General features: G+C 37.1%; 1 protein-coding gene across 1 annotated transcript; it reads left to right on the top strand.

The window, feature by feature from the left end:
• Positions 1 to 33,497: 33,497 nt before the first annotated feature.
• Positions 33,498 to 139,679, top strand: ZDHHC15 (zDHHC palmitoyltransferase 15; the record flags this gene model as incomplete). The annotated part of the gene is made up of 10 exons (XM_081259653.1): positions 33,498 to 33,970; positions 44,618 to 44,644; positions 61,042 to 61,136; positions 102,266 to 102,386; positions 116,750 to 116,819; positions 118,273 to 118,305; positions 119,032 to 119,152; positions 123,738 to 123,870; positions 125,475 to 125,601; positions 139,576 to 139,679. Coding segments are annotated over exons 1-10 (967 nt in total), but the record flags the coding sequence as incomplete, so codon positions are not given.
• Between the last annotated feature and the right edge of the window lie 4,500 nt (positions 139,680 to 144,179).

Below are 144,179 nucleotides of genomic sequence, written 5' to 3'. Positions count from 1 at the left end.
GTTAATTTCAGACAAAATAGACTGCCAAGTAGGGAAAATTATCAAGGATAAAAAAGAATATTAAATAATGATAAAGGGGCAAATTCTTTAAAAACACATAAAAGATTTTTTTAATCTGTACATGTCTAATAACAGATACCTCAAATATGTGAGGTAAAACTGAATTGCAAGGAGAAATAGATAAACCCACTATTATAGTTGGAGGCTTTAATTTTCCACTATGAGTAATTGACAGATCCAGCAGGCAGAAAGTCAGTAAGACATAGTTGAATTGACCAACATCATCATTAATTGGATCTAATTGACATGTATATAATACTTTACCCAACAACAGCAGAATACACGTTATTCTCAAACTCACACGGAACATTCACCAAGAGATTCTGGGCCTTACAGCATACTTTAACAAATTTAAAAGGATAGAAATCATACAGTGAATGCACTGAGACCACAATGGAATTAGACTACAAATCAGGAACAGAAGGACAGTAAGAAAATCCTCAAATACTTGGAGATTAAATAACACATGCATCAAAGCAGTCTAAATAGAAACTTCAAAATATTTTGAGGTAAATTAAAATGAAAGTACAACCTATCAAATTTGTGGGATGCAGCAAAGGCAGGACTTAGAGGGATATTTGTACCAGTAAATGCATATATTAAAAAAGAAAGATCTAAAATAAATAATCTAAGCTTTCACCTTAGGAAACCAGAAAAAGAAGAACAAATTAAATCCAAAGTAAGTAGAAGAAAAGAAATTTTAAAATTAGAGCAGAAATCTATGAAACTGAAAACAGGAAATCAATAGAGAAAATCAACAAAACCAAAAGTTGGATCTTTGAAAACATCAACAAAATCTATAAACCTCCAGCTAGGTTAACTATGAAAAAAGAAAGTAAGATCCAAATTATTAATACCAATAATGAGCAAGGGGTTATCACAACTGATTTCATGGACATTAATACTATAATAAAGGAATATTATGAAAAACTGTATGCCCACAAATCTGATATCCCAGATGAAACAGACTAATTCTTTGAGAGACATAATCTACCAAAACTCACACAAGAAGAGATAAATAATCTGAATATATATGTATATGTTTATATACATATACCTATATATATATATATATACATATATACATACACATTAGTATGTTATGCATATAACATACTTGCATATATACATATATGTATATAATATAAAATACTTTTTAAATATATGTAATTAAATCAATAATCTTCAAAACAGAAAGCATCAGACTCAAATGCATTCACTGGTAAATGCTACCAAATTTTCCAGAAAAATTTGTAACAATTCTTGACAATGTCATCCAAAAAATAGAAGTGCAGGAAATACTACCTAACTTATTCCATGGAGCCAGGATTACCCTAATATCAAAATCAGACAGACACTACAAGAAAGGAAAATTACAGACCAATATTTATCATAATGTAAAAATCCTCAACAAAATATTAGCAAATCAAATACAACAATGCATAAAAAGAATAATATAGCATGACCAAGTGGGATTTATTAAAAGCATGCAAGGCTTGTTCAAAATTAGAAAATCAATTAATGGCCCCTATCATCACATCAATAGGCTAAGGAAGAAAAATCATTTACTATCAATAAATGCATAAAATGCATTTGACAAAATCATTTTAATCTAGAAATAGAGACAGGGATAAAAATAGAAGTAGATTAGAGATAAAGATAGAGATAGAGATAGAAAGAGATTTATTATAATTGTCTCATGTGATTATGGAGTCTGAGAACCCCCACGACATGCTGTCTGTGGCCCAGAGACCCACAAAAGCCAGTGGTGTGGTTCAATGCCTGAGAACCTGAGAGTCAATGGTGTAGATTCCAGTCTGAGTCTGAAGGTCTAAGAACCAGGAGCATGGAGGGCAGGAGAAGACTGATGTCCCAGCCATGCAGTCAGGCAGAGAGGGAGCGAATCCTCCCTTGCACCACCTTTTTGTTATATTAAGGCCCTTAACAGATGGCATGATCCTCACCCACACTGGGGAGGGCAATCCACTACACTCAGTCTACTGATTCAAATGTTAATTTATTCCAGAAACAACCTCATTGAAGCACACAGAAATAATGTTTAACCAGATATCTGGGCATCCCTTGATCCAGTCAAGTTGACACAGAAAATTAATTACCACAATACTTAATGGTGAGAAACTAGATGCTTTCCTAGGATTAGGAACAAGGCAAAGATATCTACTCACACAACTCCTGTTCAACATTGTACTGGATGTTCTAGCTAAAGCAATAAGAAAAGAAGTAGAGGTATATAGATTGGGAAGGAATAAATAAAAATGCCTTCTTTTATATTACCTGATGGTCTATGTAGAAAATCCTAAAGAAGCAACCAAAAAAACTCTTAGAACTAATAAGAAATTACAGGAAGATTGTAAGAGACAAGGTTGACATACAAATGTCAGTTGCTTTCCTATATACTGGCAATGAACAATCAGAATTTCAAAATAAAAACACAATGACATTAGCACAAAAACAACAAAATAATTAAAAATAAAATGAATAAAACATAAACAATTTCTATATGAGGAAAACTAAAAACCTCTGATAAAAGTGATCAAATAAGATTCAGTGGAAAGATATTCCATGTACATGGTTATGAAGACTCAATATTGTTAAAATGTTAGTTCTTCCCAACCTGTGCTGATAGATTCAACACAATACAAATCAAAATTCCACCAGGTTATTTTGTGGATATAGGAAAACCAATTTTAAAGTATATATGTAGGGATTTCCCTGGTGGCCCAGTGGTTAAGCCTCCACACTCCCAATGCAGGTGGCCTGGGTTCAATCCCTGGTCAGGGAACTAGATCCCACATGCCACAACTAAGAGCCTGCATGCTGCAACTAGAAGATCTCACATGCTGCAACTAAAGATTCCACATGCCACAACAAAAGATTCCACATGTTGCAACCAAAGATCCCGCACGCTGCAACAAAGATACTGCACGCTGCAATGAAGATCCCTCATGCTGCAACTAAAGACCTGGCACAGCCAAATAAATAAATAAATAAAGCTTTAAAAAATAAAGAAATAAATGAAAAATAAGGTACATATGCAAAAGCAAGACTCAGAATAGCCAATATATTCTTTTTTTTCAAATTTTATACACATACTATATAAATTATATATTGTTTATATTTAATATACATTATATATAGTTATAGATTTTACATTTATGAAGTTTTATATATATATATAGCTGTCAATTTTAATACATTGCTTTTATTTATTTTTTTAACATCTTTATTGGAGTATAATTGTTTTACAATTTTGTTAGTTTCTGCTGTATAACAAAGTGAATCAGCTATATCTAGTATACATATATCCCCATATCCCCTCCCTCTTGCATCTCCCGCCCACCCTCCCTATCCCACCCCCCTAGGTGGTCACAAAGCACCGAGCTGATCTCCCTGTGCAATGCAGCTTCTTCCCACTAGCTATCTATTTTACATTTGGTAGTGTATATATGTCAATGCTACTCTCTCACTTTGTCACAGCTTACCCTTCCCCCTCCCCGTGTCCTCAAGTCCATTCTCTACATCTGTGTCTTTGTTCCTGTCCTGCCCCTAGGTTCATCAGAACCATTTTTTTTAGATTCCCTATATATGTGTTAGCACACGTTATTTGTTTTTCTCTTTCTGACTTACTTCACTCTGTATGACAGACTTTAAGTCCATCCACCTCACTACAAATAACTCAGTTTGTTTCTTTTTATGGCTGAGTAATATTCCATTGTGTGTATGTGCCACATCTTCTTCATCCATTCATCTGTCAATGGACACTTAGGTTGTTTCCATGTCCTGGCTCAGAATAGCCAATATATTCTTAAAGAGCAAAGTTGGAGGACTGACACTACCTGACTTCAAGACTTAACATAAAGCTCTAGTAATCAAGACAGTATGGTATTGCTGAAAGAGAAAAACAAATCAATGGATCAAAACACATCAGTGATACAAATTATCTCGGAAACAGACCTACATACATATAGTCAACTAATACTTGAAAAAGGAGCAAAGGCAATTCAGTGGAGAAACGGTAATCATTTAGTTACCAGAACAACTGAACATCCACATGCAAAAAATAAATTTAGAAACAGATTTTATACTTTCTCAAAAATTATTCAAAATAGATCATAGACCTAAATGTAAAAGGCAAAACAATAAAATTCCTATGAGATAAAATAAGAAAAAATATAGGTAATCCTGAGTTTGGTGATAACATTTTAGATACAACTCCAAAAGCACAATCCATGAAAGTAAAAACTGATAAACTGGACTTCATTAAAATTTAAATATTCTGCTCTATGAGGACACAGTTAAAAGAATGAAAAAACAAAGGACAGACTGGGAGAAAATATTTGCAAAACACGTGTTTAATAAAAGACTGTTATCCAAAATATGCAAAGAACTCAAAACTCAGCCATAAGAAAACAAACTCAACCAAAAAATGGGCAAAATATGGGCAAAAGACCTGAATAGACATTTATCCAAATAAGACATACAAACAGCCAACAGTTATATGAAAAAAATGCTCAATATTAGTAATCGTCAGAGATATACAAATCAAAATCACAAGGAGATACCACCTCCTACCTGTTAGGATGGTTAGTATCAAAATGTCAAAAGAACAACAAAAGACCCAGAATTGGCAGGGGCAATCCTGAGGAAAAGGAACAAAGCTAGAGGCATAACCCTTCCAGAATTTGGACTATACTGCAAAGCTACAGTAATCAAAAAAGTGTGATTTTGGCACAAAAACATATAGATCAATGGAACATAATAGAAAGCCCAGAAATAAACCCACACACCTACAGTCAACTAATCTATGACAAAGAAGACAGTAATATACAATGGAGAAAAGAGTCTCTTCAGCAAGTGGTGTTGGGAAAGCTGGACAATTACATGTAAATCAATAAAATTAGAACACTCCCTCACACCATATACAAAAATAAACTCAGAATGGTTTAAAGACCTAAATATAAGACATGACACCATAAAACTCCTAGAAGAGTATTTAGGCAAAACATTCTTGGACATAAATCATAGCAATATTTTCTTAGATTAGTCTCCAAAGGGAAAATAAATAAAAGCAAAAATAAACAAATCAGGCCTAATCAAACTTAAAAGCTTTTGCACAGCAAAGGAAATCATTGACAAAATGAGAAGACAACATACGGAAAGGGAGAAAATATTTGCAAATGATGTGGCCGACAAGGGGTTAAGATACAAAATACACAAACAGCTCATACAACTGAATATCGAAAAAACAAAACAACCCAATCAAAAAATGCACAGCAAACCTAAAGACACATTTTTCCAAAGAAGGCACACAGATGGCCAACAGGAACATGAAAAGATGCTCAACATCACTAATTATTAGAGAAATGCAAATCAAAACCACAATGAGGTATCACCTCACATTGGTCAGAATGGCTATCATCAAAATGTCTACAAATAATAAATGCCAGAGAGGATGTGGAGAAAAGGGACCCCTGGTACACAGTTGGTGGGAATGTAAATTGGTGCAGCCACTATGGAAAATAGTATGGGCGTTCCTTAGAAAACTAAAAACAGAGTTATCATATGATCCAGCAATCCCACTCCTGGGTATATATCTGGAAAAAACAAAAAACCTAATTCGAAAAGATACATGTACCCGAATGTTAATAGCAGCACTATTTACAATAGCCAACACATGGAAACAACCCACATGCCCATCAACAGACAATTGGCTTGAGAAAATCTGTTTTATATATATGTATAATGGAATATTAGTCAGTCATAAAAGGAATGAAATATTACCATTTTCAGCAACATGGGTGGGCCTAGAGAATACTATACTTAGTTTAGTAAGTCAGACAGAGAAAGATAAATACTATATGATATCATTTATATGTGGAATCTAAAAAATAATACAAATGAATATATATACAAAACAGAAACAGACTCACAGATATAGAAAACAAACTTTTGGTTACCAAAGGGGAGAGGGAAGGGGGAGGGACAAATTAGGAGTATGGGATTAACAGATAGAAACTACTATATATAAAATAGGGCTTCCCTGGTGGTGCAGTGGTTGAGAGTCCACCTGCCGATGCAGGGGACACGGGTTCGTGCCTCGGTCTGGGAAGATCCCACATGCCGTGGAGCAGCTGGGCCCGTGAGCCATGGCCACTGAGCCTGTGCGTCCAGAGCCTGTGCTCCACAACGGGAGAGACCACAACAGTGAGAGGCCCGCGTACTGCAAAAAAAAAAAAAAAAAAAATTGATAAGCAACAAGAATTTACTGTATAGCACAGGGAACTACATTTAATATCATATAATAAGCCATAATGGAATATAATCAGAAAAAATAACTGAATCACTATGCTGTACACCTGAAACTAACACAATATTGTAAATCAACTATACATATATATATATATGTAAATTGAAAAAAATAAAAAAAGATCAGTGTTGTTGAGAATGTGAAGAAAAGAAAATCCTTTCTTGTACACTATTGGTGAGAATGTAAACTGGTTCAGCCATTACAGAAAACAGTATGGAGGTTTATGAAAATTTAAAAAATGGAACTATCATATGATCCAGCCATCCCACTTCTGGGTATATAGCCAAAGGAATGAAAATCAATATCTCAAAGAAATATCTGCACTCTCATGTTCATTGCAGCATTATTCACAGTAGCCAAGATATAGAGACAACTGAAGTGTCTGTCAATGGATGAATGGATAAAGAAAATGTGATATGTATACACACAATGGAATATTATTCAACCTCAAAAAGAAAAAGGAAATCCTGCCATTTGTGACAACACGGATGTAATTTTTCCTCTCTCCCCTCTACATCCTGGGTTATTACCTCTGTTTATGCCCCCAGGCCTCCTCCTAGTCATTGAAGTTGGTCATACACAAGCAACACACACACACACACACCACGGTCCACCTCTGTATATTCTACCTCTATCATGACTCTCACAGCAAATCAAGAAACTTCCTAACTGCCATGCCCACTTCCACTTTCTAGATTTCTCAGAAATCCATCCATAATATTGTCAGTAGATGGCACATCAATCTATCAATTCCTGACTAGAAACTTGTTGCAGGGAATTGGCAAAGGAGCACAGGGAGAAATGAAGTGGGTGGATACTCTGTTATATACATTTTACATAAAACTTTGCAGTTTAATTAAACTACAGTTGTAACATTTGAAATAAATAATACAGAGTTCACCTTTTTTTTTTCAATTCTACATATAAGTGAGATCACACAGCATTTGCTTTCTGTGTGTCTGGCTTATTTCACTTAGCATAATGTACTACATGTTCATCCATGTTGTTGCAAATGACAGGATTTCCTTCTTTTTCTAAGGTTGAATAATACTCCACTGTGTGTGTGTGTATGTGTGTATGTATATATATCACCTTTTCTTTATCCATTCATCTATCAATAGACACTTAGATTCATTCCATACCTTGGCTATTGTGAATAAAGCTGTAGTGATATGGGGTGCAGATATCTCTTCAAGATAGTGATTTTATTTCCTTTGGTTATATACTAAGAAGAGGGATTGCTGGATTATACAGTAGTTCTATTTTTAATTTTTTAAGAAACCTCCAGGGCCTCCCTGGTGGTGCAGTGGTTGAGAGTCCGCCTGCCGATGCAGGGGATACGGGTTCGTGCCCCGGTCTGGGAGGATCCCATATGCCGCGGAGCGGCTGGGCCCGTGAGCCATGGCCGCTGAGCCTGCGCATCCGGAGCCTGTGCTCCGCAACGGGAGAGGCCACAACAGTGAGAGGCCCGCATACTGCAAAAAGAAAAAAAAAAAGAAACCTCCATACTGTTTTCCATAATGACTGTACCAATTTACACTTCTACAAAGAGTGTACAAGGGTATCCTTCCATCCACATCCTCACCATTATGTATACACACAATGGAATATTATTAAACTTCAATAAGAAAAAAGAAATCCTGCCATTTGTGACAACGTGGATGTAATTTTTCCTCTCTCCCTTCTACATCCTGGGTTATTCCCTCTGTTTATGCCCCCAGGCCTTAATCTCTTGTCTTTTTTATATTAGCTATTCTAACAGTTGTGAGGTGATGTATCTCATTGTGGTTGTGATTTGCATTTCCCTGCTGGTTAAGTGATTTTGAATACCTTTTCATATACCTGTTGGCCATTTTTATGTCTTTTGAGAAATGTCTATTCAGGTCCTTACCCCATTTTCTAATCAGGTTATTTGTGGTGTTTCTTTCACTAATGAGTTGTTGAGTTCCTTGTATATTTTGGATATGAAACCCTTAACAGATATATGGCTTGCAAATATTTTCTCCCATTCTGTAGGTAGCAGAGAGTAGAATGGTGGTTGCCGGGGTGAGGGTTGGATGGGAAAATGAGGAGAAGTTAAAGGGTACAAAGGTTCATTTATGAAGGATGAACAAGTTCTGGAGATCTAAGGTACAGTATGGTGACTACAGTTAATAATACTGTATTGCATACTTGAAATTTGCTAAGATAGTTGACTAAGTATTTTTACCACAAAAAAATCGTAACTATATGAGGTGACTGATATGTTAAAGAGCTTGACTGTGGTAACCATTCCACAATGTATATTTATATCAGAATATCACATTGTACACCTTAAATATATACAATTTTTATTTGTCAAGTACACCTCAATAAAGCTGGGAAAAAAGAAAAGAAACAGAAAGAGTACCAAGGTATCCTGTGTACTCTTTACCCAGTTTACTCCAGTGGCTACATCTTGCAAAACTATAGTACAATATCAAGTCCAGGGTATTGACATTGATGCAATCAGATACAGAACATTTCCTTTACCATAGCCACATCCACTTCCCACCTGCCCCCAACCTCCTCCCTAACCCCTAGCAACTACTAATCTGTTCTCCATTTCCATAATTTTGTCATTTCAGAGATGTTTTATAAATGGAATCAGACATTGTGTAACATTTTAGGATTGGCTTATTTCACTCAACATAATCCTCTGGAGATTCATCCAGGTTGCTGTGCATGTAAATAGCTTCTTTTTATTTCATGGTAGGGATATATCATGGTTTGTCTAACCATTTACCTTTTGAAGGACATATGGATTGTTTCCAGTTTGGGGCTATGACATATTAAGCTGATCTAAACATTCATGCATGGGTTTTTGTGTGAACATCACTTTTCATTTCTCTAAGATAAATTTCCAACAGTATAGTTATGGGGTTGCACGATAGTTACATGTTTAGTTTGTAAGAAACTGTCAATCTGTTTTCCAAAATCACTGCACTATTTTCCATTCCCAACAGCAACGTATGAGTGATCCAATGTCTTCCCATCCTTGCTAGCATTTGGTGTTGTTACAGCTTTTAAAAAAAATTTAGCTATTATGATAGATGTGTAGTGATATCTCGTTCCCTTTTAATTTGTGGTTCCCAAATGGCTAATGATGTTGAACATCTTTTCATATAATTATTTGCCATTTGTATGTCTTCCTCAGTGAAATATCTCTAGTTGGATTGTTTGGTTTTTTACTATTGAGTTTTGAGAATTCTTTATATAGTCTAGATACTACTCCTTTCTGAGATATTTGGTTTACAGATACTTTTTCACAGCCTGTAGCTTGTCTTATCATACTCTTAATGGGATCTCTTGCAGAACAAAAGTTTTTAATGTTCATAAGGTCCAGTTTATCATTTTTTTTCCCTTTATAGATTGTGCTATTGCTGTCACGGTTTTCAAGTAACATTGTCTTTCATTTTCAGAAATTTGAGTATAATGTGTCTTGGTGTGGATTTCTTTAGTTTTATCCTGTTTGGGATTCACTCAGCTTCTTGAATTTGTAGGTTTATGTTTTTCCAGATTTGGAAAGTTTTCAGCCATTGCTTCTTGAATACTTTCCAGTCCCACCCTCTTTTTTCTCTCCTGGGACTCTGATGCCATGAATATTAGATCTTTTGCAATACTATCATAGGTCTTAAGGCTCTGATCTTTTTTTTTCCAGTCCATTTAATCTGTGTTTTATCAAATTGGTTAATTCTATTGTTCTGTATTCCAATTCAGTGATTCTTTCCTCTGTCCCTTCTGTTCTGCTGTTGATCCCATCCATTAAGATTTTAATTTTGGTATTTTTGATTACTGCATTTAGTTATTGTATTTTTCAGCTCTAAAATTTGCCCTTGGTTCTCCTTTATATCTTCTATTTCTTTCCTAAGACTTTCTATTTTTCATATATTTCAAGAGTGTCATTGTTCAAATATTTTTATCATGTCTGCTTTAAAATCTTTGTCAAATAATTCTAATATCTTTGTCATCTCAGTGTTGGCGTCTATTAATTGTCTTTATTCATTTAGTTTGAGATCTTCCTGGTTCTTGGTATTATGAGTTATTTTCATTCAAAATCTGTATATTTGGGTTATTATATTATGAGACTCTGGATATATATTTAAATATATATTTAAATATATATTCAAACCTATTATTTTAGCTGGGTTCCAGCAAGGGAAGGGGGGTGGTGACAGTTTGTTAATTTCAGGTGTGAGTAGAAGTCCAAGTTTCTCACATGGTCTCTATTGACAGCTATGCAGGTGGGGATGGGAGTTATAGCTCCCCACTAGGCCTTACCTGACACATCCCAGACTGAGAGACACAAGTGTGCCTTATTAATGCATAGCATCTATTAACCATGGCATCTATTAACACCCTATGGGGTGGTAGGTAGGAGAGGGTAGGATGATTCATTAGCATTGGGCTATGGTGGAAGTCCTGATCCTCCACTAGTCCTTTGACACCACCTTAGAGGGGAGGGGAAGAGGTAAACATACCTGTTACTGTCAGTTGGAAGTGCAAGTCCAGGCTCTCACGGGGCCTACACTGACACTATAGGGGACAGGCTGTGTTACTGCTTAACAAGGACAAAAGTCTTAGTTCCTCAGTAGTATTCTCTAATAGAGACCTTTCAGGGAATAGGAAGGGTGCCACATTATGGAAGAGCACAGTCATAAGTCCAGACTCTACACATTGTTTCCACTGACACCACAATGTGGGGGAGGGATATTACTCAATACCACTTGGCTGGAATGAAAGTCCTGGTTCTGTACTTTGCCTTCTCTGACATCACTCTGGCAAAGAAGTTGGGGTACTTCATTACAGCTTGGTGAGGCTGGAAGTCTAGGCTCTCCACTGGTCTTTTCTGGCATTGATTGGGGTGAGGTCACAGTTTTTTTCAATGGTGTTTGGCTGGAGTAGGGTGGTTATTGTCTAAAAGTTTTTCTGTCTTGCTAGCCTGCCCTTTCCCTGGTCCTTTGGCTAAAGAGTGAAGGCTTTTGTGGGGCTTTTTTTGGGGGGGTTGGGGCCATTGGCATTTCCAGGTTGCTTCTTTAGTTCTAAATGTGGATATATGTGGCAAAGAAACACAGGTAAATCACCACCAATTTGCGGGGGTGGGGGGAGATCAACATCTATAGCCACTCTGACTTCTTCTCTCTACCTTTCAGTCTTCTTATGTTTGTTTGATGCATCATGTGTAGGGGCTTTTTGGGTTGTGCTTAGCAGGAGGAATAGGGAAAAGTATGGCCATTCCATCTTCCCAGGAGCAGAAGTCTTTTATATACGTTTTTAACTCTGTAAACACCCCTCACATGTATGACTGCCTGCATTTTACCAGATAAAGTAAAAAAAAAAAAAACCCTCAAGGGCTTCCCTGGTGGCGCAGTGGTTGAGAGTCTGCCTGCCGATGCAAAGGACACGGGTTCGTGCCCCGGTCCAGGGAGATCCCACATGCCGCGGAGCAGCTAGGCCCGTGAGCCATGGCCACTGAGCCTGCACGTCCGGAGCCTGTGCTCCGCAACGGGAGAGGCCACAACAGTGAGATGCCCGCAAAAAAAAAAAAAAACAAACAAAAAAAAAACAAAAAAACCCTCAAGTTATCACCTCCAACTTGAAATGATTTCACTCACACTTCTGTCATTCCAATCTGTGCTGAAATCTAAGCATTTTTATCACCTTCTAGGTTACAAAGCACTTTACTAATTCCTATGTTCTCACTGTAAGTTGATGAGTGAAATTATCTCTCTATTCTGTAAATTATGGTTACCGGGACATGTTTGTACCTGTTTCACCTTGAACTTTAGAGCCCTGGAAGTTGGATATTTTCCCTCAGTTCCCACTCTTTCTCCTTCTTCCACGGGTCTCCCTCTGTTAATGGCCCCAGTTCATACTCAAAACCAAAATCTTACCTCCTCCTGAACCACTTCACAACCAAACCACAGTCGGGTTCCATAAATGTCACCATAGGTAACATCCTCCAACAACAGCAACACAGGCTCAACTAGGATACCTGCCTGATTCTATCCCACCCTCCAATCTATCTGGGCATAAACAAGAACTCATCAATGAACTCATCACTCATGCACTGTCCTGATCAGGGTAACAGAAAGTCAGCAATAAATTGTATCTAATAAACGGAGGCAGATCAGCTTAAGTTAACATTCTATATGTACTTTAGTGAACTGTAACACATCTTTCAGAATACTCTGTGTGCCAGTCCCCTCATATGCCTAGCTATTTCATTAATATAGGCACTATACCTGTAAGGACCACACCTTTCTCCGTGCTATCACTTCCATTTGTAATGAGCTTCCACAACAGGGCTCACAGAACTCTGCAACAACATGAAACACTCCCTAAAACATTCACTTCATGGTAACTCGTGATAAATGGCATTATAACCACTAGTGGAATAACAGACTATAAAAATGAATAAGATTATTTCAAAAGAATTTCAAAAAGTGAAGATACCTCATGGGACATTTGGAGCAATGTCAAGCAGAATAACATTTGCATTATGGGGGCCCCAGAAGGAGAAGATAGAGAGAAAGGACCAGAAAAATTATTTGAAGAAATAGTGCCTGAAAACGTCCCTAATCTGGGGAAGGAAACAGACATCCAAGTCCAGGAAGCCCAGAGAATTCCAAATAAAATGAACCCAAAGAGATACACATCAAGACATTATTAAAATGGTAAAAGTTAAGGATAAAGAGAGAATCCTAAAAGCAGCAAGAGAAAAACAACTTGTTCCTTACAAGGGAAACCCCATAAGGCTATCAGTAGATTTTTGAGTAGAAACTTTATAGGCCAAAAGGGATTGGCATGATATATTCAAAGATGAAAGAAAAAGACTTCCAATCAAGAATTCTCTACCAAGCAAGGTTATCATTCAGTATTGAAGGAGAGATCAAGAGTTGCCATATAAACAAAAGCTAAAGTAGTTCATCATCACTGAAATGGCCCTACAAGAAATATTAAAGAGACTTCCTTAAGCTGAATAGAAATGGTACTAATTAATAAGAAGAAAAATACAAAACTAAAAATCTCACTGGAAAAGGTGAATATATAATAAAGGTAGTGGATTGATCACATATAAAGCAAGAATGAAGGTTAAAAGACAAAAGTAGTAAAATTAACTAAAACTACAATAATTAGTGAAGGGATGCATAAAGTAAAAAGATGCATCATCAAAAGTATAAAATGGGGGGAGGGAAGTAAAACAAATACAGCTTTGGAATGTGTTCAAATTTAAGTTGGCACCAACGTAAAACAGGCTACTCCATTCATAATATGTTATATGTGAACCTCATGGTAACAACAAAGAAAAAACTTATACTAAATACACAAAAGAAAATGAAAAAGGAATCTAAACATGACACTAAAGAAAACCACAAAACATAAGGGAAGAGGAAAAAGGGAAAAAGAAAGTAACAGAGAGAAAGTTAAAAACAACCAGAAAACAATAAACAAATTGGCAGTAAGTACATACTGACCAATAATTACTTTAAATGTAAATGGACTAAATTTACCATTCTCCCTTGTAGGGTGTAATGGAGTATTATGCACTTGCCTGACATACTCAGTGTATGTTCATGGTGGGAGTAATATCTCATGATTGAGAATTAATGGTCATTCCTAGAGGAAAAAAAGGCCCTGGGGACTAAGACATCCAGTCTTTTATATAACAGAGGTGGTGCTTTGCATAGTCAGGACTGGATCCTGACTTGCTATATTATTTCTGCTTTCACATCTTCACAGGGATTCAGCAGGAAGGAAACAACCTGGCCTGGGGAATAGCAAGGAGAGGCAGCTCATGAATTCAGTAATTCCTGCCATGACCAACCATAACCAAAACTTCTTAAGGTGTTATTCTTAGTCATTGACCTTATAGATATGGTAGAACTTGAGGCAGTTTCTTGAGAGTGGATAATAGTATTTTTTTTTGAATTTTAGAATTTTATTCATTTTTTTATACAGCAGGTTCTTGTTAGTTATCCATTTTATACATATTAGTGTATATATGTCAATCCCAATCTCCCAACTCATCACACCCCCCCCCCGCCAGTTTCCCCACTTGGTGTCAATACGTTTGTTCTCTATAACTGTGTCTCTATTTCTTCCCAGCAAACTGGTTCATCTGTACCATTTTTCTAGGTTCCACATATATGCATTAATATACGATATTTGTTTTTCTCTTTCTGACTTACTTCACTCTGTATGACAGTCTCTAGATCCATAGTATTTTTATACTTAAGATTTACATGAATTGTTCTCACAAGGAAAAATAGAAACCAGGTCCACCATTATTCATAGCCTCTCACACTAAGTGAATTTTACCAATGTATTGTTGAGTACATCTGGTCACCTATATCTCCTTGGTAAAGAAGGAGAAACTGAGTAATGTTATCTTTGCAGTTGATCTATACCATTTTCAGTCCTGGTCAAGTAATCTTCATGACATCAGAGGACAATATCGCCATGTAGACACTAGAGGCACTGTTGCCTCATAAGTATAGGCCTTGGAAGACCAGCCCTAGAGAACATTTCTGGAACTCTTTTTGCGAGAAGGAATGCAGTGTTCATTTATAATATAAATTAAAGAAATGAGAGAGTATTTTTCCTTCCACTTGTTTTTGTACTAGGTTCCTCTCCGCCCTCTTTTTTGCTCTGACTGGAGACCTCACTCCCCCAAATACACATGTGTATAGACACACACACACACACACTCTCTCTCTCTCTCTCTCGCACACGCTCTCTCTCTTCAGCCAAATTCTGGAGAACCTATCTCTACTGGCATATCGAAAAGCTGATCCCTTTTATCTATTTGCACTAAGCCCTCCCTAGTTCTTTTTACCCTGTTTTGATAACTTCCTCTCTGGATCCTGCATCTAGCTTCTTCCTCTCAGTACTTCCAAATGACTCTAACTAAAATATATATTTAGCATTTCCATGCATAGAGACCTCCAGTCATGCAAGATGGGTCATCTCATATATCAGGGGTCAACAAATATTTCCTGTAAAGGGTCAAACTGAGATTTTAGGCTTTGTGAGCTATACGATATCGATTGAAACTACTCAATTTTGCTGTCCCACAAAAGCAGTCATAAACAACACATAAATTAATGGGCATGGCTGTGTTCCAATAAATTTGTATTTACCAAAGCAGGTAACAGCTGTTTTAACCTGCTGGCTATAGTTTTCTGGACCCACAATTAACATGCATTAGAAATGAAAAAGGAGAAGTTATAGTGGACACCACAGAAATACAAAGGATAATAACACATTAGTGCAAGCAAGTTTATGCCAATAAAATGGACAACCTAAACGAAATGGACACATTCTTAGAAAGACGCTACCTTCCAAGACTGAACCAGAAAGAAACAGAAAATATGAACAGAACAATCACAAGTAATAAAAGTGAAACTGTGATTAAAAATCTTCCAAAAAACAGGGCTTCCCTGGTGGAGCAGTGGTTGAGAGTCCGCCTGCCAATGCAGGGGACATGGGTTCATGCCCCAGTCTGGGAAGATCCCACATGCCGCGGAGTGGCTGGGCCCATGTGCCATGGCTGCTGAGCCTGTGCTCTGCAACGGGAGAGGCCACAACAGTGAGAGGTCCGTGTACCACAAAAAAAAAAAATCTTCCAACAAACAAAACTTCAGGACCAGACGGCTTCACAGGTGAATTCTATCAAACATTTAGAGAAGAGTTAACAGCTAACATTCTGAAACTCTTCTAAAAAATTGCAGGGGAAGGAACACTCCTGAGCTCATTCCATGAGACCACCAACACGTTGATACCAAAACCAGACAAAGATATCACAAAAAAAGAAAATTACAGGCCAATATCACTGATGAACATAGATGCAAAAATCCTCAACAAACTACTAGCAAAGGAGTCCAACAACACATTAAAAGGATCATACACCATGATCAAGTGGGATCTATCCCAGGGGTGCAAGGATTCTTCAATATCTGCAAATCAATCACTGTGATACACCACATCAATGAACTGAAGAATAAAAACCATATGATCATCTCAATACATGCTGATAGAGCTTTGGAAAAAATTCAACACTCATTTATAAGGGAACCTAATTCAACTAATAAAGGCCATATAAGATAAACCCACAGCAAACATCATTCTGAATGGTGAAAAACTGAAAGCATTTCCTCTAAGATCAGGAACAAGACAAGGATGTCCACTCTCACCATTCTTATTCTACATAGCTTTGGAAGTCCTAGACAAGGCTATCAGAGAAGAAAAAGAAATAAAAGGAATCCACATTGGAAAAGAAGAAGTAAAACTGTCACTGTTTTCAGATGACATGATGCTATACATAGAAAATCCTAAAGATGCTACCAGAAAACTACTAGAGCTCATCAATGAATTTGGTAAACTTGCAGGATACAAAATTAACACACAGAAATCTCTTGCATTCCTATACACTTACAATGAAACATCAGAAAGAGAGATTACGGAAACAATCCCATTTACCATCACATAAAGAAGAATAAAATACCTAGGAATAAACCAACCTCAGGAGACTAAAAACCTGTACTCAGAAAACTTTAAGATACTGATGAAAGAAATCAAAAAGATGACAGAAACAGATGCAGAGATATACCATGTTTTTGGATTGAAAGACTCAATATTGTGAAAATGACTATACTATTCAAAGCGATCTACAGATTCAATGCAATCCCTATCAAATTACCAAGGGCATTTTTCAAAGAATTAGAACAAAATATTTTACACTTTGTATGGAAACACAAAAGACCCTGAATAGCCAAAGCAATCTTGTGAAAAAAGATTGGAGCTGGAGGAACAAGGCTTCCTGACTTTGGACTATTCTACAAAGCTACAGTAATCAAAACAGTATGGTACTGGCACAAAAACAGAAATATAGATAAAAGGAACAGGATAGAAAGTCCAGAGTTAAACCCATGCACCTATGGCCACCTAATCTATGATAAAGGAGGCAAGAATATATAATGGAGAAAAGACAGTCTCTTCAGTAAGTAGTGCTGGGAAAACTGTAAACCTACATGTAAAGGAATGAAATTAGAACACTCCCTAACACCATAAACAGAAATAGAATCAAAATGGATTAAAGACCTAAGTATAAGGCTGGATAATCTAAAACTCTTAGAGGAAAACATAGGCAGAACACTCTCTGATATAAAACAAACAGGTTCTTTTTTGATCCACCTCCTAGAGTAATGAAAATAAAAATGAAAAGGGAACGCTCTTGAAAAGTTGGTGGGAATATAAACTGATGCAGCCAATATGGAGAACAGTATGGAGGTTCCTTAAAAAACTAAAAATAGAACTACCATATGACCCAGCAATCCCACTACTGGGCATATACCCTGAGAAAAAACTAATTCAAAAAGACTCATGTACCACAATGTTCATTGCAACTCTATTTAAAATAGCCAGGACTTGGAAGCAACCTGTGTCCATTGACAGATGAATGGATAAAGAAGATGTGGCACATATATACAATGGAATGTTACTCAGCCATAAAAAGAAACAAACCTGAGTTATTGTAGTAAGGTTGATGGACCTAGAGACTGTCATACAGAGTGAAGTAAGTCAGAAAGAGAAAAACAAATACCATATGCTAACACATATATATGGAATCTAAAAAAGAAAAGAAAGGAAAAAAATGGTTCTGAAGAACCTAGGAGCAGGAAAGGAATAAAGATGCAGATGTAGAGAATGGACTTGAGGACATGAGAAGGGGGAAGGGTAAGCTGGGACGAAGTGAGAGTGGCATGGACATATATACACTACTAAATGTAAAATAGATAGCTGTGGGAAGCAGCCACATAGCACAGGGAGATCAGCTCGGTGCTCTGTGACGACCTAGAGGGGTGGGATAGGGAGGTTGGGAGGGAGACGCAAGAGAGAGGAGATATGGGGATATATGTATATGTATGGTTGATTCACGTTGTTATACAGCAGAAACTAACACACCATTGTAAAGCAATTATACTCCAATAAAGATGTTAAAAAAAAGAAAATAAATAAGTGGGACCTAATTAAACTTAAAGGCTTTTGCACAGCAAAGGAAACCATAAAGAAAATGAAAAGACAACCCTCAGAATGGGAGAAAATATTTGCAAATGAAGCAACTAACAAGGGATTAATCTCCAAAATATATAAACAACTCATGCAGCTCAATATCAAAAAACACAAACGACCCATTAAAAAATGGGTTGAAGACCTAAATAGACATTTCTCCAAAGAAGGCATACAGATGGCCAACAAACACATGAAAAGATGATCAATGTCACAAATAATTAGAGAAATGCAAGATGCAGACCTACTAGAGAATGGACTTGAGGACACAGGGAGGGGGAAGAGTAAGCTGGGACAAAGTGAGAGAGTGGTAGTGTATATATGGACATATATACACTATCAAATGTAAAATAGATAGCTAGTGGGAAGCACTTGCATAGCACAGGGAGATAAGCTCGGTGCTTTGTGACCAGTTAGAAGGGTGGGATAGGGAGGATGGGAGGGAGGCAGATGCAAGAGGGAAGAGATATGGTATATATGTATATGTATAACTCATTCACTTTGTTATAAAGCAGAAACTAACACACCGTTGTAAAGCAATTATACTCCAATAAAAATGTTAAAAACAAAAAAACTACAATGAGGTATCACCTCACACTGGTCAGAATGGCTGTCATCAAAAAGTGTACAAGCAATAAATACTAGGGAGGGTGTGGAGAAAAGGGAACCCTCCTACACTGTTGGTGGGAATGTAAATTGGTACAGCCACTATGGAGAACAGTATGGAGTTTCCTTAAAAAACTAAAAACAGAGCTACCATATGACCCAGCAATCCCACTCCTAGGCATATATCCAGAGAAAACCATAATTCGAAATGATGCATGCACTCCAGTGTTCACTGCAGCACTATTTACAATAGCTAAGACATGGAAACTACCTAAATGTCCATCAACAGTGGAATGGATAAAGACATGGTACATATATGCAGTGGAATATTAGCCCTCAAAAGGAATGAAATAGTGCCATTTGCAGAGACGTGGATGGACCTAGAGAATGTTATACAGAGTGAAGTAAGTCAGAAAGAGAAAAACAAATATCATATAATATCGCTTATATGTGGAATCTAAAAAAATTATAGAGATGACCTTATTTGCAAAGCAGAAAGTGTCACAGATGTTATGAGCAAACTTACAGTTACCAGGGGGGGAAGGGGAGGTGGGATGAATAGGGAGATTGTGACTGACAGATGCACTACTATGTATAAAATAGATAACTATGAGAAGCTACTGTATAGCACAGGGAATTCTACTCAATCCTCTGTGGTGACCTAAATGAGAAGGAAATCTAAAAAGAGTGGACATATGTATATGTATGATCGATTCGCTTTGCTGTACAGAAAGAAACTAACACAACATTGTAAAGCAACTATAATAAATACTAAAAAATGCAAAAATAGAACAAAATAATGCCATTTGTAGCAACACATGAACCTAGGGATTGTCATACTAAGTGAAGTAAGTCAGACAGAGAAAGACAAATATATGATATCACTTATATGTGGAATCTAAAAAAAAGGCTACAAATTAACTTATCTACAAAACAGAAATATAATTATAGCTGTAGAAAATAAACTCATGGTTACCAGGGTGTAAGGTGGGGGGAGGGATAAATTGGAAGATTGAGATTGACATATACACAGTACTACATGTAAAACAGATAATTAATAAGGACCTAGTGTATAGAACAGGGAACTCTACTCAATACTCTATAATGGCCTATATGGGAAAAGAATCTAAAAAAGAGTATATATATATATATTTAACAGATTCACTTTGCTGTACACCTGAAAGTAACACAACATTGTAAATCAAGTATACCTTAATAAAAATTAAGAAAGGAGAAAAAAAGAAACTGGGTCTTACAGTTAGGCTGTCTAAGTTGTAAATATTGGGTCAATCACTTACTTTCTGTGTAAATTTTAGGCAAGTCTGTGTCATAGTTTCTGCATCTGAAAACAAGGCAGGACAATAGTAGCAACTCTGAGAGTTTTTGACATGGTTAAAAAAACAGTGCATATAAAGCACTTAATATGGGGCCTAGCATATTGTAAGCAGTCAATAACTGTTAACTATCATTATTATGGGAAACTGGGGACAGAACCAGCATTCACAGAACTGTTGGTAGTGATGAGTCCATCAGGTAGTGACTTCGTCTACCAAATAGACCTGAAGGCCTGCTGCTATATACATAATTTTATGAAACTGGGCTCTTATCCACAGCAGAGGAAGGAAGGATACTTTCAAATAATGAATTCGGTAACAAAGCGTTTTCTTCTGCCAATCAAATTAGTGGCTAATTCCTTCTGATTTTATCATAGTGTCTAATAAATCTAGCCCCTAGCCAACATTTTTTTGGTTCTCATTCTCCTTGTCCCACATTTAGGTATTAATCTCTTACCTAGAGTATCTCTTACTTTCTGTCTTACTCCTTTCAATATACCCTGCAGTCTTTTCAGAGTGGTCTTTGTACAAATTAGATCCCAATATACTTTTCACTGCCACACTTAAAAACTTTGATTTCCTCTATTTGATGGATAAATCCCAAATTCCTCTGTTGGGCATTCAGTGTCCTTTACATTCTAGGTCCATTCCACTATATTTTAAGTGAATTAGGTCCATACTTCATTAACTTTGTTATGTTTAGTATTTTAATGTTGAATTTATATTTAGTTTATTATTTTAATGACATCTGTTGTTTTCTAATTATACAAGCAATACATATACATTGCAGACAACCAGAAATATATAAAAGCATAAAGTTAAAAATAGCAATCACCCATAATCCCTACCCCCACCCAGAGATAACCACCATTAGGAGTTTGTCACATTTCCACCCAGTATCTACATATTTTTTAAATCGAAATTTAATAGACCCACAACACTGTGTTAGTTCCAGTTGCATAACATAGTGATTTGAAATATAGTGTATATTTCTATACACTATAAAATGATCAGCATGATAAGTCTAGTTACCATGTTACCATACAAAGATATGACAGCATAATTGACTATATTCCTCATCATGTACATTTCATCCCTGAGACTCATTTATTTTGTAACTAGAAATTTGTACCTCTTAATCTCCCTCACCCATTACGATCATCCCCCAATGTCTCCCCTCTGGTGACCACCTGTTTGTTCTCTATATCTATGACTCTTTTTCACTTGGTTATGTTTGTTCACTTCTTTTGTTTTTTGGATTCTACATATAAGTGAAATCATATGGTATTGATCTTTCTTTTTCTGACTTAATTCACATAGCATAATACGCTCTAAGTCCAACCCATTGTAGCAAATTGCAAGATTCTTCTCCATGGCTAACTAATATTCCATTGTGTAAATATATACCACACCTTCTTTATCCATTTATCTATTGATGGATACTTAGGTGCTTCCATATCTTGGCTATTATGAATAATGCTACAATGAACATGGGGGAAGTGCACGTATCTTTTTGAATTCATGTTTTTGTTTTCTTCAGAAAAATACCCAGAAGTGGAATTTCTGGAATGTATGGTAGTGCTATTTTTAACTACTCAGGAAACTCCATATTAGCTGTGCCAATTTACATTCCCACCAACAGTGCATGAAGGTTCCCTTTTCTCCACATCCCCACCAACCCTTGTTATTTGCTGCCTTCTTGATAATAACCATTCTGACAGGTGTGAGGTGATAGTTCATTGTGGTTTTGATTTGCATTTCTCTAATAATTAGTGATGTTGAGCATCTTTTCTGTGTCTGTTGGCCATCTATCTGCATGTCTTCTTTGGAAAAATGTCTATTCAGGTCCTCTGCCCAGTTTTTAATTGTTTTTTTTTATGTTGAGTTGAATGAGTCTTTTGCATATTTTGGATATTAACCCCCTATCATATATATTGTTTGCAAATATCTTCTAACATTGAGTAAGCCACCTTTATGTTTTGTTCATAGTTTCCTTTGCTGTGCAAAAAATTTTAGCTTGATGTACTCCCATTTGTTTATTTTTGCTTTTGTTGCCCTTCCTTGAGGAGGCTTATCCAAAACAATTGCTAAGGCCAATGTCAGAGTGCACTGCCAACATTTACTTTTAGGAATTTTATGGTTTTAGGGCTTAGATTAAAATCTTTAATCAATTTTGAGTTTATTTTTGTATATGGTGATTCTTTTGCATGTAGCTGTGCAATATTCCCAACACCATTTATTAAAGAGGCTTTCTTTCCCCCACTGTATATTCTTGTCTCCTTTGTTGTAGACTAATTGCCCATGTGAGTGTGGGTTCATTTCTGGGCTCTCTATTCTGTTCCATTGATCTGTGTGTCTGTTTTTGTGCCAGTACCATACTGTTTTGATGACTGAAGCTTTGTAGTATAGTTTGAAATCAGGGACTGTGACATCCTCAAATTTTTTCTTCTTTCTCAAGATTGTTTTGACTATTCAGGGTCTTTTGTGTTTACCTACATATATCTTTCCAGTTGTTGGTGTTATCTTCAATTTCTTTCATCAATACACATAGTTTTCAGAGTACAGATCTTTTAGTTCCTTGGTTAGATTTATTCCTAGGTATTTTATTCCTTTTGATGTAATTGTCAATGGTATTATTTTCTTGATTTCTCTTTCTAATAGTCCATTGCTAGTATATAGAAACACAACATACATCTGGATATTAATTTTGTATCTTGAAACTTTACTGAATTCATTATGAGTTCTACCAGTTTTTGGTGGTGTCTTTAGGATTTTCTATGTATAGTATCATGTCATCTGTAAACAGTGACAGTTTTATTTCTTCCTTTCCAACTTGGATTCCTTTTATTTATTTTTCTTACTTGATTTCTGTGGCTAGGACTTCTAATACTGTGTTGGATTCAGTAAGTCTGGGGCGAGGGTAGAGAATATACATTCCTAACATGCTCCCAGATCTGGGGCCTGGGGACCACAGTATAAGAAACACCACTCTAGTAATCCTCTGATTTTGCATGGAAGGAGGAGCAACCAAGATGGCAGAGTAAGAAGATGCTGAGCTCACCTCCTCCCAAGGACAAACCAAAATTACAACGATTTACAGAGCAACTACTGATAAGATCGACCTGAAGAGTAGCAGAAAAGATCTTCCACAACTAAAAATATAAAGAAGGAACCAAAAGCAGAAGGGTAAGAGAGAAGGCAACATGGCATAGTCAAGACCAACATCCCTAGCTAGATGACCTACAAACGGGAGGATAATCACAATTGCAGTGATTCCCCCCAAGAAATGAGAGGTCTGATCCCCACATTGAGCTCTCCAGCCCAGGGGTCCTGCACTGGGAAGATAAGCCCACAGAATGTCTGGCTTTGAAGGCCAGTGGGGTTTGCATTCCAGAGAGCTGGAGGGCAATAGGAAAAAGACTCTGCTCTTAACTATACATTAAAGGTAGTAGGTCAACCATTTATAAAGCTAGTATGAAGGTTAAAAGATAAAAGTAGTAAAATCATCTATATCTACAATAAGTAGTTAAGGGATACACAAAACAAAAAGATGTAAAATATGATGTCAAAAACATTACATGTGGTGGGGGTGGGCAGCAAAAATGCAGGGTTGTTAGAATGTGTTTGAACTTAAGAGATCATCAACTTAAAATATTCATGTATATATAGGTTCCTGTATATAAACACCATGGTAACCACAAACTAAAAATCCATAATACATATACACACAAAAAAGAGAAAGGAATCCAAACATAGCACTTTAGATAGTCATCAGGCCACAAGAGAAGAGGGCAAAAAAAGAAGAAAGGAATAAAAAAGAACTACAAAGATGGCCCCCAAACAATTAACAAAATGGCAACAAGTGCATACCTATCAACAATTGCTTTAAATGTAAATGATTTAAATGCTCAAGTCAAAAGTCATAGAGTGGCTGGATGGTTAAAAAAAACCTAGATCCATCTATATGCTGCCTACAAGAAGCTCACCTCAGATTTAAAGACACACACAGATTGAAAGTAAGGAGATGGAAAAACGTATTCCATGCAAATAGATACAAAAAGAACACTAGAGGAGCAATATTTATATCAGACAAAATAAACTTTAAAACAAAGACTGTAAGAAGAGTCAAAGAAGGACATTACATAATGATCAAGGAATCAATCCAAGAAGATATAACAACTGTAAATATATAAGCACCCAGCACAGCAGCACCTAAATACATAAAGCAAATATTAACAAACACAAAGGGAGAAATTGACAGCAACACAATAATAGTAGGGGACTTTAACACCCCACTTACATCAATGGATAGATTATCAAGACAGAAAATCAATAAGGAAATATTGGCCTTAAGTGACACAGTAGGCCAGACAAACTTAAAAGATATATAGAGAACATTCCATTCAAAAGCAGTAGAATACACATTTTTTTCAAATGCACATGGAACATTCTCCAGGATAGATCACATGCTAGGCCACAAAACAAGTCTCAATAAAGTTAAGAAGATTGAAACCATATCAAGCATCTTTTCTGACCACAAATTTTCTTGTAGAAATCAACCACAAGAAAAAGCTGTAAAAAAAACAGAAACATACAGAGGCTAAACAATAGGTTAGCAAACCACCAATGCATTACTTAAGAAATCAAAGAGAAAACTGAAAAATATTTGCAGACAAATGGAAATGAAAACACAATGATCCAAACAGTGGGATTCAGCAAAAGTAGTTCTAAGAGGAAAGTTTATAGCAATAAAATCCTACCTCAAGAAACAAGAAAAATTTCAAATAAACTACCTAACCATACACTTAAATGAACTATAAAAGGAAGAACAAACAAAGCCTGAAGTTAGTAGAAGGGAAGAAATAATAACAATCAAAATAGAAATAAATTAAATAGAGATTAAAAAATAGTAGAAAAGATCAGTGAAACCAACAGCTGGTTCTCTGAAAAGATAAGCCAAAGTGATAAATCTTTAGTCAGACTCATCAAGAAAAAAAGAGAGAGGGTCCAAATAGATAAAATCAGAAATGAAAAAGAAGTTAAAACCAACACTAAGGAAATACAAAAGATTATAATAAATTACTACAAAAAACTATATGCCCATAAAGTGGACAACCTAGAAGAAATGAACAAATTCATTGAAATGTGCTATCTCTCAAGACTGAACAGAAAGAAATAGAAAATATGAACAGGCCACTTACCAGTAATGAAATTGAATATAGTATAGTCAATATACAGTACTGTACAATATACTGTAAAATACAGAGATTAAAAAATCTCCCAAAAAACAACAGTCAAGGACCAGACAGATTCACAGATGAATTCTACCAAACATTTAAAGAATAGTTAACACCTATCCTTCTCAAACTACTCCAAAAATTTGCAGCGGAAGGAACACTTCCAATCACATTCTAAGAGGCCACCATCACACTGATACCAAAAGAAAAAAAATAGTTTATTTAAAAAATTAAAACAAAGAAAAATGATTTTTGCCATGCAGTTCTATGAATTTTAACACAGGTATAAGCACTACCACAATCATAACAAAGAACACGTACATCACCAAAATAATTCCTTGTGCTGTCTTTTTCTACTCACACCCTACCACCACCCATTATCCTTGGGAACCACTGATTTGTTCTCTGACATTTTGATTTTGTCTTTTCAAGAACACATAAATAGAACTGTACTCTAAGTGACATTTTGAGACGGGATTTTTTCCACTCAACATAATGATTTTCAAATCATCCAACTTGTTGTGTGTTTTGATAATTCATTCCTGCTTGTTGTTTAGTAGTATTCCATGGTATGACTATACCACAGTTTAACTATTTACCTGTTGAAGGGCAACTGGGTTCTTTTTAGCTATTATGAATAAAACCACATGATCACTGATGTACAAATTTTTGTGTGAACATAAGTTTACACTTCTCTGGGATAAATGCCCAACAATGTAATTGCTGTGTCATATGCTAATTACATTTTTAATTTTTATTTTATTTTATTTATTTATTTATTTATTTAATTTTTAAAGAAACTTCCAATTTGTCAAGGAGAAGGCAGCTGAAGAAGCCAAGGACCAGCTTTAAAAAAAGATACAGCAGGTTCAGTCCAAAAAGGAGAATAGTAAGGATGTTGGACTAGGTTCTGACAGTGGCACAGATAAGACTGAAACAAACAAAAAACTTTGTAGTTCTTCTCTTAAGCTGATCTACAGCCCAGGAAACAGAACACTGGACCTCCTTCACTGCCCTCCTGCATAAGCTCACAGCCAAGGCAAAGAAGCCTTGATACCCCAGAAAGTGATTTCACCTTGATTTATTAGTAGTATGTGTGTGTAGGGAGGGTGGCCAGAAAGATTGCAACAAAGAGATATTAGGTTCTTCACCTTGTAGGTCTAGGACTACAGAAAAAATAAATAGCTGAAAGTCTTGGAATCAAAGACTTCCCCAAACCACCCAGAATAGGCTATCAAGCTGCTCTACCTGCCTCCGTTCCTCAGGACTGGTGGAGCTTCAGGGGAACACAGTTGTGAAACATGGTCCTAGATAGTGGATTTTAAGGACGTACACTACATTTAAATTATTCTATGGCAAGAATTTGAGCCACTTCCAATTATAGAGGTTGGAAGAATGGGGTTTAAGTGGATAAAGTGCCAGAGCAGAGCAGCAGTAGAGTATAATGGCAAAGGGTGTGGACACTGACTGACAAGGGTTGATATACCTAACCTATTTACAAAGAGATGTTAAGAATTGAGTGAACAAGATCACACACACATACCCCGCCCCCGCAAAGAAAATAAAAACTCAATTAAAAAATGGGGAAAATATGAATAGACAATTCACCAAAAAAGATGTAAAAATGATCCTTATACATATGGAAAATGTTTAAGCTCACTCAAAATTAGAGAAGTATGAAGTGAAAATACAGATACACTATTTTTCACCTATCAGACTGACAAAAATATGATAACACATTCTGTTGGTGAGACTATGAGGAAATAGGCACTCCCACACATTGACTGTAGGAAGGCAAACTGCTACAATTCTTCTGGTGATAAATCTAACAAATCTACTTAGTCCTTACTTTACTTTTTTAAAATTTTATTTATTTTTTGGCTGTGTTGGGTCTTCATTGCTGTGCATGGGCTTTCTCTAGTTGCAGCGAGTGCGGGCTACTCTTTGTTGTGGTGCACAGGCTTCTGATTGTGGTGATTTCTCTTGTTGTGGAGCATGGGCTCTAGGCATGTGGGCTTCAGTAGTTGCAGCACGCAGGCTCAGTAGTTGTGGCGCACAGGCTCTAGAGTGCATGGGCTTCATTAGTTGTGGTGCATGGGCTCATTGGTTGTGGTGCACAGGCTCAGTAGTTGTAGTGCATGGGCTTTGTTGCTCCACGGCATGTGGGATCTTCCTGGACCAGGGATCGAACCTGTGCCCCCTGCACTGACAGGCGGATTCTTAACCACTGCATCACCAGCGAAGTCCTTATGTCCTTGCTTAAAAAAAACAGCTTTATTGAGATATAATTCACATACCATACATTTCATCTATTTAAAATGTACAATTTAATGTTTTTTAGAAAATTCAGAACATTTTCATCACTTCCAAAAGAAACTCCACACACTTTAGCAGTCACTCATTTCTGTAATAACCTATATGGGAAAAGAACTTGGAAAAGAATAGATACATGTATATGTATAACTGAGTCACTTTGCTGTACACCTGAAACTAATACAACATTGTTAATCAACTATATTTCAATATAAAATAAAAATTTTAAAAATTAAAAAAATTCACAATGTTGTGTAACCATCACCAAAACCAATTTTAGAACATTTTCATCACCCCAAAAAGAAACTCCATACACATTAACAGTCACTCATTTCCCCTCATGCCTTTCCCTCCAACCCCAGCCCTAGGCAATTACTAATATCTACTTTATGTCTTTAAACAGCAAAGAGGCATATATGAGGATATATGATTGAACATTCACAGAAATCATGGGGAGAATGCTGGACTTATCCAGGTAGTGAAATTGAGGATTCAAGATACATTCACCAAATTCCCAAGGAAAAGGAAGCTCTAAGTGACATCTGTGTTAAAATTGAATAACATCCTTGATTTTAGCCCAGGTATAGCACTACCATCTCTAGGTCAAACTTGCTCTTAAAATCCTAAAAGAGGAATTCTTGAACTATGTTGAGCCGAGGCTTCCACATAATTCTAGAGAAAATTTCAGAAGTTCTATACTGAGGAGCTCTCCACATAGTCGAGAAAGTTCAGCAGTTCCTGGGGTTAATGGATATTATTGATAGTTTCTTAATATTCTTTCGTAATGACCACTCCATTAATCGACTTATCCAGTAAAGGAAATTTATACTGAACAGCCACATTTCAGGAGCTGAAAACTACTTCTTCCATAATATTTGCCTAACCACATCCATCCAATTATCCATTTACCTTGGCAAACTCCTACTCTGCCTCTAATTCTTAAAACAAAAAACAAACAAAAAACAAAAACTGGTCATGGCTAAAATCAGCTACCCAAAGTGAGAAAAAGAAGTTGATGATCAAGGCCACCATCAAGACATGGAGAACATTACCTTGAAGGATCTCAAAATTTCATGGAAGGCTAAGCTAATCATTACAATTCAGGGCAGCAGATGCCAGAAAAACTCAGTCTATGCCAAGTAGGTAGACTTTATTTTACAGATATTTTAACTTTTCCTTTTCCTATGATCCTAGAGTCAAAACAGCACACAAATATCAGAGGGGTGGTAGAGGAATCCTATCCTGAAAGATGATCTGACCTGAGTATATTCTGGTCATCTATATCAGCTGTAACACAGCAGATGGGCACTGTGCAGAAAAGAGTTAATCTAGCAGACCTGAGACTGCTAGCCTTAGAAGAACCTGCTTATAAGTTTGGCCCTTGGCTGGCATCTGGGAACTTGGCTTTTGGAGTATTTCCAGTCAACAGTTAACTGACTCGGGGGGGTGGTCACTGTGCCTAGACTCTTTGTGTAAGCAATCTGGTTCCATGATGAACATCTGCCTTCCTTCTGGGAGTCAGGAACTTGGGTATGTGATAGGAAGAGTGCTTATGTCATTAGTCTCCCCCCAGAAATCTTGGGCATTGAGTCTAATGGGCCTCCATAGTAGACAACATTTCACTTATTTTGCTGTAGTTTTGTTTATGGGGAAAGAGTATACTCTGTGTGACCCCTTATGGGTGGAAGAAAGCATAAGGAAGCCAGCAAGGGGATTCCTCCAGACTCCACCTGTGTCTTTTTCCCTTACCATCTGTGTGTCCTTACTGCATCACTACAATAAATCTTAACCACAAATAAGACTACATACTGAGTCCTATGACCCTTTCTGGCAAATCATTGAACCTAGTGATAGTTTTGGGAAGCTCTGACATAAGATGCTTATTCATCTAGCCACTTACAGATAACCCCAATGGTCAAAGAGTGTTCTATGTCCTGGTGGAAGTAGCCTCTACTTCGGGTATGTAGTTATTCCACACTCCACTGAAGGGACACTACAGCCTATTCAAAATGCTGAACGTGGCTAGTAAGTGAAAAATTCATTCATTCATGCAATGAATATTTACTAAGCACCTACTGTATGCCAGACACTGTGGTCTCAGACTGAAGACAGACCTGGAAGGCCCAAAGTATTACTCTATGCTATCCTGACCACCAAATTCTCCATGAAATAGCATTTTATTGGACTTCAATGTGGATGTTTCTCCTTCTTAATGTATAATTCCATATTGAAAATGGTAGACATCCTCACTAACATGGGATGTTTTATCCCCTTTCCTGGACTCCCATTCACAACTACTACTGTCACATTCTTTATCAAAGAAGTATTCCATCTCCATGAACTTCATAACAATATAAAATTTGCCCAAGACCCTCATTTAATATCCTGATCTGAAAAGCACTGTTCGGAGTCCTCCATATGCACATCCACCTCTATATCAGCCAATACCTGTAGAACAACAGGTAAAGCAATAGGCGTGCTTTATCCAAGTTCTGGAAGTGCACCTGCACTGTTATACCCCCTCAAACAATATGACTATTTCTACTCTACCACACTGACTTTGTTTATAACAATTCCTTACACTATTTGCCCAAACACTGATCCACAATTATGGCTTTCACCTCCACAGCTTCCCCATACCATTGAGCAAATACCACAACCCTGGCAGTCCCCATAATACCCAGAAGAGGTAAAAGCCACTCAGAAAGATCTATAAGACAGTATGCTGAATAGCTCCAGGGGAGATATAAAAGTGTGACATGCTATCTTGTTCTCTTTAAGACACATCAGCATTGCCCAAACCTGCCAATAACATCTGTGGCTATTGAAGACCATGCTAGCCTTTCAATTTCCAATTGCTTCCCATACAAATGATTTTAATGTCTTTTCCCCCACTCCCTGCTAGATCCTACCCATAAAAGCCATCCCATGTCTCTCCATATGGAGTCTGGGAAACTCCATATGGGGAGCCAGAATACATGGTAAAACAAGTACTAGACTCCCATTGATACTAATCAGTCCCAATACTTGGTGTAGTTTGATGCATATCAGCTAGAAGAGCATTTTTATCACCAATAAACACTCCAGAATATGTCATAATTTTCTTTCAGGCAAACCTAGGAACAGTGTGCCCTGACCCAAGAAAGGGTAGCGTCTGTTCTGGCATTGCTCCTTTAATCTAACTGACTCACCAAAATATCACACCTCAGTCAACTCATAAAACCAAGCTACAAACACTAACAGGCATTCTAGCAATCATCTCAGACCTCCCTCACTACCTCTCAAAGCACACTTTCATTCTGACATTCATTCTCACTACTCCAAAGACACACCTACCCCACTCACTACTGCTATTGATCCTAACTCGTTTGCATTTGTTCTTTTTTTTTCTTTTTGAGAGAGAGACCATGGTTATAATTCAAGCTTTTCAAATACATTAAACAGTTACATATATTTGTTTCTTACATATGTCTTTGTAGCTTTATTTTATACAATTAACATACAACAAGCTTCACATATTTAAAGTGTACACTTTGATAACCTTGATATTTGTATACACCCAGGAAACCATCAACAAAATCAAGGCAGCGAACATAGACATCACCCAAAAGATCTTCTTGTGCACATTTTTAATCCCTCCCACGTGCCCCTCCCAACTCCCAAATCTTGTCTAGAGGCATCCACTGATCTGCTTTCTGTCACTAGATTAGTTGGAATTTTCTACAACATTATTTGCATTTGTTCTTGCTCTCATATTTTAATTTCCTTGGCTCTGGGTGTTTGGTTCTGCGTCTCAGCTTCAAATTCTTGCCTCTAGCACTCTTTGACTTGGAATACCTCCAGTAAATCCCCCCTACTTCTGACTCCTCATCTTTCTACATTGTTTACAGCTTACCTTGCTCTCTGGTTTGGGCATCCCAAGATGCCTTGGATGAAAACTCCCTTTTCTCATGCTGGGCCCCAGGGTGAGATCCCCCACCTCCACCTTGGCCAATATCCACTTATTTCCTTACAGAGCTAGAGAAAGCCCACGTACAGAAACGAAGACCCAACACAGCCAAAAATAAAGAAATAAAGAAATAAGGAAAAAATAAAAAACAAAAAATAAGAAATAAAAAAAATTGTCGAAAAATGGTAGCTATGTGATGTGATGGATGTGTTAATTAGCTTGATTGTGGTAATCATTTCACAATGTATATGTATATCAAATCATCAAATATATATACTTTTATTTGTCAACTATATCTCAAAAAGGTGGAAAAATATCTAAGTATCCATGTCAGAACCTTAGGGTACAAATCATTAATAAGGCTATTAAAATAAATATTGTAACTGAAATGAGTCTGCATTTCATTACAACATTAATTTAGTAATATCAACCATGAACGTAACTTAATCTGAAAGAAACAACAAAGTTCTTATATCAGTTCAGAAATTTACTCCATACATAACCATGAAAAAGAATAGAGAGCAACATGGGTCTCAGCAAAATCACAAATTTCTTCATGTCATAGACCTTTGTAAATCTTTGAACAGTAGGTATCAAATCCATGTCAAAAGTTTACTATACTTCTATCATTGTACTTATGTCATTGAACACCTATTGCTCTGATAAGAACATGAACTTCCTGGAGACAGGCCTCCTCTTTTCATTCTTTTTATACCAAAGTTGACTTAACACAATGCAACCACTCCAAGAACATTTGCTGAATTAAATTTGTGTCTCTGTTTCCAGGCCATCCTCCTCTACAAAATCCTGCCAGTTCTTTTACAAAAATACAATTCTGATAATGTCACTTTTATTGTCCCAAAATCTTTATTGGCTGTTCCTAATCTGCTTTACAAGATTATGTCCACATACTCTGGCAGAGCATTCTGTGCCCACAACCTGTATTCTCAGTCTCATTCCCAGCCTCTCCTCTCCTTCACATACCGACCCTCTCCTCAAGCCATGCTAACTGTTCCTTGAACACTTTTGGATTTTCATTACTCTATGCCTTTGCAAATGCTGTTTCCTCTGTCTGAAAGTTCCTTCCCCCTCCATCTGCCCAGCAAACTCATTTATTGTTAAAGCTCAGTTTAAATATCACTACCTTGACCCCTCACAGAATTAGTATCTCCCCCATTTGCTTTTTTTGTACCAATACGTTTATTTATTCTTAAAATGGACTAAGCTGACTCAGGGTAAAGGGAAGAAGAGAGGGAAGGAGGGAGCGCCCTGCCAATGGACTTACCCAAGCAGCGACTGCGGTACTACGTGTTAAGCATATTGTTCAAGCAGCAGTCGGAGGATGGGGCTGGATGACCTTTAAGTCATTAGATGCTATGGTTCGCATCTTTCACATTGCGTGTCTGTGTGCTCGCGTGTGTGTGTGTGTGTGTGTGTGTGTGTGTGTGTGTGTGTGTGAAGTTGGGAGGGAGGGGACAAAGAGAGAGAAACAGAGACAGAGATCAGAGACGAGATGAGGCGGGACGCAGTGCGGTAAGAACAGATGGGCGGACCCACATTTCTTCCGCTTTACAGTTTTGCAGAGGTCTAGCCCTGCATCTAGTGCTGTGGCAAGGGGGTGGGAGAGGAAGAAAGAGGAAGGACTGCACTCCCTCTGAGCGTGTCCAGCCTCGACTGCCTGACGGATCACTTTCCGCTCCAACACCGCCAGTTCCTTCTCGCCGTGACTCATGCCTATTGTGCCAGGCAGGACGCACTCTGCCCTGCAGCCCCACAGGTGGTATCGACTAGGGGAGACTGTTCCCGCCAGGCTAAGCAGTGGAGCGCCGCACAGCGCGCCTTCCCGCCTCTCAACTGCTGCCCCAGCAGTTCCGACCCAGCGCCAGCAGGCCTGCTCGGTCGATCTTCGAGCCGAAGATGCGGCGGGGCTGGAAGATGGCTCTGTCCGGGGGGCTACGGTGCTGCCGCCGTGTACTTTCCTGGGTGCCTGTGCTTGTTATTGTCCTCGTCGTGCTCTGGTCCTACTATGCCTACGTCTTTGAACTCTGCTTGGGTAAGTGGAGCTAGCACCTAAGATGGGGAAATTATGCTCCCCCTCTGTTCTTAGCCCTCACACTGCGGTTTTCCTTTAGCTCCCTGGAGAGCTCATGGTCTCCAACCTCTGGCTTCCCACAGTATTTCTTGCGGCCTGCCACGAGGGTCCCGCCATGTCACCATCGCTTCCTACCCGAGGTTTCTTACATTATTTCCTGGCCCTACCCACAAGAATTTACTGGCTTTTTCCACAGGACAACCACTTGTGCCTTGTGCTCTGGTTCTGGGGGCTCCCATCCTACTGAGTTGAGGAAACAACATACCCTGTATACTTAAACTGTCCACTTACACTATGAATCCCACCAATTCACCCAACTAGAAGCCCCACATTTTCCCATTCCTTCCTACTAGGCATCCCAAAATATTTCCTGTACTCTCTTACTAGCTCGCCTTTATCCAACACTAGGATTCCTCTTTTTCCCGTGATCCTCTCAAGCCAGCTGAAGTGATTCACATTTTTCTGCCACTTGGGACCCCACAGTACACCTTGTTCTATCCCACTGTGGTCTTCCCTTTTCACAAAGTAATAAGCCCTCCATTCCTCTTTCCCTGTGGCTTCAACATTTTCTCATGTTCTCCAGAGGAATATGAGTCCTGCAGTACATCCTGTCCTGCCTCATGCAAGAGGCCCTGATTTTGTCACACTGGAGCTCCCTGTAGTCTCCTGCCTGCCTGCTTTGAGGTGTTTTCACTCCTTCCCATTTGGGGCCCCACATTGTTTTCTGAACCTCATACTAGTCACCCTGCTTTATCACACTATGGACCTGCTTTGTCCACTGTCTTCTCACACTAGAGTATCCTCATTACCCTCCCACAAGGGTTCCCACAGTATCCCCCACACCCCTTCCAAGGGCCATTACTTTTCTAATGATCATCTCCCCTTGCTATCTTTTTTTGAAACCTACTCTCTACCTCCTGCAATACTCTTCCACTGTTAGCCACACATTTTGCCATCCTCTTCATCTGGGTTCTTATTATTATCTTCACTTATTTTCCTCTAGGATTGCACTTGTCCCTTGTCTTCTCGAACTAGGGAAACACCATCCTTTCCTACGGGGGTTTCTAGTATTTCCTGCCCCTTCCAATGGGAGCCTCATTTCTTGTTCCCTCTCTTTAGACCACCCTTTTATAAATCCGGGGTCTCCTCTTTGTACCCTGTCCTGTAACACCAGGGAGCATTTCATCCCCTCCATATCTATAAAATGGTTCCCACAGTGTATCTTCTGCTTTCAAACTCAGAATTCCACAGTATTTCCGGACCCAAATCTCAAGACCCTATCCCACTTGGATTACCCCCAGCCCCCTATCTCTATCACTAATGGCTTTATAGTGTTCTAATCAATTCACAGTGTAGTCTTCATGGTATATCCTGTCTCCTCACAAAATAGCCTCTGCTTTTCTCATAGTGAGATCTCCCCTTGCCTCTCACACTGAAGAATCCCTATCTCTTCTCAAAGGAGATTCCACTAAGTTATTGTGACTTCAGTACTAGAATCCCACTTCTAATACCCTTAAAACTGTGTTCTACAATGTTCCCTGTTCATTCAGTGTGAGGTCCCAGTATATTTCCAATCACCTCACATTAAGACTCCTATTTGTCCTGTTGGACATCCCCGCACAGAACACCAGCCTGCACAGTGTTTTCTTAACATTTTACATCAGATTCCATTATTTAAAAACCAGAAGGGTAAGGTAGCATTGGTTCCACCAGTCCATCCTGTCATCTTCACTTGACAGTCGTTAACAAATGAGTGGCCTTGGTTTCAGAAAGGTTAGATCAAATTTTCCTAAACTCACATATTTAGTAAATAATATAGAATTGGATATCAAAGCTGCCTGATAACCAAAGCAACACAACCAAAACAACAGATTTGAGTTTCAGTATGACTCAAAAGGTAATATTAAGGACCTAACTTCTTTCTAAAAACAGAACCTGATGTCTTTCTCCCTAATATCAGGTAAGAGCTGAAGTCAAAAGTGGTATTTTTGTCTTATAAATCTGAGTTTGGATTCTGCCACTTACTAATTAGGGTACCTGATGCAACTTACCTAATCTCTCTCAACTTCAGTTGCCTCACGTGCACTTTGCTTATATAGTTGTTCATTCATACCACAAATACTTTCTTATCACCTACTATATGCCATTATAGCATTGTTATGAGATTTAAATAATATGGTGCATGAAAAGCATGCATCACAGTTGACAGCACATTGTAAGAGCTCATTAAATAATAACTTGTTATTACTATTATTAATGAAGATATAGGATTCTGCTTGACTCAAGAAAATAAGCTTAGACTTTAAACGGGGAGAAAAGTAACAGGATCCATTTTTTAAGGTACAATTCACATAACATAAAATTAACCATTTTAAAGCATTCAATTTAATGACATTTAGTACATTCGCAATGTTATACAGCCATCACTAATATCTAGTTCCAAAACACTTTCATCACCCCAGAAGAAAACCTCATAGGCATTAGACAGTCACTCCCCATTCGCTCCTTCCCCTAGTCTCTACCAACCACTAATCTGTGTTCTGTCTATGGATTCTGGATGTTTCACATAAGTGGTATCATACAGTATATCTCCTTTTGTGCCTGGCTTCTTTCAATTGGTGTTATGTTTTTGAGGTTTATTCACATTGTAGTATGTAACAGTACTTCATTTCTTTTTATAGCTGAATAATGTCCCATTGTATACCACACTTTATCCATCTTATCCATTCATCCCTTGATGGTTGATGGACATTTGGGTTGTTTCTACTTTTTGTCTATTCTGAATAGTGCTGCTATAAACATTGATGTACAAGTATTTGTTTAAATACTTGTTTTCAACTCTTTTGTGTAAATACCAGGGAGAGGGGTGGTAAAGCTGGGCTGTATGTTTATTTATTTATTTTTATTTTTTATTTTTTGTGGTATGCGGGCCTCTCACTGTTGTGGCCTCTCCCGTTGTGGAGCACAGGCTCCGGACGTGCAGGCTCAGCAGCCATGGCCCACGGGCCCAGCTGCTCTCCAGCATGTGGGATCCTCCCAGACTAGGGCACGAACCCGTGTCCCCTGCCTCGGTAAGCGGACTCTCAAACACTGCGCCACCAGGGAAGCCCTGGGCTGTATGTTAATTCTATGTTTAACTTTTTGAGGAACCTCCAAACTATTTTCTACAATGGCTGCACAATCTACATTTCTATCAGTAATGTTGGAGGGTTCCAATTTCTCCATATTCTCACCAAAACTTGTTATTTTCCTTTTTTTTAATTATAGCCATCATAGTGGGTATGATGTGGTATCTCACTGTGATTTTGATTTGCATTTCCCTGATGACTAGTGATACTGAGCATCTTTTCATGTGTTTGTTGGCCATTTGTATATCTTCTTTAAAGAAATGTCTATTCAAGTCCTTTGCACGTTTTTAATTGGGTTATTTATCTTTTTGTTGTTGAATTATAAGATTTCCTTATGTATTTTGGATACTCAACCCTTATCAGATAAATGATTCACAGATATTTTCTCCCATTCTGTGAATTGTCTTTTCACTTCCTTGATAGCATCATTTGATACACAACGTTTTTAATTTTGATAAAATTCAATTTATCTATATTTTTTACTTGTGGCCTATGCTTTTGGTATCATATCTAAGAACCCATTGCCAAATGCAAGGTCATAAAGATTTACCCCTGTGTTTTCTTCTAAGAGCTTTATAGTTTTATCTCTTACATTTAAGCCTTTGATCCATTTTGAGTTCATTTTTGTGTATGGTGTGAGGGAGGAGTCCAGGTTCATTCTTTGCATATGGCTATGCAGTTGTGCTAGCATCATTTATAGAAGAGACTATTCTTACCCCATTGAATAACCTTGACATGATTGTCAAAAACCAATTGACCATAGAGCTCTGGATTTATTTCTGTACTCTTAATTCTGTACCATTGATTCGTTTGTCTGTTCCTTTGCCAGTACCACACTTGTTTTGATTACCATAACTTTGTTTTAAATTTTGAAGTCAAGATGTGTGAGTCCTCCAACTTTATTTTTCTTTTATAAGACTGTTTTGGCTAGGGTCTCTTGCAATTCCATATGAGTTTTAGGATCAGCTTTTACACTTCTGCAAAATATTCATTGGAATTTTGATAAGGATTGTACTGAATTGTGTATTGTTTTAAAGAGAATGCCATCTTAAAATCAAGTTTTCCAATCCATGTGCATGGGATATCTCTTCATTTATTTAGGTCTTCAGTCACTTTCAGCAGTGTGTTGGAATTTTAAGTGTATAAGTCCTGAGCTTCCTTGGTTAAATTTATTCCCAAGTATTTTTTTTGATGCTATTATAAATGGAATAGCTTTCTTAATTTCCTTTTCTGATTGTTCACTGCTAGTGTATTTAGAAATAAAACTGATATGGAGTGTTGATCTTGTGTTCTGCAACTTTGCTTGAATTTGTTCACTGGTTCTAAGAGGGTTTTATTTGGTGGATTCTTTAGAATTATTTATACCTAGAATCATATTATATGCAAATAAAAATAATTTTATTTCTTTTTTCCAATTTGGATGCTTTTTTTTCTTTTTCTTGCCTAGTTGCACTGGCTAGAACTATCAGTACAATGTTGAATAGAATTGATGAAAATCAACATCCTGACCCTATTTCTTAGCTGAGGGAGATTTCAACCTTTCACCATTGAGTATACTGTTAGGTGTGGGTTTTCCGTAAATGCCCCTTATCAAGTTGAGGAACTTCTCTTCTATTTCTCATTTCTTGAGCATTTTTTTTCATGAAAGTGTGTGGAATATTGTCAAATGCTTTTCTAGCATCAATTGAGATGAATGTGTGGATTTTTTCCTGCATTCTGTTAATGTACTGTATTACATAATTGATTTTCATGTGTTGAATCACCCCTTACATTTCTTGGGTGCATGTCACTTGATCATGATGTGTAATCCTCTAATATGCTGTTGAATTTGGTTTGCTAGTAATTGCTTGAGTAGTTTTGCATCTATATTCATAAAAGATGTATGTAGTTTTCTTTTCTTGTGATGTCTTTATCTGGCATGGGTGTCAGGACAATGCTGGCCTCATAGAATGAGTTAGAAAGTGTTCTCTTCAATTATTTTTTTTAACTTTTTGAAAATAATCTTTAATGAGAAACTTGAGCTTGCTTTCACAAACTTACTGTTTAATATGGGGTTTTATATTTGAAATGGCTGTACATAAATCGTAATCAAGATTTTAATAGTTAGCATTGGAACACATATGTTGTAGCAAATGGCAGAATAATGTCTTTTATTCCTCAGCTGGCAGAAACTTCCCCCTCACCACTAGCCAGAATTTATATAATTTGCTCTATTTAAGTTGTTATTTAAGGGTAAGATGATTCTTTACTTAAATCCAGCAGCTTTTCTTCTTTCATAGACAAATATAATATCTTATGATAATGTGAATGGATTTAGAATGAAATCAAATTTGATCATATTCGTTTTTCTAAATAATAATGAAGTTTTCCTTAAGCCTACACAAATGTTCTGCTATTGTTTTTTTTTTTTTTTTTTTTTTTTTGCGGTACACGGGCCTCTCACTGTTGTGGCCTCTCCCGTTGCAGAGCACAGGCTTCGGAAGCACAGGCTCAGCGGCCATGGCTCATGGGCCTAGTCGCTCCACGGCATGTGGGATCTTCCCAGACTGGGGCACGAACCCGTGTCCCCTGCATTGGCAGGTGGACTCTCAACCACTGCACCACCAGGGAAGCCCTGCTATTGGTTTTTAATCATTTTTAAGATTCATGTATTAGTCTTGATTATTATCACCAGTAAATAACATTAACCCCACTTATCCAAAGAACTGCATGAAAACATATAAATGTGGATGGACAAAGTTTATGAATTCTCTTCAATTTTTTGTAAGAGTTTGAAAAGGATTGGTGTTAATTCTTTAAATATTTAGTACAGTTTACCAGTGAAGCCATCTGGTCTTGGCTTTTTTCTTTGTTGGGAGGTTTTGATTACTGATTCAATCTTTTACTTGTTAAAAATTTGCTCAGATTTTCTCTTTCTTCTTTTGTCTGTTTTGGTAGTTTCTGTGTTTCTAGGAATTTATCCATTTCATCTAGGTTATCCAGTTTGTTAGCATAAAATTGTTCCTACTATTCTATTATAATCCTTTCCATTTATGAATGTTCTCTATTAATATCTCCACTTTCATTTATGATATTAGTAATTTGAGTCTTCCCTTCTTTTTTCTTGTCCAGTCTAGTTAAAGGTTTGTAAATTTTGTTTTCTTTTCAAGGTCCCAACTTTCAGTTTCCAGAGTTCTGCAAAAGTTGATTCTGACAGTTTCTGCCACTTCATTCATGGCCTTTAGGGAAGGACAGAAGCCTGGAATTCCCTACTCTGCCATTTTTGGTGATTAACAGTATCCATTTTGAAATTAAAATTAAAAGGTCCAGGAAATAATCCTACTGAGAAGCTAGAATTTCTTCAAAGAGAGTCAGAAGACATGAAAACTGATAAGGCAAAAAAACAGAAGGAACAGTTTCTAGAAACCAAATTTCTATAGAAGTAAAAGCTATCCATTTAAGCCTATATGAATCATGGTATTCTTATATCTAAAAGAGTTTTATAACTCATCCATATATGAAACAGTTAAAAGCATCACATCTGAGTAGTTAAGTATCATATGAAACATCTAAAATAAGTCCAATGATTCTTAAACCTGGCTGATAATCGTAATCACCTGCTGAGTTTTTTGTAATACAGATTCCTACACCTCCACCCAGAGATGTGTTATATGAAGGGGGCCCTAGACTTTATATTTTTATCAGTTCCTTAGATGGGTATTAAAATCATCTAGATTTGGGAATGGCTGCTGAAAAAGTAAATGAATGGCTAGTATGAGTAACTTTTTCAGAGGAGTACATGAAGACTGGCATGATTAGTTGGCTTTCAACAAGCAGAACATAATGAGAAATGTATCTAGGTTCTCCAATTCAAATTCTATTCTCTCTCCTAACCTAAAGTATAAGAAACATCTATTGGAAAAAGTGAGTATCAAATATATTCATTTTGACATTGAATACATTATTTTAAAACCATCCTATTTAACTTTGGGATCAATATCATAAATAATTTTAAAGATAAGACTTGTTTTGTCCCAAACTATTATAAAACCTAAGCTCACTGAACAGTTTACCTTTTTCAGAAAAATAATAAATAGCTAACAATAATTAACTACCTATTATGTATCAGGCACCCAAGTACTTTACATGTATTTTATAATTTAGTTCCTATAACAACCTTATAACATAAATTAATTTATCCTCAGTTTATGGATAAAAAACTGAGGCACAAAGAGATTAAATAATTAATCACAGAACAAGTAAGTGACAGAGCCATAATATGAATACATACCATATTCATCAGTGATGATTGCTAAGCATCACTGCAATAAACTCCCTTCCCAAATGAGTCATCAATTAAAAGAGAACTTCATGGTGTAACTAAGCACTCATCTCACTAGACTCATATTTTCAGCCTTCCCACTCTCCTTCCACAAGTCCTTTTGAGCTTCACTAATTTGGTAGCCATTAGCCATATGTGGCTATTAAACACATGAAATATGGCATCTGAATTGAGATGTGCTGGAAAACTTAAAATATGCACCAGATTTCAAAAATTTAATGCAAAAAGAAGTATGCAAAATATATAGTTAATAATCTGTGCAGATAACATGTTGAAATGATATTTTTGATATATTGGATTAAATAAAATATATTATTAAAGTTAACTCCACTTTTTTATTATTTTTAACTTAAAAAAATGTTCCTACTAGAACATTTAAATTACATGGTTTGTATTATATTTCTCTTGGACAGCACCGTTGTAGAATTTCTTCCATGTCCTTGGACTAACATTGTTGACCATCCGCATATAGCCCCAAATTAGGTTTATTCTACCAATACCCTTCTGTGAATTCTAAAATGTGTCTATTTAAAGGAAGTCCTGATATATGCTTTCGTTTGAAACTAGTTGTCTTTGATGAAAAGCCCTTGCATATATTTTACCCTTCCATACCTTTTCTCCATACTTGGTTGCAAAGAGTCAGTAAACAGGTAAAAGAAAAGAGGAGAGAGTAAAAAAAGCTATTTGATGATAACCCCAGTCACTTAACTTGCTGGGTAGTGAGCTAAAATTTGAAGGAACAGAACAGGTGTGTAATTACACATATCACCACATCACTCTATAATCATGCATGACAAATTACCCATAGTATGGCTAAGTGTAAATTTCCCCAAGAGATTCATGAGAAAGGATTCATTTTAGAAAAGTTTAGTCATTTTCATTTTAAATATGACTGAAGTATCTTAGTCTTTTCCTTTAATAACGCAAAAGGCAACATTAGAAAAATAAAGGAAAGGCAGAACTACCAAGGTAAGTGCCACAATGTTTTAGAATAAAGACCACTTTTTTTTTTCTCAGAAGTATGTAACTTCTAACAGGGAATTTTACAAGAAAATATTTTTCCCTTAGACTTATTGACTCCGTATAGATTTTAGGAGTGAAAAGACTTTAAAAGTCAAGTCCAATACCTAACTAATGTCTAAATGTCCTACAGGACACTTCCAAGTGTTTATAATGGGAAACTTATTCCTTCCCAATGCTGCCAGTCTGGCTGCCCATCGTTATCATCATCACCATCATCATCATCATCATCATCATCATCATCATCATCATCATCATCATCATCATCATCATTATCTTCTCTTTTATTGAACTGAAATGTGTTGACCTGCAGTTTTTACTCATTGATTCTATTTCTGCCGTCTGTTCTTGGATCATATAAACTAATCCCACTTGCACATGATGGTCCTAAAATTACTTAAAAACATCTATCCCCCACCTAGAGACTTCACAGGTCCCCACCCATTTTTCTGTTATATACATTGTCTCATTCCAATATCTGCAAAGCACTGGATGTTCTCCTTCTCTCACCCACAAATGCTCTAGCAAGTGACCAAGCAAATGGGAGTTAGGATCTCCACTTTTTGTTTTGCAGTAATTGTTCATCGATAGAGGTAGAAGGAGATATACCAAACAGCAATTTGTCAGTTACTCTTTATTAATATTGTTCTCCAAGCAACTGTGCTCTCTCTAGTTCCATTTTAAAGAGATGTTATTAACCCAATTCAGGGCCTAGTGGGACTGATGTAGTCACACAACATGTATGTGCGAAATCATGAAATCCCATGTTGACCCATCAAGACTTCTTGTTTCCACTTCTATTTGTCAAAGTAGAGGATGTGCTTCTGTCAATCATTCTTAACCAGGATTCTCTAACTGAAAAGAAAAAAAAAAAGAAATTGGTATCAATCTCCAGGCCAGTGTATTAGAAAAACGAGGACATCATCTGGTCGGATTTTTAGCACAGACAAAATGGAACAGTTTTAACAAAGTCCATTCAAAAGATCATTACAAGGAGCATTTTTTAAAGACTCAACAAAATAGACCTGCAAATAAAGAGGAGAAGTTATGACTAATGAAGAACCTGAGGAAATAACCCCTAGAGTATAGTCTCATTCTCTGTTTGGATTTTTCCCCTTTTCTGATCCTTAAGAGTTTAACAATGTGTATGAAAACTACTTTAATTTAATAGCTTCTCAAGATTGAGATCTATGCCTTATAATTTCACTTTACCTTAGCACCTAGTACAGATGCACACAGATGTTGGTGGTGAGTAAAGACAGGTAGGCCCCATTTTGTACAAATGACATTCTGAACAGAAGTTACATATATATCACAGTAAGCCAACAAGGAATGATTGGAGAAGGTAGACATAATACATGGAAAAAGTCCTGGAGACTGGAATATAGTCCCAACTCCACCACTAACTTGTTCTGTGACCTTGGACAAATCATATGATACTACTCTAGTCCATTTTTCCCATCTGTAAATGAGACAGATAAACCAGATAATCGCTAAAGTCCCTTCCAGTTCTAATATTCTATGAAATCTTCATTCAAATATAATAATTAATATTCATTAAGTACTTGCCTCGTGCTAGATACTATTCTAGACAGCATTTACATACGTTAACTCATCTAATTCTCAAGTAACCTTGTGAGGTAGGCAATGTTATGGAAGTTAAGGAACTTACCCAGGGTCACAAAATAGTGCAACTGGGCTTCTAACCCAGAAAATCTGACATCAGAGCTCGCATGCAACCTCTACACTATATTGCCTCTAAATATACAAGAGAAACTTGGTTTTTAAAGATGTTCTACAGTGAATACTTTGGGAAAATGAATAGTCATCTCCTAATTTATCATCTTTTAAGTTCTTACTGCCATGTTATATAGCTTGAGTGTTTCCCATTTGTTGGCTTTTTTAAAGTCAGATTATCCTTGTATTTGTTGAATGAGTAGAAATTCTTATTCAAGGTTTAAAATGAAGGAAGGTAGCAAAAGATAGAATTTAATCATCCTTGCCTTCTGTTATGTTAGCAGGCTGGTGGTTTCCTAAAGTATCATTGAATAAATTACTAAAAATGATGCTACGGAAAAATGCATTAGAAAAATAATGTTTCTAAGTATCACTAATCTTGACCTCTCTCTCTTTTCACAGTGACTGTCTTGAGCCCAGCAGAAAAAGGTAAGCGGGTATTATAAATTGTTTTGGTCAGGACTGCATCCCTCTTTCTGTCTAAAAGTGAATTACATTAAAGCCTAAAAATTGAGCAACTCTCCCAGGAATACACTGAGTTTAGTGGAAAGTTTAGGATAATGTTTTTTAGGAAGCTTACCCAGAGATAGAGCAGAACATATTTTAAGTAGCTCCTCTGGCTGTAGGACAGGAATTTGAAGTTACCAGGATTTATGATAGAAAAGGGCACAGGTAGCCACTCTGTTTGCCATACTAACCCTAGACTTTCTCTTGGTTCATCACTATTGTCCTAGGTACCTTGCCTTTCTGCCCAATTCATTCCCTCTTCAAGGCATGGAGTAAGGGCCCCACAGCAGGGCTTTTAAGGGCTAAGTCCTTCACCATCACAGTTCCAATATATTTGCTATACTACTCTTCACTCCTCACCCCCATCTTGGACTGATCTGCAATTTATACTACCATTCTAAACAGACTGAGGCATTCTTCATTAAAAAATGTGTAAGCTAAACATGTGTCTTAACAAACCTTTAGTTTCACATTATTTTATCAGGTATAACAATAAGTATTCATATAGCCACTTTTAATTCTCACTTCATGGGAATTGTTGTAATTCATTAACTACATAACTTTCATATTATGCTGTTTTAAAGCTGCAGTTTGCTATTACTCATTTAACAGAAGTGTTGGCTCTAGAGACAATAGAGCAGAGTGGTGGGAAGATAGTAGAGCATTGTAGTTAAAAGTATGAGAACTGTCTAAATTCAAATCCTGGCTCCACTACTTCCTAGTAAATTATTTGACCTCCTTGTGCTCACTTTATTCATATGTAGAATAGAAATAATAATAATACCTATTTCATACAGTTATTATGAAAATTTAATGAGGTATGCACGTAAAGCCCTTAGAACAGTGGTGAATAAAGCACATACTGATGACTTAATAAATGTTTGCTACTTTTGTTACAGCCTTAGAGCAAGTCTTGAGTTGCCTCTTATTGTTATGGATGGTTCTTAAAGTCAGAGATCATTTTCTGTATACATATATAAATATTTATAAATAAATGTCATTTTCCACAATAACCTTTCAAGATAAGTTGGGTGGGGGCCTAGATGATGCTCCACCATAATAGGAATAATGACAATATTGTTGTTATTATTATTGGAAACAACAACTTATTGTGCAGAGTACCCTTCTAAGTATTGTGTGTGTGTGTGTGTATAATCTTTCAATATTTACATCAACACAATGATGTAGACATTCTTATATCCACTTTATTGAGAAGGAAACTGAAGTTTAGAGAGGTTAAATAACTTATCCCAGGTCATCTAGCTAGTAAGTGGTAGGATGCAAACCCAGAACTACCTGATTTCAAAGTCCATGCTGTTAAGCAAACCTATACTTGTTCTTTTTACTTTTTAGTGTACAACTCCCTCATTTGCTTAGTTGACCTCCTTACTCAGAAAATTGATGCTCAAATGATCATTTTTCTAGTGTCCAAAGTAGTATATTTTCATTTCTTGTGTGTTGTCAATGAACTCAACCACAACAGTGTAGAGTGTCATTTGTAAGCCAAACTCAGTTCAAAGCTTTTCTAATAGCATCAATCCAGTTACCAGAATTTGAACTCTTTAGGAAACTGTTACCACAATGTATGATTTTAAGGTCCCTCTGACTCTAGAATTCTGTAATTCCAAAGCACTTCTCTCCTGATAGCTCTTAAATTTATCAAAACACACAAAAAATAAGATTAGACTTTGCTTCTTTATTCTGAAGTGGGGTGTAATGGGACAAAGCACAGGATTTAGGGACAGAAGTTGTGGGTTGGAGTTCCAGCTCTATCATTTACTAGCTCTATGACCTTTGGTAAGTAACTCAACTTCTCTGAACTTCAATTTCTGTAAAATAAGGCTAGTTTAATAACATCTTACAGATTTACTGTAAGCTAGAAGGAATAAAAGTATATAGGAGTAAAATATGTAGCATTAAACTGCTTTGTAAATGTTAAGTATTAACAATCTCATTGTAACATTTTTTTATATGTCAGGATTCTCAACACAGTAGAATCCATAAACTAAAATTAGATTCAATTGTAGCCAGAAGTTTGAAAGTTAGACTTGAAAAGAGCTTCTGAACACTAGGGCAGGTTACTAGGAGATGCCATGAAAACTATTCAGGAAGTATCAGGCACCCAACTCTCTGGCATGAATCAGTGAGCCTTGCCTAGAAGCAGACCAACAGGCCTAATTAGTATCTGAAGTCAGTTCTAACCATGTGAATCTGTGACTTCTTTCAAATTATACTACACTATTAACTTAGAATACAGTACAACATATGACTGCCAGTAGGAACATTATTTGGCATAAGCAAAGAAAATATAAGGGACAAAGAAATGAAAGCCTCAAATCACGTAACCTTTTATTCATTTTTCACAGCTTAGGAAAACCATAGTCAGACATACTGCAAAAGTTTTTCCATTTCTTGTCTGCTTAATGGTTCCTCTACTGGGTTGAAGAGTGTCCCTCCAAAATTCATGTCCACCCAAAACCTGTGAATGTGAATTTATTTAAAAATAGGATCTTTGCAGATGCAATCAAGTTAAGATGAGGTCACATTGGATTAGGGTGGACCCTATGGCTGGTGTCCTTACAAGAAGAGGGAAATTTGGATACACAGATACACACAGAGAGAAGACAGCCATGTGAAGACAGAAGCAGAGATTAGAGATTTGTTGCCACAAAGGAACACCAAGGATTGCCAGAAATGGCCAGAAGCTAGGAAGAGACAAGGAAGCATCCTCCCCTGGAGCCTTCAGAGAGAACATGGCCTTGCCTATACCTTAATTTCAGACTTCTTGCCTCCAAAACTGTAAGAGAATAAATTTATGTTGTTTTAAGCTACCCAGTTTGTGATAATTTGTTATGACAGCTCTAGGAAACTAATACACTTCCTGATAAATTTCAATCTCTAATGCACTGTTAAGAAGCAAATTAGCAGACTTTGGTGTCATATGTACCAGGGATCAAATCTTGACTTTGCTGCTTACTATATATATGACCTTGGGGAACTTAAGCTAAGTTTCACTTTCTTCCCCTGTAAAATGGGAATAACAATACCTACCTTTCATGGTTTAAAGCACTAAATGAGATGATGTATGTAAGTCTCTTGGCTCATGCATGGCATATGATAAGTACAAAATAAGTAGTAATAGATACTATTATTATTAACATTGGAAAGGACCTAAAAGATCTTTCTTCTAAGAAGGATAAGATATTTCAGGACTATAATTCCAACTACTACCCTTGCAAATATATTGTCAAAATCCTTGCACTCATATTTTGTAAGTAGAACAGCTGAGACCCCAAGAAGTAAAATATTTTGACCTAGTCATGCTGATTCTAGTGCACAGAAAGGACTAAAGCTCAGATCATCTGAACCACAGTCCAGAATATTATATATTATGTCATCCTTGATTATACAGGACTCAGAAATTCTTTAAGGCATGAGGCCGTCTGTTCTTCCATAGACCGTACTAGAAAACACAATATTTGCTTTCATAAGAGTGTTTTGCATGGATGATCTCATTCAGCATGTTACTATCTGTATTTTGAAGATCTTGAGTAGAAGGTCTTCCCTCCTCTACTCCTAAAGTGAGGCTATGGGATAAACTAGAGGTTAAAAACTTGGTAGAGTCCAAGGATTGGTAAGGCTAAGGGATGAATTTAGAAATGAGATTAGGCACAATCTGTCAGGCAATCCACATATAATCAAGAGTAATGTATTGACCACAGTTGTTCATCTTCAAAAAGGGCCATCAATCATTTTAAGCAAACGTTTAACTCATTATCTGAGAATTCATTTGTATTTTGAATGTTTTGCATACTAAATTCTCTAGTTTCCCATTTAAAGTTAAAAATGATTGTAATTATTTACCTTTTTAGAAATAGGTGCAATTCCTAAATAATAGAACTGTTATGGGCTGAATTGTGTCCCCTCAAAATTCATATGTTGAAATCCTAACCTCCAGTAACTTAGGATATGACCATATTTGGAGATAGGGTCTTTAAAGAGGTAATTAAATGAAAATGAGGTCACTAGGATGGGCCCTAATCAATATGACTGGTGTCCTTATAAGAGGAGATTAGGAAAAAGACACACACAGAGAGAAGACCATGTGAAGAGACAGGGAGAAGATCACCATCTACAAACCAAGAGGAGAGGCATCAGAAGAAACAACCTTGTCGAAACCTTGATCTTGGACTTCCAACCTCCAAAATTGTGAGAAAGAAAATTTCTGTTGTTTAAGCCACTTAGTCTGTAGTACTTTTCATTGCAGCCCTAGCAAACTGATAAAATAACTTATTCAGGTTTCCATTTGAAAACTCTGCTTTGTGTCACTTTTTAAAATTATACTAACCTTAATTTATTGGTGATATATTAGACACCATCAGGGTGAGAGGACATTAGGCAGAAAAAGTTTGGGCCACAATATGATCTTTTATACTCACCTCCATACTGTATAGGGAATCTTCAATTTATTTTGTTGTTGTTGTTCTTGTTTTCCTTTTTTTTAAATTACAGTATAGTTGATTTACAATATTATATTAGTGTCAGGTGTACAACAGAGTGATTCAAAATTTTTATAGATTATGCTCAGTTTATAGTTCAGTTATTCCCTGTGCTAGCTATACAATATATCCTTGTTGCTTATTTATTTTATACATAGTAGTTTGTGCCGCTTTATCCCCTACCCCTATCTTGCCCCTCCCCCTTCCCTCTCCCCACTGGTAACCACTAACTTGTTCTCTATACCTGTGAGTCTGTTTCTTTTTTGCTATATTCACTAGTTTGTTTTGTTTTTTAGATTCCACATATAAGTGATAACATACAGTATTTGTTTTTCTCTGTCGATGACTTATTTCACTAAGCATAATACCCTCCAGGTCCATCCATGTTGTTGCAAATGGCAAAATTTCATTATTTTTTATGGCTGAGTAGTATTCCATTGTGTGTGTGTGTGTGTGTGTATATATATATATATATATATATATATATATATATACCACATCTATATCTGTTCGTCTGTTGATGGATACTTAGGTTGCTTCCATATCTTGACTATTGTAAATAATATTTTTTTGGTTTTTTTTTATTGGAGTATAATTGCTTCACAATGGTCTGTTAGTTTCTGTTTTATAACAAAGTGAATCAGTTATACATATACGTCTGTTCCCATATCCCTTCCCTCTTGCGTCTCCCTCCCTCCCACCCTCCCCATCCCACCCCTCCAGGCAGTCACAAAGCACCGATCTGATCTCCCTGTGCTATGTGGCTGCTTCCCACTAGCTATCTACCTTACGTTTGGTAGTGTATATATGTCCATGCCTCTCTCTCGCTTTGTCACAGCTTACCTTCCTCCTCCCCATATCCTCAAGTCCATTCTCAAGTAGGTGTGTGTCTTTATTCCTGTTTTACCCCTAGGTTCTTCATGACATTTTTTTTCTTAAATTCCATATATATGTGTTAATGCTGCTATGAATATTGGGGTGCACGTATCTTTTTCAATTAGTGTTTTTGTTTTCTTTGGATATATATCCAGGAGTGGAATTGCCAAATCATATGGTAGTTCTATTTTTAGTTTTCTGAGAAACTTCCATACTGTTTTCCACAGTGGATGCACCAATTTACATTCCCAGAGCAGTGTATGAGGGTTTCCTTTTCTGCACATCTTCACCAACATTTGTTATTTGTGTTCATTTTGATGATAGTCATTCCGACAGTTGTGAGGTGACATGGTTTTGATTTGAATTTCTCTGATGATTAATAATGTTGAACACCTTTTCATGTGCCTGTTGGCCATCTGTATGTCTTCTTTAGGAAAATGAATATTCAGGTCTTCTGCCTATTTTTTAATTGTTTTTTTTTTGATATTGAGTGTATGAGCTGTTTATGTATTTTGGATATTAACCCCTTATCATTTGCAACTATTTTCTCCCATTCAGTAGGTTGTCTTTTCATTTTGTTGATGGTTTCATTTGCTGTGCAAAGCTTATAATTTAAATTAGGTCCCATTTGTTTATTTTTGCTTTTGTTTCCTTTGCCTTAGGAGACAGATCCAAAAAAATATTACTATGATTTATGTCAGAGTGTTCTGCCTACATTCTCTTCTAGGAGTTTTATGGTTACCAGTCACATTTTGGTGAGTTTATTCACCTAATTCATTTTGAGTTTATTTTTGTATATGGTGTGAGAAAATGTTCTAATTTCATTCTTTCACATGTAGCTGTCCAGCTGTCCTAGCCCCACTTATTGAAGAGACTGTCTTTTCTCCATTTTATATTCATTTTTTATTGAAATATAGTTGGTTTACAGTGTTGTGTTAGTTTCAAGTGTACAGCAAAGAGATTCAGTTATACATATATATATATATATATATATACACTTTTTTTTACATTCTCTTCCATTATAAGTTATTACAAGATATTTAGTATAGTTCCCTGTGCTATACAGTAGGTCCTTGTTGGTTACCTATTTTATATATAGTAGTGTGTATATTTGAATCCCAAACTCCTAATTTATCCCTTCCACCCTTTCCCCTTTGGTAACCATAAGTTTGTTTTCTATGTCTGTGAGTCTGTTTCTGTTTTGTAAATAAGTTCGAGTGTATCATTCTTTTTAGATTCCACATATAAGCAATATCATATGACATTTGTCTGGCTTACTTCACTTAGTATGATAATCTCTACGTCCATTCATGTTGCTGCAAATGGCATTATTTCATTCTTTTTTATGGCTGAGTATTCCATTGTGTATATATACCACATCTTCTTTATCCATTCATCTGTCGATGGACACTTAGGTTGCTTCCATGTCTTGGCTATTGTATATAGTGCTGCTATGAATATTGGGGTGCATGTATCTTTTCGAATTAGAGTTTTCTCTGGATATATGCCCAGGAGTGGGATTGCAGGATCATATGGTATCTCTAATTTTAGTTTTTTAAGGAACCTCCATACTGTTCTCCATAGTGGCTGTACCAATTTACATCCCCACCAACAATGTAGGAGGGTTCCTTTTTCTCCACACCCTCTCTAACATTTATTTTTGTAAACTTTTTGATGATGGCCATTCTGACTGATGTGTGATACCTCATTGTAGTTTTGATTTGCATTTCTCTAATTAGTGATGTTGAGCATCTTTTCATGTGCCTTTTGGCCATCTATATGACTTCTTTGGAGAAATATCTATTTAGATCTTCTGCCCGTTTTTTGATTGGGTTTTTCTTTTATATTGAGCTTTATGAGCTGTGTCTATGCTTTGGAGATTAATCTCTTGTTGGTCTCATTGTTTGCAAATATTTTCTCCATTCTGTAAGTTGACTTCTTGTTTTGTTTATGGTTTCTTTTGCTGTGCAAAAGCTTTTAAGTTTACTTAGGTCCCATTTGTTTATTTTTGTTTTTATTTCCATTACTCTAGGAGACGGATCCAAAAAGATATTGCTGTGATTTATGTCAGAGAGTGTTTTGCCTTTTTATTTTTTGCTCTAGGAGTTTTATGGTATCCAGTTTTACATTTAGGTCTTTAATCCATTTTGGGTTTATTTTTGTGTATGCTGTTAGAGAATGTTCTAATTTCATTCTTTTACATATTCTGGCCTCCTTTGTTGTAGATTAATTGACCATAAGTGCATGGGTATAATACACTATTTTATATTTATTATTGTAAAATTACTTTGTAATGAGGATTTGGGAACCAGACAAAAGCTCTCTTTATGGGCTAACTGACTTCTAAAAGAATATTATGTTGATGTTAATATTAGTGTAATTATAATAATTATATATAATTATAATCATTAGTATCAATATGCTGATTTATATCAATATAATTTTGTTACCAAAATAATGCTTATTGAAAATTTAAACTAAACAAAAATATGTAAGATAAAAAATAATGTCCTCCTCACACTCCCCCCTCCCCTATCAATGTCTATTCACAGATAACTAGTATATTTGGTTTGATTTGTATCCTTCTAGATCTTTCTCTCTGTATTTACATATAAACATATGATTATGGATTTGTATAATTTGTTTAGGATTGGTTGTTTTTTAGTCTGGATGATACTGTGCATATTTTCCTATGATTTACTTTTTTCACTTAATAATATATCATAGAGGTCTTTCCATATTAGTATATACAAACATATTTCATTTTTTTAATGACCTCAAATTATTCCATGGCATGGATATATTGATACTATGATTTATTTAACCATTCCTCAATGATGAACTTAAAAAACAAAACTTTATTGTTTTTCTCGATTATAAAGGTAATAGAACCTCATAAAATGCAAACAGTATAGAAGTGGATAAAATAGAAAGTGTAAGTCCTTTGTAGTCACTGCAGAGGTTAAGGATGAAGCAAGATTCAGTGGTGTGTATAGTACACACCACTTGATAAATGTTTTAAAAAGTGATTTTCCTCCCTTACATTTTGACAAGTCTCTTTTGCTATAGCTACATCTATATGTACCATTTCAAAGATATGACTCTCCCAAGCTTCAATTTGCTCCTCCCCAGTGAGCTGGGCTGGAACTTCCATGCTCCTGTGCCCTTCCCAATATGTCTCCTGCAGCCCCCACTTGTATCTGGCTACCATTTGGTGCAGGAATGTATGGAGCCAAAATGGTGAGATGTATGTGTGTGAGGAAAGATCATCCAGAGTTCAGCCAATGCTAGGTTTCAGCGACATGATTTTGCTTCCTACCCTAGCTGTGTACCTGTCAACACTGTTCTCAGTCATACAGCCTATAACTTCTAACACATTTAAATGTGGCTATGAGGAAAATAAGAATATTAGACTGGAAGTAAGAATAAATAGCTAACTGTTATAAAATCTACGATGAAAAGACATCAAGGGAAAAGGCCCATGTAATCTCTTATTTATTTAATTTCTTATTTACTTATTTATTTTCTTTGGGTGTTAAACTAAATATTTTGATTATTATCAGTTAACAGGTGAAGGGACTGGAGGCTAAAGATAACTAAGGTCACTTAACTATTAAAGAGTCATAATAAATACTATTTCAAGTGCACTTAATGTGTGCCAGCTACTGCTCTAATGTGCCTTAGGTATATTGATTCATTTAATTCTCATTTACAGCCCTATAAAGTAAGTATTATCATATGCCCATTTACAGATGAGAAAACTGAGTATAGCGAGTATATTAGTTTGCTAAGGCTGCCATTACTAATTACCATAAGCATAGTGACATAAACCAACAGAAATTTATACTTTCATGGACCTGGAGGGAAAAAGTCTGAAATCAAGGCATCAGCAGGCCATGCTACCTCCAGAGGCTCAAGAGGAGATTCTGGATCTTATCTTTTCCAGCTTCCAGTGACTGCCTTTGTTCCTTGGCTTGTGGCTGCATCACTTTACCTTGGAAAAGGCCCATTTTTAAATCTCTTTGTTTTTTGTTTTTGTCAGGTTTGTTGAGATATGATTTACATACAATAAGAATCACACCTTATTAGCGTACAGGTTGTTGAATTTTGACAAATGTATACAATGATGTAAACACCACTACCATCAAGATACAGAATATTTACATTACCCTCAAAATATCGCCTCTCCCCAGAGTTCTCTGACTTTCCACCCTGGTGACCAATAATCAGTTTTCTGTCCCTATAGTTTTACCTTTTTCAGAATGTCATATAAATTGAATATTACAATGCAAAGCTTTTTGTATCTGGCTTCTTTCATTTAGCAGTATGCATTTAAGATTCATCCTTGTCAGTGCATGTATGAGTAGTTTGTTCCTTTTTATTGCTGAGTAGTGTTCTATATAATAAATGTAGTACAGTTTGCTTATTCATTCACCAGCTGATGAGCATTTGGGTTGCTTTCAGTTTTTGGCTATTATAAATAAAATTGACAAGAATACACATGTACAGGTCTTCGTGGAAATGTGTGTTTTTATTTCTCTTGGGTAAATACCTAGGAGTAGGATTGCTGGGTTGTGTGGTAATTTTATGTTTATCTTTATAAGATATGAGAGGTCCAGTGGCTCTGTATCTTCACTGTCACTTAGTGTTGTCAGGATTTTTGTGTATGAAGTGGTATCTCCTATGGTTTTAATTTACCCTCTGTAATGACTAATGATAAGCATCTTTTCAGGTGCTCGTTTGCCATCTGTATATCTTCTTTTAAGAAGTGTCCAAGTCTTCTGCCTAATTTTTTTGAGTTGTTTGTCTTATTATTGAGTTGTAAGAGATCTTTAAATGTCTAGATACAAGTCTCTATGTTTTTAAGCAAATATGATTCCTCTCCATGGGAAAAAAGTTAGGATCAGCAGGAGGGTGTTACCAGGAAACATATTTCTGCTTAATATGACAAAGTTGTGTCTAACAATCAGAGTTATCCAGCGATAGAATGGACTCCCCGAGAGTTGATAAGTTTCCCGTGACTTCAGGTGTTCAAATGAAAGTTGGGTGACCAACTGTTAGGGATAATGCAAAGTAGATTTATTCATCATGGAGCCTGCTGGACCAAATGACATCCAAGGGCTCTTTCTAATCTAAAATTTTACAATACTAAGATAAATCAAGTCAACATCATATTAATGAGGTAGAGGTCTTATTGGTTGTATAAACAAAAGGAAATAGATTCTGAGGGAACCAAGCTGGGATTATGACAAACCTTACCACTTCCCCAGCCAGTGAAAAATTGTCTCACAAATCCCTAGCCACCATATAGACAGTAAAGCATCTCTGTTCTGCTTCAGTGTCCTCTGTGAATATCCCTGACAACATGGGGGCATTGGGCTATACTTAATCCAAATGATACATACAGAATGATGACATCTCAACTATCCATTTTAAACCGGGAAAGTAGACAAAGATAATTCCCCAAGGAATGTTGCTCTGTGTACTTCTTTATCCCCAAGATGAAAGAATCAATGAAATGTTAAGTATATATTATCAAGAAGAGGACTGGAAACAAACCATTTTCCTCTTTTTGAACAAAACCATGGTGTGTCTGTCCCTAAAGTCTGTGTAATTTTTACCACCATATGTCAGAAAACAAATCACTAAGATTTAAGAGGAAGGATGAGAGAGGAAGAAAGCTGATGTTAATTAAGTCCTTAGAGTATGTGAGATACTTCCGTATTTAAGTCAATTAGTTCTCACAACCTGACAAGGTGGTTGTTGTTTGTGTGTGTGTGTGTGTGTGTGTATATATATATATACCCAAAGCGGACCAAAAAGAGAGGCCTCTTCAGCAGGAAAAACAAAAACTGAAAGGGGCTATAATCCAAGATTATAAACATATGAAGGCTATATATCTTGTTAGCTTTGTATTGTTTACCAAACTCCAATACACAGGACTAGAAAACTCTTTGAAAGTGAAAAATAGTTTAAGGCAACTAAAATGAAGCCCTGCTTTTGCACAGTGGCTGACAAACTTATGAGACTTACTACCCCCCAGAATTGGTATAGACTGAAGACATAATCAGCTTCATAAATGTTTATATAAATTGATGAGTGGTAGGTATCTGATGGGTAACTAGGGGAAATTAGTATACTTGGAGACAACCCTAACTTTTGAAGTTGGTATCAATAAGGAAAACCATGCTCTTTCAAAACATGATGCCATGTTTTGGCTCTAGAATTTGATCTCACCATCAGAGAGACTCCTGGGGGTAGCTGCCTAAACCTTAGAAACAACTATTTAGAAAATCTTGTGTTCTCCTAGGGGGTGGCTAAATCAGAGAAACAACTCTTGAGCCAATCTTATATTCTTGTGAATTGTCCCTAGCTCCTTGATTACAACCTATGGGCCTCTAACCCCATTCTCTCCAAACATTCCTTCAAATAGCTGAGAGACAAGGTTCAGCTCTTTGTTAGAGCTTTTAAGGCAGTGAAAGTAAAGTAAGGCAGTGAAAGTAAAGTAAAGCAGTGAAGTCAAATATTAGAGCCAAGACCTCTTTACTAGGTATCCCATTCAAAGGGAGAAGTGACTATCTAGTTGACAATTTTCCCCTGATCATAATCTGGGTTTTTCTATATTGAGCCAAAATGGGGATTTTAGTGAGGACTCTTTCAATTGCTAAAGCTACAGCTGATATTCCTATTTGAATTATAGTATGTAATTGAAAGGTGCACCCCTCTCCCCATCACCCCCTTCTACCAACTAAAATGCTTTTCAATTGATATAAAATATATTACAGAAAATAGTGTCTTTTTAAACTAAACATAGTTTCCAACAATAGCTTTTTAAAGAAAAAATGTACGCTAGATAATTGCCACAGCAACAGCCTTAGCATTTATGTGTCTGAGTATATACAGTAAAGCATTATTATTTTCCTATTTTCCCCATTTTGGTGCTGATCTTGCTGCATTCAAAGCAGTCTATCTGCTGCATTCATTTTTATTCACACAAGAATGTATATGCATGTATATACATGCACAAACATACACAAAAAATCAGTCACTTCTCATTAGTCCCTGGGAGCAATACCTAGAAAAGCATCCTGCTGACCAGATGTTGCTAATAACAACTTTATGCTGCTTCCACCATGTGGTTTTGATTCCATAATTTTTATCAAGAAGTTTATGAGTCATTATTTCAGGGAAAAAGCTCAAGTAGTCATTCTCATTTCAGAAGCTATTCCCACAATGGGATATTGACATTGCAACACAGTGACAAAATTCAGAACAACTGCATGCTGAGGTGGATTTTTCTTTGACAGTTGGTCATTTCCTTATGGCTGATTTCTCCTTTTCCTGAAAACCTTTGTACATTATGGAAGGAAAAAAAAAAACACTTGAAAAGCTTTTGACTTTCATGTGGTAAACAGCTTCAGCGGCTTCAGATGCCCCATGACTGTGATCACTACCAAATAAGCGAAGGGCTCTACTTCGCCTGTTTGCTTAAAAAAGATGTTTTCCAATTTCATTCCAATGTCAATGAGTAGTGGCAGTTCAGGGATACAGTTCACAAGCTGTTTGATTTCTCTAGTTATCGGAAATCTCACTAGAGCGTCACACTTAAAAAGAAAGACTCAGTGTCCTTGCAGTTTATAGGGATGATTATTCTAGGTACAAAATTAGTAATTATAGAGAAATATGTTGCTCATTTTTAAGACAGAAAAAGAATGGACTTCTATACATTTGGGACCATAGCTTAGGAAGATTATATATATATATATATATATATATATATATATATATATATATATGTATGTATGTATATATATATGTATGTATATATATACATATATATATACACATATGTATATACATACATACATATATATATACACATATGTATATATATACATATATATATATATAGGGAGAAACATAAAATTGAGACTCGTGGAGCCTATCCATAATACTCACTACAGGATGAAGTGTGACAGAGATATGGTAATTGCCTGCCAACGATTTTCGAGAGGAGCTTCCTCCTTTGGATGGTAAGCTGAACAACCCAATGACCTCTAAGGCCCTATTTCTCATGGTTCGTCTGCCTCAGAATTACCTGGGGAAGTTGGTAGATTCTTGGACTCCATCACAGACTACTGATTCAGAATATTTTGGTGTAGAATTTGGGAATCTGCATTCTAATAATCTCCCAAAGTGATTTTGATGCACACTAAAATTTGAGAACCACTCCTCTAGGGAAAAGAGCTCTGGACTGGGGGTGAGGAAACCTGGATTCTGGTCCCAGTGTTTCTGTAACTTTGCTGAGTAACCCTGATCAAGTCACTTACCCTCTCTAGGCCTCAGTTACCTGTCTATAAAATGAGGATGTTGAACTAGATGATCTCTATGTTCTCATCCAACTCTAGATTTTTATGAAATCTATAGTATAGTCCCTATTCTACCCATCTACTGAATGACATTGACTTAATCACTTGACCTCATGAGTTCTCATTTTCCATCCATCTATAAAGTATTCATAACTTCTGTGAAACCATGGAATGCAGAAATGGGAGCCAGCTGTTTCTAGTTCTATGATTAAGCCAGGTCTAGATTTTTACTATGACCTAGAACAAGTTAAAATCCTACACTTCCTATCTCAATCACTAGAACTAAAGCAAAGTAAATATCCTTAAAATACTACCAAGTGTAAGAGTTTAGTTCTCATCATTCAAGTGATCCAAATTGCTGAAGTTTATTGTCTTTGAAGTGCACAGTGAGAAGGTAAACATAAAATTATTTTCTCCTAATTTCTTTGCAGCCAAAAGCTCCATACGCCCATTCCATACTGAAGGAACAGGTGTTACTATATGTCCCATGTAACTTAGATAGTCATGGAATCTTCCCTGTATAAACCTTGTAAAATCAAAGAAACAAAAACATAGCAAAGGATAACACAGAAAGAAACAATTTAAAAGTCTTGCCTAAGATAAAAAATTCTAATAACATTTCACAAGGACTAGGCTGTGGAAGAAGAGTTACTCTCATTTATTGGTGAGGAGAATGTAAAGTAAATAAAACTTTTTTAATGGCAATTCGGCAGTATCTATCAAAAGGCCTGTGTTTGTATCTAGCAATCCCACTTCAGGGAATTGATCCTATACATATTTTTAGAACATGTGCCAGTGCCATGTATATAAAACTTTTCATTACAACATTATTTGTATTAGCAAGAGAAGGGGAAAAACTAAGTTTCCATCAGAGACAATCTGGTTAAATAAATTATGGTACCTTCATGCAATGGAATCCCATGCCACTTTTTAAAAGGAGAATGAGGAAGCTCCCTCTCTCCAAGTTATATTCCATGGAATGATCTCCAACTCATAGCAGGTAAAAAAGAAATAGGTTGCAAAACAGTGTGTACAGAATACTGCTATTTGTGTGAAAAAGCACACTGTTTTGGTGCTTTTATATGTATAAAATCTGATAGGATACAGAATAAAGTCATGACGCTGTGACATTTGTGGCTTGCAGGGAGGGGAACTGGGTGGCTGAGGGACAGGGTAGAAGGGAGACTTTTCACTATGTACTATTTTGAACCTTGTGAGTGTATTACCTTTCAAAAATACAATGAAAAAAATTTAATATAACAAAAATTCCATATGTGTACTGTGTTTATATACTTATATAAACATATAAAAATAGAGGATCTGGAATGATACACATCAAACACAAAATAGGTATTATGCCTTAGGAGGAAGAGGGGGGAGTTTAGATATATGTGTGTGGTAGACATTTACTTTTACTTTCTATTGCTTGAATTTCAAAATGAGATTTCATAATTACTCAAAACAAGCACATTTAAAAGGTCTTATACCACAGGGCTGGGAACACTGGGCCAGCTTTCTTCGATTCCATCATAAATATGTGAGAGACTCAGCCTTATTAACTTGGTCTTGAGTCACATCATTCCCTTGAGTCTTCCTGATGGATTGAAGTAATCAGAGCTTACTATGCAAGGACTCACAATGAAACAGTAAAATGACCTTCAGTCTTACAATGACCTCTTTGGAGAATACTGAAATTTCCCATATCAGAAGAGCTATCTAGGAGGCAAAGAATATAAAAACAAAAGTGGTGGGGAGCCACAAATATCTCAAAGGTACAACTCACATTTCAAAAATGTGTAGTCTTGGGGACTTCCCTGACAGTCCAGTGGTTAAGACTTTGCCTTCCAATGCAGGTGGTGTGGGTTCAGTCCCTGGGCAGGGAGCTAAGATCCCACATGCCTCAGGGCCAAAAAAACCATAATATAAAAACAGAAGTAATATTGTAACAAATTAAATAAAGACTTTAAAAATGGTCCACATCAAAAAAATATTTTAAAAAAAGTGTGTAGTCTTTGGGGCTACTGAAACAAAAACTTGTGATTTAGAGTCAGAAGTCCTGTGTTTAAGACCTGGCTATGTTATATAGTAGCTGTGTGACTTCGGATAATCAACTACCCCTGATAGTTAATCAACTGTCCTTATCCTGTTACCTATCTCACAAACTTGTTGAAAAAATAAAATTGGCCAATATTATGAAATCACATTGTAAACTCTATAGCACTGTGTAAATACTATCATTATTATCTTTCAGTACCCACAGTGGCAGAGAGAATGACAATTGGCAATAGTAGTTTCCCCCACATTGTCATAAAGGATATTTCCCCTTTACTCCCAGAATCACATGGCAACTTTTAAAATACGCAACTTCCAGAAAGTCTCTGGTTCCAAATTTGGCATTATAAATAGTTTCTGTCACTGCATGGGAAAAAGGTAAGAATTAACCTTTCATAATAATACTAGAAAATACTTGGTAATAGGAAAACAAAATAGAGATTTGTTGAGATTTACATCTTACTGAACTCTTAGAAATGGATGAAAATATAACATAAACACTGATTTTTTTCTTAAATTTCAGTTATCTACCTCATATTCTACCATGCCATCTTTGTGTTCTTTACCTGGACCTACTGGAAGTCTATTTTTACACTCCCACAACAGCCAAACCAGAAGGTAAGAATACTGGTTACTTCATAAAGGCTAAAAACAGAGGAAAGTAGAAATGCCAATAAGGCAGGAAGAGGGCAAAAAGAGGAGCAAATAACCTTCCATTACAAAAGAGAGATTCAGGGTGATCTTTAAAAAGGGCTTGTAGTGATAAATGTAAATTAAGAATAAGATAGTCTATTGAAGGAGTTTGTGAAATCACCAGCCATGGATATCTTTAAGACTAGGAAACCACTATCTGTGTTGGTGATAAATTGAGAGAAACAAGAAACCACTTGGATTCTGAGGACTCATCTATTTCAATTCTATGAAACTATGATAATTTAAGACTCAGTGAGACTCTAGGAGACAACTAGAAAAAATTACAGTAGTTAAATTGATCATTTTCAGATTGTGTTCCCTTGAATGAAAGTGTTTCATGTAATATTTGGGAGGGTACATACAAAAAAATTCTAATCATATCAGGCATTTATAATATGTGACTACTCTGAAACAGAGTAGTTTCCAAAGTAGGGAAAAAAAAACAGTGGAAGAAGTTTCAACAGCCTCCAAACATTAGGGAAAATACTGGTTTTAATTTTCCCATTTATGGGATCAAAATTATACACATACAAAATAAAATTAAACACAGAGAAAGACAAATATCATGTGATATCTCTCATATGTGGACTCTAATTTTTAAAATGATGCAAATGAACTTATTTACAAAACAGAGACAGACTCACAGATACTGGAAACAAACTTATGGTTACTGAAGGGAAAACATGGTGGAGAGGGATAAATCAGGAGCTTGGGATGAACATACACACACCACTACATATAAGATAACCAACAAGGACCTACTGTATAGCACAGGGAACTCTACTCAATATTCTGTGATAACTTATATGAGAAAAGAAAGAATGAATATATGTATATGTATAACTGAATCACTTTGCTGTATACCTGAAACTAACACAACATTGTAAATCAATTATACTCAAAATGTTTAAAAAACACAAAGGAAGGTAGTAATGCAAGAACTGAGGAACATGAGATATAGGATATATAGAAAATGGCAGAAGTTCTTCCTTATGAGTAATTATTTGAAATATAAATGGATTAAACTATCCAATTAAAAGGCAGATGTTGGCATAATGGATAAACATTATCATCTATCTTTATGCTGTCTACAAATGACTCACTTTAGAGCCAAAGACATAAATAGGTTGAAAGTGAAAGGATGGATAAAGTTATTCCAAGCAAATAGTAATCAAAAGAGAGCAAGGGTAGATATACTAATATCACACGAAGAGGCTTTCAGCCAAAAACTGTTACAAGACAAAAAGAAGAAAAAGACCTACTGAATGATGTCAGAAAGATGGCAGAGTAGGAGATACCAGCCTCTATCCCCGCCCCCCCCCCACAAAAAACAACAGAAGGCTATACAGAAATGAAAATATCCCTGGGGGGGCTCAAGTGTCTAATTAAGAGCCTGTAGCAACACAGTGGGAAAAAAAATGGAGAATAACCACACAGAAAGGATTGCTGGGGAAATCAGCATGGCAGAGACATCTGAAGAGGGCTAAGAACAAAGAAACAGGGCAGAGGCTATCAGTATCAGCCCTGCGGCAGATGCCCATACAGTCCCCACTGGCCTGCTCTGTGGAGGATCCTGGCAGCTTTTGCTTCTGAGGATCTTAACAGGTCCCATGACAGTCATGAATTTCTGCAGCTTTAACAGCAGAGGAACCCATAGTGTTTGTTGGTGTGGACCCCAGCAGCCTGCTCTGTAGAGGATACTGTCAGCTTTTGCCACTGAAGTAACCAACAGCCAACATTGCCACAGACTCCCCAGGGAGTGAGACACTGCTGAGACGTCTCTACAAGAAGAAGCTGCTGTTGTGCTGCCTCAGTACCAGGGCTGCCACACCCCCCAACACTGTGCTTGCCCTAGACACCAGACCTATGGTCACTCCATGTGTACCTACCACCTGACCCCAGCACCTGCCACCAGACTCCATGCATGCCCATGCTCCAGAAACTGGCTCCATGGCTACTCCACATACACCAATAACTCAGACACCAGAGCCACTGACACTGTAGGGTATCCCATGCCCCAGACACTGGAGACACTATCACTCCATGAGCACATGCTCTGGACCCTGTATCTACGGCCAATCTGCAAGTGCCCACACCACAGAAACCAGAGCACTGCTGCAGTGGGTGTACCTGCCCTCTAGAACCCAGATCCATTAGCTGCTTCACAAGCGCTCAAACATGGGACACCCAAGCCACTACTGTAGCAGGCTTATCCATGCACCACGCATGCCTGCTATCCAGACCATAGCTCCATATCTGCTCTGCAAGTGCATGCACCTTTCACACCATTACCAACACTGCAGTGAGGTTGCCTGTGCCCCAGGCACTAACACCACCACCTCCCTAGACCCCTGAGCCACTCCAGTGGCTTCACACATGCCTCCATTCCAGACTCTGTCTCCATGGCTTCTCCATAGGCACCCATGCATCAAACATCATAGACACAACCACAGTAAGTGTGTCCACAAACTGGACCCAGGGTGCAAAGGATCCCCTCAACCATGACTTCCACCATGCTAGAAAAAGGTATCAGGAGGACCCCAGAAGCCTTTACCACTGAAGGCCTCAACAGCCCACACTTCTTCTGCAGACACCCACAGCCTTGGCCACCAATGTCTCCTTTAGTCTTTGCTGATGCTGATGACAGCTGACAGAGCTGCACAGAGACTACACCACTGCACCTTCCCTGGAGTCAGAACTGCTTCATCCCACCCAGCTGGCAGCCTTGTACCCACCAATAGATGAAGGGCTTTCCCCACTGAAACCAGTCCATAAATTCTGGAAGAAGTGATTGCTACATCAAATGTGAACACATCCATGCAATGATACAAGAAATGCAAACACTCAAGGAAAAATAACACCACCAAAGGAGAACAATATTCTGGTAAGCAACTGCAAAGAAATGGAGATCTATAAAAAAATGAAAATAATTATTTTAAGGAACTTGGCAATTTACAAGAGAACACAGATAGACAACTCAACGAAATCAGGAACAAAACAAGAAGTTAAACAAATAGAGGTAAACCATTTAAAAAAGAACAAAAACAATTCTGGAGCTGAAAAATACAATGAATGAAAGGAAAAATAATATAGAGAGCATCAAGAACAGATTTGATGAAGCAGAAGAAAGAGCCTGAAAACTCAAGGATAGGTAATATGAAATCATCCAGTTAGAAAAACAAAAAGAATGAAAGGGTGAAGACAGTTCATGGGACTTATGAGACACCATCAAGCATAAGAATATATGCGTTATGGGGATAAAAGGAGAAGAGAGAAAGGGGCAGAAACCTTATTTAAATAAATAATGGCTGAAAATTTCCCAAATTTGGGGAGAGATATGGATATCCAGGCACATGAAGCTCAAAAGTCCCCAGTTTCAACCAAAAGAGGGCTTTACCAGGATATACTATAATCAAACTTTCAAATGTCAAAGACATGGAGTTTTGAAAGCAGAAAGAGAGAAAGAGTGGTCAATTACAAGGGAAACTGCATAAGGCCATCAGTGGATTTCTCAGAAGAAACCTTGCAGGCCAGGACAGAGTGGAATGATATATTAAAAATGCTTGTACTGTGAAAAAGCAAGAAAGAGGCATGGACATATATACAATACCAAACGTAAGATAGCTAGTGGGAAGCAGCTGCATAGCACAGGGGGATCAGATTGGTGCTTTGTGACTGCCTGGGGGTGGGATAGGGAGGGTGGGAGGGAGGGAGACACAAGAGGGAAGGGATATGGGAACAGATGTATATGTATAACTGATTCACTTTGTTATAAAGCAGAAACTAATAATAAATAAAAATAAAAATGCTTGTAGAAAAAACTACAAGCATTTTTACAAAGGTTGTCTTACCCAGTAAAGCCATCCTTCAGAAATGAAGGAGTTAGTTTTCCACCAAACAAAACCTGAAGGAGTTCATCCCTAGGAGAACGGCCTTACAAGAAATGTTGAAGATGAAATGAAAAGATGACAATTAGTAATGTGAAAACCTATGAAAGTAAAAAAAAAAAAAGCACTGGTAATGGTTAATATATAGAACAATTCAAAATACTGTAATACTGTAATGTTGGTGTGTAAATCACTTTTAACTCTGGTATAAAGATTAAAAAACAATGTATTAAAAATAACTATGAGTAAAATATTTTTACTGGATACACTATAAAGTGATGTAAATTGTGAAATCAAATGCATGAAATGTTGCGGAGGAAGTAATACGATAGTGTTTATGTATGCAGTGGTAGTTAACTCCTTACCAGCTTCAAATAGAATGTTATAAATATAAGATGTTTTATGTAAGCTCCATGGTAACCCCCCAAAAAACCTCTAGCAGATACACAAAAGATAAAGAAAAGGAAATAAAAGTACACTACTACGGAAAATCCAACCACAAAGGCATACACTTAGGAGGAACAAAGGAACTACAAAACAGCCAGAAAACAATTAACAAACTGGTATATTGCATCCTTACCTATCAATTATTACTTCTAATGTTAATTGGTTAAATTCTCCAATCAAAAGACATAGAGTAGCTGAATGGATTTAAAAAAGCAAGACAGTTACATGCCTATAAGAGACTCACTTAAGATTTAAGGATACATATAAGCTTAAAGTGAAGGGATGGAAAAAGATATTCCATGCAAATGGAAACCAAAAGAGATCAAGGATAGCTATAATATATCAGGCAAATAGACTTTAAGTCAACAACCATAAGTGGAGACAAAGTATATCATTATATAATGCTAAAAAGGTAAATTCATCAAGAGGATATGACAGTTGTAAATATATATGCACCTAACATTAAAGCATCTAAATATATCAAGCACATATTGACAACACTGAAGGGAGGAATAGAGTGAATAAAATAAAAGTAGAGGAGAGGAGCTTCAAGATGGCGAAAGAGTAAAACGTGGAGGTCACCTTCCTCCCCACAAATACATCAAAATATATATCTACATGTGGAAAAACCCCTAAAGAACACCTACTGAATGCTGGCAGAAGACCTCAGACCTCCCAAAAGGCAAAACTCCCCATGTACCTGGGTAGGGTAAAAGAAAAAAGAAAAAAAGAAAAAAGAATAGGGACGGGACCTGAACCAGTAGGAGGGAGCTGTGAAGGAGGAAATGTTTCCAAACACTAGGAAACCCCTTCGCGGGCAGAGACTGTGGGCAGCGGAGGGGGGAAGCTTTGGAGCCACAGAGGAGAGCACAGCAACAGGGGTGCGGAGGGCAAAGCGGAGAGATTCCCACACAGAGGATTGGTGCCTACCAGCACTCACCAGCCCAAGAGGCTTGTCTGCTCACCCACTGCAACGGGTGGGGGCTGGGAGCTGAGACTCGGACATCACTCGGATTGCAGGTAGAGGACTGGGGTTGGCGGCGTGAACACAGCCTGAAGGGGGCTACTGTGCCATAGCTAGCCCGGAGGGAGTCTGGGAAAAAGTCTGCACCTGCCTAAGAGGCAACAGACTTTTTCTTGCCTTTTTGTTTTGTGGTGCGCGAGGAGAGGGGATTAAGAATGCCGCTTAAAGGAGCTCCAAAGATGGGCGCGAGCCACAGCTATCAGTGCAGACCACAGAGATGGGCATGAGACGCTAAGGCTACTACTGCTGTAGCCACCAAGAAGACTGTGTGCAAGCATGGGTCACTATCCACACCTCCCCTCCCAGGAGCCTGTGCAGCCCGCCACTGCCAGGGTCCCGTGATCCAGGGACAACTTCCCAGGAAGAAAACATGGCATGCCTCAGGCTGGTGCAACATCACACTGGCCTCTGCTGCCACAGGCTCGCCCCACATACCGTACCCCTCCCTCCACCTGGCCAGAGTGAGCCACAGCCCCTGAATCAGCTGATACTTTAATGCCATCCTGTCTGACCGAAGAACAGACGACCTCAGGCGACCTACATGCAGAGGCGGGGCCAAACCCAAAGCTGAACCCCGGGAGCTGTGCGAACAAAGAAGAGAAAGGGAAATTTCTCTAAGCAGCCTCAGGAGCAGCGGATTAAGTCTCCACAATCAACTTGATGTATCTGTGGAATACCTGAATAGACAATGAATCATCCCACATTGAGGAGGTGGACTTTGGGAGCAACGATATATATATATATATTTTTCCCCCTTTCTCTCTTTCTGTGACTGTGTATGTGTATGCTTCTGTGTGTGATTTTGTCTGTATAGCTTTGCTTTTACCATTTGTCCTAGGGTTCTGTCTGTCTGTTTTCTTTTTATTTTCATTTATTTTAGTATACTTTTTAGCGCTTGTTATCATTAGTGGATTTGTTTTTTGGTTTGGTTGCTCTCTTCCTTTTTTTATTACTTAAAAAAATTTTAATTATTTTTAATTTTAATAACTTTATTTCATTTCATTTCATTTTATCTTTTTCTCTACTTCTTTCTTTTTTTCTCCCTTTTATTCTGAGCTGTGTGGTTGACAGGCTCTTGGAGCTCTGGCCAGGAGTCAGGACTGTGCCTCTGAGGTGGGAGTGCCAAGTTCAGGACATTGGTCCACCAGAGACCTCCTAGCTCCATGTAATATCAAACGGTGAAAATCTCCCAGAGATCTCCATATCAATGCCAAGACCCAGCTGCACTCAACGACCAGCAAGCTACAGTTCTGGACACCCTATGCCAAACAACTAGAAAGACATGAACACAACCCCATCCATTAGCAGAGAGGCTGTCTAAAATCGTAATAAAGTCACAGACACCCCAAAACACACCACCAGACGTGGACCTGCCCACAGGAAAGAAAAAATCCAGCCTCATCCACCAGAAGACAAGCACTAGTCCCCTCAACCAGGAAGCCTACACAACCCACTGAACCAACTGTAGCCACTGGGGGAAGACACCAAAAATAATGGGAACTATGAAGCAGCAGCCTGCAAAAAGGAGACCCCAAACACAGTAAGTTAGCAAAATGAGAAGACAGAAAAACACACAGCAGGTGAAGGAGCAAGGTAAAATCCCACCAAACCTAACAAATGAAGAGGAAATAGGCAGTCTACCTGAAAATTCAGAATAATGATAGTAAAGATGATCCAAAATCTTGGAAAAAGAATGGAGAAAATACAAGAAATGTTTAACAAGGACCTAGAAGAACGAAAGAGCAAACAATGATGAACAACAAAATAAAAGAAATAAAAAATTCCCTAGAAGGAATCAATAGCAGAATAACTGAGGCAGAAGACGGGATAAGTGATCTGGAAGATAAAATAGTGGAAATAACTACTGCAGAGCAGAATAAAGAAAAAAGAATGAAAAGAATTGAGGACATACTCAGAGACCTCTGGGACAATATTAAACACACCAATATTCAAATTATAGGGTCGCAGAAGAAGAGAAAAAGGGACTGAGAAAATATTTGAAGAAATTATAGTGGGAAACTTCCCAAACATGGGAAAGGAAATAGTTAATCAAGTCCAGGAAGCACAGAGATTCCCATACAGGATAAATCCAAGGATAAACATGCTAAGATACATATTAATCAAACTATCAAAAATTAAATACAAAAAAAATTATTAAAAGCAGCAAGGGAAAATAACACAAAAGGGAATCCCCATAAGGTTAACAGCTGATCCTTCAGCAGAAACTCTGCAAGCCAGAATGGAGTGGCAGGACATATTTAAAGTGATGAAAGGGAAAAAACTACAACCAAGATGACTACCCAGCAAGGATCTCTTTCAGATTGAATGGAGAAATTAAAACCTTTACAGACAAGCAAAAGCTAGGAGAATTCAACACCACCAAAGCAGCTTTACAACAAATGCTAAAGCAATTTCTCTAGGCGGGAAACACAAGAAAAAGACCGACAATAACAAACCCAGAACAATTAAGGAAATGATAATAGGAACATACATATTGATAATTAACTTAAATATAAATGGATTAAATGATCCAACCAAAAGACATAAACTGGCTGAATGGATACAAAAACAAGACTTGTATATATGCCATCTACAAGTGACTCACTTCAGACCGAGGGATACATATGGACTGAAAGTGAGGGAATGGAAAAAGATATTCTACACAAATGGAAATCAGAAGAAAGCTGGAGTAGCAATTCTCATATCAGACAATATAGACTTTAAAACAGACTATTACAAGAGACAAAGAAGGATACTACATAATGATCAAGGGATCAGTCCAAGAAGCAGATATAAAAATTGTAAATATTTGTGCACCCAACATAGGAGCACCTCAATACATAAGACGAATACTAACAGCCAATAAACAGGAAATCGACAGTAACACAATCATAGAAGGGGACTTTAACACCCCACTGTCACCAACGGAAAAATCATCAAAAATGAAAATAAATAAGGAAATACAAGCTTTAAATGATACATTAAACAAGTTGGACTTAATATATATGTGTGTGTATATATATATATATATATATATATATATATATATATATATATATATATATATAGGACACTCAATCCAAAAACAACAGAATACACTTTCTTCTCAAGTGCTCATGGAACATTCTCCAGGATAGATCATATCTTGGTTCACACATCAAGCCTTGGTATATTTAAGAAAATTGAAACCTTATCAAGTATGTTTTCTGACCACAACGTTTTGAGACTAGATATCAATTATAGGAAAAAGTCTGTAAAAAATACAAACACATGGAGGCTAAACAATACACTACTTAATAACCAAGAAATCACTGAAGAAATCAAAGAGGAAATCAAAAAACACCTGGAAACTAATGACAATGGAAACACGACAACCCAAAACCTATGGGATGCAGCAAAAGCTGTTCTAAGAAGGAAGTTTATAGCAACACAATCCTACCTTAAGAAACAAGAAACATCTCAAATAAACAACCTAAACCTACAACTAAAGTAATTAGAGAAAGAAGAACAAACAACCCTGAAAGTTAGCAGAACAAAAGAAATCAAAAAAGTCAGATGAGAAATAAATGAAAAAGATATGAAGGAAACGAGAGCAAAGGTCAGTAAAACTAAAAGCTAAACAAAATTGATAAACCATTAACAAGACTCATAAAGAAAAAAAGGGAGAAGACTCAAATCACTTGAATTACAAATGAAAAAGGAGAAGTAACTGACACTGCAGAAATACAAAGGATCATGAGAGATCACTACAAGCAACTCTATGCCAATAAATTGGACAACCTGGAAGAAATGGACACATTCTTAAAAATGTACAACACTCTGAGACTGAACCAGGAAGAAACAGAAAATAGGAACAGACCAATCACAAGCACTGAAATTGAAGCTGTGGTAAAAAGTTTCCAACAAACAAAAGCCCAGGACCAGAGAGCTTCACAGGCGAATTCTATCAAACATTTAGAGAAGAGCTAACACCTCTCCTTCTCAAGCTCTTCCAAAATATAACAGAGGGAAGAACACTCCCAAACGCATTCTATGAAGCCACCATCACCCGGATACCAAAACCAGACAAAGACGTCACAAAGAAAGTAAACTACAGGCCAATATCACTGATGAACCTAGATACAAAAAACCTCAACAAAATACTAGCAAACAGAATCCAACAACACATTAAAAGGATCATACACCATGATCAAGTGGGATTTATCCCAGGAATGCAAGGATTCTTCAATATATGCAAATCAATCAATGAGATACACCATATTAACAAAATGGAGGAGAAAAATCTTATGATCACCTCAGTAGATGCAGAGAAACCTTTCGACAAAATTCAACACCCATTTATGATAAAAACCCTGCAGAAACTAGTCATAGAGGGAACCTACCTCAGCATAATAAAGCCCAGATAGGACAAACGCACAGCCAACATCGTCCTCAATGGTGAAAAAATGAAACCATTTCCACTAAGATCAGGAACAAGACAAGGTTGCCCACTCTCACCAATATTATTCAACATAGTATTGGAAGTTTTAGCCACAGCAGTCACAGAAGAAAAAGAAATAAATGTAATCCAAATTGGAAAAGAAGAAGTAAAACTGTCACTGTTTGCAGATGCCATTGTACTATACATAGAGAATCCTAAAGATGCTACCAGAAAACTACCAGAGCTAATCAATGAATTTGGTAAAGTACCAGGATACAAAATTAATGCACAGAAATCTCTGGCATTCCTATACACTAATGATGAAAAATCTGAAACTGAAGTTAAGAAAACACTCCCATTTAACATTGGAACTGAAAGAATACAATACCTAGGAATAAACCTATCTAAGTAGACAAAAGACCTGTATGAAGAAAACTATAAGACACTGATGGAAGAAATTAAAGATGATACACATAGATGGAGAGATATACCATGTACTTTGATTGGAAGAATTAACATTGTGAAAATGACTATACTACCCAAAGCAATCTACAGATTCAATGCAATCCCTATCAAACTACCACTGGCATTTTTCTCAGAACTAGAGCAAACAATTTCACAATTTGTATGGAAACATAAAAGACCCTGAATCGCAAAAGCAATGTTGAGAAAGAAAAATGGAGCTGGAGGAATCAGACTCCTTGATGTCAGACTATACTACAAAGCTACAGTAATCAAGACAGTATGGTACTGGCACAAAAACAGAAATATAGATCAATGGAACAGGATAGAAAGGCCAGAGATAAACCCACGCACATATGGTCACCTTAACTTTGATACAGGAGGCAAGAATATACAATGGAGAAAAGACAGCCTCTTCATTAAGTTGTGCTGGGAAAACTGGGAATCTACATGTAAAAGAATGAAATCAGAACACTCGCTAACATCGTACACAATAATAAACTCAAAATGTATTAAAGACCTAAATGTAAGGCCAGACACTATCAAACTCTTAGAGGGAAACATAGGCCGAACACTCTATGACATAAATCACAGCAAGATCCTTTTTGACCCACCTTCTAGAGAAATGGAAATAAAAACAAAAATAAACAAGTGGGACCTAATGAAACTTAAAAACTTTTGCACAGCAAAGGAAACCATGAACTAGATGAAAAGACAACCCTCAGAATGGGAGAAAATATTTGCAAATGAAGCAACTGACAGAGGATTAATCTCCAAAATTTACAAGCACCTCATGCAGCTCAATATCAAAAAAACAAACAACCCTATCCAAAAATGGGCAGAAGACCTAAATAGACGTTTCTCCAAAGGAGATATGCTGATTGCCACAAAAACATGCAAGGATCTTCAACATCATTAAGCATTAGAGAAATGCAAATCAAAACTGCAATGAGATATCATCTCACACTGGTCAGTATGTCCATCATCAAAAATTCTACAGGCAATAAATGCTGGAGAGGGTGTGGAGAAATGGGAACCCTCTTGCACTGTTGGTGGGAATGTAAATTGATACAGCCACTATGGAGAAGCGTATGGAGTTTCCTTAAAAAACTAAAAATAGAACTACCATACCACCCAGCAATCCCACTACTGGACAAATACCCTGAGAAAACCATAATTCAAAAAGAGTCATGGAACAAAATATTCCTTGCAGCTCTCTTTACAATAGCCAGGACATGGAAGCAACCTAAGTGTCCATTGACAGATGAATGGATAAAGAAGACGTAGCACATATATACTATGGAATGTTACTCAGCCATAAAGAGAAACGAAATTGAGTTATTTGTAGTGAGGTGGATTGACCTAGAGTGTGTCATACAGAGTGAAGTAAGTCAGAATGAGGAAAACAAATACCATATGCTAACACATATATATATATAAAATCTAAAAAAAAAATGGTCATGAAGAACCTAGGGGCAAGGCGGGAATGAAGACGCAGACCTACTAGACATTGGACTTGAGGACACGGGGAGGGGGAAGTGTAAGCTGTGACAAAGTGAGAGTGTGGCATGGACATATATACAGTACCAAATGTAAAATAGATAGCTGATGGGAAGCAGCCGCATAGCACAGGGAGATTGGCTCAGTGCTTTGTGACCACCTAGAGGGGTGAGGTAGGGAGGGTGAGAGGGAGGGAAACACAAGAGGGAAGAGATGTGGGGATATATATATATGTATAGCTGATTCACTTTGTTATAAAGCAGAGACTAACACACCATTCTAAATCAATGAAACTCCAATAAAGACATTAAAAATATATATATAAATAAATTAATAAATTAAATTAAATAATAATTGAGGACTTCAATATCCCAATTTTATGAATGGATAGATCATCTAGACTGAAAAGTAATAACGAAAAAACAAATATGAATAATTCAATAGACCAAATGTACCCAACAGATATACACAGAACATTCTACACAACAGCAGTAGAATACCTATTCTTTTCAAGCACATACGGAACTTTCTTCAGGATAGAGCATATGTTAGGCCAACAAACAAGTCTTACAATTTAAGAAAATTGAATTATATCGATGATATTTTCTAATATAATTGTGTGAAACTAGAAATCAATAACAGGGAAACTGGAAAACTCACACATATGTGGAAATTAAACAGCACTCTCCTGGACAACATCTGGGTCATGAAGAAATCAATAGAGAAATCAAAATCAAGAGAGAAATCAAAAAATATGTTGACAAAAATGAAAATGGAGTTACAATATACCCAAACTTATGTGATGCAGCAAAAAGAGTTCTAAGAGGGAAGTTTATAACAATTAATGCCTACATTGAGAAAAAAGAAACATCTCAAATAAACAACCTATGTTTTCATCTCAAAGAACTAGAAAAAGAAGAAACCAAGCCCAAAATTAATAGAAGGAAGGAAATAACAAATATCAGAGCAGAAATAATTGAAATAAAAACTACAAGAACAATAAAAAAACAAAAGAAAAAACCAAACAAAGATCTGGTTTTTTGCAAAGATAAAAAAAAATGACAGACCTTTAGCTACGCTTACTAGAAGCAGAGAAGAGAGAAGACTCAAATAAATAAACTTTAAAAAGAGATGTTATGAGTGATGCCACAGAAATACAAAGGATCATAAGAACAATTAATAAACAATTAATAAACAATTAATATGAACAATTAATAAATCGGATAACCTAGAAGAAGTGGATATTCCTAGAAATATACAACCTTCCAAGACTGAAACATGAAGAAATAAAAAATCTGAACAAATCAATAACAAGTAAGGATTTTGAATCAGTAATAATAAAAAAAATCTCCAAACAAATAAAAGTCCAGGGCCAGATCGATTCATTTGTGAATTCTGTCAAACATTTAAAGAAGGATTTATACCAAACCTTCTCACATTCTTCCAAAATATTTAGTATCCTTCAAAACATTTACAAAGACAGCATTACCATGATACCAAAGTCAGACAAGGACACTACAAGGAAAGAAATCAGGCCAATATCCCCAAAGAACATAGATATAAAATCCTTAACAAAATACTATCAAACCAAATCCAACAGCATAATAAAAGGATCATTCACCACAGCCAAGTGAGATTTATACCTGGAATGCAAGGATGGTTTGACATACGTAAATCAATAAATGTGATACACCATTTTTTTTTTTTTTTTTTTTTTTTTTTTTTTTTACGGTACACGGACCTCTCACTGTTGTGGCTTCTCCCGTTGTGGAGCACAGGCTCTGGATGCGCAGGCTCAGTGGCCATGGCTCACGGGCCCAGCCGCTCCATGGCATGTGGGATCTTCCTGGACTCGGGCACGAACCCGTGTCCCCTGCATCGGCAGGCAGACTCTTAACCACTGCGCCACCAGGGAAGCCCCACCATATTTTTTTAATTAATGATTTAAAAAATCATATAATCATCTCAAGAGATACAGAAAAAAATATATGACAAATTCCAACATTCTTTCATGATAAAAATTCTCAACAAATTAAGTATAGACCAAATGTACCTCAACATAATAAAGACCATATATGAGAAGCCCATAGTGAATATCATACTCAATGGTGAAAATTTGACAGATTTTCCTCCAATATCAGGAAAAAGACAAGGATGCCCACTCTCACAACTTCCATTCAACATTGTACTGGAAGTCCTAGCTAGAGCAATTAGGCAAGAAAAGGAAATAAAAGGCATAAAAATCAGAAAAGAAGTTAACTTTTCTATTCACAGATGACATAATGTTATATATAGAAAATCCTAAAGACTCCACCAAAACCAATTTAGAATAAATGAATTCTGTAAAGTTGTAGGATTAAAAAAAATCAGTTGTGTTTTTATACCCTAAAAACAAGCTATCCAATAAAGAAATTAAGAAAGCAATCCCATTTACAATAGCATAAACAAAGAATAAAATACTGAAGAATAAATTTAACCAAAGAGGTGAAAGATGTGTACAAGTAAAGCTATAAAACAATGATGAAAGAAATTGAAAACACAAATAAATCCAGATCATGCTTATGGATTGGAAGAATTAACATTGTTAAAATGTCCATACTATCCAAAGCCATCTATAGATTCAATGCAACCCGTATCAAGATTCCAATGGCATTTTTTACTGAAATAGAATAAACAATCCTGAATTTCATTTGTAACCACAGAAGATCCCAAATAGTTAAGGCAATCGAGCAAGAAAAAGAAAGCAGGAAGCATCACACTCCCTGATTTCAAATTATACTATAAAGCTATAGTAATCTAAACTGTATGATACTGGTATAAAAACAGACACATAGACCAATGGAACAGAATTAAGAGCCCAGAAATAAACTCATGTATATGGAGTCAACTAACTGTCAACAAAGTTGCCATGAATACACAATGAGAAAATGATAATATCTTTCAATAAACGTTGCTGGAAAAACTGCATATCCACATGCAAAAGAATAAAATTGGACCTTTATCTCAGACCATTCACAAAAATTAATTTAAAATGGATTAATGATTTAAATATAAGACTTGAAAACATACAAATCCTAGAAGAGAAAAGAGGAAAACTCCTTTACAGTGGTCTTGGCATGATTTTTTGGATTTGAAACCAAAACATATACAAACAAAAGCAAAAACAAACAAGTGGGATTATATCAAACTAAAATGTTTCTGCACATGAGGAAACAATCAGCACAATAATAAGGCAACCTATGGAATAGGAGAAAATATTTGATTACCATATATCTGAAAACGGGTTATTATCTAAAATATATGTGGAACTCTTACAACTCAATAACAAAAAGCCAAATATACCCATTTAAAAATGGGCAAAGGACCTGAATAGATATTTTTCAAAAGAAGTCATACACATGGCCAACAAGTATATTAAAGGGTGCTCAACCTGACTAATCGTCAGGGAAATGCAAACCAAACCTACATGAGGTGTCACCTCACAGCTGGCAGATGGCTATCATGAAAAAGTCAAAACGTAACAAGTGTTGGTGAGGATGTGGAGAAAGGGAACCTTCGTACACTGTTTGTGGGAATGTAAATTGGTATAGCCATTATGGAAAACAGTACAGTGGTTCCTCAGAAATTAGTAATAGAACTACAGTATCATCCAGCAATCCCACTTCTGGGTATATATCCAAAGGAAACGAAATCTGTATCTCAAAGAGATACCTGCATTCCTATATTCACTGCAGCATTCACAGTCATAAATATATGGAGATAACCTATTTGTTCACAAACAGATGGATAAAGAAATATGGTATATGCATATAATGGAATATTATTCAGCTTTTAAAAATAAAGAAATCCTGCCATTTGTAACACCATGATGTACCTGGAGGACATTATGCTAAGTGAAATAAACCAGACACAGAAAGATAAATACTGCATGATCTCACTTATATATGGAATGTTTAAAAAAAGTCAGACTCATCGTAACAGCAGAATTGTGTAACAGTTATAAACATATATGTACCTAACAAGAGAGCTCCAAAATATAGGGGGGAAAATGACAGAACTGAAGGAAAAAATATACAGCTCTACAATAATAATTGGAGATTTCAATACCATATTTTCAATAATGGATAGAACACCTAGAGAGAATATCAATAAGGAAAGTCAGGATTTAACAACACTAAAAACCAATTAGATGTAACACACATGTATGGAGCACTCCACCTCAAAATAGAAGAATACACATTCTTCTCATATGCACATGGAACATTCTCCAGTATAGACCATATGGTTGGTGACAAAAGGAGTCTTAATAAATTTAAAAGGTTGAAACCACACAAAGAATCTTCTCTGACTTCAATGGAATGAAACTAGAAATCAATAACCAAAGGGAAATTATAAATTCACGAATGTGTGAAATTGAACAACACACTCTTAAAGAACTAATGAATTAAATAAGAATCCACAAAGGAAATTAGAAAATACTGTGAATGAATGAAATTGAAAAAAAGCATTCCAAATATGGGATGCAAGAAAACAGTGCTCGGGGGAAATTTATAGCTATAAACACCTACAGTATAAAAAGGAGTAATATATTAATTCAGTATTCTTTACACCTTAAAGAAACAGAAAATCAAGAGCAATCTGACCCCAAAGATAGCAGAGGTAAATAATAAGGATTAGAGCAGAGGTAAACTAAATAAGGAATAGAAGACAATAGGGATAATTAAGAAAACAAAAGTGAGGCTTTGAAAAGATCTACAAAATTGACAAACATATAGCTACACTGACCAACAGAGAGAGAGAGGGAGACAGAGAGGACACAAATTACTAATATCAGAAATGAAAGTAGGACATTACTATAGACCTTACAGAAACAGAAAGGATTACAAGAAAATACCATGAATAATTGTGTGTCAACAAATTAGATAACCGAGATGAAATGGGCAAATTCCTAGAAACACACTAACTAGTAAAACTGAATCAAGAAGAAAGTTTAAAAATTGAATATACCTATAGTAAGTAATAAGATTGTATTAATCCAAAACCTATCAAGAAATAAAAGCCCAGGACCAGATACTTTCACAAGTAAATTCTATCAAACATTTAAAAAAGAATTAGCACCAATCTTTCTAAATTATTCCAAAAAAAAAAAGAGAAGAAGACAGAGAAACACTTTTTCTACTCAGTGCATGTAGGCAAGAAAAATAAGTAAATAAAAGGCATCCAAATTGGACAGGAAGACATAAAATTATCTCTGTTCACAGATAACATGATCTTACTTATATCCAACCCTAAAGGTTCCACCAAAAATCCTGTTAGAACTAATAAATTATTTCAGCAAAATTTCAGGATGCCAAATTAACACATCTACAGACAGTAATCAGTTGCATTTCTATACACTAGGAATGAGAAATCAGAAAAATTAAGAAAACAGCTATCTTTACAAAGCATGGAAAAGAATGAAATACTTAGGAATAAACTTAACCAAGGAGGTGAAAATCTTGTGTACTGAAAACTTAAAATATGTTGCTGAATGAAGTTAGATACAAATAAATGGAAAGACATCCCGTGTTCATTAATTGGAAGAGTTAATATTGTTAGGGATATCATTATTACCCCAATTAGTCTACAGATTTAGTGCAATCTCTATCAAAATCCCAATGACACTTTTTGCGTAAATAGAAAATTCCATCCTAAAATTCATATGGAATCTCAAGAGACTCCAAATAGCCAAAACAATCTTGAAAAAGAACAAAGTTGGAGGTCTCACATTTCCTCATTTCTAAACTTACTACAAAGCTACAGTAATCAAAACAGTGTGGTACAGACATAGAGACTAATTGAATAGAATAAAGAGGCCAAAATAAACCCTCACATATATGGTCAGATGATTTTTGAAAAGTATACCAAGACCATTCAATGGGAAACGAGGGTCTTTTCAACAAATGGTGTTGGGAAAACTAGATACACACATGCAAAATAATGAAGTTGGACCCTTACCTTATACCATGTACAAAAATCAACTCAAATGGATTAAAGACCCAAACGTAAACCTATAGTTTTTTTTTTTGTTTGTTTTGTTTTGTTTTGTTTTGTTTTGCAGTACGCAGGCCTCTCACTGTTGTGGCTCAGCGACCTAGCTGCTCTGTGGCATGTGGGATCTTCCCAGACCGGGGCACGAACCCATGTCCCCTGCATCGGCAGGCAGACTCTCAACCACTGTGCCACCAGGGAAGCCCAATTATCTTTTTTTTTTCTTTTTTGCTGTATGCAGCCTCTCACTGTTGTAGCCTCTCCCATTGTGGAGCACAGGCTCTGGACGCGCAGGCTCAGTGGCCATGGTTCACGGGCCCAGCCGCTCCACGGCATGTGGGATCCTCCCAAACCGGGGCATGAACCCATGTCCCCTGCATCGGCAGGCAGACTCCCAACCACTGCACCACCAGGGAAGCCCTCTAAACCTATAGTTTTTAAAACTAGAAAACACTTAGAAGAAAAACTAGGGAATACATTTTATGACATTGATTTGGCAATAATTTCTTGGATATGACACCAAAAACAGAGTAAACTAAAGTAAAAATAAATTGGATGACATGAATATATTTAAAGTTCTAGGCATCAAAACACAACAGACTGACTGAAAAGGCAACCTATGGAATGGGAAAAAATTTTTACAAATCATATATCTGATAAGGGGTTAATATCCAGAATATAAAAGAACTCTTACAACTATACAACAACAGAAAAAAAAAACAATCTGATTTCTAAATGGGCAAAGGACTTGAGTAGACATTTTTCCAAATGACCAACAAACACATGAGAAGATGCTCAACATCATTAAACATTAGGGAAATGCATATCAAAACCACAATTAAATACCACTTCACATCCATTAGGAGGGATACTATTTTTTTTTTAAAGCAGAAAATGGCAAGTGTTGGCGAGAATGTGGAGAAATTGGAACACTCGTGAGATGTTGATGGGAGCATAAAATGGTGCAGCAACTATGGAAAATAGTATGGTATCTCCTCAAATAATTAAAAATAGAGCTACCATATGATCCAGTAATTCCACTTCTTGTTATGTACCCAAAAGAATTGAAAGCAGGGTCTCAAGGCAGTATTTTTTCACAGCAGCATTATTCACAATAGCCAAAAAGTGGATGCAAGCCAACTGTCCACTGACAGATGAATGGATAAACAAAATGTAATATATACAAACAATGGAATAATATTCAGCCTTCAAAAGGAAGGATACTGACACATGCCACCATGTGGATGAACTTAGAGGACTTTATGATAAGTGAAATAAGCCAGGCACAAAAAGGCAAATACTGTATGATTCTACTTACATAAGGTACTTAGAGTGATCAAATTAACAGAGACAGAAAGTAAAATGGTGTCCGCCTGGAGCTGGAGGGAACAGGTATAGGGAGTTGTTTAATGAGTATAGAATTTCACTTAGGAAAGATGAAAAAAGGATTTAGGATGGATGGTGGTGATGGTTGCACAACAATGTGAATGTACTTAATGCCACTGAGCTATACATTTAAAAATAGTTTAAATGGCTGAACTATATGTTGTGTATATTTTATCACAATAAAAAAATGGATCAGGAACTTCCGGGTAAGATGGCGGAAGAGTAAGACGCGGAGATCACCTTCCTCCCCACGGATACACCAGAAATACAGCTACACGTGGAACAACTCCTACAGAACACCTACTGAATGCTGGCAGAAGACCCCAGACCTCCCAAAAGGCAAGAAACTCCCCACATACCTGGGTAGGGCAAAGCGGAGAGATTCCCGCACAGGGGATCGGTGCCGAGCGGCACTCACCCGCCCGAGAGGCTTGTCAGCTCGCCCGCCAGGGCGGGCGGCGCTGGAAGCTGAGGCTCGGGCTTCGGTCAGAATGCAGGGAAAGGACTGGGGCTGGCGGCGAGAACTCAGCCTGAAGGGGGCTAATGTGCCACAGCTAGCCGGCAGGGAGTCCGGGAAAACTCTGGAGCTGCCGAAGAGGCAAGAGACTTTTTCTTCCCTCTTGGTTTCCTGGTGCGCGAGGAGAGGGGATTAAGAGCGCTGCTTAAAGGGGCTCCACAGACGGGCGCGAGTCACAACTGAAAGCGCGGAGCCCAGTGAAGGGCGTGGGACGCTGGGGCTGCTGCTGCCGCCGCCAAGAAGCCTGTGTGCGAGCACAGGTCACTGTCCACACCGCCCTTCCGGGAGCCTGTGCAGCCCGCCACTGCCGGGGTCCCGGGATCCAGGGGCAGCTTCCTAGGAGAACGCACGGCGCGCCTCGGGCTGGTGCAACGTCACGCCGAACTCTGCCGCTGCAGGCTCGCCCCGCACTCCGTGCCCCTCCCTCCCGCCCGGCCTGAGTGAGCCAGAGTCCCCGAAGAGGCTGCTCCTTTAACCCTGTCCTGTCTGAGCGAAGAACAGACGCCCTCCGGCGACCTACACGCAGAGGCGGGGCCAAATCCAAAGCTGAGACCCAGGAGCTGTGAGAACAAAGAAGAGAAAGGGAAACCTCTCCCAGCAGCCTCAGAAGCAGCGGATTAAAGCTCCACAATCCACTTGATGTACCCTGCATCTGTGGAATACATGAATAGACAACACATCATCCCAAATTGAGGAGCCAGGAGTCAGTGCTGTGCCTCTGAGGTGGGAGAGCCAACTTCAGGACACTGGTCCACAAGAGACCTCCCAGCTCCACATAATATCAAACGGCAAAAATCTTCCAAAGATCTCCATCTCAACACCAGCACCCAGCTTCACTCAACGACCAGCAAGCTACAGTGCTGGACACCCTAAGCCAAACAACTAGCAAGACAGGAACACAACGCCACCCATTAGCAGAGAGGTGGCCTAAAATCATAAAAAGTCCGCAGACACCCCAAAACACACCACCAGACGTGGACCTGCCCACCAGAAAGACAAGATCCAGCCTCATTCACCAGAACACAGGCACTAGTACCTTCCACCAGGAAGCCTACACAACCCACTAAACCAACCTTAGCCACTGGGGACAGACACCAAAAACAACGGGAACTACGAACCTGCAGCCTGCAAAAAGGAGACCCCAAACACAGTAACATAAGCAAAATGAGAAGACAGAAAAACACACAGCAGGAGAAGGAACAAGATAAAAACCCACCAGACCTAACAAATGAAGACGTAATAGGCAGTCAACCTGAAAAAGAATTCAGAATAATGATGGTAAAGATGATCCAAGATTCTATTTCCCAGATCCAAAATCTTGGAAATAGAATAGACAAAATGCAAGAAACAGTTAACAAGGACCTAGAAGAACTAAAGATGAATCAAGCATCGATTAAAAACACAATACATGAAATAAAAAATACTCTAGATAGGATCAATAGCAGAATAACTGAGGCAGAAGAACGGATAAGTGAGGTGGAAGATAAAATAGTGGAAATAACTGCTGCAGAGCAAAATAAAGAAAAAAGAATGAAAAGAACAGAGGACAGTCTCAGAGACCTCTGGGACAACATTAAACGCACCAACATTCGAATTATAGGGGTTCCAGAAGAAGAAGAGAAAAAGAAAGGGACTGAGAAAATATGTGAAGAGATTATAGTTGAAAACTTCCCTAATATGGGAAAGGAAATAGTTAATCAAGTCCAGGAGGCACAGAGAGTCCCATACAGAATAAATCCAAGGAGAAATACGCCAAGACACATATTAATCAAACTGTCAAAAATTAAACACAAAGAAATCATATTAAAAGCAGCAAGGCAAAAACAACAAATAACACACAAGGGAATCCCCATCAGGATAACAGCTGATCTCTCAGCAGAAACTCTACAAGCCAGAAGGGAGTGGCAGGACATAATTAAAGTGATGAAGGAGAAAAACCTGCAACCAAGATTACTCTACCCAGCAAGGATCTCATTCAGATTTGATGGAGAAATTAAAACGTTTACAGACAAGCAAAAGCTGAGAGAGTTCAGCACCACCAAACCAGCTTTACAACAAATGCTAAAGGAACTTCTCTAGGCAAGAAACACAACAGAAGGAAAAGACCTACAATAACGAACCCAAAACAATTAAGAAAATGGGAACAGGAACATACATATCGATAATTACCTTAAATGTAAATGGACTAAATGCTCCCACCAAAAGACACAGATTGGCTGAATGGATACAAAAACAAGACCCATATATATGCTGTCTACAAGAGACCCACTTCAGACCTAGAGACACATACAGACTGAAAGTAAGGGGATGGAAAAAGATATTCCATGCAAATGGAAACCAAAAGAAAGCTGGAGTAGCAATTCTCATATCAGACAAAATAGACTTTAAAATAAAGACTACTAGAAGAGACAAAGAAGGACACTACATAATGATCAAGGGATCGATCCAAGAAGAAGATATAACAATTGTAAATATTTATGCACCAAACATAGGAGCACCTCAATACATAAGGCAAATACTAACAGCCATAAAAGGAGAAATCAACAGGAACACAATCATAGTAGGGGACTTTAACACCCCACTTTCACCAATGGACAGATCTTCCAAAATGAAAATAAATAAGGAAACACAAGCCTTAAATGATATATTAAACAAGATGGACTTAATTGATATTTATAGGACATTCCATCCAAAAACAACAGAATACACATTTTTCTCAAGTGCTCATGGAACATTCTCCAGGATAGATCATATCTTGGGTCACAAATCAAGCCTTGGTAAATTTAAGAAAATTGAAATTGTATCAAGTGTCTTTTCTGACCACAATGCTATGAGACTACATATCAATTACAGGAAAAGAGCTGTAAAAAATACAGACACATGGAGGCTAAACAATACACTACTTAATAATGAAGTGATCACTGAAGAAATCAAACAGGAAATTTAAAAATACCTAGAAACAAATGACAATGGAGACACGACGACCCAAAACCTATGGGATGCAGCAAAAGCAGTTCTAAGAGGGAAGTTTATAGCAATACAATCCCACCTTAAGAAACAGGAAACATCTCGAATAAACAACCTAACCTTGCACCTAAAGCAATTAGAGAAAGAAGAACAAGAACATCCCAAAGTTAGCAGAAGGAAAGAAATCATAAAAATCAGATCAGAAATAAATGAAAAAGAAATGAAGGAAACGATAACAAAGATCAATAAAACTAAAAGCTGGTTCTTTGAGAAGATAAACAAAATTGATAAACCATTAGCCAGACTCATCAAGAAAAGAAGGGAGAAGACGCAAATCAATAGAATTAGAAATGAAAAAGGAGAAGTAACAACTGACACTGCAGAAATACAAAAGATCATGAGAGATTACTACAAGCAACTCTATGCCCATAAAATGGACAACCTGGAAGAGATGGACAAATTCTTAGAAATGCACAACCTGCCAAGACTGACTCAGGAAGAAATAGAAAATATGAATAGACCAATCACAAGCACTGAAATTGAAACTGTGATTAAAAATCTTCCATCAAACAAAAGCCCAGGACCAGATGGCTTCACAGGCGAATTCTATCAAACATTTAGAGAAGAGCTAACACCCATCCTTCTCAAACTCTTCCAAACAATATCAGAGGAAGGAACACTCCCAAACTCATTCTACGAGGCCACCATCACCTTGATACCAAAACCAGGCAAGGATGTCACAAAGAAAGAAAACTACAGGCCAATATCACTGATGAACATAGATGCAAAAATCCTCAACAAAATACTAGCAAACAGAATCCAACAGCACATTAAAAGGATCATACACCATGATCAAGTGGGGTTTATTCCAGGAATGCAAGGATTCTTCAATATACGCAAATCAATCAATGTGATACACCATATTAACAAGTTAAAGGAGAAAAACCATATGATCATCTCAATAGATGCAGAGAAAGCTTTCGACAAAATTCAACACCCATTTATGATAAAAACCCTGCAGAAAGTAGGCATAGAGGGAACTTTCCTCAACATCATAAAGGCCATATATGACAAACCCACAGCCAACATTGTCCTCAATGGTGAAAAACTGAAACCATTTCCACTAAGATCAGGAAAAAGACAAGGCTGCCCACTCTCACCACTCTTATTCAACATAGTTTTGGAAGTTTTAGCCACAGCAATCAGAGAAGAAAAGGAAATAAAAGGAATCCAAATTGGAAAAGAAGAAGTAAAGCTGTCACTGTTTGCAGATGACATGATACTATACATAGAGAATCCTAAATATGCTACCGAAAAACTACTAGAACTAATCAATGAATTTGGTAAAGTAGCAGGATACAAAATTAATGTACAGAAATCGCTGGCATTCCTGTACACTAATGATGAAAAATCTGAAAATGAAATCAAGAAAACACTCCCATTTACCATTGCAACAAAAAGAATAAAATATCTAGGAATAAACCTACCTAAGGAGACAAAAGACCTGTATGCAGAAAATTATAAGACACTGATGAAAGAAATTAAAGATGATACAAATAGATGGAGAGATATACCATGCTCCTGGATTGGAAGAATCAATATTGTGAAAATGACTCTACTACCCAAAGCAATCTACAGATTCAATGCAATCCCTATCAAACTACCACTGGCATTTTTCACAGAACTAGAACAAAAAATTTCAAAATTTGTTTGGAAAAACAAAAGACCCCGAATAGCCAAAGCAATCTTGAGAACGAAAAACGGAGCTGGAGGAATCAGGCTCCCTGACTTCAGACTATACTACAAAGCTACAGTAATCAAGACAGTGTGGTACTGGCATAAAAACAGAAAGATAGATCAGTGGATCAGGATAGAAAGCCCAGAGATAAACCCACGCACATATGGCCAACTTATCTTTGATAAAGGAGGCAGGAATGTACAGTGGAGAAAGGACAGCCTCTTCAATAAGTGGTGCTGGGAAAACTGGACAGGGACATGTAAAAGTTTGAGATTAGATCATTCCCTAACACCATACATAAAAATAAGCTCAAAATGGATTAAAGACTTAAATGTAAGGCCAGAAACTATGAAACTCTTAGAGGAAAACATAGGTAGAACACTCTATGACATAAATCACAGCAAGATCCTTTTGGACCCACCTCCTAGAGAAATGGAAATAAAAACAAAGATAAACAAATGGGACCTAATGAAACTTCAAAGCTTTTGCACAGCAAAGGAAACCATAAACAGGACCAAAAGACAACCCTCAGAATGGGAGAAAGTATTTGCAAATGAAGCAACTGACAAAGGATTAATCTCCAAAATTTATAAACAACTCATGCAGCTCAATAGCAAAAAAACAAACAACCCAATCCAAAAATGGGCAGAAGACTTAAATAGGCATTTCTCCAAAGAAGATATACAGACTGCCAACAAACACATGAAAGAATGCTCTACATCATTAATCATTAGAGAAATGCAAATCAAAACTACAATGAGATATCATCTCACACCAGTCAGAATGGCCATCATCAAGAAATCTAGAAACAATAAATGCTGGAGAGGGTGTGGAAAAAAGGGAACACTCTTGCACTGCTGGTGGGAATGTGAATTGGTACAGCCACTATGGAGAACAGTATGGAGGTTCCTTAAAAAACTAAAAATAGAACTACCATATGACCCATCAATCCCACTACTAGGCATATACCCTGAGAAAACCATAATTCAAAAAGAGACATGTACCAAAATGTTCATTGCAGCTCTATTCACAATAGCCCGGAGCTGGAAACAACCTAAGTGTCCATCATCGGATGAATGGATAAAGAAGATGTGGCACATATATACAATGGAATATTACTCAGCCATAAAAAGAAACGAAACTGAGCTATTTGTAATGAGGTGGATAGACCTAGAGTCTGTCATACAGAGTGAAGTAAGTGAGAGAGAGAAAGACAAATACCGTATGCTAACACATATATACGGAATTAAAAAAAAAAAAGTCATGAAGGACCTAGGGGCAAAACGGGAATAAAGACACAGACCTACTTGAGAATGGACTTGAGGATATGGGGAGGGGGAAGGGTAAGCTGTGACAAAGCGAAAGAGAGGCATGGACATATATACACTACCAAACGTAAGGTAGATAGATAGTGGGAAGCAGCCACAGAGCACAGGGAGATCAGCTCAGTGCTCTGTGACCGCCTGGAGGGGTGGGATGGGGAGGGTGGGAGGGAGGGAGATGCAAAAAAAAAAAAAATGGATCAAACACCAAAATGTAAAACTTAAACCTCTTAAACTCTTAAAAGAAAATCTAGGGGTAAATCTTAATGACCCTGAATTTGGTAATGGATTATTAGATAAGACATTAAAAACAAGAAACAAAAGAAAAACATATAAATCAGACTTTATCAAAATTTAAAACTTCTGTGCATCAAACAACACTATCAAAAAATTGAGAAGGCCACTCAAAGAAGGGGGAAAATATTTGCAAATTATATATCTGATAAGTGTCAAGTATCCAGAATACATAAAAGATTCTTACAATTCAACAACAAAAAGACAAACAACCAAATTTAAAATGGGCAAATAATTTTATTTTGTATCTATATGAGATGATGGATCTTCACTAAACTTATTGTGTTAATCATTTCCTTATGTATATAATTCAAATCATTATGCTGTACACCTTAAAATTATACTGTGCTGTATGTCAATTATACTTCAATAAAACTGGAAGAAAAAAATATTAGGTGAAAAAGTAGTATGGAAAATTAAAGGAATGACTGTATATACAAATGAAAGGAAAGACTGTACACCAAAATAGTACTGGCTCTTTATGAATAAGATTAGAAAGGGCTTCCCTGGTGGTACAGTGGTTGAGAGTCCGCCTGCCGATGCAGGGGACACGGGTTCTTGCCCCAGTCTGGGAGGATCCCACATGCCACGGAGTGGCTGGGTCCGTGAGCTGTGGCCACTGGGCCTGTGCATTCGGAGCCTGTGCTCCGCAGAGGGAGAGGACAGAGCAGTGAGAGGCCCGCATACCGCAAAAAAAAAAAAAAAAAAAAAAATTAGAAGGATTTTTTTCTTAATGTTTTTCTGTAATGTCCATATATCCTAAAATGAACTTGCATTACTTTTATAAAAATAAAACAATAACTTGTATACTGATACAATGAAAAATAAAATTAAAATTTACATTTAGCCATGTGATCCACTTTGAGGTAATTTTTTTAAATTGGGGTATAGCTGTTTTACAATGTTGTGCTAGTTTCTACTGTACAGAAAAGTGGAGTTCCCTCTGCTATACAGCAGGTTCTCATTAGTTATCTATTTTACACACATTAGTGTATATATGTCAATCCCAATTCATCCCACACACCCTTTCCCCCCTTGGTGTCCATACATTTGTTCACTACATCTGTGTCTCTATTTCTGCCTTGCAAACCAGTTCATCTATACTATGTTTCTAGATTCCACAGGTATACATTAATATATGATATTTGTTTACTCTTTCTGACTTATTTCACTCTGTATGACAGTCTCTAGGTCCATCCACATCTCTACAAATGACCCAATTTCGTTCCTCTTTATGGCTGAGTAATATTCCATTGTATATATGTACCACTTCTTCTTTACCCATTTCTCTGTCGATGGGCATTTAGGTTGCTTCCATGACTGGCTATTGTAAATAGTGCTGCAATGAACACTGGGGTGCATGTGTCTTTTTGAATTATGGTTTTATCTGGGTTTAAGCCCAGGAGTGGGATTGCTGGGTTATATGGTAGCTCTATTTTTAGTTTTTAAAGGAACCTCCATACCGTTCTCCATAGTGGTATCAATTTACATTCCCTCCAACAGTGTAAGAGGGTTCCCTTTTCTCCACAGCCTCTGCAGCATTCAGTGTTTATAAATTTTCTGATGATGCCCATTCTAAACGGTGTGAGGTGATGCCTCATTGTAGTTTTTTTTTTTTTTTTTTTTTTTTTTTCTTTTTGCGGTATGTGGGCCTCTCACTGCTGTGGCCTCTCCCGCTGCGGAGCACAGGCTCCGGACGCGCAGGCCCAGCGGCCATGGCTCACGGGCCCAGCCGCTCCGCGGCATGTGGGATCCTCCCAGACCGGGGCACGAACCCGCATCCCCTGCATCGGCAGGCGGACTCTCAACCACTGCGCCACCAGGGAGGCCCCTCATTGTAGTTTTGATTTGCATTTCTCTAATAATTAGTGAGGTTGAGTAGCTTTTCATGTGCCTCTTGGCCATCTGTATGTCTTCTTTGGATAAATGTCTATTTAGGTCTTCCACCCATTTTTGATTGGGTTGTTTATTTTTTTGCTATTCAGCTGCATGAGCTGTTTATATATTTAGGAGATTAAACCTTTGTCCAATATTCCTTTGCAATATTTTCTATCATTCTGAGGGTTGTCTTTTCATCTTCCTTGTGGTTTCCTTTGGTGTTCAAAAGCTTTTAATAAGTCTCATTAGGTCCCATTTTTTAATTTTTGTTTTTATTTCCATTACTCTAGGAGGTGGGTCAAAAAAGATCTTGCTGTGATTATGTTAAAGAGTGTTCTGCCTATGTTTTCCTCCAGGAGTTTTATAGTGTCCAGTCATACATTTAGGTCTTTCATCCATTTTGAGTTTATTTTTGTGTATGGTGTTAGGGTGTGTTATAATTTCATTCCTTTACATGTAGCTGTCCAGTTTTCCCAGCACCACTTATTGAAGGGGCTGTCTTTTCTACATTGTATATTCTTACTTTCTTTATCAAAGATAAGGTGACCATATGTGCATGGGTTTATCTCTGGGCTTTCTATCCTGTTCCATTGATCTATATTTCATTTTTTTGCCAGTGCCATTCTGTCTTCATTACTGTAGCTTTGTAGTATAGTCTGAAGTCACGGAGCCTGATTCCTCCAGTTCAGTTTTTTTTTTTTTTTTTTGTCTCAAGATTGCTTTGGTTATTTGGGGTCTTTTGTATCTCCATACAAATCTTAAGATTTTTTTGTTCTATTTCTGTGGAAAATTCCATTGGTAATTTGATAGGGATTGCATTGAATCTGTAGATTGCTTTGGGCAGTTTAGCTATTTTTGCAATATTGATTCTTCCAATTCAAGAATATGGTATGTCTCTCCAACTGTTGGTATCATCTTTGATTTCTTTCATCAGTGTCTTATAGTTTTCTGCATACAGGTCTTTTACCTCCTTAGGCAGGTTTATTCCGAGGTATTTTATTCTTTTTGTTGCAATGGTGAATGAGATTGTTTCCTAAATTTCTCTTTCTCATCTTTCATTGTTAGTGTATAGGAATGCAGGAGATTTCTGTGCATTAATTTTATATCCTGCAACTTTACCAAATTCATTGATTAGCTCTAGTAGTTTTCTGGTGGCATCTTTTGGATTTTCTATGTATAGTATCATATCATCTGCAAACAGTGACAGTTTTACTTCTTCTTTTCTAACTTGTATTCTTTTTATTTCTTTTTCTTCTCTGATTTCCATGGCTAGGACTTCCAAAACTATGTTGAATAATATTGATGAGAGTGGATATCTTTGTCTTGTTCCTGATTTTAGAGGAAATGCTTTCAGTTTTTCACCATTGAGAATGGTGTTTGCTCTGGTCTGTTGTATATGGCTTTTATTATGTTGAGGTAGGCTCCCTCTATGCAAACTTTCTCAAGAGTTTTTATCAGAAATGGGTGTTGAATTTTGTCAAAAGCTTTTTCTGCATCTATTGAGATGATCATACGGTTTTTGTTCTTCAATTTGTTAATATGGTGTACCACATTGACTCATTTGCATATATTAAAGAATGCATATATCCTTGCATCCCTGGGATAAATCTCACTTGATCATGGTGTGTGATCCTTTTGATGTGTTATTGGGCTCTGTTGTTAGTATTTTGTTGAGGATTTTTGCATCTATATTCATCAGGGATATTGGTCTGTAATTTTCTCTTTTTTGTAATATCTTTGTCTGGTTTTGGAATCAGGGTGATGGTGGACTCGTAGAATGAGTTTGGGAGTTTTCCATCCTCTGCAATTTTTTGAAAGAGTTTCAGAGGATGGGTATTAGCTCTTCTCTAATTGTTTGATAGTATTTACCGGGGAAGCTGTCTGGTCCTGTACTTCAGTTTGTTGGAAGACCTTTAATCACAGTTTCAATTGCTTTACTTGTGATTGGTCTGTTCATATTTTCTATTTCTTCTTGGTTCAGTCTTGGAAGGTAATACTTTTCTAATAATTTGTCAATTTCTTCCAGGTTGTCCATTTCATTGGCATATAGTTGCTTGTAGTAGTCTCTTATGATGTTTTACATTTCTGCGGTGTCTGTTGTAACTTCTTTTTCATTTCTAATTTTTTTGATTTGTGTCCTCTCCCTCTTTTTCTTGATGCATCTGGTTAAAGGTTTATCAATTTTGTTTATCTTCTCAAACAACCAGCTTTTAGTTTTTATTAATCTTTGCTATTGTTTTGTTTCTATTTCATTTATTTCTGCTCTAATCTTTCTGATTTCTTTCCTTCTACTAACTTTTGGTTTTTTTCCTTTTTTTTTTTGCTCTTACTCTAGTTCCTTTAAGTGTAAGGTTAGATTGTTTATTTGAGATTTTTCTTGTTTCTTGAGGTAAGATTGTCTTCCAATAAATTTTCCTCTGAGAACTGCTTTGGCTGCATCCCATAGGTTTAGGGTCATCGTGTTTTCATTGTCATTTGTCTCTAGGTATTTTTTGATTTCCTCTCTGATTTCTTCAGTGATCTCTTGGTTATTTATTAGCGTATTGTTTAGCCTCCATGTGTTGGTGTTTTTTGCAGTTCCTTTCCTGTAATTGATTTCTAATTTCATAGTGTTGTGGTCACAGAAGATACTTGGTATAATTTCAATATTCTTAACTTTACCAGGGCTTGATTTGTGACCCAAGATATGATGTATCCTGCAGAATGTTCAATGAGCACTTGAGAACAAAGTGTAATCTGCTGTTTTCAGATGGAATGTCCTCCTAATATTAATTAAATATATTCGGTCTATTGTGTCATTTAAAGCTTGTGTTTCCTTTTTTTTTTTTTTTCATTTTGGATGATCTGTCCATTGGTGAAAGTGGGGTGTTAAAGTCCTCTACTGTTATTGTGTTATTGTTGATTTCCCCTTTTATGGCTGTTAGCATTTGCCTTATGTATTGAGGTGCTCCTATATAGGTGCATAAATATTTACAATTGTTATATCTTCTTGGATTGATCCCTTGATCATTATGTAGTGTCCTTCTTTGTCTCTTGTAATAGTCTTTATTTTAAAGTCTATTTTGCCTGATATGAGAATTGCTACTCCAGCTTTCTTTTGATTTCCATTTGCATGGCATATCTTTTTCCATCCCCTCACTTTCTGTCTGTATGTGTCCCTAGGTCTGAAGTGGGTCTCTTGTAGACAGCATAAATACGGGTCTTGTTTTTGTATGCATTCAGCCAGTCCGTGTCTTTTGGTTAGAGCATTTAATCCATTCACATATGTGTGTTCCTATTACCATTTTCTTAATAGTTTCATGTTTGTTTTTGTAGGTCCTTTTCTTCTCTTGTGTTTCCATCTTAGATAAGTTCGTTTAGCATTTGTTGTAAAGCTGGTTTGGCGGTGCTGAATTCTCTTAGCTTTTGCTTGTCTGAAAAGCCTTTGATTTCTCTGTCAATCTGAATGAGATCTTCCAAGGTAGACTAATCTTGCTTGTATGTTTTTCCCTTTCATCACTTTAAATATATCATGCCACTCCCTTCTGGCCTGCAGAGTTTCTGCTGAGAACTCAGCTGAGAACCTTATGGGGATTCCCTTGTATGTTATTTGTTGCTTTTCCCTTGGTGATTTTAATATTTTTTCTTTGAATTTAATTTTTGTTATTTTGATTAATATGTGTCTTGGTTTGTTTCTCCTAGGATTTATCCTGTTTGGGACTCTCTGCATTTCCTGGACTTGGGTGGCTATTTCCTTTCCCATGTTGGGGAAGTTTTTGACTATAATCCCTTCAAATATTTTCTCAGACCCTTTTTCTTTCTCTTCTTATTCTGGGACCCCTATAATTCGAATGTTGGTGTGTTTAATGTTGGCCCAGAAATCTCTGATACTGTCCTTAATTATTTTCCTTCTTTTTTCTTTATTCTGCTTCATGGCACATATTTCCAACATTCTATTTTCCAGCTCACTTATCCATTCTTCTACCTCAGTTATTCTGCTCTTGATTCCTTATAGAGTATTTTCAGTTTCAGTTATTTTGTTGTTTATTACTGTTTGTTTGCTCTTTAGTTCTTCTAGGTCCTTGTTAAATGGTTCTTATTTTTCTTTTTATTTTTTTTGCCATACGCGGGCCTCTCACTGTTGTGGCCTCTCCCATTGTGGAGCACAGGCTCTGGACACACAGGCTCTGCAGCCATGGCTCACGGGCCCAGCCGCTCCATGGCATGTGGGATCCTCCTGGACTGGGGCACGAACCCCTGTCCCCTGCATCAGCAGGCGGACTCTCAAGCACTGCACCACCAGGGAAGCCCTGTTAAACGTTTCTTGTATTTTCTCTATTCTATTTCCAAGATTTTGGATCATCTTTACTGTGATTACTCTGAATTCTTTTTCAAGTAGACTGCCTATTTCCTCTTCATTTGTTTGGTCATGTGGGTTTTTACCTTGCTCCTTCATCTGCTGCATATTTCTCTGTCTTCACATTTTGTTTAAATTAGTGTGTTTGGGGTCTCCTTGCTGCAGGATGCAGGTTCCTAGCTCCTCTTACTTGTGGTGTCTGTCCCCAGTGGGTGAGGTTGGTCCAGTGGCTTGTGTAGGCTTCCTGGTCGGGGGGACTGGTGCATGTGTCTGGTGGGTGTGGCTGGATCTTGTCCCTCTTGTGGGCCGGGCCACATCCGTTGGTGTGTTTGGGGTGTCTGTGAGCTTCATATCACTTTAGGCATCATGTCTGCTAATGGGTGGGCTTGTTTTCCTGTCTAGCTAGTTGTTTGGCATAAGGCATCCAGCATTGGAGCTTGCTGGCCGTTGTGTGGAGCCAGGTCTTAGTGTTGAGATGGAGACCTCTGGGAGAACCCTCACCAATTAATATTCCATGGGGCCGGGAGTTCTCTGGTGGTCCAACATCCTGGACTCAGCTCTCCCACCTTGAAGGCTCCGGCCCAGCCCCTGGCCGGAGCACTAAGACCCTGCAAGCCAAACAGCATGGACAAAAAGAAAACAAACAGACAAAACCCCAAGACAAATAGTAAAAGCAAAACTAAACAGACAAAATAACATGAAGAAACACACACACACATACACTCACAAAAAGAAAAATAAAAAGAGAAAACAAAAAGGGAGAGAGCAACCAAACCAATAAACAAACCCTAAATGAAAACAAACACTAAGAACTAAACTAACAAAAACAAAAAAACAAAATCAAATCAAACACAGAAAGCAAATTAAAAGAAGGCAAAGAAAGCATAAAACACACAAAAATGATCAAAACAAAACTAAAAACAAAAGAAAGATGAAAACAAAAGGAAAAATGTACAAAAGAACTAAGAAGTAAACATAGAAAAACATAAAATATAGTGTAAAATACGAGAAAAACAATCAAAAACAAAGAAAAACCAAACCAAGTAAAAACTACAATATAATGAAAAAATACAGTAGAAATGGGAAAAAGTAAAATTAAAAATAAAAGCATAAAAGAGGAAATAAAAGTAAATAAAAATTAAAAGAATAATAAAAAATCAACAAAACTTTAAAAAGTAGTAATAATAATAATATTTTTCTGTGGCCTCAGCTTTCTGTGTCCTTGCCCCCACAGTGAACCATTGCTAGTCCCTGCCTACCCAGGAAGTCCTCCAATACTTCTAGGTAGGTCTCTGGACCTGCTGTGGGCCCTGTGGCACCAGTTCAGACTCTGATCTGGCCTTACTCCCGTGTGTACTTGCCTCCAAAGTCCACAGTTGCCCCCAAAGTCCACATGCTCAATTGTGGGAACATTTGTCTCTTCAGATATTCCCAGATGCAGTGTTTACCAAGCTGATTGTGGGTGTTTATTCCGCTACTTCTGTGGCTGCTTGGAGAGATTTCCTTCTCTTCTTTGGTCACATGGCGCCTGGGGTTCAGCTTTGGCTTTGTCCTGCCTCTGCATGTGGGCCACCTTCAGGCATCTGTTCCCTGCCCAGGCAAGAGGGGGTAAAAGCAACGACTAATTACGGCTCACTTGCTCTCTGAGTTCAGCGAGAGGGACGGATATGGCCGTCACAATTGGGATGTGCTGGGACTGCTTGCAGCGGCAGAGGCAGGCATGAAGTTGTAACAGCCTAGGTGCACCGTGTGTTTTCCTGGGGATGTTGGCCCTGGATCGCAGGACCCTCAGCAGTGGCAGGCTGCGCAGGCTCCCAGGAAGATGTGGGCATCGACCTGGGTTTGCTCACAGGACCCTTGGTGGCAGCGGCAGCAGCCGTTGCACCCACCTCTCAGGCTCATGCCCACCTCTGGAGCTCGCATAGGTGGTGCCCTGCCATCTGCGAGTGCACGGAGCAATTAGCTCATATGGCGGGCCTGCCCCTCTCCTCGTGGACCCCATGACAATGGTCTCTTGCCTCTCTGACAGGTCCAGACTTTTTCCTGGACTCCCTCCCAGCTAGCTGTGGTATACTAGCCCCCTCAAGCTGTCTTCACACAGCCAGCCCCAGCCCTCTCCCTGGTGTCTGACCTCCAAAGCCCGTACCTCAGCACCCAGTCCCCACCTGACCCAACAGGTGAGCAAACAAGTGTCTCAGGTTGGTGAGTGCTGGTTGGCACTGATCCTTTGTGCAGGATTCTCTCTGCTTTCCCTCAGCACCCCTGTTGTTCCCCTCTCCTCTGAGGCTCTGAAGTTTCCCCAGTTCCCACCAGTGAGGGGGCTTCCTAGTGTGTGGAAACTTTTCCTTCTTCACAGCTTCCTCCCAGAGGTGCAGGTCCCATCCCTATTCTTTTGTCTCTGTTTTTTCTTTTTCCTTTTGCCCTACCCAGGTACATGGGGATTTTCTTGCCTTTTGGGAAGTCTGAGGTCTTCTACCAGTGTTCGGTAGGTGTTCTGTAGGAGTTGTTCCACATGTAGATGTATTTTTGATGAATTTGTGGAGACGAAGGTGGTCTCCACATCTTACTCCTCCATCTTGAAGACCCTTCATTTTGAGGTAATTTGTGTAAGATGTGAGGTAAAATTGAGGGTTTGTTTTTTTAATATTATGTCCAATTGTTATAGTACAATTTGCTGAAAAGATGATCCTTAATGTTTTCAATAAAGACTATCCTTTAAAAAATGGGCAAATGACTTGAATAGATAGTTCACTAAACAATACATATGCGTGTGTGTATGTGTGTGTGTATATATATGTATATGTATATATAGTAGAGAAATGCAAATTAGGACCTCAATGAGACAACATTTCACACCGGATGGCTAAAATATGACTAACTGAACAGATACATGCAAAAGAATGAAATTGAACCACATCTTACACTAAATACTAAAATTAACTCAAAATGTATTAAAGACTTGAATGTTAGACCTAAAACCATGAAACTCTGAGATGAAAACATAGCTGGTAAGCTCCTTGATATTGGTCTTAGCAATGCTTTTAGGGATCTGACTCCAAAGGCAGGGGCAACAAGAGGAAAAATAAACAAATGGGACTACATCAAACTAAAAAGCTTCTGCACAACAAAGGAAATTATCAACAAAATGAAAAGGCAACCTACATAATGGAAGAAGATATGTTCAAGTTATATACCCAATAATGGTTGATATCCAAAATATATAAAGAACTCATACAATTCAATAACAAAAAGCAAATCTGATTAAAAATGGGCAAAGTATCTAAATAGACATTTTTCCAAAGATGTACAGATGGCCAACAGGCACATGAAAAGATGCTCAACATCACTGATCATCAGGGAAATACAAATCAAAACCACAGTGAGATATCACCTCATGCCAGTTAGAATGACTATTATAAAAAAGACAAGAAACAACAAGAGTTGATGAGGATGTGGAGGAAGGGGTACCCTTATTCACTGTTGGTGGGAATGTAAATTGGTGCAACCAGTATGCAAAACAGTATAGAGTTTCCTCAAAAAGTTAAAAATAGAACTACCATATGATCCAGGAATTCCATTTTTGGGTATTTATCCAAAGGAAACAAAAACATGAATTAGAAAAGATATATACACCCCTATGTTCATTGCAGCATTATTTACAATAGCCAAGATACGGAAGCAACTTAAGTGTCCATCAGTGGATAAATGGATAAAGAAGATATGGTATATATACAATGGAATACTACTCAGTCATTAAAAAGAAAGAAATATTGTCATTTGCACCAACATGGTTGGACCTTGAGGGTATTATGCTAAGTAAAATAAGTCAGAGAAAGACAAATACCACATGATTTCACTTATATGTGAAATTTAAAATACAAAACAAACAAACAAAACAAAACTGAACTCAGACTCATAGATACAGAGAACAGTTTCCCAGAGGAGGTTGCCAGAGGAAAAGAGTTAGGAGCAGGGGGCAGAAATGGGTGATGGGGATCAAGAGGCATAAACATCCAGTTATAAAATGAATAAGTCATGGGGATGTAATGTATAGTATATGGAATACAGTCAATATTGTAACTGGATATTGTAGTGATCATTTTGAAATGCATAGAGATGTCAAATCATTATGTTGTACACATGAAACTAATATGATATTGTATGCCAAATACATTTCAATAAAAGAAATCATGGAATCATATACCATATAAAGGTAAATTTTACTGAATGGAAATTTTTTTAACATAAAGGAAAAAAATTGTCAGTGATCCTCCAATATTAAATCAAGCCAAATTCCTAATCAGATGAGCTGTCTTCCTTTGCCCAAGAAGCAAAAAAAGAAGATTGTAGGTGTGGTAGAGTGATCACATCAATTGTTCCAATTTCTCATGCCTTCTTGTAGTCATGAACTTTACCATAACCTCTGATGTCCTCCCCCTCTCTCTGCATCTAGCCATGTAACTTGCTTTATCCAATGGGTTGTTAGTAGATGTGAGATAAGTAGATGCTTGAAAGAGCACTTACATGTTTCCATTTGGATTTCTGCTCTTGCCTTCTATCACCACCTTGACAACATGCCAGTCTAGCCTGATGGGACACAAACATGGGAGCAGAATTGAGTCATCAGGGTCATCCCAACCAAGATGGGTCAATAATTAGACAATTACCAGTGAGTGAGTTTGGGGACCAGAACTGCTTAGTCAATTCAGCCAAAATTGCCAGCACACAGACCCTTGAACCTTGATGCTTATTATTCTAGATTTCAAAGTTGTATGTTATGAAACATTATTGTGACCATAGATAACTGATACAAAAAGTAAGGAATTATGAACCATAAGAAAAAGGCAAAAACCAAGGAAAATGTTAACTTTGGGGAGGTGGGAAACTGTGGGAGTTGGGCACACTTTCTTGAAGTGCTAGTGTCTTAATTTATTTTTTAAAATAAGGAAGGCTATCTTAATGCTGTGTAGGAATATGAAAATAAGACTGGAGTAGAACCAATCTAGAGGTATATCATCTTGTGATCAGTTCATGACTTTCCCTAATAATGAGGGTCTCTTCACATCTTTGAATTTTTTTCCATGAAATCAAATATGTACAACCTCAGATGAATGTAATAAAATAATTGTAATAAAAACAAAACAAAGACAAAAAGAAAGAAAGAAACAAAGAAAGAAACGAAGAAAGGAAGAAAGAAAAGGAAAGAAGGAAGGAAGGAAGAAAGAAAAAGAAAAGTAAAGAAAGAAAAATGTAAAATAACTTGTGTTAGTGTAAATATGGAGAATTCTGAATCCTCATACATTGCTACTGGGAATTTTAATGGTGTGGCTGGTGTGGAAAACAGTTTTGCATTTCCTCATAAGGTTAAACATAGAATTACCATGTGACCCAGCAATTCTACTCCTAAGTATACACTCAGAAGAATTGAAAACAGTTGTTCAAACAAATAGTTATACACAGTTATTCACAGATCACTATTCACTGTAACCAAAAGATGGGAAGGAGCCAAATGTCCATCAACAGGGGAATGCATAAACCAATGTGGTATGTCCATACAATGGAATATTATTCAGCCATTAAAAAGGAATACATTACTGATACATGATACAACATGGATGAATCTTGAAAACATTATGCTAATTGAAATACAGCAGACACCAAAGGCCACATATTGTTTGATTCCATTCATATGAAATATCCAGAAAGAAAAATCCAGTGAAGCAGAAGGTAGATTAGTGGTTACCAGGGAATGGGAATGGAGGGAATAGGGAATCACCACTTAATGTATAGAGGGTTTCCTTTTGGAGTGATAAAAATATTCTGGAACTAGATAGTGCTGATGGTTGCAAAACACTGTGACTGTACTAAATGCCACTGACTCATACACTATAAAATGTACATTTTAAAATGAAATTTTATGTTATGTGAATTTTAGCTCAATAAAATAATTGTCCTTGTCACACTATTTATAAAGCTTGTAGACCAGTAAAAAGGCTGAGTGGTTAGGAATTTTGTTGGCCTAAACTAGGTGACATGATGACAGGATTTAGATAATCACTGCAAATGTCTAACATTTAAGACCACATGTTAATCATTTTTAATGGGTAAAAAGAAAAGGTGCATCTTTTGGGCCTATTTGATAGCCATGATATTAATTTATCTAATACCAAATACATCCCAGTCTATCACCAGTTGTCCCACCCAAAGTGCATTTACTGGCTTATTGCATTCTAATCCTCAAAAATGCTTGGTTAGTGCCAGAAATAGGGTATCCAGGCATGACATCCTATTCCAAACCAAAGCCTACTGGCTATATAACTACAAGGTTTCATCACGTACAAGCAGTAACAACACTGCCTCTGCCTTTCAAGCTGGGGCAGTATACCACAAGAAAGTTATATTCCCAAGACCATCCCCAAACTTAAAGGGCTGCCCCAAGATGCTACTTTTAATTATCAACATTAAAAAAGAATTGTTTAAAACTTTATACTTTTAAATCAACTATCCTTCAATAAGAAGGTTAAAAATAAGTTTAAAAATAAAACTTTATACTTTCCAGTTAGTATAATTGTTCTAAGAAAACAAACAAAAAAACAGTTGTTTTTATATTAAATTTATATTATTTAGTTACCATTTTATAATATTAACCTATAGACTTTTGGCTCTGAAAATTCTTAGTTGTGTGTGCCTATACAGTTCATCGCAGAATCCTTGGCTCCCTGGGCCTCCACCCATTAAATGACTATAGTGCACCGTATTTATTGTAATAGCCCAAAATTCCCCTCCACATTTCCACATACCTGCAGGCAGTCACTCTACTTTAGAATGACATGGTACCATAAAAATGCACCACAGGTATGGTTCTTAAAATAGAGTGTTTGATTTTATACATTTCCAATTTTAAATTCAGATACATTTAAATTATCTTAAATATTTTATTAATTTATTTGTTTTGCTATTTTACTGATGTATAAATACATACTCTTTTCCAAGAACTAAGCTGTAAAGAGTATGATTTCATGATTTTTTTACCTATATATACACCCATATAATCACCATCCAGGTTAAGATTTTGAACATTTCCAACACCTCAGGAATCTCCTTCACACCCTTTCCCAATCAGCTTCCTATCAGGCGTAACCACTAGTCTTTCTATCACCATAGATTAATTTTGCCTATTTTTGAGCCTCACACACAAAAGGAATCATAGTATGCACTGTTTTGTGTAAGCCTTTCACTCAGTGCAATGTTTTCCAGATTCATTCATGTTGATGCATGTTTCAGTTATTCATTCCCTTTTACTGTTGTTATTCTCTTTTATCACAGTTGATTTATCCATTCACCAATTAAAGGACACTTGTGTTGTTACCATTTTTTTCTATTATGAATAAAGCTGCTATGAACAATCTTGTACCTGTCTTTTGGCATACACACAAACACACATACATATATACACACACACACTTATTGTTCTCTTAGGTATATAACTGGGAATGGAATTGCTGAGTCATAGGGTGGCACATATTTAGCTTATGTAGATAATGCTAAACAGTTTTCCAAAGTGGTTGCATAAATCTACACTCCCACCAAGATCTTCAGATCCTCAAAATGCACCATAAAGGAAGTAAAGAGGAAAGCCACAGACTGGTAGAAAATATTCAACAAAGGACTAGTATACAAAATATATAAATTACTTCTCAAATCATTACAATACAAATCAATGATAAAAAAGACACATAACCCAATTATTTTTAATGGACAAAAGACTTGAATAGGCATTTCACAGGAAGATACCCAAATAGCCAATAAACTCACAAAAAGGTGCTGAATGTCATTAGTAATCAAAGGAGTGCAAATTAAAATCACAATAACATACTGCTACACACTATCTAGAATAGTTAAAATTTTAAAGATTGGCTGTATCAAATATTTCTAAATGATTTAAGAAATTGGACTTGTAAAAGAGACTTTAATTACTTGTTATTATCCAGCACTGTTACACCGGTCTTGTGAAGTAAGTATTATTTCCTCTGTTTTACAGACAAAGAAACTTAGGTTGAGAGTGTCTGATTTTCCAAAGTAATTTTTGAACTATTAAATGGCAGAGATTAAGTTTAAATCCAGAGAATGTGATCACAGATCTTTCTCTTTTTCACCTCTGCCTACCCTTTGGCCCAAACAGAAGAAAACTTACAGGTTTGTATTACTTTGGAAAATCGTTGGCATTTTTTTTTTGCCATATTAGCAAACTGTAGCACAAACATGGCAACAAGCTCCATACCAGACTAAAAATTTATGAAATAGTGAGAATATCCAAATTTCTATTCACTTGAAAAATTATTATAGAATGTGAAGACAATGTTGCAAGTAGTCTCATCTAGCTTCTCCAAGAGTGTCACCTATGAAGAATACTCACAACTTAATAACAAGCATAGTTTATCATCAACAGGGTCCTGGCAGCAAGGTATCACATATCAACATGCAATATCGTATTATGGTATAATGCAGTAGAAATGGCATAAGTCTTGGGGTCAAGTGAGCTGGGTTTGGGGCTTAGTTTTGCTGCTTTTATTAGTTGAGTGAGTGTAACCATAGACAAGGTATTTAATCTAAGTTTTATTTTCTTTAGTTATAAAACAATATTACCTATCCCATAGAGTTATGAATATTTAGATAAAAGCCAAATAAGATAAATGAGATAATTATCCAGAGAAAGTTATAAGCCAAATTGGTACCTGAGCTTCAAGGATAGGTAACAAATATTTTCATCCAAATAGTTATTGTTGTTTTTAGTCTTTTCTATTAATTTTGGAAAGTAAAGTCTTGCCTCTCACTTCTCCTTCCAGTTCCACCTGTCCTATTCCGACAAGGAGCGCTATGAAAATGAAGAGAGACCTGAGGTCCAGAAGCAGATGCTTTCTGATATGGCCAAGAAGCTACCAGTTTACACAAGAACCGGGAGTGGAGGTCAGTTCATCCAAAGTCGCTTAGGGAGGCAGATCAGCAAGGATCTCAGAAAGACTGAGTCATAAATATCCTCAATCTAGCCCGCTTTTTCCTCCTTTCTTCTGAAGAACACTGTGGAGTTTTTTCTCAACATTTTATTATAAAAAAAGGTCAAACATTTACCCAAGATGGAATAATTATATTATAAACATCTGTATACCCACCACTGGAGTCACCACTAACAGTTTACTATATCTCTTTATCACATATCTGTCCACAAATCCATCCCTCTATCCATCATCCATCAAGATATCTTATTTTAAATTTTTTTTTACTGAAGTATAGTTGATGTACAATGTAGTGTTAGTTTCTGGTGTACAATAAAGTGATTCAATTAAACATACATAAATGTGTGTGTGTATATATATATGTATATATACTTTTTCATATTCTTTTCCATTATGGTTTATTACAGGATATTGAATATAGTTCTCTGTGGTATGCAGTAGGTCCTTGCTGTTTATTTCATATATACTAGTTTGTATCTGCTAATCCCAGACTCCTAATTTATCCCTCCCACCTCCTTTCCACTTCGGTAATGATAAATTTGTTTTCTATGACTGTGAGTCTGTTTCTGTTTTGTAAATAAGTTAATTTCTATCATTTTTTTTAGATTCCACATATAAGTGATATCATATGGTATTTGTCTTTCTCTTTCTGACTTATTTCGTTTAGTATGATCATCTCTAGGTCCATCCATGTTGCTGCAAATGGCATTATTTCATTCTTTTTTATTGCTGAGTAGTATTCCATCATATATATATACCACATCTTCTTTATCTATTAATCTGTTGATCAACATTTAGGTTGCTTCCATGTCCTGGAAATTGTAAATAGTGCTGCAATGAACATTAGGGTGCATGTATTTTTCGAAGTATGCTTTTCTCTGGATATACGCCCAGGAATGGGATTGCTGGATCATATGGTAGTTCTATTTTTAGCTTTTTAAGGAACCTCCATACTGTTCATTATAGTGATTGTACCAATTTATATTCCCACCAACAGTGTAGGAGGGTTCCCTTTTCTCCACACCCTCTCCGGCATTTGTTATTTATAGATTTTTAATGATGGCAAGACATTTTATTCTTTGATGCATTTCAAAGTAAGTAGCCGATATCAATACACATCCACCTAAATATTTTATTGTTTTTCTTTGGGTGGAATTTACATACAAAACATGCACAAATCTTAAGTGTACCATTCAGTAGTTTGACAAATGTACACACCTGTGTAACTAAAACCTCTGAAAACATTACCACACCCCAGAAAGTTCTCTCATGCTCCTTCCCAGTCAATCCCACCACCACAACCAAAGACAACCACTATTCTGGTAGTTTTCCACCATAGATTACTTCTACCTGCTCTAGAATTTTGTATAAATTGAATCATACAGTATGTACTGTTGTATCTGGCTTCTTTTATTCACCATAATGTTTTTGAGACTCATTCACATTCTTGTGTATTTCATTCCATTTACTGCTGAGTAGTATTTCTTTTTTTTACATCATTTTTTTCATCTTTATTGGAGCATAATTGCTTTACAATGTTGTGTTAGTTTCTGCTGTACAAAGAGGTGAATCAGCTATATGTATACATATATCCCCATATGCCCTCCCTCTTGAGCCTCCCTCCCACCCGCCCTATCCTACCCCTCTAGGTCATCACAAAGCATCGAGCTGATCTCGCTGTGCTATGCAGCAGCTTCCCACTAGCCATCCATTTTACATTTGGTAGTGTATATATGTCAGTGCTACTCCCTCACTTCGTCCCAGCTTCCCCTTCCCCCACTGTGTCCTCAACTCAATTCTCTATATCTGTGTCTTTGTTCCTGTCCTGCCATTAGGTTAATCAGTACCGTTTTTTTAGACTCCATATATATGCATTAGCATACGGTCTTTGTTTTTCTCTTTCTGACTTACTTCACTCTGTATGACGGACTCTAGGTCCATCCACCTCATTACAAAAACTCAATTTCATTCATTTCTATGGCTGAGTAATATTCCATTGAATATATGTGCCACAACTTCTTTATCCATTCATCTGTCAATGGACATTTAGGTTGCTTCCATGTCCTGGCTATTGTAAATAGTGCTGCAATGAACACTGTGCTACATGTGTCTTTTTCAGTTATGGTTTTCACAGGGTATATGCCCTGTAGTGGGATAGCTGGGTCATATGGTAGTTCTACTTTTAGTTTTTTAAGAAACCACCATACTGTTCTCCATAGTGGTTGTATCAATTTACATTCCCACCAACAGTGCAGGAGGGTTCCCTTTTCTCTACACACTCTCGAGAATGTATTGTTTATAGATTTTTTGATGACACCCATTCTGACTGGTGTGAGGTGATACCTCATTGCTATTTTGATTTGCATTTCTCTAATGGTTAATGACGCTGAGCATCTTTTCATGTGTTTGTTGGCAATCTGTATATCTTCTTTTTTTAATTTTTTGCTTTATAACAAATTTAATCAGTTATACATATACATATGTTTCCATATCCCCTCCCTTTTGCGTCTCCCTCCCACCCTCCCTATCCCACCCCTCCAGGCGATCACAAAGCACCGAGCTGATCTCCCTGTGCTATGCGGCTGCTTCCCACTAGCTATCTACCTTACGTTTGGTAGTGTATATATGTCCATGCTGCTCTTTCACTTTGTCACAGCTTACCGTTCCCCCTCCCCATATCCTCAAGTCCATTCTCTAGTAGGTCTGTGTCTTTATTCCTGTCTTACCCCTATGTTCTTCATGACATTTTTTTTCTTAAATTCCATATATATGTGTTAGCATACAGTATTTGTCTTTCTCTTTCTGACTTACTTCACTCTGTATGACAGACTCTAGGTCTATCCACCTCATTACAAATAGCTCAATTTCATTTCTTTTTATGGCTGAGTAATATTCCATTGTATATATGTGCCACATCTTCTTTATCCATTCATCCGATGATGGACACTTAGGTTGTTTCCATCTCCGGGCTATTGTAAATAGGGCTGCTATGAACATTTTGGTACATGTCTCTTTTTGAATTATGGTTTTCTCAGGGTATATGCCCAGTAGTGGGATTGCTGGGTCATATGGTAGCTCTATTTGTAGTTTTTTAAGGAACCTCCATACCGTTCTCCATAGCGGCTGTACCAATTCACATTCCCACCAGCAGTGCAAGAGTGTTCCCTTTTTTCCACACCCTCTCCAGCATTTATTGTTTCTAGATTTTTTGATGATGGCCATTCTGACTGGTGTGAGATGATATCTCATTGTAGTTTTGATTTGCATTTCTCTAATGAGCAAAGATGTTGAGCATCCTTTCATGTGTTTGTTGGCAGTCTGTATATCTTCTGTGGAGAAATGTCTATTTAGGTCTTCTGCCCATTTTTGGATTGGGTTGTTTGTTTTTTGGTTATTGAGCTGCATGAGCTGCTTATAAATTTTGGAGATTAATCCTTTGTCAGTTGCTTCATTTGCAAATATTTTCTCCCATTCTGAGGGTTGTCTTTTGGTCTTGTTTATGGTTTCCTTTGCTGTGCAAAAGCTTTGAAGTTTCATTAGGTCCCATTTGTTTATTTTTGTTTTTATTTCCATTTCTCTAGGAGGTGGGTCAAAAAGGATCATGCTGTGATTTATATCATAGAGTGTTCTGCCTATGATTTCCTCTAACAGTTTGATAGTTTCTGGCCTTACATTTAGGTCTTTAATCCATTTTGAGCTTATTTTTGTGTATGGTGTTAGGGAGTGATCTAATCTCATACTTTTACATGTCCCTATCCAGTTTTCCCAGCACCACTTATTGAAGAGACTGTCCTTTCTCCACTGTACATTCCTGCCTCCTTCATCAAAGATAAGGTGACCATATGTCCGTGGGTTTAACTCTGGGCTTTCTATCCTGTTCCACTGATCTATCTTTCTGTTTTTGTGCCAGTACCATACTGTCTTGATTACTGTAGCTTTGTAGTATAGTCTGAAGTCAGGGAGCCTGATTCCTCCAGCTCCAGTTTTCGTTCTCAAGATTGCTTTGGCTCTTCGGGGTCTTTTGTGTTTCCATACAAATTGTGAAATTTTTTGTTCTAGTTCTGTGAAAAATGCCAGTGGTAGTTTGTTAGGGATTGCATTGAATCTGTAGATTGCTTTGGGTAGTAGAGTCATTTTCACAATGTTGATTCTTCCAATCCAAGAACATGGTACATCTCTCCATCTATTTGTATCATCTTTAACTTCTTTCATCAGTGTCTTATAATTTTCTGCATACAGGTCTTTTGTCTCCTTAGGTAGGTTTATTCCTAGATATTTTATTCTTTTTGTTGCAATGGTAAATGGGAGTGTTTCCTTGATTTCACTTTCAGATTTTTCATCATTAGTATATAGGAATGCCAGGGATTTCTGTGCATTAATTTTGTATCCTGCAACTTTACCAAATTCATTGATTAACTCTAGTAGTTTTCTGGTAGCATCTTTAGGATTCTCTATGTATAGTATCATGTCATCTGCAAACAGTGACAGCTTTACTTCTTCTTTTCCGATTTGGATTCCTTTTATTTCCTTTTCTTCTCTGATTGCTGTGGCTAAAACTTCCAAAACTAGGTTGAATAAGAGTGGTGAGAGTGGGCAACCTTGTCTTGTTCCTGATCTTAGTGGAAATGGTTTCAGTTTTTCACCATTGAGGACGATGCTGGCTGTGGGTTTGTCATATATGGCCTTTATTATGTTGAGGAAAGTTCCCTCTATGCCTACTTTCTGCAGGGTTTTTATCATAAATGGGTGTTGAATTTTGTCGAAAGCTTTCTCTGCATCTATTGAGATGATCATATGGTTTTGCTCCTTCAATTTGTTAATATGGTGTATCACGTTGATTGATTTGCGTATATTGAAGAATCCTTGCATTCCTGGAATAAACCCCACTTGATCACGGTGTATGATCCTTTTAATGTGCTGTTGGATTCTGTTTGCTAGTATTTTGTTGAGGATTTTTGCCTCTATGTTCATCAGTGATATTGGCCTGTAGTTTTCTTTCTTTGTGACATCCTTGTCTGGTTTTGGTATCAAGGTGATGGTGGCCTCGTAGAATGAGTTTGGGAGTGTTCCTCCCTCTGCTATATTTTGGAAGAGTTTCAGAAGGATAGGTGTTAGCTCTTCTCTAAATGCTTGATGGAATTCGCCTGTGAAGCCATCTGGTCCTGGGCTTTTGTTTGTTGGAAGATGTTTTATCACAGTTTCAATTTCAGTGCTTGTGATTGGTCTGTTCATATTTTCTATTTCTTCCTGATTCACGATTGGCAGGTTGTGCATTTCTAAGAATTTGTCCATTTCTTCCATGTTGTCCATTTTATTGGCATAGAGTTGCTTATAGTAATCTCTCATGATCTTTTGTATTTCTGCAGTGTCAGTTGTTACTTCTCCTTTTTCATTTCTAATTCTATTGATTTGAGTCTTCTCCCTTTTTTTCTTGATGAGTCTGGCTAATGGTTTATCAATTTTATTTATCTTCTCAAAGAACCAGCTTTTAGTTTTATTGATCTTTGCTATCGTTTCCTTCATTTCTTTTTCATTTATTTCTGATCTGATTTTTATGATTTCTTTCCTTCTGCTAACTTTGGGATGTTCTTGTTCTTCTTTCTCTAATTGCTTTAGGTGCAAGGTTAGGTTGTTTATTCGAGATGTTTCCTGTTTCTTAAGGTGGGATTGTATTGCTATAAACTTCCCTCTTAGAACTGCTTTTGCTGCATCCCATAGGTTTTGGGTCGTCGTGTCTCCATTGTCATTTGTTTCTAGGTATTTTTTAATTTCCTCTTTGATTTCTTCAGTGATCACTTCATTATTAAGTAGTGTATTGTTTAGCCTCCATGTGTTTGTATTTTTTACAGCTCATTTCCTGTAATTGATATCTAGTCTCATAGCATTGTAGTCGGAAAAGATACTTGATACAATTTCAATTTTCTTAAATTTACCAAGGCTTGATTTGTGACCCAAGATATGATCTATCCTGGAGAATGTTCCATGAGCACTTGAGAAAAATGTGTATTCTGTTGTTTTTGGATGGAATGTCCTATAAATATCAATTAAGTCCATCTTGTTTAATGTATCATTTAAAGCTTGTGTTTCCTTATTTATTTTCATTTTGGATGATCTGTCCATTGGTGAAAGTGGGGTGTTAAAGTCCCCTACTATGTGTGTGTTACTGTCGATTTCTCCTTTTATGGCTGTTAGTATTTGCCTTTTGTATTGAGGTGCTCCTATATTGGGTGCATAAATATTTCCAATTGTTATATCTTCTTCTTGGATCGATCCCTTGATCATTAGGTAGTGTCCTTCTTTGTCTCTTCTAGTAGTCTTTATTTTAAAGTCTATTTTGTCTGATATGAGAATTGCTACTCCAGCTTTCTTTTGGTTTCCATTTGCATGGAATATCTTTTTCCATCCCCTTACTTTCAGTCTGTATGTGTCTCTAGGTCTGAAGTGGGTCTCTTGTAGACAGCATATATATGGGTCTTGTTTTTGTATCCATTCAGCCAATCTGTATCTTTTGGTGGGAGCATTTAGTCCATTTACATTTAAGGTAATTATCAATATGTATGTTCCTATTCCCATTTTCTTAATTGTTTTGGGTTCGTTATTGTAGGTCTTTTCCTTCTGTTGTGTTTCTTGCCTAGAGAAGTTCCTTTAGCATTTGCTGTAAAGCTGGTTTGGTGGTGCTGAACTCTCTCAGCTTTTGCTTGTCTGTAAACGTTTTAATTTCTCCATCAAATCTGAATGAGATCCTTGCTGGGTAGAGTAATCTTGGTTGCAGGTTTTTCTCCTTCATCACTTTAATTATGTCCTGCCACTCCCTTCTGGCTTGTAGAGTTTCTGCTGAGAGATCAGCTGTTATCCTGATGGGGATTCCCTTGTGTGTTATTTGTTGTTTTTGCCTTGCTGCTTTTAATATGATTTCTTTGTGTTAAATTTTTGACAGTTTGATTAATATGTGTCTTGGCGTATTTCTCCTTGGATTTATTCTGTATGGGACTCTCTGTGCCTCCTGGACTTGATTAACTATTTCCTTTCCCATATTAGGGAAGTTTTCAACTATAATCTCTTCAAATATTTTCTCAGTCCCTTTCTTTTTCTCTTCTTCTTCTGGAACCCCTATAATTCGAATGTTGGTGTGTTTAATGTTGTCCCAGAGGTCTCTGAGACTGTCCTCTGTTCTTTTCATTCTTTTTTCTGTATTTTGCTCTGCATCAGTTATTTCCACTATTTTATCTTCCACCTCACTTATCCGTTCTTCTGCCTCAGTTATTCTGCTATTGATCCCATCTAGAGTATTTTTTATTTCATGTATTGTGTTTTTAATCGATGCTTGATTCATCTTTAGTTCTTCTAGGTCCTTGTTAACTGTTTCTTGCATTTTGTCTATTCTATTTCCAAGATTTTGGATCTGGGAAATAGAATCTTGGATCATCTTTACCATCATTATTCTGAATTCTTTTTCAGGTAGACTGCCTATTACCTCTTCATTTGTTAGAACTGGTGGGTTTTTATCTTGCTCCTTCTCCTGCTGTGTGTTTTTCTGTCTTCTCATTTTGCTTATGTTACTGTGTTTGGGGTCTCCTTTTTGCAGGCTGCCGGTTCATAGTTCCCGTTGTTTTTGGTGTCTGTCCCCAGTTGCTAAGGTTGGTTTAGTGGGTTGTGTAGGCTTCCTGGTGGAGGGGACTAGTGCCTGTGTTCTGGTGGATGAGGCTGGATCTTATCTTTCTGGTGGGCAGGTCCACGTCTGGTGGTGTGTTTTGGGGTGTCTGCGGACTTTTTATGATTTTAGGCCACCTCTCTGCTAATGGGTGGCGTTGTGTTCCTGTCTTGCTAGTTGTTTGGCTTAGGGTGTCCAGCACTGTAGCTTGCTGGTCGTTGAGTGAAGCTGGGTGCTGGTGTTGAGATGGAGATCTCTGGAAGATTTTTGCCGTTTGATATTATGTGGAGCTGGGAGGTCTCTTGTGGACCAGTGTCCTGAAGTTGGCTCTCCCACCTCAGAGGCACAGCACTGACTCCTGGCTCCTCAATTTGGGATGATGTGTTGTCTCTTCATGTATTCCACAGATGCAGGGTACATTAAGTTGATTGTGGAGCTTTAATCCGCTGCTTCTGAGGCTGCTGGGAGAGGTTTCCCTTTCTCTTCTTTGTTCTCACAGCTCCTGGGTCTCAGCTTTGGATTTGGCCCCGCCTCTGTGTGTAGGTCGCCGGAGGGCATCTGTTCTTTGCTCAGACAGGACAGGGTTAAAGGAGCAGCCTCTTCGGGGACTCTGGCTCACTCAGGCCGGGCGGGAGGGAGGGGCACGGAGTGCGTGGTGAGCCTGCAGCGGCAGAGGTAGGCGTGACGTTGCACCAGCCCAAGGCGCGCCGTGCGTTCTCCCAGGGAAGCCGCCCCTGGATCCCGGGACCCCGGCAGTGGCAGGCTGCACACGCTCCCGGAAGGGCGGTGTGGGCAGTGACCTGCGCTCGCGCACAGGCTTCTTGGCGGCAGCAGCAGCAGCCCCAGCGTCCCACGCCCGTCACTGGGCTCCGCGCTTTCAGTCGTGACTCGCGCCCGTCTGTGGAGCCCCTTTAAGCAGTGCTCTTAATCCCCTCTCCTCGCGCACCAGGAAACCAAGAGGGAAGAAAAAGTCTCTTGCCTCTTCGGCAGCTCCAGAGTTTTCCCGGACTCCCTGCCGGCTAGCTGTGGCACATTAGCCCCCTTCAGGCTGAGTTCTTGCCGCCAGCCCCAGTCCTCTCCCTGCGCTCTGACCGAAGCCCGAGCCTCAGCTTCCAGCGCTGCGCGCCCCAGCGTGCGAGCAGACAAGCCTCTCGGGCTGGTGAGTGCCGCTCGGCACCGATCCTCTGTGTGGGGATCTCTCCGCTTTGCCCTACCCAGGTATGTGGGGAGTTTCTTGCCTTTTGGGAGGTCTGGGGTCTTCTGCCAGCGTTCAGTAGGTGTTCTGTAGGAGTTGTTCCACGTGTAGCTGTATTTCTGGTGTATCCGTGGGGAGGAAGGTGATCTCTGCGTCTTACTCTTCCGCCATCTTACCCGGAAATCCTCTGTATATCTTCTTTAGAGAAAAGTCTATTTAGGTCTTCTGCCCATTTTTGGATTGGGTTGTTTGTTTTTTTGATATTGAGCTGCATGAGCTGCTTGTATACTTTGGAGATTAATCCTTGGTCAGTTTCTTTGTTTGTAAATATTTTCTCCCATTTCAAGGGTTGTCTTTTCATCTTGTTTATGGTTTCCTTTGTTGTGCGAAAGCTTTTAAGTTTCATTAGGGCCCATTTGTTTATTTTTGATTTTATTTCCATTACTCTAGAAGGTGGGTCAAAAAGGATCTTGCTATGATTTATGTCTTAGAGTGTTCTGCCTATGTTTTCCTCTAATAGTTTTATAGCGTCTGGCCTTACATTTAGGTCTTTAATCCATTTTGAGTTTATTTTTGTGTATGGTGTTAGGGAGTGTTATAATTTCATTCTTTAACATGTAGCTCTCCAGTTTTCCCAGCACCACTTATTGAAGAGGCTGTCTATTCTACATTTTATATTCTTGCCTCCTTTATCAAAGATAAAGTGTCCAGGGCTTCCCTGGTGGCACAGTGGTTGAGAGTCCACCTGCCAATGCAGGGGACACCAGTTCGTGCCCTGGTCCAGGAAGATCCCACATGCCATGGAGTGGCTAGTCCCATGAGCCATGGCCACTGAGCCTGCACATCTGGAGCCTGTGCTCCACAACGGGAGAGGCCACAACAGTGAGAGGCCTGCTTACCATAAACAACAACAAAAAAAAAACGATAAGGTGACCATATGTGCATGGGTTTTTCTCTGGACTCTCTATCCTGTTCCATTGATCTATATTTCTGTTCGTTTGCCAGTACCATTCTGTCTTGATCACTGTAGCTTTGTACTATAGTCTGAAGTCAGGGAGCCTGACTTCTCCAGCTTCGTTTTTCTTTCTCAAGATTGTTTTGTCTTTTTGGGGTCTTCTGTGTTTCCATACAAATTGTAAACTTTTTTGTTCTAGTTCTGTGAAAAATGACATTGGTAATTTGATAGGGATGCCATTGAATCTGTAGGTTGCTTTGGGTAGTAGAGTCATTTTCACAATACTGATTCTTCCAACCCAGGAACATGGTGTATCTCTCCATCTGTTTGTATCGTCTTTGATTTCTTTCATCAGTGTCTTATAGTTTTCTGCATGCTGGTCTTTTGCCTCCTTAGGTAGATTTATTCCTTGGTATTTTATTCTTTTTTTTTGCAGTGGTAAATGGGAGTGTTTCCTTAATTTCTCTTTCTGATTTTTCGTTGTTATTGTGTAGGAATGCAAGAGATTTCTGTGCATTAATTTTGTATCCTGCAGCTTTACCAAATTTGATTTACTCCAGTAGTTTTCTGGTGGCATCTTTAGGATTCTCTATGTATAGTATCATGTCATCCACAGACAGTGACAGTTTTACTTCTTCTTTTCCAGTTTGTATTCCTTTTATTTCTTTTTCTTCTCTGATTGCCATAGCCAAAACTTCCAAAATTATGTTGAATAATAGTGGCAAGAGTGGGCACCCTTGTCTTGTTCCTGATCTTAGAGGAAATGCTTTCATTTTTTCACCATTGTGAATTATGTTGGCTGTGGGTTTGTCATATATGGCTTTCATTATGTTGAGGTAGGCTCCCTCTCTGCCCACTTTCTGGAGAGTTTTTATCATAAATGGGTGTTGAGTTTTGTCAAAAGCTTTTCTGCATCTATTGAGGGTTTTTATCTTTCAGTTTGTTAATATGGTGTATCACATTGATTGATTTGTGTATATTGAAGAATCCTTGCATTAGTGGGATAAACCCCCCTTGATCATGGTGTGTGATCCTTTTCATGTGCTGTTGGATTCTGTTTGCTAGCATTTTGTTGAGGATTTTTGCATCTATGTTTATCAATGATATTGGCCTGTAGTTTTCTTTTTTTGTGACATCTTTGTCTGGTTTTGCTATCAGGGTGATGGGGACCTCATAAAATGAGTTTGGGAGTGTTCCTCCCTCTGATATATTTTGGAACAGTTTGAGAAGGATAGATGTTAGCTCTTCTCTAAATGTTTGATAGAATTCTCCTGTGAAGCCAACTGGCCCTGGGCTCTTGTTTTTTGGAAGATTTTTAATCACAGTTTCAATTTCTGTGCTTGTGATTAGTCTGTTTATATTTTCTATTTATTCCTGGTTCAGCTTTGGAAAGTTGTACTTTTCTAAGAATTTGTCCATTTCTTCTAGGTTGTCCATTTTATTGGCATATATTTGCTTGTGGTAGTCTCTCATGAACCTTTGTATTTCTGCATTGTCAGTGAGTAACTTCTTTTTCATTTCTAATTTTATTGATTTGATCCCTCTTGCTTTTTTTTTCTTTATGAGTCTGGCTAAAGGTTTACCAATTTTGTTTATCTTTTCAAAGAACCATCTTTTAGTTTGATTGGTCTTTGCTATTGTTTCCTTCATTTCTTTTTCATTTATTTCTGATCTGATCTTTATGATTTCTTTCCTTCTGCTAAGTTTAGGTTTTTATTGTTTTTCTTTCTCTAATTGCTTTAGGTGTAAGGTTAGGTTGTTTATTTGAGATTTTTCTTGTTTCCTGAGGTAGCATTGTATTTCTATAAACTTCCATCTTAGAACTGCTTTTGCTGCACCCCATAGGTTTTGGTTGCTAGTATTTTCATTGTCATTTCTGAGTAGTATTTCATTGTATGAATATCATATTTTCTTTATCAGTTCACCAGTTGATGCTCAAGTGGGTTGTTTCCAGTGCTCAGCTATTATGAGTAAATCTGCTATGAAATTCTTGTACAAGTGTTTGTGCAGATATGTCTTCATTTTTTTCAGTAATACTCACTATGGAGTTTTATTGTTAGTTTTCATCTGCATGAGTGGAACAGTACTGGCTGAGCAATTCTCCACCTTTTATTTATTTTTTTTAATACATTTATTTATTTATTCTTGGCTGAGTTGGGTCTTTGTTGCTGCACGTGGGCTTTCTCTAGTTGCAGCGAGTGGGGGCTATTCTTCATTGCAGTGTGCGGGCTTCTCATTGCAGTAGCTTCTCTTGTTGCAGAGCACGGGCTCTAGGTGTGCAGGTTTCAGTAGTTTTGGCTTGTGGGCTCTAGAGCACAGGCTCAGTAGTTTTCACGCATGGGCTTAGTTGCCCCTCAGCATGTGGGATCTTCCCAGACCAGGGCTCAAACCCATGTCCCCTGTACTGGCAAGCAGATTCTTAACCACTGTGCCACCAGGGAAGCCCTCTCCACCTTTGAAAATTTGAAAACGAATGCTTTTTTGACTAGTAATTCTAATTTTCTAATAAGGAAGATCGTGTTTCAAGGCTTTGGGAAGTTTACTGTTGGACACTTATGTTCATCTATTTATCATTTATTTATTCAACCAATATTTATTAAGATCCCATATGACAATTGAGGATGTCTTAATATAGTCTGGGTAATAGATGATATTAAAGATTTATTTTCTTTGTTAAAGCATTAATGTCATGGTGGTTATGGTTTTTGTAAAAGTCTTCATGCATACTGAAGTATATTGAAAAGGAAACAGACAAGAAATTTTCTATATAATTTCAAACAGTAGTAAACAGAATGGTGTGATAGAGCAGAGATTACAAACTGTAAGTATTTGGGAGGAATTGGACCCAGAGATATATTCTGTTTGACCTCTAATATGTCTTTTAAAACTTTGCATTTTTTTACTAATTTTTAACAATTAGAATATTTCTGCATGAAAATCCACATTTTTGGCTACTCTTGAAAACTCAGACACTGGTAACATTCGATCTGCATTTTCCCATGGCAAAAATTAGCTAGAGCTGAGTAGTAGCCACTCTTTTTAAACACGGCACAAATTCTCAGGTTCTTCACTCACTACTCACTGTTCCCTGGACCCTTGAAGCATTTGTTTGCAGCCCTCATGATATAGAGTAATAGAGAAGGCTTCTCAGAGGCAATGTCATTTGATCTGAGACCTTAATAAGAAAAAGTAACTTGCAGGAATTCCCTGGTGGTCCAGTGGTTAGGGGCCAGGTTCAATCACTGGTCAGAGAACTAAGATCCCACAAGCCATGCAGAGCCACCAAAAAAAAAAAAAGTAACTTGCCATGCTAAAGGTTTTGGAACTCGATTGAAGGGTTTTAGTGGAGAGTGATATGATCTGATTTAGATTTTAACAAATCACCTGGCTATTTTGTAGAGAATGTATTGTGAGGGGGCAAGAATGAAAGCAAAATAAATAATTAGGCAGCTATTGCAGTCATCTAAGTTAGAGGTGATGGTGGCTTAAACTGGACAGTGGCATTTGACCGTATCTTTAAAAACATGTTGAAGGAACTAAACATGCATGTCCCTCTCCCCTCCTTGTTACCTCAGTTATACCCATACTTTGGTCACCACCACCACCACATTGCTAGAATGAACACAGAAACTCTGCTGAATTAATAGTTCATTATGTTGAATCAGTTTTGTGTGCTTAAGGTACACTTTAGGTTTAATAATTATATTAGCTCAAATTTTCATAATTTTAGTTGTTACACTTAATAATCACATTAAACAGTCATACTCTATCAATGAACACAGAGAAAATTAGAAGGAAAGGAAAATGTCTTTCATGTAAGGAAATAAAGAAAAGAAGGAAGGAGGTAGAGAGGGAAGGAGAACTGATTTTTTATATCATACTTACAAAGTGAAAAGAATCCTGAACTAAAGGGTCAGAAAAACTGTACTAGTCACAGCCTTGCCACTTGCTTACTGTGTGATTTTGTGTAAGTTACTTGACATGGCTCAGGTCTTTATTTTCTATATCTGTGGAATGGTCAATTATTGAACTAATTTGTTCTAGAATGTCTCTTCTATTCTTCAAATTCTTATTCTAAGAACCACCTTCTTTACCATGCTTTAGGAGTTTTATCCACCTCATACAATCCAGCCTCTGGAGACAGGAGATAAATTATGAATCCTGTTTTCAGATAGGAAAGTTGGAATAAACAGAGGCTAAATGATTTTCCCAAGATAACTCAAGCAATTGACAGTATATTTTATTTCATAATACAGAATTCTATGATCAGATATCCAGATATGAAAATTTTTCCCCTTACACTCATCCCCCGAAAGGTGCTTTTAAGATTGATCCAACAGGGAAAAAATACATACCACAATTCTCTTATGTGATCTGTCTTTTGCTTGGTAACTTGAAATGAGATGAGTTTGAGTACCTGTAATCAATGTATAACAAGTCATCCAGATTGGCTAGTAAGATATATGGTGTCATATTGATCCCTAACCAGTGCTAACCACCTTATTTTTCCTATAGCCGTAAGGTTCTGTGACCGGTGCCATTTGATCAAGCCAGATCGCTGCCACCACTGCTCTGTCTGTGCCATGTAAGTGACAGCCATAATTCCCCTGGGCTGAGCTTGGCCACTGATGGTTACCTTAAAAACCAAGTGACTGATCCTAACATGTTGATCCTAAAGAGCATTTCCTTTCAATCACAATGAGCACATGCCAAATACCCTCACAGGGATGATGATGATTCAAACTATTATAAAGATAGGAAAGAGAAATAAAACTGCATTTTTAAAAATAAAAATTTTATTTTAGAACAGTTTTAGATTTATAGAATCATTGTAAAGATAGTTCTCATATGCCCCACACCATTTCCCATGTAATATCTTACATTAATATGGTACATTTCTTACAATTAATGAACCAGCATTGATTTTTTTTTTTTAGCCAAAATCCATACTCTATTTAGATTTTCTCAGTTTTTCCCTGATGTCTTTGTTCTGTTACAGGATCCTATCCAGGATACCATATTACATTTAGTTGTCATGTCTTCTTAGGCTCCTCTTAGCTGTGACAGTTTCTCAGACTTTACTTGTTTTTGATAACCTTGACGGTTTTTAGAATTGTCAGGTTTTTTGCAGAATATCCCTCAGGTGGGATTTGTCTGATATTTTTATCGTGATTAGATTTAGATAATGTCTTTTGGGGGAGGAAGACCAGAGAGATTAAGTGCCATTCTCATTATATCATATCAAGGGTACAGTACCATAGACATGACTTATCACTGCAATGTTAATCTTAATCATCTGACTGAGGCAGTGTTTGCCAGATTTCTCCACTGTAAAGTTACTCTTCTTCCTCCCCCACTCCATACTGTACTCCTTAGAAGGAAATCTCTGTGTAGAGCCAACACTAAAGGAATGAGAAGTTACGCTTCCCCCACCCTGCCTTGCAGGCAGAGTATCTACATAAATTATTTGGAATTCCTCTACATGGGAGATTTGTCTCTTCTCCCTCATTTATTTATTAAATCATTTACTTATATCAATATGTGGGCATGGACAATCATTTTACATTTGGGGTTAGAAGTCAATACTACTTTATTTTGTTACTCAAATTGCTCCAGCTTTGTAAAATCCCATTTTTATGCTAATAAATATAAGCTTCATATCCTTCTTCTTGAGTGTTTGTTCCATCCATGTTTCTCTTACCCTTGATTCAAGCACAGGCTGCAGTCATGTTTTCTTCTTTACTTTTATTAAACTAAGTAAATAAAATGAGGAGAGGTATCTTGGACCTATTCTCTGTGTCAGTATCCTAGAGTTCCCAATGCCTTTTAAAGGTTGGAATTTTAGGCATTTAACTTGCTGCCAGCATGACCCTAAAGTTTTGTGATTGGCTCATCCTAGGAACAACTGAGGACAGAATAGTTTTGGAGAAGCTATAGTGGGAATCTAAGAATGAGTGTACTGGGACCATGTAAAAATACTGGTGATACCCTGAGTTCAATTCTGAAGTTTATCACACTGTATTTTGTTCCTTTTATAGGTGTGTATTAAAAATGGATCATCATTGCCCTTGGTATGTCCTTTTGATTAATTTCTCCCTTCTAATAGCGTCAAAGTCGTTCAATGCCTACTTTCCTAAGCATAGTTGTAAAATGCCTGTTTCCACTACCATAATTCATTGGGCTTTGTATTTGTGTGGGGAACAGGGAAGACGTAACATTTTAAAGCAAGAATAACTATACCACCAAAGGTGTGATAGTGAATTCCTGGTGTCACAGAGCTAATGGTCTCTTGTCCATTAGCTATAATAATGAAAGAGAGTACAGATAGTTGTCCCCTTTGACATTACATAATTCAGCTCTTTTTTTTTAGCTGTCCTGATGTTTGAAAATCTCTAGATTGTTAATTTAAGCAATTCTCCAAATTTTGTATGTCTGACCTAGAGAGCCAGTATGAAATCATCTAACTATAAAGAGAACATGCCATACTATACTAAGTATAGTTGTGGAGATTGTAGTACGTTTTCAGCATCCAAGATCCAGGTTTGCTTGGGTGTGTCAGGAACTAGTCCAGAACTGTTAGGTAGGCCAGCTGTCTCTGTGTCTGTAAATAAAAGGAAAAACAAGTGAGACATGAACATGTGTTTCCAGTCTGTTCCTGTTAAGGGGCTTCAATTTCTGTTGAGTTTCTACGCAACAGATAATGAAGCAGCAGGGGTAACATAGTTCACTCTGTATCAGTGTGTTCTAAATCAATGGATCCTGATTTCAAATTAGTCTTTCTTTTTTTCCTTTTTTAGGGTTAATAACTGCATTGGATTTTCCAACTATAAATTCTTCCTTCAGTTCTTAGCTTATTCTGTTCTCTATTGCCTGTACATTGCCACAACGGTCTTCAGCTATTTCATCAAATACTGGAGAGTAAGTTAAAAAATCCAGAAGGGTCTCCCCACCAAGAATAAATACACACCTATTCCAATCTGTGACATTGTTCACATTATCTTTTTTTTTTTTTTTTTTTTTTTTTTTTTACATTTTGAAGTAGCTAATACTGAAGTAATCAGAAGGGAAAGCACAGAAAACAAGTTTCCCACATTAAATATTCTGAGATTTAAGAGGCTGTTATTTAGATGTCAGTTAAAGTTTCTATCATACATGAGAATCTTGTTGGGCCTCCAGGAACCTAATCTCTTGAGACTTACTGATTCTTTACAATGTATTTATCTAATCAAGTTTTAAAAATCTACTTCTTACCAATTTTAGGTTTGAAAAATGTTGAAACTAATTCTAAGTCCCTAGTTTCCTAAGAAAAAGGCTGACAAAGCACTCCCTCGTTGTCAGAAAATACTTTCTAAATCCCTGTTCAAAGGAAGTTGCAAAATTCCTACTGGACAGAAAGATTCATTAACTCATCTTCACAAAAGACCAAAATGAAAAGGGAGAGTCTTATTTGAACTTTGTATGACAAACTCTGGGTAGGGTATTAGGAGAACTGAGTTCTAATACTGGCTCTGCTACCTGCTTCACTGGCTCATTGCCAAGATCAAATGAAACATGTTGAGGGACTTCCCTGGCAGTCCAGTGGTTAAGACTTCGCCTTCCAATGCAGGGGGTGCGGGTTCAATCCCTGGTCAGGGAGCTAAGAGCCCACATGCTTTGCGGCCAAAAAACCAAAGCATAAAACAGAAGCAATATTCTAACAAATTCAATAAAGACTTTAAAAATGGTCCACATCAAAAAAAAAGAAAGAAATGAGGAAATCATAAGATATTATCCAGTGCAAGGTTAAAAGAAAAAGATTAACCTTACACTGGATAATACCTTTAAAAAAATGAAACAGGTGTTGAAAGTATTTTACTTTTCAAAACATGATTCCAATCATTATAATGAAATCTTTTTTTAAAATCCTACTTTCACCTTTCTTCTACTTGAAGATATCAGTTATATTCCATCTATTTCCAAAAAATTGAAGGCAGATTTTCAGTTTACATATGTATATGGGGTCTGCAGCAGTATAGTGATTTTTTTTTAATTTCATGCCAATGGACTCCAGAAGATATGTCTTCCCCACATACAACTACAATACAGTTACTAAGACATTATAACCTTACATGATGAGGGCTTTCCAAACTGAACCTGAATAGCAAAAAGCAGATGTGGGCAGAGCTACTGGTTATTACTTTAGGAATTGCACAAGAGCCTGTATAACAGGAATATCTCACCTCAGGGGGAGAGGTAAAGCACATAAATCCTGTGAGTAGAATATAGATTATAATAAACTGGAGAAAAAGGAGAAAGGCAAGGCAGTGAGAGCCTAAATAGCCAAGAATATTTAAATTATTAATTAGTGCTTTGATCCCTACTAGTGTAGAAAATATAGTGTAGAATATTATAGAGGTATGGGCTTTGCATTCTCCCTTCGACTTGCTTAATCAATTCCAATATTTAATAACTATAAGAATCAGGAATTAGATAATACATATCAAATCTCAACTCAGGGATATAAAAGTATAAGCAGAAAGGAAGTTTTATCATAAATTTTCCCCCAATACAAAATGCTTCATCATCCTGGTATCTCTTCTTTGGCCCCTTTCCACATCGCAGGATCTCTTATCTATTGCCCAGGTTTCCATGACCTTTTTGGCATTCTATTCACACACTGAGCCACTACCATAAAAAAAATCTCCTGCAACCAATTCAGCAGGGAAAGTGTCAGCCTTGGTCTTCACTACAGACTTTACTTGGTCCTTAACACAGTAGGCTACTGTTTAAAAACTACCCTTTGATAACAGAGTAAACAATGTTGTATTTCATACATTTTGCCTTTGGCCCTCCTAGTCAGCCAATAGTCAAATACCACAGTGCCAGCCAGTGCTGTATGCTTCTTTTACCCTTGAAAGATAATATCTAGATATGATTTAATCTCCAGAAATGTGCCAGTATTCACAGGCAAGGGGTGAAAATAGCCTTGCCCATTTCCTATTCCTTCATTTTTTTCTCCACAATAAACTAGCTTATGCCTGACAGATGCTAGGTGAGGAAACCTGTCCTGGCTTGCCCTCATAATGAAAAGGGCATTGACAGTTCAGAGAAATGCTTCTTTGCAGTCTCCCCAGCCAGAGAGCACTTTGGTATGGTTTAAAGATGGCTTTCTCAGTTCAAATTGAGTCTCCCCTAAAATGAAAAGTAAACACTGCCATGTATTTTAAAAGCCATGTATCAAGGAGACTAGCTGTGCTCCTAAGAATAGCAACCTCCATTTGTATGGTACTTTACCATTTTCAAAGCACTTTCATATCTGTTATATCATCTTATCCTCACCACAACCTTGTGAACTAGGTAGAGCAGGAATTATTAGTCTAATTTAAAGATGATAAAACTGAGGGTCATAGTAGTTAAGTGACTTGCTCAGGATCACCCAGCTTCTAAGTTGCAAAGTGAGAACTTGAACTTGTCTGACTCTTAAGCCCAGTCATCTTAAACACTGTACCATGTCCTACTGCCCATTATGGTCCTACTATAGAGAAGCTCTAGCTCCTTTGAAATAAAGAATTCAGAAGACCATCAGATTGTGGTTCTCCTCTCAATATTAACTTAAAGAGTAGCACTTTGATAGGAAATTGATATTTGACATGAAAAAGGTAGTAATATACACCTCCCACACTGGGCCATGGATCTCCTCATAGAGGCTATGAATTCTTTTAGAACTAAGATAATAAGATTAATCTACCAATATTCCCCTGAACTGTTTCTGGTGGTTATTGCTTTGAGTAATTTAGCTTGGTTATCTCCTGAGTAGGTAATTTTGAACATAGGGCCATCACCCTCTTCTAACAAAAAAGAAAGTTAAATATTAAGGACTTTATCAAGGGACAACACAGTAGATATGCTTTGGCAGACAGAAGAGAGTTCTATAAGAGCAATTAGGGAAGGGAAAGACTTGCAGCTCAGCCCCTCCGAGTGTGAACTGACTTTATATCAGTCCCTCCTGCCCAGCCATTTCCTATTGTCCATTTAAACATGAAAGATAAGAAGTAAAATAAGTGTGAGCTTTAAAACCTTTTAAAAACTTATTTAAAAAGTAGAGATTATGAAAACAAAAACACAGGCAAAAACCACTACAAAATCTTTCCTATAAATTCAAAACAAAACAAACAAAAACCAATCAAATTCAATTTGGGTGCTTAGGCCAAGATTTTATAGAGGAATCATTTCAGAAAGGAGCTTCACATAAAAGTTCATGAAGGTCAAAGTCCTTGGTATAGCTATTTCCTGGGGTGCTCTGTCCCCAAGCAAATTTCACCCAGACCACCCCTCAGCTGAAAGCATCTGACTGGTTTACTTCACTTTATCTTCATCCTTCAAACACATACTGTCTGGAAGATTCCCAATATTTCCTTACATCAAAATAAATATAAATCTCCTCTAAGAGATGAAAAAATTCTGTACCATCTGAATTTGCCAAATGTTTCCAAGCCTTAACTTTCTCCTTCCAAACTGTAGTAGAACTAGATCCTAATGTCAAGGTCTACTTCAACCAAGAATCACCTTTACGACTCAAGAGCATTTGGAAATATTTCAAAGCAATTCATCACACAAAAACAATGATCAGCACAGGAAAGGGGGAAATAAAGAAAAGTGTTTCTCCCAAATGCTTACTCCAAAATTGAAAATGTTTTCTAAAGTTCTCTTCAGAAGACAAAATGTTGCATGCTATGCATGCTATAGAACTTTAGAAAATTCATTCTAGTCTAGGGCTGCTTTAAAAAAACAAAACTGTTGCCATATGGAAAATGAGATGTCCCAGCTAACTATAAAAGTCTTTAGCTACCTACTTTTACAATTGCCTGTCAAATCTTGCATGATTTTACTGTCTAAACAGCTGTTTCACAGGATGCAATATACCAGCACATTCTACTTCAACTATAAAAAACAACCACACAAAATTTGCAGTAGCCTTAAAATCAAGTCGACTTAGAGGTAGAACATTTTAAAATTCTACCTATGCATTTTAACTTCCTACATATATCACTGTGACAATTTTAGCACACATATATCCAAAGAAACATGACATATAAAGTATTCCAGAATAACCCACCTTGAAACAAGAGGATGAACCATGTGACCTTAATATCACCTCTAGCCAATGACTCAAAATTTACAAACTAAATGGAATACAAGCTTTAAGAGGTTGCATACCAATTATGGCTTCAGTATACTCTTTTAACCTTACCCTTTTCTAATTGGTATATTATATACTCTATTTTACACTGAACTGCACTTAAGCAAAGATCCATTTTAGGCTTTGTAGGCTAATAGCATATCCATAATAAGGTATGATCATCCACAGAAAGAACTGTTTTGTAAAAATTTTACAAAATCGACTTTTTAAATTACAGCTAGACATTTTATACATATGGAAGAAAGTACTAACCTATACAGAAAAACTAGCCAAACCTTATGACTTTAATCCTTTGTTTCTGTTTGTTTATTATTTCTTTTCTAGGGGGAATTGCCCAGTGTTCGCTCTAAGTTCCATGTCCTTTTTCTCCTCTTTGTGGCCTGCATGTTTTTTGTCAGCCTTGTGATTCTCTTTGGTTACCATTGTTGGCTTGTCAGCAGAAACAAAACCACCTTAGGTAAGACTGGATATTAAGACTAGGAAAAAAACATATGAATGTATATCCCTGTGACCTATGGATTGTTCCCAAGGAAGAGAAAAACTTCCAATGAAACATTTCACCTGCAGTGACATCTCTTTGCCTCCAAACGGAAACAGATGTAAACACGTTTTACCAAACTGGAGAGCCATAGTGAATGAAGCTTACAGACTAAAGAGAACATTAGTGAATAAAACCTCACACAAAATCAAAAATGACCATTGCTTTTTATAGTTCATTCTGGGTAATAGCTCCCCAGATTTTCAGCTTGAAAATTTTGAAAGGGTGCTCACATAAGGAAGTGAAGGTAAGAATCAGTACAGAAGGGAACATCAGAAGGAGGAAGTCAAGGTCAATAAAGATAGAAAAATCTAATTTATTGAACACTTCTAAAAACAGAGTCCTGAGAAAAAATCCAAACCAACAAATCATTGAATATCTACAGTTATCAAGGAGCTGTGTAGGGACTGTGGGAATGAGATAAACACATTGAACAAGTGAGTCTCTAGAAAATGAGCACAAGAAATGAAAATTTTTCTCTGAAAATTTTTCCACTACTCTATACTCTGGGCTTTTATTTGGAGAATTGCATTTCTGATGTATCCAGTGCAATAATCGTTTTCATGGTGAAACAAATATTTATACTGTACACGAATAAATGCATGAGGGTTAAGGAGAAAGTGTCCAAATACTGAATGTTTAGCTAAGATACATTTGAGGAAAGTATAGTGCAAAAGCTACTCTACTTTTGGAATTCATTTGCTAATAATGATAACAGCTAAGAAAGTATTTGCATTTATTTTCTAAACCAAATATATATGTAGCACTTAGTTGCTAGGGTAGTAGATTAGCATATTTGGCTTAGAGAGCAGCTACAACATAGAAAAGTACTAAAAGCTTCATGATAACACAATCTGAAAACAAAGAACAAAAGGGAAATGGCCAGATGCAGCCAGAGCCCAACAGTGAAAGTGTTTGCTTAATGGGATAAATGTGTATCTAAAAATAATGTGCACTAACATGGTCCAATTTCTCATAGTCGTTGAGGTGATTATAGTCCACCCATTGACATTTTTTCTGGAGTAAAACTCAATTTCTTACATTGCAGGCTTCAGTGTGAACATGTTCATTTCTGAAATGTTTCAAAACCAAATCAATGTCATTACCATCTCTTTATGTGTCATTACTTTCATCCCAGCTCTAAATATAGAGACCATTTGGCTGTTACTGCCATTTAGATTCAAATAAAGTGCTGTTAGATTTGTTCTTTCACTCCTTACATGCAGTACAAAACACATACTAACCCATGACTGTTCAATTATTTATACCATCATGTGTTTCTTCTGCATTTTTTAAAAAAGAGTGTACCAATTCTTTATGTTTAATAACAAACTTACTTTGTATTAAAGTGATTAAGCTGGTTTTTACCAAGTAATTTAGCAATAACTAAGAATGAGGGGTCTATGCTACCACAGCAAAAAAATATTGTAGAAGCAAGTCACATTCATGGAGAACTGTAAAATTGTAATGGTCCTGATTATTGCTCTCTTCTTCTTTTCTTCAAATTCCCTACTCTGCCATAGAGGCCTTCTGTACTCCAGTGTTTACAAGTGGCCCAGAGAAAAATGGGTTCAACCTTGGCTTCATCAAAAATATCCAGCAGGTGTTTGGAGATAACAAGAAGTTCTGGTTAATACCTATTGGGTCCAGGTAGGTAATTATTATCACTGAAAGAAGTTGATGCTGAACCATGCCTTGAAGTAGCAAATTCAATTTTGACTGTATTATGCACTAGATATCAGTCCAATGTAAAACTGTATTTCCCGAGTTTTTCATTACTAGGTTAGTAAAGATAAATCAGGTGGTGAGGGCATGATACAATAAGCATTCTCATGCTTTGTTTATAGCAGTGTAAACTGGTACCAGTCATTTGTAAATGAATTTGGGTTTTTTGTTTGTTTGTTTTTGTTTTTTTGTGGTACACGGGCCTCTCACTGTTGTGGCCTCTCCCATTGAGGAGCACAGGCTCCGGACACGCAGGCTCAGCAGCCATGGCTCACTGGCCCAGCTGCTCCACGGCATGTGGGATCTTCCTGGACCGGGGCACGAACCCATGTCCCCTGCATCAGCAGGCGGACTCTCAACCACTGTGCCACCAGGGAAGCCCATGAATTTGGTTTTTAAATAACTCTGTTGTTTTTCTTCTGTATGTATTTGTACATATTTTTAATAACAGTATACATACTACTTTGAATTTTACATTTTTCACTTAAATTATAGTAAACATTTCCCCTTATTGTGACATAGTCTTTATTTTTTTTAATTTAATTAATTTTGGCTGCATTGGGTCTTCATTGCTGTATGCAGTCTTTCTCTAGTTGCAGCAAGCAGGGGCTACTCTTCATTGTGGTGGCTTCTCTTGTTGCGGAGCATGGTCTCCAGGCACGTGGGCTTCAGTAGTTGTGCATGTGGGCTCAGTAGTTGTGGCTCGTGGGCTCTAGAGGTCAGGCTCAGTAGTTGTGGCACACAGGCCTAGCTTCTCTGTGGCATGTGGGATCCTCCCAGACCAGGGATTGAACCTGTGTCCCCTGCATTGGCAGGCAGATTCCCAACCACTCCACCACCAGGGAAGCCCTGTGATATAGTCTTTATAACCACTACTTTTAACTACATCATATTCCAACCATTGGGGAAATATATATTCCCATAGTGTTGAATGTTCAGTTTGTTTCCTAATTATTACCTGGAAATAATGCCACAATGAACATTTTTGTGCCTAGTTTATCTCTAGCTTTAGAATAATTCCCAGAAACGGAATTACTGGAACACTGGACATGGAGATTCTTATGTTTTTTGATATATACAAATATATGGACCTTCTATCCTGTTCCATTGATCTATATTTCTATTTCTGTGCTGATACCATACTGTTTTGATGGCTATAGCTTTGTAGTATAATCTGAAGTCCAGGAGCCTGATTCCTCCAGCTCCATTTTTCTTTCTCAAGATTGCTTTGGCTATTCGGGGTCTTTTGTATCTCCATACAAATTTTAAGATTTTGTTCTAAATCTGTGAAAAATGCCATTGGTAATTTTATGGGGATTGCATCGAATCTGTAGATTGCCTTGGGTAGTAGTCATTTTGACAATATTGATTCTTCCAGTCCAAGAATATAGTATATCTTTCCATCTGTTTGTGTCATTCTTTGATTTCATTCAGCAGCGTCTTATAGTTTTCGGAGTACAGGTCTTTTGCCTCCTTAGGTTTATTCCTAAGTATTTTATCCTTTTTGGTGTGATAGTAAATGGGATTGTTTCTTGAATTTCTCTTTCTGATCTTTCATTGTTAGTGTATAGAAAAGCAACAGATTTCTGTGTATTAATTTTGTATCTTGCAACTTTACCAAATTCATTGATTAGTTCTACTAGTTTTCTGGTGGTATATTTAGTATTTTTTATGTATAGTGTCATGTCGTCTGCAAACAGTGATAGTTTAACTTCTTCATTTCCAGTTTGGATTCCTTTTATTTCTTTTTCTTCTCTGATTACTATAGCTAGGACTTCCAAAAGTATGTTGAATAAAAGTGGTGAGAGTTGACATTCTTGTCTTGTTCCTGATCTTGGAGGAAATGCTTTCAGCTTTTCACCATTGAGTAGTATGTTAGCTGTGGGTTTGTCGTATATGCCCTTTATTATGTTGAGGTATCTTCCCTCTATGCCCACTTTCTGGAGAGATTTTATCATAAATGGGTGTTGAATTTTTTCAAAAGCTTTTTCTGCACCTATTGAGATGATCATATGGTTTTTAGTCTTCAATTTGTTGATGTGGTGTATCACACTGATTGATTTGTGGATATTGAAGAATCCTTACATCCCGGAGATAAATCCCACTTGATTATGCTGTATGATCCTTTTAATGTATTGTTGGATTCAGATTGCTAGTGTTTTGATGAGGATTTTTGCATCTATGTTCATCAGTGATATTGGCCTGTAATTTTCTTTTTTGTGGTATCTTTATCTGGTTTTAGTATCAGGGTAATGGAGTTTCCTTAGGAAACTAAGAATAGAGCTGCCATATGATCCTGCAATCCCACTCCTGGGCATATATCCAGAGAAAAACATAGTCTGAAAGTATACATGCACCCCAATGTTCACTGCAGCACTGTTTACAATAGCCAAGACATGGAAGCAGCCTTAATGTCTATAGACAGATGAATGGATAAAGAAGTTGTGGTACATATACACAATGGAATATTACTCAGCCATTGAAAAGAATGAAATAATGTCATTTGCGGCCACATAGATGGACTTAGAGATTGTCATACTAGGGGAAGTAAGTCAGACAGAGAAAGAGAAATATCGTATGATATCAATTATGTGGAATCTAAAAAAAATGATACAGATGAACTTATTTACAGAACAGAAACGGACTCACAGACTCAGAGAACAAACTTATGGTTACCAGGAGCGAAGTGGGGGCAGGGGGAGATAGTTAGGGAGTTTGGGATTGAAAAAAAAATTGTATATCACTATATTGTACATCTGTAACTTATATGAAATTGTACATCAACTCTACAACAATTAAAAAATAAAATAATTTATAAATGAAAAAACAAATATATGGAGAAGAAACACAACAGAGGAGAAGTATACCCCCAAAATGCTCTAAGTGGTATGGCCAACAGTCTTAGAATTTTTTTTTCTCCACTTTTCATATTTTGGGATTAAATGCTTATATTACTTTCATGGAGGGAAAAGTTAAAGTTTTTAATTTAAACAAGAACAAAAAGCAAGAACAAACAAAGATTGATTTAGAGATTCTAGGTAATTCTTATAATTGCAACAGGAATGAAGAGAAAGCAATGAAGGAGAGATGAGCTTGTGTCCTCTGAGTGACTTCATGAACCAGATTAAAACTACTATCAACTAAACTAGATCTAGAGCAAAGCTTATTTATAGGCTTCTTGCAATCCCCTTTAGATCCATTCTTCAGACAGGGATACAGCCATTTGTTCACTTATTTGAGGAAACTTTTCTGGAGTAAGGTGGTAATTAAGAAAGATTTTCTCCTCTTCATTAATTGCCCTAGTAGTTCCTCTGTACCAGCTAGTGTTTTACAGGCTCACTTATTTAAAAGCTGTGGTATATCCTATGCCCTGGCTATAAATCACAAGACAAAACTGTGTCAGTGGGTAATGTTGATTAATAACTAATACCAGCAATTATTTGCACCCCACTCACACACATACATACACAAACACACAATAACACTACGCCAAAGGGAGGTTTAAAATGAGTCTTCTTTGGAATAAAGAACAAGAGCAAAAATCAAAGCCCACTCACTTATAATCAGTATAGTTACATCATCTGTAGAGAACTATCAAATCTGCGGGAGGATAATTGCCCCAAGGATCTGCACTCTTAGAAATGCCTCACTTTGGCTCTTTCTCCCACCTTTTAATAACGTTTCTGCCATACAAGCCAAATAACAGGGCATTCAGCCATTATTATTATCTATCACCAATTCACAGCACGTTATCTCCAGTGAATTCAATGGTACTTTTTTTTATTCAAACAGAAAGTCACAAAAATTATAATCATCCTCATCAGTACACTCAGTCCCATGTAATTAATTTTTTTATCTTGATCTTTTGTTAGCACTTTTATGAATTCATCAGTTTTCCACTTCAGTTCTCAAAAAGCTTATTCATTCAGTTCAGCAGTATAGTCAGCTACCAGAAACCTGTACTTGTCAGAGTCTTTTGCATGAATTCCTTGGAGATGAAACCCTCTTATAGGAACATTTTTGCAAAAGCATCAGAGTACAACCAGAACTGTCTGGAAATGACAAAAGACTTAAAAATGACCATGGTTAAAGATTTGATGAAAGTTCATAATAATGCAATTGACAAAGAAATTTAGTTATTTCTGAGATATACATTTTAAAGCAATAACTAGAATTATGACTTATTATACCAGAACATTTAAGATTTTTAGAAATTTCATGTAATGTCTGAAACATCTATATTAACATATTTCCATACAAATAACCCAAAGAAAGTTTAGTATTAGTTGTTTTTTGTTTGCTTTTTTATACTGCAGGTTCTTATTAGTCATCAATTTTTTTTTCTTTTTTTTTTTGCTGTACGTGGGCCTCTCACTGTTGTGGCCTCTCCAGTTGTGGAGCACAGGCTCCGGACGCGCAGGCTCAGTGGCCATGGCTCACGGGCTCAGCTGCTCTGTGGCATGTGGGATCTTCCCAGACCGGGGCACGAACCCGTGTCCCCTGCATCGGCAGGTGGACTCTCAAACACTGCGCCACCAGGGAAGCCCTAGTCATCAATTTTATACACATCAGTGTATACATGTCAATCCCAATCGCCCAATTCAGCACACCACCATCCCAACCCCACCGCAGTTTTCCCCGCTTGGTGTCCATACATTTGTTTACTACATCTGTGTCTCAACTTCTGCCTTGCAAACCAGTTCATCTGTACCATTGTTCTAAGTTCCACATACATGCATTAATATACGATATTTGTTTTTCTCTTTCTGACTTACTTCACTCTGTATGACAGTCTCTAGATCCATCCACGTCTCAACAAATGACTCAATTTCGTTCCTTTTTATGGCTAATATTCCATTGTATATATGTACCACAACTTCTTTATCCATTCGTCTGCTGATGGGCATTTAGCTTGTTTCCATGACCTGGCTATTGTAAATAGTGCTGCAATGAACACTGGGGTGCATGTGTCTTTTTGAACTATGGTTTTCTCTGGGTATATGCCCAGTAGTGGGATTGCTGGATCACATGGTAATTCTATTTTTAGTTTCTTAAGGAATCTCCATACTGTTCTCCATACTGGCTGTATCAATTTATATTCCCACCAACAGTGCAAGAGGGTTTCCTATTCTCCACACCCTCTCCAACATTTGTTTTTTGTAGATTTTCTGATGATGCCCATTCTAAATGGTGTGAGGTGATACCTCATTGTACTTTTGATTGCATTTCTCTAATAATTAGTGATGTTGAGCAGCTTTTCATGTGCTTCTTGGCCATCTGTATGTCTTCTATGGAGAAATGTCTATTTACGTCTTCTGCCCATTTTTTGATTGGGTTGTTTGTTTCTTTAATATTTAGCTGCATGAGCTGTTTATATATTTTGGAGATTAATCCTTTGTCCGTTGATTCATTTGCAAATATTTTCTCCCATTCTGAGGGTTGTCTTTTCGTCTTGTTTATGGTTTCCTTTGCTGTGCAAAATCTTTGAAGTTTCATTAGGTCCCATTTGTTTATTTTTGTTTTTATTTCCATTACTCTAGGAGGTGGATCAAAAAAGATCTTGCTGTGATTTATGTCAAAGAGTTTTTCGTATGTTTTCCTCTAAGAGTTTTATAGTGTCCGGTCTTATATTTAGGTCTTGAATCCATTTTTTTTTTTTTTTTTTTTTTTTTTGCGGTTTGCGGGCCTCTCACTGTTGTGGCCTCTCCCGATGCACAGCACAGGCTCCGGACACACAGGCTCAGCGGCCATAGCTCACGGGCCTAAGCCGCTCTGCGGTATGTGAGATCTTCCCAGACCGGGACACGAACCCGTGTCCACTGCATCGGCAGGCGGACTCTCAACCACTGGGCCACCAGGGAAGCCCTCGTATCAATTATGAGTTTATTTTTCTGTATGGTATTAGGGAGTATTCTAATTTCTTTCTTTTACATGTAGCTGTCCAGTTTTCCCAGGACCACTTATTGAAGAGACTGTCTTTTGTCCATTTTATACCTTTGCCTCCTTTTTCATAGATTAGTTGACCATAGGTGCGTGGGTTTATCTCTGGGCTTTCTATCTTGTTCCATTGATCTATGATTCTGTTTCCGTGCCAGTACCATATTGTCTTGATTACTGTAGGTTTGTAGTATAGTCTGCAGTCAGGGAGTCTGATTCCTGCAGCTCCGTTTTTTTCCCTCAAGACTGCTTTGGCTATTCGGGGTTTTTTGTGTCTCCATACAAATTTTAAGATGATTTGTTCTAGTTCTGTAAAAAATGCCATTGGTAATTAGATAGGGATTGCATTCATTCTGTAGATTGCTTTGGGTACTAGGGTCATTTTCACAATATTGATTGTTCCAATCCAACAACATGGTATATCTCTCCATCTGTTGGTATCATCTTTAATTTCTTTCATCAGTGTCTTATAGTCTTCTGCATACAGGTCTTTTGTCTCCCTAGGTAGGTTTACTCCTAGGTATTTTATTCTTTATGTTGCAATGGTAAGTGGGAGAGTTTTCATAATTTCTCTTTCAGATTTTTCATCATTAGCGTATAGGAAAGCAGGAGATCTCTGTGCATTAATTTTGTATCCTGCAACTTTACCAAATTCGTTGATTAGCTCTAGTAGATTTCTGGTGGCATTTTTAGGATTCTCTATGTAAAGTATCATGTCATCAGCAAACAGTGACAGTTTTACTTCTTCTTTTCCAATTTGTATTCCTTTTATTTCTTTTTCTTCTCTGATTACCGTGACTAGGACTTCCAAAACTATGTTGAATAATCATGGTGAGGGTGGACGTCCTTGTCTCATTCCTGATCTTAGAGGAAATGCTTTCAGTTTTTCACCATTGAGAATGATGTTTCTGTGGGTTTGTCGTATATGGCCTATATTATGTTGAGGTAGGTTCCCTCTATGCCCACTTTCTGGAGAGTTTTTATCATAAGTGGGTGTTGAATTTGGTCAAAAGTCTTTTCTGCATCTATTGAGATGATCATATGGTTTTTTTCTTCAATTTGTTAATATGGTGTATCACAGTGATTGATTTGCATATATTGAAGAATCCTTGCTTCCCTGGGATAAATCACACCTGATCATGGTGTATGATCCCTTTCATGTGTTGTTGGATTCTGTTTGCTAGTCTTTTGTTGAGGATTTTTGTGTCTATATTCATCAGTGATATTGGTCTGTGATTTTCTTTTTCTTTTTTTTTTTTTTGAGGGTTAAACATTTATTAAATGTTTGTTGTGTACAGATCTGGTCCTACAGATAATATATATATATATTTTTTTTTTAAGTTTATTTATTTATTCTTTTAATTAGTTTCTGCTTTATAACAAAGTGAATCAGTCATACATATACATCTGTTCCCACATCCCTTCCCTCATGCATCTCCCTCCCTCCCACCCTCCCCATCCCACCCCTCCAGGCGGTCACAAAGCACCGAGCTGATCTCCCTGTGCTCTGCGGCTGCTTCCCACTAGCTATCTACCTTACGTTTGGTAGTGTATATATGTCCATGCCTCTCTTTCGCTTTGTCACAGCTTACCCTTCCCCCTCCCCATATCCTCAAGTCCATTCTCAAGTAGGTCTGTGTCTTTTTTTTTTTTTTTTTTTTTCTCTTTTTTTTTTTTTTTAATTAGTTTCTGCTTTATAACAAAGTGAATCAGTCATACATATACATCTGTTCCCACATCCCTTCCCTCATGCATCTCCCTCCCTCCCACCCTCCCCATCCCACCCCTCCAGGCGGTCACAAAGCACCGAGCTGATCTCCCTGTGCTCTGCGGCTGCTTCCCACTATCTATCTACCTTACGTTTGGTAGTGTATACACGTCCATGCCTCTCTTTCGCCTTGTCACAGCCCACCCTTCCCCCTCCCCATATCCTCAAGTCCATTCTCAAGTAGGTCTGCGTCTTCATTCCCGTTTTGCCCCTAGGTTCTTCATGACATTTTTTTTTTAAATTCCGTATATATGTGTTAGCATACGGTATTTGTCTTTCTCTTTCTGACTAACTTCACTCTGTATGACAGACTCTAGGTCTATCCACCTCATTACAAATAGCTCAGTTTCGTTTCTTTTTATGGCTGAGTAATATTCCATTGTATATATGTGCCACATCTTCTTTATCCATTCATCCGATGATGGACACTTAGGTTGTTTCCAGCTCCGGGCTATTGTGAATAGAGCTGCAATGAACATTTTGGTACATGTCTCTTTTGGAATTATGGTTTTCTCAGGGTATATGCCCAGTAGTGGGATTGCTGGGTCATATGGTAGTTCTATTTGTAGTTTTTTAAGGAACCTCCATACCGTTCTCCATAGTGGCTGTACCAATTCACATTCCCACCAGCAGTGCAAGAGTGTTCCCTTTTCTCCACACCCTCTCCAGCATTTATTGTTTCTAGATTTCTCTTTTTTTTTTTTTAATTAGTTTCTGCTTTATAACAAAGTGAATCAGTCATACATATACATCTGTTCCCACATCCCTTCCCTCATGCATCTCCCTCCCTCCCACCCTTCCCATCCCACCCCTCCAGGCGGTCACAAAGCACCGAGCTGATCTCCCTGTGCTCTGCGGCTGCTTCCCACTATCTATCTACCTTACGTTTGGTAGTGTATATATGTCCATGCCTCTCTTTCGCTTTGTCACAGCTTACCCTTCCCCCTCCCCATATCCTCAAGTCCATTCTCAAGTAGGTCTGTGTCTTTATTCCCGTTTTGCCCCTAGGTTCTTCATGACATTTTTTTTTTTTAAATTCCGTATATATGTGTTAGCATACAGTATTTGTCTTTCTCTTTCTGACTAACTTCACTCTGTATGACAGACTCTAGGTCTATCCACCTCAGTACAAATAGCTCAGTTTCGTTTCTTTTTATGGCTGAGTAATATTCCATTGTATATATGTGCCACATCTTCTTTATCCATTCATCCGATGATGGACACTTAGGTTGTTTCCAGCTCCGGGCTATTGTGAATAGAGCTGCAATGAACATTTTGGTGCATGTCTCTTTTTGAATTATGGTTTTCTCAGGGTATATGCCCAGTAGTGGGATTGCTGGGTCATATGGTAGTTCTATTTGTAGTTTTTTAAGGAACCTCCATACCGTTCTCCATAGTGGCTGTACCAATTCACATTCCCACCAGCAGTGCAAGAGTGTTCCCTTTTCTCCACACCCTCTCCAGCATTTATTGTTTCTAGATTTCTTGATGATGGCCATTCTGACTGGTGTGAGATGATATCTCATTGTAGTTTTGATTTGCATTTCTCTAATGATTAATGATGTTGAGCATTCTTTCATGTGCTTGTTGGCAGTCTGTATATCTTCTTTGGAGAAATGCCTATTTAAGTCTTCTGCCCATTTTTGGATTGGGTTGTCTGTTTTCTTGCTATTGAGCTGCATGAGCTGTTTATAAATTTTGGAGATTAATCCTTTGTCAGTTGCTTCATTTGCAAATATTTTCTCCCATTCTGAGGGTTGTCTTTTGGTCTTCTTTATGGTCTCCTTTGCTGTGCAAAAGCTTTGAAGTTTCATTAGGTCCCATTTGTTTATCTTTGTTTTTATTTCCATTTCTCTAGGAGGTGGGTCCAAAAGGATCTTGCTGTGATTTATGTCATAGAGTGTTCTACCTATGTTTTCCTCTAAGAGTTTGATAGTTTCTGGCCTTACATTTAAGTCTTTAATCCATTTTGAGCTTATTTTTGTGTATGGTGCTAGGGAATGATCTAATCTCAAACTTTTACATGTCCCTGTCCAGTTTTCCCAGCACCACTTATTGAAGAGGCTGTCCTTTCTCCACTGTACATTCCTGCCTCCTTTATCAAAGATAAGTTGGCCATATGTGCGTGGGTTTATCTCTGGGCTTTCTATCCTGATCCACTGATCTATCTTTCTGTTTTTATGCCAGTACCAGACTGTCTTAATTACTGTAGCTTTGTAGTATAGTCTGAAGTCAGGGAGCCTGATTCCTCCAGCTCCGTTTTTCGTTCTCAAGATTACTTTAGCTATTCGGGGCCTTTTGTTTTTCCAAACAAATTTTGAAATTTTTTGTTCTAGTTCTGTGAAAAATGCCATTGGTAGTTTGATAGGGATTGCATTGAATCTGTAGATTGCTTTCGGTAGTAGAGTCATTTTATCCCAGGAATGCAAGGATTCTTCAATATACGCAAATCAATCAATGTAATACACCATATTAACAAGTTGAAGGAGAAACACCGTATGATCATCTCAATAGATGCAGAGAAAGCTTTCGACAAAATTCAACACCCATTTATGATAAAAACCCTGCAGAAAATAGGTATAGAGGGATCTTTCCTCAACATAATAAAGGCCATATATGACAGACCCACAGCCAACATTGTCCTCAATGGTGAAAAACTGAAACCATTTCCACTAAGATCAGGAACAAGACAAGGCTGCCCACTCTCACCACTCTTATTCAACATAGTTTTGGAAGTTTTAGCCACAGCAATCAGAGAAGAAAAGGAAATAAAAGGAATCCAAATTGGAAAAGAAGAAGTAAAGCTGTCACTGTTTGCAGATGACATGATACTATACATAGAGAATCCTAAAGATGCTACCGAAAAACTACTAGAGCTAATCAATGAATTTGGTAAAGTAGCAGGATATAAAATTAATGTACAGAAATCTCTGGCATTCCTGTACACTAATGATGAAAAATCTGAAAATGAAATCAAGAAAACACTCCCATTTACCATCACAACAAAAAGAATAAAATATCTAGGAATAAACCTACCTAAGGAGACAAAAGACCTGTATGCAGAAAACTATAAGACACTGATGAAAGAAATTAAAGATGATACAAATAGATGGAGAGATATACCATGCTCCTGGATTGGAAGAATCAATATTGTGAAAATGACTCTACTACCGAAAGCAATCTACAGATTCTTTTTCTTTTTGTAGTATCTTTGTCTGGTTTTGGTATCAGGGTGATGCTGTCCTCATAGAATGAGTTTGAGAGAGTTCCTTCCTCTGCAATTTTTGGAAGAGTTTGAGAAGCATGGGTGTTAGCTCTTCTCTAAATGTTCAATATAATTCACCTGTGAAGCCATCTGGTCCTGGACTTTTGTTTGTTGGAAGGTTTTTAATCACAGTTTCAATTTCATTACTTGTGATTTGTCTGTTCATATTTTTTGTTTCTTCTTGGTTCAGTCTTGGAAGGTTATACCTTTCAAAGAATTTGTCCATTTCTTCCAGGTTGTCCATTTTATTGGCATAGAGTTGCTTGTAGTAGTCTCATAGGATGCATTGTATTTCTGTGGTGTCTGTTGTACCTTCTCCTTTTTCATTTCTAATTTTATTGATTTGAGTTCTCTCTGTCTTTTTCTTGATGAGTCTGGCTAATGGCTTATCAATTTTGTTTATCTTCTCAAAGAACCAGCTTTTAGTTTTATTGATCTTTGGTATTGTTTCTTTGTTTCTATTTCATTATTTCTTTATGATCTTTATGATTTATTTCCTTCTGCTAACTTTGGGTTTTTCTTTTTAGTCTTCTTTCTCAAGTTCCTTTAGGTGTAAGATTAGATTGTTTACTTGAAATTTTTCTTGTTTCTTGATGTAGGCTTGTATAGCTATAAACTTCCCTCTTAGACCTGCTTTTGCTGCATCCCGTAGGTTTTGGATAGTCGTATTTTCATTGTCATTTATCTCTAGGTATTTTTGATTTCCTCTTTGATTTATTCAGTGATCTCTTGGTTATTTAGTAATGTATTGTTTAGCCTCCATGTGTTTGTGTTTTTCACGTTTTTTTCCCTGTAATTCATTTCTAGTCTCATAGCGTTGTGGTCAGAAAAGATGCCTGATATGATTTCAGTTTTCTTAAATTTACTGAGGCTTGATTTGTGACCCAAGATGTTATCTATCTGGAGAATGTTCCATGCGCACTTGAGAAGAAAGTGTAATCTTCTGTTTTTGGATGGAATGTCCTATAGATATCAGTTACATCTATCTGGTCTATTGTGTCATTTAAAGCTTCTGTTTCCTTATTTATTTTCATTTCGGATGATTTGTCCATTGGTGTAAGTGAGGTGTTAAAGTCCCCCACTATTATTGTGTTACTGTTGATTTCCTCTTTTATAGCTGTTAGCAGTTGCCTTATGTATTGAGGTGCTCCTATGTTGGGTGCATGTATATTTATAATTGTTATATTTTCTTCTTGGATTGATCCCTTGATCATTATGTCGTGTCCTTCCTTGTCTCTTATAACATTTTTTATTTTAAAGTCTGTTTTATCTGATACAAGTATAGCTACTCCAGCTTTCTTTTGATTTCCATTTGCATGGAATATCTTTTTCCATCTCCTCACTTTCAATCTGTATGTGCCCCTAGGTCTGAAGTGGGTCTCTTGTAGAGAGCATATATATGGGTCTTGTTTTTGTATCCATTCATCAAGCCTGTGTCTTTTAGTTGGAGCATTTAATCCATTCATGTTTAAGGTAATTATCAATATGTATGTTCCTGTGACCATTTTCTTAATTGTTTTGGGTTTGTTTTTGTAGGTCCTTTTCTCCTCTTATGTTTCCCACTTAGAGAAGTTTCTTTAGCTTTTGTTGTAGAGCTGATTTGGTTGTGCTGAATTCTCTTAGCTTATGCTTGTCTGTGAAGCTTTTGATTTCTCCATCGAATCTGAATGAGATCCTTGCTGAGTAGAGTAATCTTGGTTGTAGTTTCTTCCCTTTAATCACTTTAAGTATATCATGCCACTCTTCTAGCTTGTAGAGTTTCTGCTGAGAAAGCAGCTGTTAACCTTATGGAAGTTCCCTTGTATGTTATTTGTCATTTTTCCCTTGCTGCTTTCAATAATTTTTCTTTGTCTTTAATTTTTGCCAATTTGATTACTATGTGTCTCGCCATGTTTCTCCTTGGGTTTATCCTGTATGGGACTCACTGTGCTTCCTGGACTTGGGTGGCTATTTCCTTTCTCATGTTAGGGAAATTTTCATGTATAATCTCTTCAAATATTTTCTCTGTTCCTTTCTCTCTCTCTTCTCCTTCTGGGACCCCTATAATGCAAATGTTGTTGTGTTTAATGTTGTCCCAGAGGTCTCTTAGGCTGTCTTCATTTCTTTTCATTCTTTTTTCTTTATTTTCTTCCACAGCAGTGAATTCCACCATTCTGTCTTCCAGGTCATTTATCCGTTCTTCTGCCTCAGTTATTCTGCTATTGATTCTTTGCAGTGTAGTTTTCATTTCAGTTATTGTATTGTTCATCTGTTTGTTTGTTCTTTAATTCTTCTAGGTCTTTTAGAAATATTTCTTGCATCTTCTTGATCTTTGCCTCCATTCTTTTTCCGAGGTCCTGGATCATCTTTACTATCATTATTCTGAATCATTTTTCTGGAAGGTTGCCTATCTCCACTTCATTTAGTTCTTTTTCTGGGGTTTTATCTTGTTCCTTCATCTGGTACATAGCCCTCTGTCTTTTCATTTTGTCTATCTTTCTGTGAATGTGGTTTTTGTTCTACAAGCTTCAGGATTGTAGTTCTTCTTGCTTCTGCTCTCAATGATTCTGAATCTGCTAATTTTTCTTGAAAATTTAGAACCAAAGCAATAATATAATGGGATATAAATTGGAATCCTCATAATTAAATTATATTTATGAAGTTTGCTTTATGTGCATTTTGCCATACTGGCCATTGTGGGAAGGAATTAGAGTTGCTTAAAAACTAAAAGCGTCAAGACTGATGCAGACAAACAAACATATATAGAAATTGAGAGCAATAGGGCAACTAAATGATGCTATTGTAAGAGCCTATTCCAGAATGGTTTTAGCCAATAAGCTAAATGGTTTAAATCTTTCTAAGAACCCCACTCCTATTTCTAATAGGGTTATTACCTTCATAAAATGTCTATGTCAGCTGCAGGATCTCATTGCCTTCATTTCCCCACCAGCCCTGGTGATGGACACTCTTTTCCTATGAGGTGTATGAATGAGTCGCAGAACCCATTGCTAGCAAATGAAGAGCCCTGGGAAGAAAATGAGGATGACAACCGAGGTAAGTAGGGTGAGAAGGAAGTCTTTTCTCCACTCAGCAGACTAATAAAGACTATGTTAACACAATGAATGTAGTTTAGTGAGAAAATAGTGTACAGAAATATTATATAAGCATGTCAACGTCATAAGGACCTTTGGATGGAGAAGGGCAAGTATGGCCAGATTTGTTTAGCAAATATAGGTGGCTTAGGTAGGATTAGAGGAAAGCTGGGAAGGTTCCTTACCAGCTTTGTGATACTATAATTTGTAACCAATCAGATAAATCAGGAAACATAATAAACAGTGTTGTGCATGTTTGTAAACAATCCTGCCAGTTGTCACTTGGAGTGCTTTGCTTGAATTGATTCAATCAGTGGGTAACAGCTCACCTTTCTCTACCCTGGTTCATGCACATTGGCTAAATTTTCTTTAAAATCTCATTCCCATTCTGCTTTAGAATTGTCTAATACATGAAAAAATAAATGATAGTATATAGGGGCAAGGCTACACACCCACATAGTATACTTTTCTAAATGGCAGCCCTCAAAGGAAAAAATAAGGAGTCAGAACTTTGCCCTCCACCTTTCTCCCACCAGATTATTGAGTCGTCTTGAGATTTTTATGAAGAGCTAAAGTTAAGTTCTCATGTCATGTAACCCCATTGCCACCTATTCTTTGTCTCCATGCTTACTTCTGTGCCTCTAACATTTGTTTATGTTGTTAATAGCAGACTGGTCCCAATAATGCAGTTGCTGACAGAAATTTTGAGTGAGAACTTGTAGTAGTTATTACAAACTGTACTTGGGATGAACGCAGCTGAATAAGGACACGGAAAGGCATTGACGTGGGGAGCAGAGGTGGGAAACAAGCCTTTCTAAAGGTTTCCCCACTTAGATGATCTAGTCCCAGCTTCTCTACCTGGAAGTCCAGTTTTAGAGTAAGGCATTGTTACTAGGACCAAGGAAGACAAAACTGTCCAAAATCTATAGTTAGAAAAGGAAGGAGTTCTTACCCAGCCTAAAGAACTTATACCACAAGCAGCTCCTTTACCTCACCCTGCTAACTCTTTATTGAAAAGCTGACAGTATTTTGACCTACCATCCTTCAGCTAACCGACTTTTACTTACTGTGGTCACAAGTGATAAGCACTTTTATTTTGGTGTTAAGAAATCCAAACTCTAATAGAAATCATAGACTTCTAGTGTCTTAACATAGTTTGAAATATCTCCGCAATGGAAAAAAACTATTCATATCTGAGCCTTGTTTTGGCAAGTGGAAAACTTTAATTATAGATGCAGTACTGCATTATAAAGAGGTTATTTTCTTGAAGTAGTTTTCAATGCCAGACTTTTTAAAAATAGTCAATCACAAAAAAATAGGTACACCATTTTATAGTTTACAAAGAACTTTCATATACTTTTTTTCATATCCTTTGTCTCACAACTGTCAGGTTAAGTAGGCATTATTATTAATACCATTCCCATTTTATAACTGAGGAGACTAAGATTTGGAGATGTGAGATAACTTATGCAAGATCACATAGCAAGAAAGAGACAGAACTTGGACTTAAAGTAAGGCATCCTGATTCCAAATACTGGATTCTTTCCAGTATAATGTTGTATGTGTCCTTTGGACAAATACACATGAGACACAGTGCTGTGCTGTGGCTGCATGCCATCTTACTATATAATGCATTCAACTGCTTCTTACATAAATTGTAAGTCACAGAGTATAAGCCACCTATAGCTTTAGCAAGAACACTGTACCATCCTAAATAAGTGAGGTTTTTTAAAAGTCCATTGAAAGAGATTCACAACCCTCCTTTATCACCCATTACAGTATCTAACGAATTTAAATATTGGAAAACTCTCCTTTTTCTCTAACACACGTTCTCATGCTGTACTATTTGTCTGATTCTGTGTTATCCTCACTTACCCAAAATTTCTGTGCAAAACTGGTCATATACAAGTAGTCCTTGCACTTTTGACAACTTAGATTCCTGGGAAAGTTACTATAAGTTAAAATTTCGTGTATTGAACTTAATTTCTTTAAGGAATAATATCAGGGTTTCAGTCCTAGCCCCAAATATAATATTTAGTTTACTATAAATTATGTACTTGTACATTATATAACGCAAAGCATTCTAAAATGTATATAAATTGGTAAAATAGGGAAAAAGTATAACCTGTTAAGAAAATATGTAATATCATAATCAGGAACTATATACAGTCTTTATCTTCTTTAAAATTCCCACCTTAATTTATTTTTTATTACTTTGCATTTTATTTATTTATTTATCTATTTTAATTTATTTTAATAGAAGTATAGTTGATTTACAATGTTGTGTTAGTTTCCAGTGTACAACAAAGTGATTCAGGTATACATACATATAAATCTATTTTTTTCATTCTTTTCCCTTATAGGTTATTACAAAATATTGAGTATAGCTCCCTGTGCTATACAGTAGGTAGGTCCCTGCCTTATTTTAGTACAGCAACATATGAGGTAAAGGAACACCTTTATGAAGTCAAGAGATTTAAAGAGACTTCTCTGATGAGAATTAATGTACACATGCATAGAAAAAATGTGCAAATCAAAAGTGACAGGTCGATGTATAATTCTGAGGAGATTTTCTTTGGCTTTTATGACATTTTACTAACTTTAACAATAGGAAGAATTCATGAATATACAAATCATTAAAAGTTGTAAAACATATATAGAATAAAATCCCTTTTGACTACCGCTGGCAATTCTGACCCTTTCATCACTTATTACCATAATTTTTCTTCATTTTTTTTGGTATGTTCTTTTTTTTTAATTTAATTTTTATTTTATGTTGGGAGTATAGTTGATTTACAATGTTATGTTAGTTTCAGGTATACAGTAAAATGATTCAGTTATACATATATATATCCATTCTTTTTCAGATTCTTTTCCTGTATAGGTTATTACAGAATATTGAGTAGAGTTCTCTGTGCTGTATAGTAGGTCCTCATTGATTATCTATTTTATGTACAGTAGTGTGTATATGTTAATCCCAAACTCCTAATTTATCCCCCTCCACCCCAACTTTTCCCCTTTGGTAACCAAAAGTTTGTTTTCGAAGTCTGTGAGTCCATTTCTGTTTTGTAAATAAGTTCATTTGTATCCTTTTTTTAGTTTCCAAAAATAAATATCATATATTTGTCTTTCTCTGTCTGACTTACTTCACTGAGTATGAGCATCTCAAGGTCCATCCATGTTGCTGTAAACAGTATTATTTCATTCTTTTTTATGGCTGAATAATATTCCATTGTATATATGTATGTCTTTATCCGTTCATCTATTGATGGACATTTAGGTTGCTTCCATGTCTTGACTATTGTAAATAGTGCTGCTATGAACATTGGGGTACATATATCTTTCTAAAGTATGCATCTCTCTGGATATATGCCCTGGAGTGGGATTGCTGGATCATATGGTAGTTCTATTTTTAGTTTTTTAAGGAACCTCCATACTGTTATTTATAGTGGTTGTACCGATTTATATTCCCACCAACAGTGTAGGAGAGTTCCCTTTTCTCCACATCCTCTCCAGCACTTATTGTTTGTAGACTTTTTGAGGATGGCCTTTCTGACCAGTGTGAAGTGAGACCTCAGTGTAGTTTTGATTTGCATTTCTCTAATACTTACCAATGTTGAACATTTTTTCATGTGCTTTTTGGCCACCTGTATGTCTTCTTTGGAGAAATGTCTATTTAGATCTTCTGCCCAGTTTTTAATTGGGTGGTTTGTTTTTTTGATATTGAGCTGCATGTGCTGTTTGTATATTTTGGAGATTAACCCATTGTCAGTCACTTTATTTGCAAATATTTTCTCCCATTCTGTGGGTTCTCTTTTCATTTTGTTTATGGTTTCCTTTGCTTTCCAAAACTTTTAAGTTTAATTACTCCCATTTGTTTATTTTGTTTTTACTTTAATAATCTAGGAGGTGGATACAAAAAGATATTACTGAGATTTATGTCAAAGAGTGTTCTGCCTATGTTTTCCTCTAAGAGTTTAATAATATCCAGGCTTACATTTAGGTCTTTAATCCATTTTGAGTTTATTTTTGTGTATGGTGTTAGAGAATGTTCTAACTTCATTCTTTTACATGTAGCTGTCCAGTTTTCCCAGCACCACTTATTGAAGGGACTTTTTCTCCATTGTATATTCTTGCCTCCTTTGTCGTGGATTAATTGACCATAGGTGCTTGGGTTTATTTCTGGGCTTTCTATCCTGTTGCATTGATCTATATTTCTATTTAATGCCAGTACCATACTCTTTTGATGAGTGTAGCTTTGTAGTATAGTCTGAAGTCAAGGAGCCTGATTCCTCCAGGTCTGTTTTTCTTTCTCAAGATTATTTGGCTATTTGGGGTCTTTTGTGTCTCCATACAAATTTTAAAATTATTTGTTCTACTTATGTGAAAAACGCCATTGGTAATTTGACAGGGATTGCATTGAATCTGTAGATTTCCTTGGGTAGTATAATCATTTTGACAA

This window comes from Mesoplodon bidens (assembly GCF_964165515.1).
Source record: "Mesoplodon bidens genome assembly, contig: HAP1_SCAFFOLD_601, whole genome shotgun sequence".
Classification (NCBI taxonomy): domain Eukaryota; kingdom Metazoa; phylum Chordata; class Mammalia; order Artiodactyla; family Ziphiidae; genus Mesoplodon; species Mesoplodon bidens.
Note: the sequence above shows the minus strand (reverse complement) of the source record. Positions and strands in the feature narration are given on the sequence as shown.